This window comes from Panthera tigris, chromosome D4, assembly GCF_018350195.1.
Source record: "Panthera tigris isolate Pti1 chromosome D4, P.tigris_Pti1_mat1.1, whole genome shotgun sequence".
Classification (NCBI taxonomy): Eukaryota; Metazoa; Chordata; class Mammalia; order Carnivora; family Felidae; genus Panthera; species Panthera tigris.
Genome location: NC_056672.1, coordinates 8,613,538 through 8,757,716, shown reverse-complemented (window position 1 = coordinate 8,757,716; position 144,179 = coordinate 8,613,538). Strand labels below are relative to the sequence as shown.

Below are 144,179 nucleotides of genomic sequence, written 5' to 3'. Positions count from 1 at the left end.
TACGCGCATTTTCCTGGAGCGAGGACTGTGGCAGACCCTATGGATTATCTACGCCCCCGACGATTCCCAATTCCCTATGCCCTTGACTTCCAGTGCCACACAGGCCGAGAGGCTGAAAATTTTCAGTTTGCTACCTCTCCTTGGTTTGCCCAACGAGAAGGAAAATACCCTTTGTTGAATGAAAAGCAAAGACTCACTAGGCGAACACCCTTTGCTCTTCATTCTTTCCTGTGATTCTTGCCTGGAATGTAGATTGTAAAGCACGGTCATAAGCAGCCAGCTGGCAAACATGAGGCTGTGAGCCTGAGAATGAAGGCCTGTACATGAGGCACAAGAGCAGAAAGTTGGAAAGAGCTTTAAGTCTCTGATGGTGACCTTGAGCCACCATCCCAGCTCTGGACAGTCCACCTCCAGACATATTCTTACACGTTTTGAAATACACACATACATACACACACATACACACACACACCATTTTAAAAAGAAGACATAAAAATATCAAGAGAAATTCTAAAATTTTCTTCCTGTTCCCAGATCGATTGCTTTGTAGATGCCCTAGAGGCAAGCATCCTATTTTGAAGACCTCTGTTGAATAACCAGGGCATTGCTATTAACAGAGATCAGCAAAAGTTAAACCAGCAATGATGTAGGAGTAGGGGCAGTGTGGGTGGGGGGGGGGACACCTGAATGAGTATAGTCTAAGATAGGGTGGTAGTGTTATAGGTCATTTGTGTTTTATATGTAAATGGCTGGAAGGATGTACGTAGCTGATGGTGACAGCTTTAAACTATTTTGTGTTTGTAGCTCTCTACATCAGCCATGTATTAATTTGCATTAAGAAAAACAAAGAAAAGGAAATGTTATTTTAAATATCCCAGTAGTTCAGGGCGCCTGGGTGGCTCAGTCGGTTGAGCGACCGACTCTTGGTTTTGGTTCTGGTTATGATCTCACGGTTTGTGAGATGGAGCGACACATCAGGCTCTGTACTGACAGTGTGGAGCCTGCTGGGGATTCTCTCTCTCCCTCCCCCGTCTTCCCCCTCCCCTGCTTGGTGTGCTCTTTCTCTCTCTCTCAAAATAAACAAACTTTTAAAATAAATAAATAAATAAATATCCCAATGGTTCAATACAGGTCCCTCCCTCCCAAAATTTCCTTTTTCCTTCCAGGTGGCCCTGTCATGGTGTGGAGTGTCTACCAATCCTGCCGAGATATTCTCCAGGGCCACCCCTTGCTGGTAAGGACAGCCAGGCAGGTGTGGTGGGGAGGACTAGAGAGGAGGGCTCACTGCAGGTGGCCTCCAGCCTGCTCTGGGGGGCAGGGGGTGGAATGAAAAAAAGGAACACCCAGCAGAGCATCACCCTTGCTGACGAGACCACCTTGCCCTGTATCAGTGGGGTTTTCCCCACATTTCATTCTACTTATCACAGACTTGTCCCAATTCCTAGTCTGTCACAGGATGATGGGCACTTAGCCCTGGAGCACCATCTAGTCTGCTCCTGCCTTTCCAGAGACTTAAAGAGCAAGTGCTGAAAGTTAAGGGTATGTCCAAGGTCCAAGAAGTCACATTGGCAGCAGAGTGGGGATCAGAACCCAGTTGGTGGCTAACCAGCACCATCACTACCACCCTGACTGCCTTGGGGAATCCTTCTTACAGGCTGGGCATTGCCCTGGGTGCCATCTACATCGTCTCTTAACCTTCTAAAAGCCCTACAAGGTTGATGTTGTCTTCTCTGTTTTACAGTTTAAGAAACTAAGGCTCAGACAGATCATGTGGATTTCCAAGGCTAGAACAAAGCAGAACCAGGAGTGGAACCCAGTTCTTTCTAGCCCTTTCTACCACTTCAGCTGACTCAAAACAGTGTTTGTGTGTGATCTCTTACACATATGCCTGCAAAGCAGTTTCCCAGAATTCCTCTAGAGGGGTCTTCAGCTATTGGGGTCTCAGGAAATCCATCTCAGGGCCACCTCCCTCTCCCCTTCGGTGCAAAGAATGCTTCCTGAATGAGCCTCTTCTCTCGGCAGCTGGTGATACTTGATTTGATTAACACCCGGGGACCCATCACCAGACATAAAGATGATGTCTAATTAATTGCTTACATTAAAGAGCTGGCATTTCCTGCATTCGGTTCACACTTCCAGCTTCAATCATGTTTTCGTTTCAGCAATAATATTTACATGATTAGCAAATAGTCGATTCATACTCCAGTGTGGACCTAAGCTGTGTGTGGGGCTTCCCTAAGCAGATGTCCTTGACAGGTGTAAAGAAATAGGCTTTTTATTCACAGCAAGAGCCACAAGCAAGCTCTTCTGCTTGTTTTTAAATAAAAAATCATGCTCGGATCAACAAATATTCATTGAGCAGTGACCTATTCTGTGTCAGTCATCCCATTTCCAAGGCCCCGCAGAGGCCAAAAAGAAGCACACTCACTAAGAAGTCACATTACACTTAACTGTGTTTTCTTTCTTTTTGTTCCAAGTTCTAGATGCATAAATTAGGGAAAGCCACACTGCATCAGACATCTGAAGCTTCAACAGGCATTTGCTGGCCTCTCCTGAGATCTTATCAGGCAAGAAGCAGGGGAGTTTGAGATGTGAAATGACTCCCAGGATGTGAATGGGGATCAAACTGAAAAGAAATGATGCGTCACCAGGCTATCCTATGCAGTATCTTTAATCAGAACATGGAAATGACGCAGAAAAGCAAGATTCTATCTTCAGACAGCAGGAGATTAGAAGGGCTAAGGCAGCATTTTGGACGACAAAGTTCTTGACAAGGGGTCGAATTCTAACATCATGAAAGCGAGTAGGAACAGATGCCCCAGAACCACCAAAAGCAGTACCACCCAGGGAAGATGTGGCTTCATGGAAGAGGCTTGACTGCAATCAGCTACAAGCTCAACAAAGGCAAGGGCGTGATGTGTGCCCCGAATCACTAATACGTCCATCTGACTGCATTTTATGAAGTATCTACACTTAGGATTGGGTGAGCCCTGCTCTAATTTTCCCTGGCCCTCCCACAATTATGCAGTGTATTCAACCTAAGGAGGTTGACCATACATCATATTGTTCTAATCAGGACACTGATTTAGAATGAAAGGGATTGCAGGTGTAAATTAAGCCTGGAAAATAGGCATCAGTGAAGAATCCTGGACAAACTGGGGTCCATGTTACCTAGTGGTAGCTAACTGACTTCCAACAGAAGAGACTTTCTGAGAGCCTATCTGGCTGTACCCATCAGTTTCCGGTTCACACGCCTACTTATTTTTTGAAAAATTCCACGAAGATAGCAATACTTCCAGTGAAACCCAGCTTCTTTTCTTTGAAAGTGTTATTATTGTGTAAATATATGGTGGCAGCTCTCTTTTGAGAGAGAACTTATTTTTTTCAAGTTTGCTACACAAGGATCTGTGTTTCCCTCGGCCCCCTCTGTAGTTATATGTTTTATATATGCTTTTTCAGGGGACTATTAAGAGGAGAATTCTATCCAGTATTCTCCTTCGTACAAACCAACACAAACACCCTATTACACTGAATGTAAGACACCAATGGTTATAAGATGTATCACTATTATCTGCCATTAAGGAAAAGAAAAAAAACTCCTCCAATTCAATTATACTCCAAACTCCTTCACATCCAGCTCTCCTGGATCACCTTTCAACTCACAATTGGCATGTAGCTCCCATTTTCCATATGAAATTTTATCTGTGTCATCAAGAGCATCATGAATGAAGCATTTCTATAAAAAAAAACTTTCCACTATTTTCTCCAGAATTTTCTTCCAAACAAGTAACACTTGATCTGAAGGTTTGATGTTGTTACTTTTTTTATCTAACCAGCAAATGACAACAGTAGGTTTTCAGACAACAACCAGGATTTTATTCTTTCTTCAGATAGTACTTGTTTGCTGACTGAAATTCTGAGGGACACTGTCCCATTCTGCCACCATGGAGAACAACCAAATCTGTTCTGCATGGACAATGACAACTATATCCCAAATGGCACTGGGCCAACAGATGCCTGGGATTTTACAATGTGAAGTCTGGATGTTATGGAATAAAATACAGTAACTCAGTCTGCCTGTGCCCTTCTGTCCCGGGTTATACCCTTTCCCTGATCATCCCCAGTCTGCTTTCCCAGCTGGCTGTGATAACCTCTCTTCTTCTTTATGGTAAGATTCTCCTCAAGACTTCTCCTGAGTTTATGCCCAACCTTTACACCCAAACTTTTTACTCTGGAACTCTTCCTAATCTTTTCATTTCAGCTAGCTTTCTGTTTTATGCCCATCAACTGATGCAAGACAAAGCAAAAATGGAAAGGTCAACCAAGATTTTCCATCTCAAAAAAAGACCTGCTTCATCTTTTTTTTTTAATGTTTATTTATATTTGATAGAGAGAGAGAGGCAGAACTTGAGTCAGGGAGGGGAAGAGAGAAAGGGAGATGCAAAATTCGAAACAGCTCCAGGCTCTGAGCTGTCAGCACAGAGACCAACATGGGGCTCGAACCCACAAACAACGAGATCAAGACCTGAGCCAAAGTCGGATGCTCAACGGACTGAGCCCCCCAGGCACCCCTGCTTCATCTCTGTTTTTACGAAGAAAAGCCACAGCTTGAGAGTAGAGAGGTAGTTCTTAGTTCTGGCTGTGAAGTAAAATAACTTGTAACAATGTTTTAAGAGTAGATTCCAGTGGGCTATCCCAAGACCCACTGACTCAGACTCGAAGGGTTGGGAGCAGAACTGTATTTAAAAAGAGTTCCACAGATTGATGAGATATGTCATGTAGGTTGTGAACCATTATGAGGAGGAGAACATTAGGCACTTTTCAGTTTATGCAGGGACAAGTCTACCGACATCCACCAACACAAATGTGCAGTCAAGAAGACCCAACTCTAAGTGTGCAGGAGGAAACAATTTCTATGGATGGACCCCAATTCTATTCAAAGCATAATATTCACAGCATCCTGTACTCAACATGATTAAACCAAGGGATAGGAAGGATATTGCAAATGACTCGGCATGGGATGGACACATCACAGTAAAGGCAGGAAATAAAGGATGAGATTTTCTTTTTCCAACCTTCCAACAACCCCAAATGCTGTCTGGTCTGAGGCCATAAGGAAGGTGACCTCATCCTTCGCTCTCAGGCCACAACTTTATAGGCCCATTTTAGGAAAAAACAACCTGAGCATAATTCTGGTTCTCTGATGGGGAGACAGTCTGTAGCCTTAGAGTGGAAGGTTGTACTGATGAGGGCCTCTCCCCCAGAAAATATGCAAATCTCTGCACTAAAGGACTCAGGAAGAGGTGTTTATGGCTATGGGAGGGACACTCTCCCCTTACCTCCATTTTTAGCAAATGTTCTTCTGAATTCTAGGTAAGGTATTACGCCTTCTCATCTGGGGTAAGTAAATACCCAGTGATTCCACTCTTAGATCTATGGTTTCTACACTGTGCCAGGGAATGCACAATGCAGTTTCCACACCAAAGCCCAGACCACACTTGACCTCTTAGATCTGGGGACCTCTTGCTTATAACCAAGAAAGAGTCTGAGACTCTGTTCCTGTGAATTTCAGCCCAAAGCAGGGGCTGAAAGCAAGAACACAAGAGGCACACATCATTGCAAATCAGTGCTAACGGTTGACATAAATATTTACACTGTACTTACTCTCTTGCTACTACATGAAACACGCAATGTGTGGCAGGCCCTTCATCCACATTATCTCATTTCATCCTCACCATAACCCATGAAGTAGGCTGCATGGTCCACCCCAGTGACAGAAACAGACCCAACTTAAGCCACACTCCCAGGGTCATGCAACAAACAAGGGCTGAATTTAGGAATTAATCCCAGATCTGATCCCCAAGTTGAAGGTCTCTCAAACACTGGTTGTGTTGGAAAGGCAGTGAGGGAGAAGTAATATGGACTGATGGATGGGTAGATGGATAAATATATTGTAAATACATAAAGACACATTTAATAATAGAGTCTATTATACAAGCTAGGTGGTTGTTATATGGGTATTCAGTGAGTGATTCTTGCTGTTTTGTATGTCTGAAAAAGTTTGAAATAAAGCTTTGGAGAAAGAAAAGCAGTGAGGGAATCAAAGCCATGCCAATTAAACATTCTTTCAAGGATGTGTCTCATGCTTCTCTAATTATGTGTTTTGGAATTTTAAATTTAGTTTGACAAATATGTATTGAAGCTCTATTATGTACCAGGCCCCAAAATACCTGGCAGCTTAAAATGCTACACGAACGGCAGGTGCCGTGAGGACACAAGACGGAACCCTCCTGGGTTCACACTCAGCAGCTGACACTGACCCAGTCTGCCACCCGAGGCCAACTTCGATAAAGGGCCATAATCAATGTGTAAAGTGCCAAAGGAACACAAGGATGGAAAGGTGGCTGGGAACAAATGACATCTGAATTGTACCTTGGGAGAACACGGAAGTCAAAAGATCTGAACAGTGTTTACTCAAAACACTTCTGTCCCCAAACATGGGTTTTTTTTTTCCCTCCACACCAACCAATTCTCTGATACCACCTGGATGTCCCACAATACAATTCACTTCTTTTTTTTTTAAAGTTCATCTACTTATTTTGAGGGGGGGGGTGCAGAGAATCCCGAGCAGGCTCCATGCTGTTAGCATAGAGCATGACACAGGGCTCCATCCCACGAACCGTGAGGTCATGATCTTAAAATCAAGAGTCAACACTTAACCGACTGAGTCACCCAGGCGCCCCCGAATTCACTTCTGACACTGTGTGGACTTATCCAGAGCCCACAGGTTAAGGGCTCAATCTCACAAGACGGTCCTCACTTCAGAGGCCGATGGAAGGTTGTGGGGTCTTTGTTACCATGCCAGTGGCACTTGTGAGCACTGGGGATTCTTTCTAACGCCTGCACACTGGGCTGGCGCATTCAATTTCCACAGGTTCCTTGGACACCTGTACCTTGGATGCCACTTTGCCATTTCTGTTCTGGGAGTTGGCAGTCTCCTTGAGCCCTACAGGAAAGGGAAGGTGACCCAAGGCCTCTGGGGTTTCTGTACCTACTGCTTTCCTCCCCGCACAAAGCCTCTTTCCAGAGGAAGGAGGGGCTCCCAACTTCCAGGAGCTTTCTCTGTCTCTCCTCTTCCCCACCACTTTCTTTCCTTCCCCCTCACCTCCCTACCAACAACTAGGAGCTCCCGCCTCACCTGCATCGAGATGTCTCCCCACCTCCCTGCCTGCACACCTGCAAACCTTCACGTTCTACCAGAGGCCAGCTTTGCTCCAACTCATCTCAACTACTAAGTGCCCTTAGGGTCTTAGCTTTGGAAAATCATAAGACTTCCCTCCCCCCCGTTCTTTGGTAAAACTCCGTTTTTCCCCATACAGTAAATGATGCCTATATAGGACCTGTGGGTGCAGTGGGGGGGGGGGGGGGAGGCAGAAGCAACAGCAACTGCCAGAGACGGAGCATCAGTGAAGATCTTAAAAATGTCATTCCATCAGTGTTCTTATCGCCGCCTTTAAATTTGGCTCATCCCTTGAGCAAAGAAGGAAAGGCTCACTCCACACCCTCCTTCCTGCTCTTGAGTCTCAGGAGAATTTCACTGCCACGTGACCTGCTCTAGACTAGAGGTTGAATCCCAAGGTGACTTGAATTCCTAAAGAAGCTGAGCCTCACACCTTGAGAGCTGCCTCGGTCTTAGTTACTGCTGACTCTCCAGAGGTTTTCTCAAAAAATGCAGAAGAAGCCCAAAGCTGTTAATCACCGAAGCATAAAACAGTTTAGAAATATAATTATTTATTTATGTTCAGTGTATGGCTGGTGTGCCCGTGTGTTCTTTAGACAATTATAACACAAGATCCTTAATGTGGGGCCATGTACTTCCCGAGTTTCCTGTACCAGTAATCACCAAGGGGATTCACTATTTCCCATACTGCTACCTGTCCACATGTGGCTTGTCTCTTGCCTGCGGCATGACTTTGACTAGATCCTTTCTTTGGTTTTAGTTCTCTCTCTGGTTCATGTGACAGTCTTGTGTGTCAACCATGAGGTCCAAAGGAGAAATAACTTGTCAGTTAAAAAAAAAAAAGCCAAAAATGCAGATGTTTGAAGAAAATATTAACTGGATTCTTTTCTCCAACAACTACTCACCCCAAATGAGGACTCTATATTAAAAAGGCTCCTGGTTTAGGGGTGCCTGGGTGGCTCAGTCGATTGAACGTCCAACTTCGGCTCAGGTCATGATCTCACTGTTTGTGGGTTGGAGCCCCGCGTTGGGCTCTGTGCTGACAGCTCAGAGCCTGGAGTCTGCTTCGGATTCTCTGTCTCCCTCTCTCTCTCTCTGCCCCTCCACTGCTTATGCTCTGTCTCAAAAATAAAAATAAAAACATTAACATATAATAATAAAAAAATAAAAAGCCTCCTGGTTTGAAGTCGATAAATACCCATAAGGCCTATCTCCTACTATACACCCATATAGGTAGGAGCCAGAGATGTCTCTCCCCGTTTAGCAGAAAGAAACTTTCCTGATCACAAATTAAAACTCTCCCTTTTGGGGCGCCTGGGTGGCGCAGTCGGTTAAGCGTCCAACTTCAGCCAGGTCACGATCTCGCGGTCCATGAGTTTGAGCCCCGCGTCAGGCTCTGGGCTGATGGCTCGGAGCCTGGAGCCTGTTTCCGATTCTGTGCCTCCCTCTCTCTCTGCCCCTCCCCCGTTAATGCTCTGTCTCTCTCTGTCCCAAAAATAAAATAAAAAACGTTGAAAAAAAAAAAAACTCTCCCTTTTGGCTGTACATTTATCAGCAGACTTGCTCACAATGGTCTTATTAATGATGACTGGGAACAATAAATCATTTCCTCCTACTACAAAGGCTGCTCAAATTAGTTCAAAATGGCAGACCTCCTGTTGAAATGAACCTTCCCTGAGTCAATGATGTTTCTTGGAAAAAGGTATAAGAGGAAGGTTTTCAGTGGGGTGGGACCCACATTTCTAGGATTTAAAGGGGAATATTTAGCAGCATGTGGCTTCATCGCCTTACATATTTTTTTAATGTTTATTTATTTTTGAGAGACAGAGACAGAGCATGAGTCAGGGAGAGGCAGAGAGAGAGGGAGACACAGAATCCGAAGCAGGCTCCAGGCTCTGAGCTGCCAGCACAGAGCCCAATGCGGGACTCGAACTCTCAAACTGCAAGATCATGACCTGAGCCAAAGTCAGATGCTGAACAAACTGAGCCACCGAGGCACCCCTACATGTTTTTTTAAAAAAAAATTTTTTTTAATTTTAAAAATTTCAATTTTAAATGTTCATTTATGTTTGAGACAGAGCAAGTGGGGGAGGGGTAGAGAGAGGGAGAGAGAGAATCCAAAGCAGGCTCCATATGGTCAGCACAGAGCCTGATGTGGGGCTTGAACTCACAAACCGTGAGATAATGACCCGAGTTGAAATTAATAGTTGGATGCTTAACCAACTGAACCACACAGGCACCCCTATGTTCCTAAACAGTATCCAGAAGAAATATTGACCCAAAATGTATTGAATTCTTGTTTATTTTCACCCCAAGAGTTGAATACTGATTATTCCTTTGAGCTTTTATTATTCAATGAAAATAATACAAATACACAGAGTATACGTGTGCTCAACACCATACCCTCTCTATTCTTCCTTTCCCTCAGTGATAGAGGAAGCTTCCTTTTATTTCAAGAATACAAATTTAGATCATATGACCAATAAATTCTAACTTGATGTAAATAATACATAGATTGGGCTTTGTAGTTCTGACAACAATAAATCACCAAGAGCTCAAGCAGTGATCATTTTGAATTAGATCCAGAAATCTATCTATTTAACTTGGTAGTCTTCTCCACTGCCTTCTTGGTACTGGACAAAATGCCCAAGAAATTTCCCTTGCAACATCCTCCTCCACGAATAATGCAGATACTTGCAAAAAGTATCCCTCACCTAAAAAGACATTTTGGGAAGCACATGAAGTATTTTAAACTCAGGCAACATTCAGACCTGTTAAGTATTTTTCAACTCCTCTGAAGACTTCAATAAAGCAAGAAGAATACATATGCCTCACTCCATCAGCCTGACTTAAAGGAGTACGAGGCAAGAATCATCCACATGCAGAGTTAAACAATGCAATTTTCCAAGTATACACCTGCTGTGAGAATCAGTAACTTCTTCTCAAACCAGCAAATTGGTTTCAAGTATTTGGTTCACTGGTTCCATCCAACAACCACGGATAAGAGGCCACCTCCGGAGTGAAAGAGAAGGGGGTGATGAATCCTGGCAAAATGTGTTCTCATCAGAATTCCTATGCTTTTTACTGCACGGATGGTATTTGCAAAACTCTTTGGAAAGAACACTGGGTTTAATTTCAGGCAATCCTCTTTGCTGGAATTTTCACAAAAAGCTTTTGCGGAGTGTTCTATGATCTCATTTCAGGAAAACAACTCGTGCTGTGGAGCTCTTTCTATAATGTGGTATTTTCTGGATTTTAGATTTTTCTTAACGTTGCAGCCAGATTATTCTTTCAAAAATAAAAGTGATAGTCTCTAGAAAGGTGTATCTGAAGTAACTGGCCCTTCTCCTGAGCCATGCGCTCTGGGAATATTTGTCAGAAAACCTGGTTCTTGAATTAAGAGAATATCTGTGTCCCTTACTCTCAGGCAAGAAGTCTGTGTTTTCTCTTTTCTCCCTTCCTGCCTTGACATTCCCCAAGCACCATGCACCTTCCTCTTCAGCCAACAATATCTAGTATCACTTCCACAAACTGACTTCACTCTCCTGCTCTCTGAGGGCTTCTGGGCCAATCCCTGCACCTTGGGAAACGCCTTCCCTTTTCTTCCTCTTAGGATAAAATGCTCATGTGGAAACTCGAGCCCAAAGTACAACTACTTCTGTGGTCAAGAGCAAAGAAAGGTCTTTGTCAAGCAGGGTCTTCTGCTTAAGAGGACACACTTTCAAAGGGGACATACACAAGAGGAAAGGGGACCTATCCTAGCCAGTCCTTCCAACCGGTTATGAGCAACTTAATCCCGTGGATGGTCCCCAGACCTGCCCTCCATTCCCATCTGCCTATCCCACACTTATCACGAAAATGGCCGACCTTAGAACATGTCTCTCAGAACATCTTGCCTCCACTAGTAACTGGAGTCCTCTTTCCTTCATATTGCCTGTGTCCCTCTCAAGACACACAGAAGCTTAGGTTTCAGGACCTAAAACTACTATTTTAGAGACACTATGGGTTAACCAGGCCTTTATGGGCTAGCCTAGGAGTCCTACTAACATGAATTATATTTTAGGTACTGATAACCTTATACTCCTACTTGTAAAGGGAGCTTAGAGTTAATAATATTGTTCATCACTAGCCCAGTATCTAAGAGAAACTGAGTTACAAACAACTGAATTACGGAAAACAAGTCTTTGAAAAAAAAAATGAGAAAATTGGACATGCTTTTTTGGGGTTTGCTTGCTTTTTCTTTCTTTTCCTCTTTCACATATGTATTCATTCATTAAATATTCATCGATCACCCTCTCAGGGGCCAGGATCAAAGCAGAGACTCCCTGCCCTTGTGGGGCTTACAGCCTACAACAGAGACACAACAAAACAAGGAGAAAAAAGGAAAAGGGAAACCGTATCTAGGGCATGTGGTAGAAAGGATGGGCACACAGTGCTCTGCTAGGAGTAACAGGTCTAGTCAGAGAAGCCAAGGAAGGCAGAAAGGAAGATTCCAGTAGAGAGGACAATGTGTACAAAGTCCCCATAGCCAAAGAAGACTGGTGGGGCCAGGAAATGAATGGAAGCCCATGAAGAACACAGACAGGGAGGGGAGTGGGGGCCATATGAGGCTGGTAGCTGGACAGCCAGGGTCCCTTACAGGGCTTTATGGGGCAGAGCAAAAGAAAGCCTCTCCAAGTCTTACCTCGAGGAGGTGACACATCAATTGGGCATGTTTAGCAGGCTACTCTAGTCACAGTGTGGAGAAACAATGGTGCCAAGACTGGCTTCTGGCGGTCCACTTACAGAAGGTCATGGCATGATTCCTTTTGAGAAATAATGGCTTCTCAGAGTGGACAGAGACAGACCAAGAGACCACTAAGTGGGAAAAGAGACAGGATTTGGCAGTGGGTTTGATAGGAGGGCTGAAGTTTGGGAAGCACAGAGGAATGACTCTTGGGTTTCTTGTGTGTCAATTTGGGCTTTGGCTGTATCATTGACTACTGTCTATGATTTTAGGCACTTTCTGTTTTTCTCACCTCATGTTTTTCACCTTGAAGGAAAAATTTCCTGCTACTTCAAAACTAACAACGCACAGAAGCCCCTCAGCATTATCCTACCGATCCCCTCAAATCTGTTTTTAATATAGACAATTCCCAAATGATTTGTTTATAGTTTTTAATTTTTTTCCATGTTTATTTTTGAGACAGAGAGACACACACACACACAGAGTGTGAGTGGGGGAGGGACAGAGAGACAGGAAGACACAGCATCCGAAGCAGGTTCCAGGCTCCAAGCCGTCAGCACAGAGCCCGACGCGAGGCTCAAACTCATGGACCGTGAGATCATGACACGAGCCGAAGTCAGACACCTAACTGACTGAGCCACCCAGGCGCCCCTCTGTTAATAGTTTTTAAACTAAATTTGGTCTCTCCCCTTTATCTTGTTTCTCTACATGGTGCGGTTTCCTTCACTGAAATGGGAAATCTGAAATCTTGATATAGTGGTGGAGGATCTTTAGTCACAAATAATTCAATCCAACTCGGACCAACTTTAACACAAAAATAAATTTACTAAGAAGAACACAATTGCGTCTCAAGGCATCAAATGGGAACTGCAACCAAGACTCAGAGGCAAACTGAACCTGTCCAGAATTTCTCTCCATATTGTCTGCTCTTCTCAACACAGTGGTTTCAGACTTTGAGCATGTAACTTGAGCTTTCTCCAACCTTCAATCCGTACGACCACTCTGCACCAGTCCCCATATTTACATGCTCTGGGTTTTGCCACAGAGACTGACCCTCAGTCCCTCACTGTCTCAATTCCAAATCTCCAGGATGGGAATGGAGCCAGCGATGGTCAGGTGTTTGACCCTGGCCAATGAACTATGGCTGGGGGTGGGTGGGTGCAGGAATTCGGAGAAGAAACAGCCAATGCCAATTCTGAGTTCACAGAGAAGGGAGAATTGTTACAGACTTGGCAGACACCCCATATAGAGGAGGAGAGAAACAATAGCTCCTTTACTTCAATAAACATGTATTGAGCGCCAACCATGTTCCATGATCAGTCCAGGCCTGTGGATACAAAAATAAGTGCAGCAAGTTCCTTCTTTAAGCAGCATAACACCCAGCACTGCCTGTGACACCTTGGCCTCTACTTATATGTGGTCACTTACCTACAGCACATGCCTAAAAACCCACAGCGTACTACAGAGAACCAACACGTATGGCATTCATACCGTGCAACCAACACTTAGCTCTCCTCTTGCCCCACGCCAAAACTTTTGCAGACAGCGGGGCGAAGCTACAAAAGTTTATTTCCAGTTGCTGACAGATGCCAGCAAGTGGGCAGGAAATAAAATGCAAAACCTATAATGCAGATAACGGTGGCCGTTCTATCTACCATCATTCGTCAGTCTTCAAGGTAAAACGTATCTACCTGTACACTCACCGGGAGAAAAAAATGTTCACCGAACATCTACAACACTTCAGACAAGTTTCCAGAGAGGCCCATGCAGCCAGAGCAGACAGCACATCCGACCCCGAGGCCAAAGACCTGGAGCCTGGACACACCAGCTGTGGGACCCAAGGTGGGTTGTGCACTTGTAAAGTGAGGCTGACACCTACCTCTCAGGGTCAGCGTCGGGTAGCGGGAACGAAAAGGAAGAGTCTGAAGGGAGAAAATGATGCACTGAGAAGGCAGTCCGGATGGAATAGGAGTTACAAGCAAGAGTGTGGAAGTAGGAACCCACAAGGATCGCAGGGAGGCTGGGAGGTGGGACTGAAAGAGAGGATTTGCAAACGGGAGGCGGGGAAGTAAGGAAGAGCAGGAGTAGATGGACACGGGCCAGGCAGCATGAAGATTCCTTCCAGACCTGCGCGGGATGACCAGACAGCTAACGTACAGCTTAAGCCCCAGTGTTCCCTGACACGAGACGTGCCCCTCGCCTTGCAGACATAGTTGTACAGAATCCTGCCTTTTCGTACACATCAGAAAAAAAAGCTACCTAGTTATTATAGTACCTGTCACCTACAAACAAAGAAAAGAGAACATGACTCCCTTCAGCTTCCTTATCGAGCAGTTTCCCCTCCATTCTATGCCTCTCAATCCCCCGTTTTATGTTTCCTTTTCACGGTAAGCTTAGATTCAGATTAGCAGCCTCTCTAGAAAGTTTTCATCTCTTCAGTGTGTCTTCTATATTTGTCCTCTAGCAGATCTTATTTTTGCATTTGCAGATTTTACTAAATCCCCACTCATTTGTATGAGCACGTATTTTAAGTTTATTTATTTATTTTGAGAGAGAGAGACAGAGAGAGTGTGCGCACGGGGGAGGGGCAGAGAGAGGGAGAGAGAATCCCAAGCAGGCTCCATGCCCAGCACGAAGGTCCATGTGGAACTCAATCTCATGACCCTGGGATCACGACCAGAGCTGAAATCAAGAGTCCATCGGTTGAACCACCCAGGCGCCCCAAGACTACAGGCATTTTAAATCCACGGTATTATTTTCAAGTCTCCTATTGCTGTCTCAGTGTGATTCCAAATACAAAACAGATAATAACAAGCTACTTTTAATTTAAGAAGTAATCACAGCATCACAAAAAAAAAAATACTTCTGTTTTCAGAATTCATTCCCTTTTATTTAGGACATGCATTCTCAGCGATGGGGATAGGGCCACAGAGGGGTGAAATTGGTTCTTCTGACACACGCGCGCGCGCACACACACACACACACACACACACACACACACACACACACCTTGCATATCATAGTGGCTGTGGCTCTCAACCCTATCAGACTTCATAGATACCCAGCATACCTGTAGTATTAACATGTCATGATGGGAGGAAGTAATTAGGGGGAACAATGTCTAAAAAGACACTTCCGTGGGAAAATGAAAAAAAAATTTTAAGGTAAGGAAAACAATTTAGAATGAACCTGTACTTGCACAGTACCTGAGTTTACAGAAGAGTTAAATACAGTTTTTCATTTGATCTCCACAAACACCAGGTGAATCGAGTGCTATTAACCTCTTTTCCAGACATGTTAATTGATCATCAGAGGTTACTTCCTAATTGTGTGACTTTGGTGGCAAAGTCACCCCCTCCATCTATGACAGTACAGCATATACATCCTTTTAAAGCAGAAACACAGTTACCTACACTATCGGCACTTGGGGCAGGATAATTCCTGGTTATGGGGGGTGTTCTGTGTACTCTAGGGTATGCGACAGCACCCATGGCCTCTGCCCAGTTGATACCAGTAACACCCCCTTCACTACCACCCCCTCCATCAGTTGGAACAACCAAAGATGTGTCCAGACATTGCCAAAGATGTGTCCTCGTCCCCTGGGGAATGAGGTGAGGGGAATCACTCCTGGCTGAGAATCACTGACTTAAAGCCTACTTAAAGGGAGACTACCATCTACAGTTTTTTAATTCATATGCGGTGTCATGATAACTAATAGCTATTGAGCATCGCTGGTCACCAGGCACTTCCTATGTATTGGCTCATTAAATGCTCCCAACAGCTCGGTGGGGTACATACTAGCCTCACGCCCGTCTCGCAAAGAAGAAAAACTTAGCTCAGAAAGACTGCAGTTAGTAAACTATAAAGCTAGGATATATAAACGTTGGCCTTTTATTTATCACAAAGAAGTACTTGGCCGGGGGCATCTGGGTGGCTCAGTCAGTTAAGCCTCTGACTCTTGATTTCGGCTCAGGTCATGATCTCACGGTTTAAGTTCGAGCTCAGCGTTAGGCTCTGCGCTGACAGCATGAAACCTGCTTGGGACTCTCTCTCCCTCTCTCTCTGCCCCTTCCCTGTGTTCTCTCTCCCTCAGAATAAATAAATAAATAAACATTAAAAAAACAAAACAAAAAGACTTGAACATGTAACCCAACTGTAACTATTTTATTCATACAAAATAATCTACATTGTGATTATGATTATTAGGTTGATTGGATTTAAACTCAGGTCTAAGCACTAACAACCACGTCTGCTTCAGACACAAAATGCCCTCAGCCATTCTCCTCAATTCTGCATTACTTCTTCTTTGATGTCCTGTTTTACATACAGGTGTAAGTTTCTTGTAGGTGCTTTTTTTTTTATTCATTCACTTTTAATCTACTCTTAATAAGCTCAAAAGGAAACCCTAGCAAAAACATGTCCAACATAAGGGTGGATATGTTAATACATGAATTTTTTAAGTTATAGCCCTATGTTTAGGATCCCGTTGTTATAAAAGTGTGTGTATATTGTAGTCATACTTAAACACACGTACAGAAAAAAGACTGGAAATGCACATCTCATCTTAGTAGGATGTCTCTATGGGAAGTAAGATAACAAGCATTTTTGTCTTTTTGTTTATCTGGCTTTTCAATCTTTTCTATGATAAGTACATTTAAAAATCATACAAGTAATGGGGCACCTGGGTGGCTCAGTCGGTTGAGGGTCTGGCTCTTGATTTCAGCTCAGGTCACGATCTCACAGTTTGAGTTCAAGCCCCACATTGGGCTCTGAGCTAACATTGAGGGGCCTGCTTGGGATTCTCCCTCTCTCTGCCCCTCCCCTGCTTGCGCTCTCTCTCTCTCTCTCTCTCTCTCTCTCTCTCAAAATAAGTAAACTTTACTTAAAAAATCATATAAGTAATCATTTTTTAAAAGATGATTGGATCAGTTAAGTGTTTAAGAGTTTAAAGGGTAGAAAAAAAGTTTTATGTTACACGAGGTCCCTAAATTCAAACTGCTTACAGAGTAACAAAGAAGGAATACCATGCCCATAGATGATCAGAGACAAGACCAGTGGTTCTCAAAACCAATTCTCTAATAAGACTGAATGATAACTTTTTCAAATGTTCAAGGATAACAAAATTCTAAGAGAGAATGTAAAGTTCTTTACCTTTACATCTTCCCTAAATCTTAGATATCTGCTTCTTCTTGTTTCCAGTTAGATTATAAAAAGGTGAAATATGAACAAATGAATGGACAGCAAAATTTAGACACCTGAGTAGCTTAAAGTACTTATTTGGTGAGATAGGTAATCACACGCATATTTTTCTCATGATTTCCCAATACTCTGATAGCTAAGAGTTGAGCAAGATTGGATTCCAGGGAGGGCCCTGTACCTGATTTTTCTATGCAACTTCCATCAACTGGCATGTTGTAGGAGCCCATTATGGTATCAATGGGTTTATCAATGAATGAATAAATACAATGAGCAAAGTGTTAAGCATCTAAAGAAGAATAAAGGAAAACAAGTGATATGAGAATTGAGAGAGAGAGATGCCAGGATGAGCTAGTGAGGCAGACTGGCTAGTTGTTCACCAAACAATTGCCCTTTTTTCTCATGGGCACACTAGACATTTCCCAGCATGCCTTGCGCCTAAGGGTAGAAACATGATTGTTTCACTTCCAAGAGAATGTGGGAAGAAGGCAGCAAACCAGAGCTAGACGAGGCCCGTAAAACCGCCCCCCACCCCCACCGGCTGAAGGGAGAGGATTCTGAGGCCCTGGAGGTGGGTAGAGCCACAAGAGAGAAGAAGCCTGAGTCCTTGAAACACTGTCTCAGGGAGAACTGCCCAACCAGGAACACTGCATTGTACTGCATTATGGTAAGTCTCTGGATTTGGGGAGCTGCTATGTTAGTTAGCTTCCCTAATACACATGGTTCAATCTGAAACCATCCAAGTGCTCAGAACCAACCATGGCACTTGTTCAGAATAAAAGCTTTTTCAGAGAAGCTGCTTCATAAAATCCCTAACATTGCCACTCATCTGTTTTACCTCTAGAGACAGCAGTACCACCATTAATAGGATAAAGGTAGATATATAAATAAAATACCTAAGGTCACATCTGAACTAAGACATGTAAAACAAAAAAACTTCCCGTGAACCAAATGTGCTTACAAAGGTCTTCATTTCCAAGTACCTTTAACTACTATAACAAAGGGCATGCCTGTTTTCACCATGGGTGGGAGATAAACATTAGCATCCGAAAATATGGCAAGAACAAAAATTTCTGTGGAAAAGTATGGATGGTGGATGTCCAGCAGACCCAAGGTAGCCATCTTGGATCCTACCCTGTCCATGTCCAGTTAATGTTTATTGAGCACCTACTATATATGAGACACTGCCAGTGGAGTATATAAAGGGAGATACACTTTACACTGGAGATATAAAGGGAGAGAAGGCAGCCGCTGTACTCAGGAAACGATCTGTTCAGGAAACAGGTGTGCACACCATCAATTTATAGGGTGAAATAGGTATTTCTAGTCTATTCAAATAGGACACAGTGGGAACACCAAAGGGGAAGTGCTTACCTCTACCTGGGATAATTTCACACAGGCAATGATCCTTAAATGTCCCAAATCTCTCCTTGAAGGGGCAGCTTCTGTGACTCTTCTCCAGTTTTACATAAATTAACAGCTTTGACCAAATACTAGCTAATGATCCAGATGTGAAAACACAATAAAAAATTTGGAGATCCCCTTATCATCAAGAATTTGAGGGGTGCCTGGGTGGCTCAGATGGCTGAGTGTCTGACTCTTGATTTCGGCTCAGGTCATGATCTCAGGGCTATGGGATCAAGCCCCACGTTGGGCTCCATGATGAGTGTGGAGCCTGCTTGGGATTCATTCTCTCTCTCTCTTTCCCTTTGCCACTCCCCTGCTCACACTCTCTAATAAAAAACAAAAAAGAAAAAAAGAAGAACTTGAGCACGTACCATCTATGTACATGTATTTGTAGTCAACATCTGCTAATGCTATGTAATATAAGAAAAATAAAGAAATGCAATATTAAATTTGAAGTGAATATAAATTTACTGTATTTCCCCCTGTAGTAAGTGTCTTCGGGCAGATACTTGAAACTATGCAAATCCCTTTGTTCTTCCAAGATTTGCCCACTGTTGTAGCATCCCTTGGTGGTCCATCTGCAGCAATGGTCACTGAAGGGGGTGCCTGTGGGGCTGGCGATTTGCTGTGCCCTTCAGTCTGTTCATTTTTTTTAGAGTTCTACTGCCAAGAAGAGTGGTCAGTTCTCCTCCATATACAGTCCATCCTCATTATTAGGAATTTGAGAATTCGCCTTCAGGCTGAAATTTATTTGTAACCTCAAAATCAGTACTCATAGCACTCTCTTGGTCCTTCATGGGCACGTCCAGAGCAGTGAACACTTTGAGATTAATGAAGTACACACATTCCCCACTGAGGTCCAACAAGGCAACATTCTACCTCTTTCTTTTGGCTCTCCTACTGTAAAGAAGTGTCCTTTTTCTGACCAATTGAATGCCACACTTTTCACATTTTTGTGCTTTTTGTTGGTAGCTTCATTGTTTAAAATGTCCCCCAGTCAGAGTGCTGATGTGCTGTCCGGTGTCCCTAACTCTGTGCCCTACAGAGAAAATGTGTAGTTAAATGAGCTTCCTTCAGGCATGAGTTATGGTACTGTTGATGAATGACTCCACAAATGAAATTAAATAGAGTCTTTAAACAGAAAAATAAAACCAGGTTAGGTTTGGAGCAGCTGATAAAGAGGTTCTGACCCAAGGCTTACAGGAACCTAACCCTGTATTTCCCCTAGGAGCAATGGTTCAGTATGAGCTAGCTCAGATTCACACAGTGACGTCATAGAACTTAACCACAGTAAATAACAAGACTTGACTGTATCTATTTTATCAGTTACTTATTTATATCACCATTAACTCATAATTTTTATTTTATGGGTTACAATCTAATACCATCATTATCTATCCTTTTGCTCAAATTGTTCCATTGTGGCCATTGGGATAGTAACTTTATAGTGGCAAAGTCTGAGGTGACCATCTTGACCAGGAGATTGATACCAACATGCACATCATAAATGCTGTGATTTGATGTACTGAGAAGGATGAGGAACCACTTGTGTGGTGCTTCTGATGGGGAGGCATGGCCTCAATCCAACCCTAAGATTCCAGACAGACCTCAATGGCGGGACATGTGGTGAAATAAACTAATCAGTATTCTTTGGAAGCTGTCAAGGTCATAAAGGAGAATGAAAGACTGAGGAGCTGTTGCAGATTACGGGAGGGCAGAGAGAAAGAACAGCTAAATGCAATATGGAATTCTGAATTGCATCATGGGAACAGCAGCGATAGAAAAGGACAGGAGTGGAACGTCTCAAAGTGAAGTTCAAATGACGCCTTTAGTTCATGGCACCATACCAATGTTAATTTCCTGGTTATGATAATTATATTACAGTATATAATATGTTAAGAACAGGGTATACCAGGATGGGGACATCTAGAAACTCTTGGTACCATTCTTGCAAATTTTCTGTAAGTCTGTAAGGAGTTCAAAATTTTGACCATTGACTGGTCTTGCATACCCTGATTGCAGAAATGGTGGGAGAGTGGGGCAACCCCATTTCAGATCCTACGAGTTTGCAAAGTGTTCACTTTTCCAGGTCGTTTTTCGAAATCCAAAACCTTTGGCAAGTAGTGAATAAATAAGTGCTTTCTGCTTTAAGATATTATAGAGGATTTGGTTGCACATGGGCAGGAGACTTCCCTCTTAGCTGTTAACCTTGGGCCAGCCATAAACTCAGTTTCTTCATCCATAAAAAGAAGAGGCTGAAATGAATCATCTTACTTATATCTCATATCTGTTACAACATAACATCTTATTGTTTTAAATTAACCTTGTTATTCAGTACTTGAAATCAGGAACTGCAAAAATACCATTTTGGATGCTTATTTATTCTGCTTTCTTAGTAATCAGCAGTAGTGTTGACATTTCATAGGAAATCCAGGAATCAAATGACAATGGCTGAAAGAAATTCTGCAGCAGTGCCTCCTGAAGCTCATTTATAAAAGAGATACAGTTGACAGGCTCACAAACAATATAAATATATCTAAAGAATCAAAATTATGCAGCCCTTTAAAATGTGTAAGTCTATCAACCATTATGCGGAAAAGCAGATTAAAAATTTGCACGTGTATAATGACTTCAGATAACATTTTCCACACAAGTGTCTTTAGATGGAGATGAGGTAGAACTTCTAATTAGCCTCTGGTAGAATATTATTTAGGAGGACATCCATCACTGGTAGAAGAAAATGCACATCATATAATGATAAAATATCACCTTCAGAACAGCAACGTTTTATATACATTTCATCCACCTTCTATTATTAAGGAAATTCTGTCAGATGTTGCTATGTCAGCTGAGAACTTCGACTTCTGCCCATTTTATGATTAATGCCACTGGGGAAATAGCAGGAGAGGGAAATGAGAGAGAAAGCAACGAACGTGGTGTTCACCGTACTTGTCACTCTGCCAGGGCGGCAGAAGGGCTGAGTGAAGAAGCTGAATGTGAATCCTCTGGGGGCTAACAAGATGAATTCTTCTCTTCCTCTTCTCACCTGACAAATTCATCAGTTCATTCAGAACAGTAAAGAAAGAATTAGAAACGAGGAAAATGACAAGAATGGGGTTCAGTTTAGGGCATTTTGCATGGGTAATAATTCCCCACCCCATTTTACAGAAGGCAAATGGTACTCTATTAAGAAATTAAAATGTAAAGGGGGCACGTGAGTGGCTCAGTCGGTTGAGCATAGGACTTCTGCTCAGGTTATGACCTCATGGCTCATGAGGTCGAGCCCCACAGTGGGCTCACTTCCGTCAGCCTGTCAGTGTAAAGCCTGCTTCAGATTCTCTGTTCCGTCTCCCTGCCCCTCCCCAACTTGTGCTCCCCTAAAAAATATTTTAAAAAAAGAAATTAAAATTTTGAGCCATCATTAATATGCATTTAATTATTTTTTCCAAGATAATAACTCATCAGGTTTTGAAAGTTGATCCTCTGATCACTAATAAATTTAATTTTAATAATGAAATCTAGTATCAACAGAGCAGAATGGTAACCAGAATAGCATGGAGTTAATATCACAGATTCTTATCTATTTGTTTTCTTCTTCATTCACCTGGTCAAGTAATTTCATTCTCTGGGCCCTATTTCCTCATCTTTAACATGACAAAAATATAACCATACTTCATAGGGTTGTCATGTAAAATGTTTAGCACAGTATCTAGTACATAGTAAGCACTCTACATAGACTACAAAAGAAGACAGAAAAGAAACACAACAAAATATTAAGTGTCTACCCTGCAGAGTAGGATTATGGGTGATTATCTTTTCCTGTTAATAAAGGAAACATCCCTTATTTTGCCAAATTTCCTAAAATGGACAAGCATTTCTTCCATAATCAGGAAATGTGTTGTTTTATTTAATGTTTCTTTATGTATTTTGAGAGAGAGAAAGTGAGCAGGGGAGGGGCAGAGAGAAGGAGAGAAAGAGAATCCCAAGCAGGCTCTGAACTATCAATGCACTGTGAGGCTGACACAGGGCTTGATCCCATGAACCGTGAGATGGTGACCTGAGCCAAAAGCAAGAGTCAGATGCTTAACTGACTCAACCACCCAGGCATCCCAGGCAATGTTATTTTAAAACCCAAGCAGGGTAAACAAGAGCTGTAAATTCACATATACATTATTTTATGTTCTCCTGTCTTTTCCATAATACATCATCTAGTGATTTCGGACCCGGGAAAAACGATGGGTGTAGACATCTCAATTTCACTTAATCCAAGTTAGGTTGGGTTTGCAAGGAGTCTTGAAGGACAGAAATGAAAAATGATCAAATCAATGGGAGAAGGTGGAGAACACAGAAGTGAGATCTGGAGGCAGCAGCAGAACTTGAAGAAATAAAAACACAGGAGAGGAAGAAATCAGAGAAGAGGCATCACCAAAATTCTCACGGACCAGATTAGTTGCAAAAGGAGCGTCAGAAGAAAGGACGCACCAGATATCTGTTGGGGAGCGTTTTGAACAAGAACTATCCATAGGATAATTAATTTCATCTGTCAAATATCTGAAAAAGAACCTCTACTTCGAGTTCACTGTGGTGACTGGATCTGGCCGCGCCACTCCATCACCATCAATGGCTCTTTTCCAGTCCTGCCTCTGAGGTTAATCATTACCTGTGCAATGATTTCGAAATTCTGTGAAGAGACTTCTGACAGCGACAAGGATACAAACAACCAGCAGATTAGACAAGAAACTTTTTATTCACACTTCCTACTCCTAATTAAACAGCCACTTTATCCTTGATGACTGCTATTCCACGAAACTAAGTCCTCATGGAAAACACTGCCAACACTCTCATATAACCCCCAAGGTAGACTGGGGAGTAACCTCCCCTACACCTCTCTGAGATTGTAGACTTCTATTAACAAAATGTGATGTTACCTACCCACCACTCATCACTGGGATGTATTTTCCAGCAGGGCTAAGGTCATATCACCACTCCATTTTCCCGGCAGTCAATTGCCTCCATGGTAAGGTGTACATCCTGTGGCCATAGGAGAAAATTAAATTGGCAGTATGACTAGGGGTTGGATCCATGACTTGATTTCATTTACTCTGAGAAACAGATGGCTGCCCATCCAGTCGGGAAAGGGTCAAGGTGAGACGGATGATCCGGTAGGCTGTGAACAGAACCACATACCCAGTTCAATTCCATGGACTTCTATTTTTATGAATGGCTAGAGACTATTTACTGGTAAATTACTAAATGCATTATTAAGGGTTACTCAATTTGTTATTAATAAACTAAACTTGGTCTATTTATTTATTCTATATTCTCCTAACATGGCTTAGTGCCCGTCAATGCTTGCCAACGTTCCAAAGCTCCCACTGGGCATGCCTCATAGAAATAGAATTCTTGTAAATTTTTAGAAAGGATATTTAGGGAGGATCCTCACCCCTACAGATGTGAGTTGGTCAGGTTTTCAGTTATTGTTCATTTAATTATTAATTATTGTTAATTTAATTATTGTTAATTCCTTTTTAATCATCAATTGCTCTTGGTTTAGCATCTTCATTATGAGTTTCGTTTATTGTGGAGTGTTTGGCTAATAAATACTGTGTTTATGTTAGTCCAGACCCTATGCCAAGATGTTTATAAGCTCATTTACTGCTCTTAACACCCCTTTGAGGCAGGTATTATTATTGCCCTCATTTCACAGTCAAAAAACTAAGGTACAGAGAGGCTAGATAACTTGCCTGAGGTCACACAGCTAGAAATTGCAGTTAGGAATTTGAACTCAAGGATCTTTACCTTAGATTGAGGGTCAGCAAACTTTTTCTGTCAAGGGCTAGATGGTACCTATTTTTGGCTTTGTAAGCCATTTTCCATTGAACTGTGCTGTTATAGCCTGAACGCAGCCATGGTTGCTATGTCAACAAATAGGCATGGCTGTGTTCCAATAAAACTTTATTTATAAAAATGGGCAGCATGCATGATTTAGCTTATGGGCCATAGTTTACTGACTCTCGCTTTAGAACTCTCACTGTTCACCTCTATGTCATTAACATTTGCCTTCTTAACTTCTAGTGAAGCGCCTATGCAGATTAGGAGACTAAAATATTCTAATAGCTATACTGAGACAGGAAGGCATTGCAATTCAGATATTAATCAAGCATGCCTTTATTGCTAAAGAAGATGTAAAATCTATGTTCGTACAGCAGTATATTCATTACTGATGTGAAGAAATTTTGTTTTTTTAATTGCAACATATGATCAAGTTAAGCAGAAGATTTGATCATTTAAGCTCATACTGCAATTTTCTACAATATAAAATCTATATATAAGCTTGTCATTTGATTTTAAATAAGTATACAATCCACCTATTTTGGGCCCCATTGCTTTATATAATCTATTTGGACCCCAGGAAGTAGGGAGGCCAAGGGATCTTTGGAGCTGCCACGGATCAATACAGTCCAAAAATGTTCGGTAGACACCACTCTCAAGACTGAGGGAAGCTTCTGAGGCCTCATTATGTCTGGAAGGAGAACCCAATGCCAGTGGTAAGGAGTGAGGGCGTTTTATTGTTTTCAGCAGTTGTACACAATGGTTCCTCTTATAAACTGAACTGTGTTTCTCCAAAATGCATATGCTGAAGCCTAAACCCCCCATGTGACTATATTTAGAGATAGGCCCTTTAAGCACGTAAATAAGGTTAAATGAGATCGTGACTGTGGGGTCCTGATCTGACAGACCTGATGTCCTTCTAAGAAGAGGAAGAGTGACTAGAGCTGTCCTCGTTCTCTCTCTCTCTCTCTCTCTCTCTCAGTGCACATACAGAGAAGAGGACAGGTGAGGACAGAGCAAGAAAGCAGCCATTTGCAAACCAGAAAGAGGACCCTTAACAGAAACCCAACCACGCTGGCCAAGGACTTCCAGCCCCGACAACTAAGAGAAAATAAATGCCGGGGCACCTGGGTAGCTCAGTTGGTTATCCAACTTCAGCTCAGGTCATGACCTCATGGTTCGTGGGTTCAAGCCCCACATCAGGCTCTATGCTGACAGCTCAGAGCCTGGAGCCCGCTTTGGATTCTGTGTCTCCCTCTCTGCTTGTTTCTCTCTCTCTCTCTCTCTCTCTCTCAATGAACACTAAAAACAAAATTTTAAAGGAAAAGAAAAGAAAAATGTCCATGTATAAGCCAATCTGAGGTATTATGTCATGGCGACCTGAGCCAACGAACATAGCTCCCAACTTCAGAATGTGAAAAATAATATGAACTTCAACAAGATGTTAGTCATATATTCACTATCTCTTGACTGAGATTATATACAAATGCATACATACACACAAATAATTCGATATGACAACTTCAGTAATGCCCATATGTTACTATTCATAACAGTATATAAATATCTTTGGGACAAATAGGTTTTGTGGGTTTTTTTATGTTTCAACCCCCTTACAACAGTAATTCCATTGACTACCCTGACATCCCCAGTCTTCTGGGAAAAAAAATCATCTATTCCTAGCCCCTTTTAAGTCTGACTAAATTTGCACTACTCTTGGCTCAGTCCCTCTCCCCCAGCTGTGCCCTGACTGAGGGTGGGGCATGCACAGAATATAACATGTCAGATGCAGTTTAAGAAAATGATCTAAGTGCAGGAATCCCAAGGGCCAGAACAGGCTTTAGGCCAAGGAAGAATCATGGCAGCAGTTACACTGAATGCTGACCTCGTGCCATGTAACTAATCACGTTTCATTCTTACGGGCCTGACACTGGGAGCCCAATGGGAAGAAGCACCAACATCTTCAACTTGAACCTCTTTATAATTATTTTTTATTTACGTAAATTCAAGTTATTTAATATACAGTGTAGTATTGGTCTCTGGAGTAGAACCCAGTGATTCATCACTTACATGTAACACCCAGTGCTCATCCCAACAAGGGCCCTCCTTAATGCCCATCACCCATTTAGCCCATCCCCCACCCACCTCCCCTCCAGCAACCCCCCTCAGTTTGTTCTCTGTATTTCAGAGTCTCTTATGGTTTGCCTCCCTCTCTGTTTTTATATTATTTTTCCTCCCCTTCCCCTATGTGTATCTGTTTTGTTTCTTAAATTCCACATGAGTGAAATCATGATACTTGTCTTTCTCTAACTTATTTCACATGGCACAATACACTCTAGTTCCACCCATGTTGTTGCAAATGGCAAGATTTCATTCTTTTTCATCGCCGAGTAATGTTCCATTGCACATGTGGCAGATATGTGTATATATACACACATGCCACATCTTCTTTATCCATTCATCAGTAGATGGACATTTGGGCTCTTTCCATAATTTGGCTACTGTTGATAGTACTGCTAAAAACATTAGGATGCATTGCCCTTTTGAATTGGCATTTTTGTATCCTGTGGATAAGTACCTAGTAGCGCAATTGCAGGGCCATAAGGTAGTTCTATTTTTAATTTTTTGAAGAACCTCCAAACTGTTTTCCAGAGTGGCTGCACCAGTTTGCATTCCCACCAACAGTACAAAAGTATTCCCCTTTCTCCGCATCTTTTGTTAATTTTAGCCATTCTGACTGGTGTGAGGTGGTATCTCATTGTGGTTTTGATTTGTATTTCTCTGATGATGAGTGATATTGAGCATCTTTTCATGTGTCTGTTAGCCATCTGGATGTCTTCTTTGGAAAAGTGTCTATCCATGTCTTCTGCCTATTTCTTCACTGGATGATTTGCTTTTTGGGTATTGAGTGTGGGAAGTTCTTTACAGATTTTGCATACAAACCCTTTATCTGTCATTTGCAAACGTCTTCCATTCTGTCGGTTGCCTTTTAGTTTTGTTGACTGTTTCCTTCACTGTGCAAAAGCTTTTTATCTTAATGAGGTCCCAATAGTTCATTTTTGTTTTTATTTACCTTGTTTCCAGAGACATATTCTAGTAAGAAGTTGCTGTAGCAAAGGTCAAAGAGGTTGCTGTCTGTTTTCTCCTCTAGGATTCTGATGGTTTCCTGTCTCACATGTAGGTCTTTCATCCACTTTTAATTTATTTTTGTATATGGTATAAGAAAGTGGTCCAGTTTCATTCTTCCACATGTTGCTGTCCATTTAAACGTCTTCCTATATCCCTTGTGAAACTTATCCTTATAAGCACTTAATATTGTTAAACAGAAAAGGGATCTAGACTGGGGGATTTTCAACCTTGGCTTATCATCTGTATTACCAGAGTAGCTTCTAAAAACATGGGCACCTAGCCCTACCCTGAGGGGGTGGACTCTGAGGAATTATGAGGTATCTACACTCCTTGCACCCTCCCGATGGCAATCGAATGCAGCTACCTTGACACCATTTCTCAGATTTGCAATTTGATCATGGCATTAGATGAATATAACCCATGGCCTCAAATAATGGCCACCCCATATCCTTGCCCATTCCCCTGTAACTTTGTAGCACCCAAGCATCACACTTTGGCCAAGAGAATTTTAGGAAACTTGATGCAAGAAGAGACGTGGAAAAGTGTTTGCTTACATGTTTCCATTTCTTGCCTTCAATCCCTGCCACTGCAATGAGAATATCCCAGCCTAGTCCAGTAGAATGATAAGAGGCACATGGAATAACACGGAGTCATTCCGGGCAAGGGTAGGCTAGACCAGCTAGCCTCCGCCCTACCCAACACTGCAGATGCATAAACAAGCTCAGCTACGATCAATCAAGACCAACCCAGATCAGCACAATCACCTAGAGAACCATAGACTTGGGAGAAATAATTAATGGATATTATTTTAAGCCAGTAAGGAGTGGAGGTAGAGGAGGGTTTGGAGGATGTGTTCCACAACACAGCTGGCTGATGTAACTTTGGTTCAGGGGTGCCTGGGCGGCTCAGTTGGTTAAGTGTCCGACTTCAACTCAGGTCACAATCTCATGGTTCATGAGTTCACGCCCAGCGTCGGGCTCTATACTGACAACTCAGAGCCTAGAGCCTGCTTTGGATTCTGTGTCTCCCTCTCTCTCTGCCCCTTCCCCACTCGTGCTCTCTCTCTCTCAAAACTAAACATTAAAAAAAAAAAAAAAAACAAAAAAAACTTTGGTGCAGAGCAACCAGGGGGACAGAGCAACTCAATGAAAGGCTAACATTGATGCTGTCAGAGACTTTTGCAGAACTTTTCAATTTACATTCATAGGAATGTAAAGGAATGTAATAGAAAGGAAGGAGAGGGTTTCCCAAGGTCAAGTATCTGGGAAATGCTAAGTTAAAGTTTAGCTTAGCTGGTTTCTTTGCTGCAGAATTCCAAAGCCTTTAATATGAGCCATGATAAGTCTTCTAAAGGAAGAAATTATAAACAATGTTTCCAAACGTATTTGAGCACAGAAACTTCACTTTCCTCCACCCCCATGCTGAGCATTACATGAAATGAATATCCTGTAGAACATATTTTGGACATTATCTAAGGCAAATCGGTCTTTGTCCTGCTTCCGTGTTGTTCCAGAGAGAAGAACAACAGCATTTAAAGCGTGACAGTTACAGTGATAGGAAGTGGAACTCAAAGAAGTCAAACAAAGACTTGGCAACTAAGAGTCATCTGAAGACAGACTCGCCTGCCTAGGGAAGCAGTGGCTCTAAACCCCAAGACTGAAAGCGTCCAATCAGAGATAAATATGAGGTTTAGAAATTTTTTGTGTGTGACTACTAGTTACTTTCATTAATATTTAATAGCATGAAAAATTTAGATTCTTTCAGTTAAAGGTAGTATGATGGTTAATTTTTTTTATTTTAGAGAGAGAATATGAGTAGGAGAGAGGAGGAGAGAGCAGAAATGGGAAAGGGGGAGAAGGGGAGAAAGAGAGAGAAAGAGAGAAAGAGAAAGAGACAGAATCTTAAACAGGCTCCATGCTTAGTACAGAGATCTATGCAGGGCTTGATTCCACTGCCCTGGGATCATAATCTGAGCCAAAATCAAGTCAGGCACTCAACCAACTGAGCCACACAGGTACCCCTATAATGGGTCATCTTATGTGTTGACTTGGCTGGTTATGGTGCCCAGTTGTTTGGTCCAACACTAGCCTAAACATTTTGCACATGTGATTAACATTTATAATCAGTAGACTTTAAGTGAAACAGATCTGTCTCCACCCTGTGGGTGGGTCCCAGCCAATCAGACTCCCTCAGTTTCTCTCTCAATCTCTGTCTCTCTATTCACACTCAAACACACATGCATACAGATAGTCTTGGTCTGTTTGGAGAGCCTTGGCAAAATACAAGTAGCTAGCAAGCATCATTTATATTTTAATCACTGTCCTGGATTTAAAATATCCCCTAAAAATTCTTCTCTAGCTGCCTCCCAGTACTTGTCCCGGGCAGATCAAAGTGCTAGGTTTTCCATTTGTTCCTCTGAGGACTCTCCTAGGCAGTCAGCTGAGAGGAGAGCTCATAGTTGCATTATAGTGATAGCCAGCAGGTGACATTTCTAAAATTCCCTTTTTAAGAAGGGCCGATTTTATGGGTCACCTTGGGGTAGCCTCGTAATTTTGCAGCTGTGCAATATTTGTGAGGAACTGACAGTCCCTTACAAGCCACAGTGACCCAACTTGGCAGGGCCCCAGAACCTATTTATGGCCTGAAATACAGGGGAAGAGGTTACAGGAGGTGGTTCTCCTCTGGAATTGAGTCAGACAGATGATAACACTCCAGGTCAGAGTTAACACAGAGTTTCATTTACTGCATCAAGTTCTCTGAATGATTTCCAGGGAGCCTAATGGGAGCCTCAGTAAACCACTACAGATCTTGTGTGGATATCCAATACTCATTTAGGGAAAAACAAAACAAAAACAAAAAAACAAACCAACAAACAAAAGCAAGAAAAGAACTGGAGAAGGTCAACAAGAAAGACTTTAAAATAGGAGGGGTACCTGGATGGCTCAGTCAGTTGAGTCATTTCGGCTCAGGTCACGATCTCACGCCTCATGAGATCGAGCCCCACGTTGGCTCTGTGCTGACAGCTCAGAGCCTGGGGCCTGCTTTGGAGTCTGTGTCTCCCTCTCTCTGCCCCTCCCCCACTCATGCTCTCGCTCTCGCTCTCTCTCTCTAAAGTAAATAAACATTTAAAAAATTTTTAAATAAAATAGGAGAAATAAATAAGGAAAAGACTACATGTAGTCCAGGGACTGTGGGGATCCAGAGCCAGAGCCACCACCCTCCCATGTCAGGCGCCCTGTTCAAGTATTTGTCCCAAGCCTTCTCACACTGTAGCAATGACCATCCGTAACTAGTTCCTTGAGGACAGATTCCTGTACCAATCATTCTTCTATCTCCTGTACCTAGTTCAATGGCTGGTACATAGCAGGAACTTAGAAAATGTTCGCCAAGTAAATGAACGCATAGAGGCACACAAAGCACTTGGCATCCACGTAGCTAGAGTATCCAGGCAGCATTATTTCTCACCCAACCATTGGGCATAACAAGCCCAGCGTGACCCAGAACCTGAGAATATTTCTTTCGAAACGTGCCCTGATAAATATGTGCAGATGTGAGTTCTCAAAATCTTTAGGGCTGGAGTCTTCCAATTGTGTATGTATATTTGTACTATTTCACAAGGGTTGCCATAATAACGCACCATGGCGGGGCGGGGTGGGGGGCATGGGGTGCTTAAACAATACAAAGGCATATCCTCATAGTCCTGGTAGCTAGAAATCTGAGATCAAAGTGTCAACAGGGTGCATTTCTTCTGAGGCCCCTTTTTGGCTTCTAGATGGCTGTCCTGCCCTGTGTCTGCACATGGTCTTCCCCTCTGTGCCTGCCAGTGAGCTCATCTTCTTTTATAAGGACACCAGTCATATTGGATTAGGGCCCGGCCCAATGACCTCATTTAACTTAATTACCTTTTTAAAGCACCCTACCTCTAAACATAGTAACATTCTGAGACACTAGAGGTCAAGACTTCAACATAGGGATTTGATTGGGGGAGGGGGACACAAATATACACACACATAACATATATGCATCATATATATGCAAGTATTTTCATCGTTTCAAGGTCAAGAAGGGAAGGTCTTCATATGTATTCTATGTCAATATCACCTCTCTCACTGAATAGACCCCCTCACTACGTGTGATGGGAGCGGAACTAGAAGCTATATTTTTTGTCTCTCTCCTCTAACTGGTAATGAAGTCACCTTCTAATTCATCGATTTCTTTTTCATTTATCTCGAGTTTTTATTTCTCCTTTCAGAATCCTTGAAAGCTGAACACAAGAGTCTAGCTGTGGCCCACAGAGAAGCCACTAGATCCTGAGCTCCTTGAGAAATGACTGGAATGTGTTATCTGTATGTTGCCAGCATATAACACATTACCTGGGATTTAGTACATGTTCTAAAAATACATGGTTAAAATAATGCATACAGGAAAAAGAACCTCATGCTAGGTTCCTGTTTTCAAGTTCCAGAATAATATTGGCCCCGTAAGCAATATTCCCATATGCTGACTCATGTTGAGCCCATTGTACCCTTAAACTTTTTAAAACCACATTTAGGTACAACCACTTACTTCCTGGAGTTTAACAGACTTGTGTGTGCAGCCATCTACATTAAAACAGGAGCTAACAGTCTTCAGAAACGTACTTCTGCATAAACAAAAACCAAATGGCATCACCTGTGACACAGTCAGCATTGCTGACTCAGGCACCAACCCCACTGATACATACACCAGCAGCGATGCATGGTGCCCTCTTGACTTCCATCACTGCTGAGGCAGCATATTCAAGAGGCACATACCTGGCAGGGTCAGCTTGACTCGTGATCTGGCCTTTGCCCTGGTCCAAGTAGCATCGTCCAGAGGAAAATGTGGGTACTCGGCTATTCTTCAGGGCCCTCCTCGTCTAATACCAACCAGCCATTCCTCTGGTGGCCCGTAATCCATCAATAAAAGGCCCTGTTGCTGAAAATCTAACATCTAACATACCGTATCTTGGACCCGTGGCTGGCTCTTTGACTCAGATCCCTGAATGAATGATTCTGATCTGGTTAACTTCCTGTCTTGCAGCTGTGGACCCAGACTGCATGCACTCTAGTTCCTGTTATGACCTGCTTCTCTATCTACGATGGGGTGAGGACATCAGTAATGGCCACTCAACCCAAAGACTAATCAGCAAGTTTTCTCCCTGTTAATTCAGAACACAGTGGTCAAGAAAACAGAAAACTAAACCCCATAATCTCCAGATTCAGACTGAAAGGTCTTATTTTTTTTTTGAAGTTTATTTATTTATTTTGAGAGAGAGCATGAGAGAGCGCACATGCATGAGCAGAGGAGAGACAGAGAGAGGAGGGGGAGAGAGAGAGAATCCCAAGCAGGTTCTGCACTGGCAGCACAGAGCCTGATGCAGGACTGGAACTCGCAGACTGTGAGATCATGACTTGAGCCGAAAGCCAGAGTCCAACATGCAACCGGCTGAGCCACCCAGGTGCCCCTGAGATTGAAGGGCCTTGAATGACAGATATGCAGATGGTAACAGCTTAGCTCCTTAAGAAATGACATTCATCTTCTACAAAAGCAGTGATAATGGGGCGCCTGGGTGGCTGGGTTGGTTGGGCGTCTGACTTCGGCTCAGGTCATGATCTCGCGGTCCGTGAGTTCGAGCCCCGCGTCGGGCTCTGTGCTGACAGCTCAGAGCCTGGAGCCTGTTTCAGATTCTGTGTCTCCCTCTCTCTCTGCCCCTCCCCTGTTCATGCTCTGTCTCTCTCTGTCTCAAAAATAAATAAACATTAAAAAAAATTAATTGAAAAAAAAAAAGGGGGCGCCTGGGTGGCTTGGTCGGTGAAGCGTCCGACTTCGGCTCAGGTCATGATCTCACGGTCCATGAGTTCGAGCCCCGCGTCGGGCTTTGTGCTGACAGCTCAGAGCCTGGAGCCTGTTTCCGATTCTGTGTCTCCCTCTCTCTCTGCCCCTCCCCTGTTCATGCTCTGTCTCTCTCTGTCTCAAAAATAAATAAGCGTTAAAAAAAAAACACACACACAAAAGCAGCGATAATGTAGTAATTCTGCCCTGGCACTGAACATCAATGCCAAGTCCTGGAATGTCACCACCCAGCACTCAACTAACAGTGCCACATGGTTTCCCATCGCCAAATGGAGTTAAAAGTATGATATGATAGGGATGCCTGGGTGGCTCAGTTGGTTGAACGTCCAACTTCAGCTCAGGTCAGGATCTCATGGTTCTTGAGTTGTGGCCCCGCATCGGATTCTCTGCTGTCACCACAGAGCCTGTTCAGATCCTCTGTCCCTCTCTCTCTCTCTGCTCCTCCCCCACTCACACTCTCTCAAAAATAAATAAAACATTAAAAAAAAAAAAAAGTATGGTACCATGAACACTGCACCAAGGGTCATAAAGGCCCAAATGCAAAACTCAGCCCCATAGTGACCAGATTCTTTAAGCAAGGTACCAAGCTTGTGTTGCAGTTTATTTACATCAGAACACCCGTATGTAACAACATCAGAATTACCAGTACTGTAAGGATCCCATAAGAATCATTCTGTCCAGTAGTCAACAAATACTGAGTGGGGCCACACTAGGTACCCAGCATCATTCTAGGATCTCAGGATATAACTGTAAGCAAGCCCTGAAGGGGCTCATATTTTATTGCGGGGCGAGACAGCCAAAAAAAATTAACACTCATACACATGAGTAGGGCAAGGAGACACAACTAGTGATACACTCCCGGAGCCTCTTATTTCAGACAAGGTGGTCAGGCAGGGCTTTTCCAGTGCAAAGACATAGGCACAGAGCTCGGGATGGAGTATGGGACTGAGACACGCACATAGTAGAGGGAACAGCTGGTGCAGGAGCCCTGAGGCAGGACGAGGATGTTGGAAGTAGCATACAGAGGCCAGTGTAGATGAAGCAGAATGAGCAAGGGGAAGATGGTAGAAAAGGAGGTCAAAAAGGTGGCTTTTTATCACGTAGGGCCTTGCAGGACAGGGATAGGAGTATGTCTGCGTTCCGAGAATCACTGCTGTATTGACAAAGACCAGTAGATGAGACTGGAATCGGGGAGAATGGTCTGGAGATCATGGTAGTGCGTAGGTGCCTAAGAGTAGAGACCTGGGCTAGAGTGATAGGGGTGGAGGATACATTTTTGAGGTGGAGCCATTGGGATTTGCTAACAGGTTAGATGTAGACATGAGATTAAGTAAGTGGTACACGGTATTATTCAGTCATGTTGATTTGGGAATACTACAGGGTGGCATCCTCCTCAAGAACACAGATCAGAACGAAAAAGATTACACCCAGGCATAAACTCTAAAATCAAGGCAGAATCCTTCATAACCAAGATCTGCTGTGTCACCTTAACAAGACAATCCAGTACCACTGCCAGCAAGATGAGACCAGACTTCAAAACTTTTCATATGGCCAAAGAAGGGATGTGTCAGCCAAATGGAGGTTTCTCCAACATGAAGACATATATAAAAAGAAAATTATGGAGTCAGAAGCTGCCTGTGTCTTTATAAACACCATCCAGAGAATGGGGAGCCTTTGCCAAGGGATGTTAATTATTATGTTCCCATTGGCCAAGCCAGCTCTACTGTAGGGATTGATGTAAGAAACTATAGCCAAATGACTTCAAGTATCCTGGACTTTTGGCAAGATAAGCCTCATTGTGGTGATGAATGTTGATTACTTGGTAAGTATGGCAGGGGGTAAGAAGGGAAATTTGGCTATTGAGTCCAGGAGGTGGCTATTAACAGGAGAGAAGGCACTAAGACAAAGGGCAGACAAATCAGCAAATTATTGTTTTTTGGCTCAGGTCTAAGAACTGTGGTCAAACATAAGTTCTCTATTCTATCTAACCCCCGGTTTGCAGTATCACCTTTAAATTAAAGGACACTAAGACTTGTCATGAATGCACAGACATGCTTGGATAAGAAGGCATTGTGATAAATTTTTTTTTAACCATGGTGCAAAGTAGTGGAGAACATGATGGGTTGTTTTCAATGACTGAAATATCAATGCTAATTGTGTTAGCTCTTGCATAATTCAGTTTGAAAGGAATTTTTCCTCCGGGTGCCTGGGTGGTTCAGTCGACTGGCCATCTGACTTCAGCTCAGGTCATGAGCTCACGGTTCATGAGTTCGATCCTGCTTGGGATCCTCTGTCTCCCTCTCTCTCTGCCCCTCCCCTGCTCGCTCACTCTCTCTCGCAAAAATAAACATTAGAAATTTTTTTAAAAAATGAAATTCTTCCTTGAAAATGGCATGCTCATGCTACTGACACCCTAGAACATACTTTTTAAAAATGTTTGTTAATATGTGAGACTTATCAGGTTTTAGAAGACAGACCATTCCATCTCCATCAAAATACCAATGGTATTTTTTACAGAACTAGAACAAAGAATCCTAAAATTTGTCTGGAACCACAAAAGATCCCAAAGAGCCAAAGCAATCTTGAGAAAGTATCACAACCCCAGATTTCAAATTATACTACCAAGCTATAGTGATTAAAATGGTATTGGCACAAAAAAACAAACACATAGAACACAATAAAGAGGCCAGGAATAAACCCACGCTCATTTGGTCAATTAATCTACAACAAAGGAGGCAAGAATATATAATGAGGAAAAGACAGTCTCTTCAACAAATGGTGTTGGGACAAGTGGACAGCAACATGCAAAAAAATGAAACTGGACCACTTTCTTAGACCATGTACAAAAGCAATCTCAAAGTCAATTTTTGATTCTGTCTCCTCAGGCAAGGGCAACAAAAGCAAATATAAACAAATGGGACTGCATCAAACTAAAAAGCTTTCCCATAGCAAAGGAAACCATCAATGGAATGAAAAGGCAGCCTACTGAATGGGAAAAGACGTTTATATATAACATATCCGATACAGGGTTACCATCCAAAATAATAAAGAACTCATACAACTCAATAAAAAACAATCCAATTAAAAACTAGGCAGAGGTCCTTAATAAACAATTTTTTCCCCAAAGAGAACATACAGATGGTCAACAGGCACATAAAAAGATACTCAACATTATTCATCATTAGGGAAATGAAAATCAAAACCACAGTGGGATACCACCTCACATGGGTCGGAATGACTATTACCAAAAAAGACAAGCAATTGCCAGTGTCGGTGAGGATGTGGAGAAAAGGGAACCCTTGTGCACTGTTGGTGGGAATGTCAACTGGTGCAGCCACTGTGGAAACCAGTATGGAGGTTTCTTAAAAAGTCAAAAATAAAACTACCATGTGACGCAGCAATTCCACTTCTGGGTATTTATGAAAAGCAAACAAAGAGACTGATTCGTAAAGATACATGCACCCCTATGTTCACTGCAGTATCACTTACAGGAGCCAAGATGTGGAAGTAACCTAAATGCCCACAGATTGATGAATGGATAAATAAGTTGTGTGTGTGTGTGTGTGTGTGTGTGTGTGTGTGTGTGTGTGTGTATGTATATACATATATATGTGTATGTGTGTATACACACACACACACACACACACACACACCATGGAATACTACTAAGCCATAAAAAAAGAATACAATCTTATCATTTGTAACAACATGGACAGACCTGGAGAGTATTATATTAAGTGACGTGTCAGACAGAGGAAGACACATACCATAGGATTTCAGTCATATGTGGAATCTAAAAAACAAAACAAATGAACCAATGAAACAAAACAGAAAGAGAGTCCTACATACAGAGAACAAATTGATGGTTGCCAGAGGGGAGGTGGCTGGACAAAATAGGTAAAGAGGACTAAGAGGTAGAATCTTCCAGTTAGAAAATACAGAACACATGGGGATGTAACATACAATACAGAGCATACAGTCAATAATAATGTAAAGACTTGGTATGGTGACAGATGATAACTAGACTCATGATAATCATTTCATAATATATAAATATTCAATCACTATGTTATGTATCTGAAGCTAACATAATATTATATGTCAATTATACATCAATAAAAAACCATTTCACGTTAATGGGTATTTCACATGATTGATTGCCACCTGTAGACAAGCCAATATTTAAAGTATACTGACAAAAATCATTCTAAAATAGAGTACTGTACCTTCTTTCTTCTTAAGTAGAACTCTCTGAAGACCCTTCATACTTTTCTTAATGAATCAGACTCACTACTATGAACATTAGCAATCAAGATGCCCTCAGGAGCCAATGACCTCCAAAAAGTGACATGCTCCATAAATAAATGGTCTCTCTTAAAAATAAAATGTTGTAATAGTTTTTTCTTTGATCACTCCCCATTGAAGGCCTTATTTATACTTTCTTTGGCTGTTGCTGCTCTATGTGACTTTAGAGGGTGCTGTGGAATGAAAACTGTCCCCCTACAATACATATGCTGAAATCCTAACCAACAATGTAACATTATGAGGAAGTGGGGCCCTTGGGAGATCATTAGGTTTAGATAAGGTCATGAGGATGGGGCTCCCATGATGGAATTAGTATTCTTATAGGATACCACAAAGCTTGTGTGCTCTCGCTTGCTCACTCTCTCTCTCTCTCTTTCTCTCTCCCCTCTCTCCCCTCACATGCACATAGAGAACAAGCCATGTGAGAAGACAGGAGGCTACAAGCCAGGAAGCAGGCTCTTACCAGGAACCAAGTCAACCAACCTTGATCTTGGACTTCTGAGCCTCCAGAACTCTGAGAAATAAATGTCTGCTGTTGAAGCTCCCCAGCCTGTGGCATTTTGTTATGGCGGCTGAGCTGACTGAGCCACGGGGGGACCACATTTCCATTTTGGGTTCATTGCTTCCAATCTGCCATGAACTGCTTGATCAATTTTTGCTTAAAATAAAAGTTTGAATGTGATCCACGGGTGCTATTTCATTTATTTTGACTGCTCTGGTATCTTCACTATTTACTTTCAAATTCCCAGTTAAATTTGGCACGCAGACGTTCAGTATTTACATTTGTTTCCAAGGCTGCTAATCGCTCAAAGTTGGTTTACCAAATTAAAAGCACAGACCGTGATTTGGTGGGTTTTGTTTCTTAATTTCAGGAAAGAAGAAGAAAGTGCTTAATTGTCCTTCTAATTGTCTGAGCTAAGAGAAGACTTTTAAAGCTCTTGAATTCAAAGAGACAAGAGTTCCTGTGAGAGGCCATGCTATCTTCCGACTTTCAGCAGTGGTGGGGGTGGGGCGGAGAGCCAAGGGAAAATGTGTATGCTAGCATTTGTTTCATCTTCAAGGATACAGTGAAGACGTTATTTTTAGATGGTTGGGAGTTGGGGAATCTTGGGGGGGGCCAGGGAGAGCTGTTGTCATAAAGCCTCTGAAATAATAAAAATGATTAGTATGTAGTTCATGTCAAACATATTCCTACTATGGTTAGATGACAAGAGAAGCAGAAATTGTAAAAGGCTATTATTATTTTCAGAGGACATAATCTGACCTCGGACCAGTTTTCTGAGTAGCGGGAGCTAGTAGTTTGCAAGGGTCCCTTGAGATGTTTTTTTCCTAAGGTTTTTAGCAGACAGCTTACCAATGAGAGGCTAGGGTGCTCAAGAGAATGGGGTCAAAGAATACCCAACGAGGAGCCTGCTGAGGAGATGACATTTTAAGATTATCAGTTGCTAATAAGGCCTTGAAGAGGAAAAAAATGTGCTTTGCAAGTAATGACTTGTTATTTCATGTACATTTTCTGCCATGTGTCTAGGATGAGGGCTCCAGGATGTAAGAGAGAGGAAAGGAAATGGAGCTTAGTTAGAAAGCAAATAAAGAGACCATTTACTTATTTCAACTTCCACCTTTGGAGCAGAGCCAAGTGCGTCATGTGGGCCATATGTAGGATGAATACAAATATTCTGTGGGCCAAGTGCCGGAATTTTAGGAGTGGCAATTGAAAAATGAAAATTAAGACGAGCAAGAAAGAAAATGATGGGATTCTCTCGTCTCTGTGATAAGCACAAGATCACATGTGGAAGCATCTACTGTGTCCCTCAGCGAATTGTATAACCTGGTCGAGCACAGTAGCTCACACAGTAGGGCAGCTGACAGATACTCGGGCATGAAATAGCTACATTGTGAGACAGTTTGCTGTGCACTTTCCCCTAATTTATTCCAACAGCCTCTTAACACATGGCATTCTTCTTCCTAATTTACAGATGTGGAAGGCAAAACTCACCAAGTTGAATTTTTTTTACCTAAGATCAAATAGCCAAAGAGGATCAAAGAGAGGCTTCTAACTCAGACTTGACTCCAAATTAAACACTCCTCCCTACTCCTATGTTTTGACAATAGACACCAGAGAGGCACGGTGATCCCCAGCACTGGCTTCCAGCATGGTGTGGCAGCACAGGAAAATCAGCCACAGAGTTAACAACCCACATCCAGGTCATTGGTTTCACAGAATACCTTCAATTTCCTACCTTATTCCAGAGACCTCAGTCTAGCCAAAAGGACAGTGACATCCTCCCTTGGGAAGAGCATCTAATCACGCATCCATCATGAACTGTCACTGTAAGACATGCATGTAATTGCTCAAAAGCTTTCTGGCTATCATTTATTGCTCAGTTTTCAACCGTTTGTCTGGTGGTAGCATCTGAAATAACACAGCTTGTTTGCAGGGAATGACAGGGTCATTTCTAGGGAAGCTCAAGTTTATGGACCAGCAAGACCAAATATGTAAAGTGAGGTTGAAAATGCCATCACATCACACAGTTTTGAAGGCGTTTCAATATTTAAAGATTTTTCAAAGGATGCCTAAGAATCACCCAATCACTCATACATGACTTTAGCGTGAGTGGAAAATAATTTCAAAAGCTACTTTTCCATGACGACTTTGAACAGGATTTTTTCCCCCAGAATTTCTTATTTAAGTTCTTTGATCTGATCCGCCACCTGCAGCATTTTCTATCCTATTCTATCACACATCCTGTAGAGCCCAGCTCACCCTCCATGGAAAGGTCATGAGGGTTCTAGGGGTTTCTCCTTTCCCTGAGCTCCCGTGGCCTTCTCATGTAAGTCATTAAGGCCGACACATAACACAAGGTCATCTGTTGTTTCTTCCTATAGAGATGTCTTTTGTTCCTTGTCAAGATTATACCTTCCCTGAGGGCAAGGACTGCACTGTATACACATCATACTATAGCAACATCCACAGACAAAGTAATTGAACTGGGTCTTTAAAATAGTGGGGGTCAAGACATGGTAGGAGCTTAGAGGGTTATAGAAGGGTTGAGAAGCCAAGTAGAGGAAGGCACAAGTTAGCAACCCCACTCTCTTTGGGGTCAGGGAGACCATGGGACAGTGGTATTACCGCAGCCCAGAAGCCAGGGCCTTCCAGTAAGAGCTGGAACCACGCAGGAGGCACAGCTACTGTCACAGACACCAAAGGAACAAAAAGACAGGTGAGAAGACCCTGATTCTTCTGTGATCCCTAGTCTTGCCCTCCTGTTTTTCACCAGTGGCTCCTTTGGGTCCCACCTCCTTGGGAAGCCAAAGAGTGAGAGAGCCTCTGCCTGTGATATAAACCAAAAAAGCAAAGGAGCAAGGAGTGAATCTGACAGTAAACAAGCATTTTGCAGAAACAGTGATCCATAAATTACTTCTGGTAGACACAGACATCAATTAAATCCTATGTAATCATTATATATTACAATTCAATTTCCTTCAATTCTTCCTCTCTCCCTTTTCTTTCTTCCTTCCCTTCTTCCTTCCTTCCTTCCTTCTTTTCTTCCTCCCTTCCCTTCCCTTCTTTTTCCTTCTCTTTCTTTGAGAGAGCATGCATGCAAGCAGGGAAAGGGCAGATGCGGGGGGCGGGGGGAGGGAAAGGGAGGAGAGAGAAAGTTGAGAAATATTTTTTTTTAATGTTTATTTATTTTTTTGAAAGAGACAGAGACAGAGTGTGGGGGAGGGGCGGGCAGAAAGAGAGGGAGACACAGAATCCGAAGCAGACTCAAGGGTCCGAGCTGTCAGCACAGAGCCCGACGCGAGGCTCGAACCCACAAACCATGAGATCATGACCTGAGCCGAAGTCAGACGCTCAACTGACTGAACCACTCAGGCGCCCCAAGAGATATTTTTGTAAGATGGTAGAAAACATAGAAGTTTTAACATTCTTCTGGAATCCTGGAAGGAAAGGAGAGAAAAAAAATGAGGCCAAAGGAACTTTGAAGAAACAGTGTCTTGAGAATTTTCCAAATTGACGAGAACCAACAAATTGTGTATTCCAGAAGCCCTCTGAATTCCAAGTAGGATAAAATAAAGAAATTCCCATGTACAGGCAAATCATAGTAAAACTGCTAAAAGGCAAACAAAAAGAATATTTTTTAAGGCAGCTGGAGGAAAGCAAGCAAGCAAGCAAGCAAAAGAAAACAAATGCTTTCAAAGAAGCGATGAAACCAACGTAAAACATAAAAATGAGAGCCAAGTGTCAAAGGAATGATTTCTTCAAAGCCATTGCCTTTTGGGGGAGAAACAGTTCCATGCATCCCAGGTATGTAACTAAACCTCACCTAACTTCATCTTTCTCATTTCTGATCCCAAAGGAAGCCTGGCTGCAATGAGCAAATAAATCTACTCATCGCAAACGTTCCTATCAATAGTATATGAAAGATGCTTCCAGAGCTTATTCTTAAAAGCCATTGTCGTTCTCAGGGCCCACTGCTTTTAATTATTTGTCAAATTTTAAGTAACAAATTCAATAAACAAAGGGGAAAAGCTAGGTCTTGTAAAATTAAGCCATCGTTAGTTGTACAATCTCAGATCCCTGAGGTTTCTAATGTCTGCCTGCTATCAGGATGATCGGAATGGAAACGAACTTCATTCTAGTGGTGGCTGGACCGCATCCCTACCGCTGTCACACGTGCCCCCACCTCCCACCCAGGGGCTGTCACCAAAGCATGAAGAAAGCTAATTGCACAGACTAAGAGTTTTAATTGGGGAGTACCTGACCATTATAGCAAGTTCTACTTCCAGAAGCATCCCAGCTGACATGGTTATAGAGTAGCATCACTGAAAAGAGAGGGGCTAATTGGAACAATTAATTAAAAACCCATAATTAGCTTCCATGGTAACTTTTTTTGTTGTTGTTGTTCTTATCCTCCTAGCTTGAGGCCTGTGTGGATTTTATTAAGTCTTCCCACACTGGAGGTTGTCAGGGCTGAGAATTAACAAGGAGAAACTCGGAAAAAGAGGGTAGAGCTCTAAGCCCAACCGAGTGATGGAGTTCGGCTGGTTTTCCTCCATGGCAAGCCAGAAACAAAGACCAAGAGCCTGAATGAGAACTCCAAGTGGGGTCTGAATGAGAGCCACCACAAAGGAGAGATTTCATTCTCCTGGCCCTCTGTCTGTAAAGGCGTAAGATTCCCCCTACTTCCTAAGAATATGGAGAAGCCTCATTAGTGGCTACAGTGTTAGCAGCAAGAACACCACCCCTTTGCAGTTGAACACTGTCACCCCCCAGCCTGACCTTTGGGGATTTCAAGGTTTGACAGCTGATTTCTAGAATAAAGTCTGATTTTTGTGGTTCCACCTTGGAATGATAAGGAGTCGGAACATCTCTACAAGGACATGAAGAGTCAAAAAGGGATATATTCTCCTCCACCCACGTCCTGATTGTACAGACAACTGAGCCCGCTATCACCTGGAAATGGGTAGAGACTATACCAGTAAGCCCAGCATGCAGGGTAGACCAGAGAAATCCCTTCTATATATTTAAAATCAAGATGTCAGGTGGCTGAAGCTTACACCCAGGTGTCTGGCCACAAAGGAAGCTGAAAGTGAATGACTGAACTCAAAGGAAAGATTCTCATTAATCAGAGCCTTCTCTCTGGAAAAGGTCGCTACACGATCTCATATGTCAGTGTGCAAAGGGCCTGCCTGGGTTTTCCTCCACAACCTTTTCCCGGGCACTCTGCTAGTAAATAACATTCCACAGAGGCTTCCTTCTGCCCATGAGCAATCTCTTCCAATCAGATAGAGCTGGATCGCGGTGACCAGGCTCTGTGAAGGAGATGCTCCAGTGAGTAAGTAATATGAATTAGGCTCTTTTTCATAGCTGCTTTCAGGGTCTAGTCATGTTATATTTGAACAAGAAGATCAATTTGATAATTCCTGGTTACAAATAAACCAGTGCCTTTGTTTCTTAATTTCAGTTCAAGCCCAGAACTTGAAATACCTAATTTCTTTTAATGTTTACTTATTTTTCAGGGAGGGAGGGAGGGAGGGAGGGAGAGAGAGAGAGAGAGAGAACGAACACAAGTGGGGGAGGGGCAGAGAGACAGGGAGACAGAGTCTGAAGCAGGCTCCAGGCTCCGAGCTGTCAGCACACAGCCCGACACAAGGCTCGGACTCAGGAACTGTGAGATCATGACCAGAGCCAAAGTCAGGTGCTCAACGGACTCAGCCACCTAGGTGCCCCAGTACCTAACTTTTTAATTATACTTTTATAGCCTTATGACAATCTAGGTGCAGAGGCAAAATACTGACCAGTTCTATAAATGCCTACACATTTAATAGGAACAAATAGTGAACAGATAGAAAACAGTGCAAAACCTATCTAAAAATCACTTAGCCAGAAATTTGAAATCAGTAAAGCTTGTAACAATGACTCAGAGGAAAGAGGTTCAATTTACCTTTATTCAGCTCTCCCACTTAATTCAGCTCTTAACTCTTGTAGCAACGACTGAACATTTGATATATTTCTCTTTAACCTCACACATCCTTGCATTTTCTTGGCCAACCCCCAGCTGAATGCACATAAATCCTGTCTACTTACGTTCGGTAAATATGTACATCACATAGCCAATCAAGAATTTATGATGCTTCAGTGATTAATGCAAAATGCCAAAAGATTTTAATTGCTTTATATACCTCAGGCTTCCAGCTCACTCTAACAAAACCAATTAAGGCACCGGCATAACATTTGGCAGAATAGAATGAATAGATGTAACCTCAAATTGCATTCATTACCAAAACTGTTTCAATCAATCAGGGTGAGAGAAACTGTGTCAAAATGAGAGTATTACAGAGGATATTTAGAACCGTAGGTACTGATATTCTGCCTTAGATATCAACCTCCTCACTCTACCAGGATTGCAGAAGATGAGAATCCACAAGAAACAATAGCATATAGGGGGCAAGGAACTACCATGTGTGTTTATGGGCCTGATATCAAAGGGGAAAGCTTGGAGAAGTTAGTACACATAATAACTCCCCATGTTTTTCTATTTGAATTAGCCTAAATAGCTTTAGCCTGAAGCAAGCTGACCTACCAGCACAGGCAAAAACACAATCAGAAACAGACAACAAAGCGGAGACTTTCCTTGGATCTTAGTCCAAGAACTGGCCCAAATTTCACCATTACCCAAGGGAGAAGAGAATAAAAAGGAGGTAATGAGATCGCTCATCCTTCCCTAGTTTAGGAATGGTCTTGACCTTTATAATTCAGCTGTTATGTGGACAAAATGGAAACAGCAAGCTATGGTCTGTGGCTAAATGTGATCTTGACTAATATTCGAGAAGCAATAGTCATCAGGAATGCTTTCCGCGGACAGTAAGAGAAAGCCCATCTAACACTGACTCAACCAGAGTATGTTTTCTTCCCAAAGGAAGGCTGGAGGCAGGCCACGATTACTACGAGTTCACCAGCTCAAATACAGCACAACCTGTGTTTTGCTCTTCTCTTGGTCTTTCTCTTAGGTCTGGTACCTCACGGTTGCAAGATGGCCGCCCAAATCCAGGCATCACATCAGAATTCAAGGCTGGCAGTAAGGGAAAGGGTTCCACTATCACTGTGCCCTCATTCAGAAAATGAGACTCTTGCCCCAAACCGTCAGCAAAGTTTTTTTCATATGCAATTGGACAAAGTTGTGTCACATGGCCACTTTTGGCTGCAAGTATATGGGGAAATGGGAAAGGAAGCTGTCCTGGAGAAGAGTGAAGGGTGACACCAGGGTCAAGACAGAAACAAGAAATCAGAGCCCTGACAGAGATTATCAGACTTTGAGGTAAGATCACTGAGGTGTCAAAGAAACACTGCCTTCCCTGATTTTGGTCACACAGAAGAATATTTCACCAAAGAGCAGAATATTTCACATCAGCTGACCCTAACAGGAAGAGCGTAAAGGGTTTCCCTGCACGAATACAATCAAAAGCAGGATCCAGAAATGCCAGAAATGCCAGAAGCTTCATCAAACTTGGCAGGCCAAACTCTTCATAGGGCTTTTTTTTAGTATTTTTATTGGGCTATTTAAAGTCTTTAGTATTTTTATCTTCCAAACAACAAATAAGAGGGAAAATAAATGTGGCAGTAAGACACAGTAAAAGCCCTCGCACTGACAATGCACGGGCCTGGTACCGGAAACTTGAAAATAAATAGAACATGTGAATACGGATGAGAAAGGCAAGATAACTGAAACTTACTACTTCTTTAAATTTTTTTTTTCAACGTTTTTAATTTATTTTTGGGACAGAGAGAGACAGAGCATGAACAGGGGAGGGGCAGAGAGAGAGGGAGACACAGAATCGGAAACAGGCTCCAGGCTCCGAGCCATCAGCCCAGAGCCTGACACGGGGCTCGAACTCACGGACCGCGAGATCGTGACCTGGCTGAAGTCGGACGCTTAACCGACTGCACCACCCAGGCGCCCCTGAAACTTACTACTTCTAAAAGCACCTGAGAGATAGAAAGTTTAGAAGTGAAATGGGAAAAAGGGGAAAAACAACCTAGAAAACTTTTCTAAAAATTAATTGGTGAGATGGTCAGGTCAGGTCAAGCAGAAGTGGCTTATTTTTTCCCAAGTATATAGAAATCCACTTGGAGCAAAATACTTTGGCCAGGACCATAATTTCACAGTATGGTTTTCAAGGCAAACATACACTACTTAGAGTTTAATGTGCTTTGATGTAAAAGGGCTTGGAAGTAGTTTTCATTTACACAATTAGCCAAGTTTTGGGTTTGTTTTTTTTTTTTTTTTTTTTGAGAGAGAGAGATGGAAAGAGACAGAGAGAGACAGAGACAGAGAGAGATAGCATGAGCCAGGAGAGGGGCAGAGAATCTGAAGCATGTTCCACACTCAACACAGAGCTCGTTGCGGGGCTCGATCCCATGATCCTGGGATCATGACCTGAATCAAAATGAAAAGTCAGACACTCAACCAACTGAGCCACCCAGGTGCCACAGCCTATTAACTAGACTCATTTTAGGGCTTTGAAATTTCCAGATGTCTTGGCCCCCAAAACTCCTCAGAAATTGATTTAACTGGTCTAGGGTAGAGCTCAGGAATAGGCCCATTTTGTTTCTTTGTTTATTTAAGCCTCCTGCGCCCATTCCAAAGCAAAGTTAGAGTTAAGAAAAATTGGATCCGGGCCCCTGGGTGGCTCAGTTGGTTAAGCTTCTGACTCTGGATTTTGTCTCAGGTCATGATTTCATGGTTTATGAGATCGAGCCCCACATCTTGCTCAGTGCTAACAGCACAGAGCCTGCTTGGGATTTTCTCTCTCCCTCTCTCTCTGCCCTCCCCTGCGTGCACGCACATTTTCTCTCTCTCAAAAACTAAATAAATAAATATTAAAAACATTTAAAAAGAAAACGTTTAAAAAGAAAATGAAAAATTGGATCAAAAAATAATACTCAATGGCATTGAGGATATAGTTAAGTCAGAGCACACATGAACACTGATGAGTGAAATTAGTATCATCTGCCTAAAATACAATTTGGCAAGATGTCAGATGCCTAAACAAGTTGATTCCCTTTCTAAAATCAGATCCCAATGAAATGGGCAGAGAATCAAAGATTAATCTACTGAAATGTTCACTGCAACATTAGTTGTTGTTGACAAAATCCAATAATGGGTGTAATTAAACAGTCTGACACATTTGTTTTAAAACATCTTCAGTGAAAACCTTCACAAGTAAGCAGCCACCAATGAGATGTATCTAAAGTTAGGATATATGGGCTGGTTATGTGAAAAATACATACACACACACACACACACACACACACAAAACACAGGAAAGCAAACACACTAATGTATTAACATCAGAGTATTAACAATAGTCTCATGATGGGATTACCTTAGCAGTACTTATGTTTTTATACTTTTCAATATTTTTTCAAACATGTACACATAGTGATTTTACAACCTGGAGGGAAAAGCGCTTCTTTTCGAAGCCTTTGGTTGCAGTATTTGTGGGATCCTTATTTGGTTAGAAAACCCTAGATTACTGCTACATTCCCTAAGTATAGGGGCTTCTGATTTGAAGAAGAAACGATCATGTTTTCATCATGAAATGATCAAGTCAAGTAAGTGGGAAAGGAAGTACTCAAAATACTTTGTAAGAAAGTTTCCACAGCTCCTTTACAAAATTAGCTCTTCTATTTTATAACAAGTATAATTTAATCTTCAAAAATATAATTTTAAAGGAATGGAACTCTCTACAGTATGTCTGATGAGCTCAGGCCAATTTTCTATTATGCTGTTGCCAAACATATTAACCTCTCGGGAGAAATTTAACCATAACTGATTCTTAACATGTTAAATATGTTTAGGTAATCCCTGATACAATAAATAATAACATGAAGGCTGTGGATAGTCATTTATTTTTATTTTTTTAATTTAATTTTTTAATGGTTTATTTTTTGAGAGAGAGAGAGAGAGAGAGAGAGACAGAGCATGACAGAGCATGAGGTGGGGGGGCGGGGTGCAGAGAGAGAGGGAGACACAGAATCCAAAGCAGGCTCCAGGCTCTGAGCTGTCAGTGCAGAGCCCAATGCAGGGCTCAAACCCACAAAGTGGGAGATCATGACCTGAGCTGAAGTCGGATGCTCAACTGACTGAGCCACCCAGGCGCCCCTGTGGATATGCATTTATAAAGGTATTCTCCCAGACCTGGATACTCTTTTTGCTTCCCTTCTTGTGTTCCCATGACTGTTTCCCCAAAAAAGAGAGGTAGTTCACTGCCCCCTCTAAACTGAACTATTTATGATACTTGCAATATTTGGAACGTTTAGTTTTGTCTCACGGAAGCTCAGGGCTGAGGCAAGCACGTTGCAGCAGTGGCCTCCAACTGCACATTTCCCCAGGGAACCAGCTGGCCTAATGTCATGGTTACTGAGTTAATTGCTGTTTTGATGACTTGGGGTAATGACTTCTATAACCCCCTAATTTAAACCACTTCAGAAAATATGCACAAGCTCTGTAGGGTGTGGACAAGAGTCCAGTCTGAGTCACGACGTTACAGAGGAAGATGGCTGGTGCCATGTTGGCTGAAATGGTAGAAAAGGAAGCTGGCTACGTTGCTGGCATTATAGGGTGGGGACCCCTTGCTACTTGCTTATCAACCTTCCAAAAAAAGGCTGCTTCTCAGTGGTTTGGGAGAACCAGACTTGAGCTACTGTTGAAGCCAGAAGACTTCAATATACTCAAGGGGGGGAAGTATGTAGTTATCACTGGACACACAGAGGAACATTAGTTTACATGGATTCAGTTCAGCCAAATTAGTGCATAGAAGACGCCAATCTAAAGGCCAGGGATGGTTAAAGAGTCTGCGATTGTTAAGGGTGAAGACAGTGGGCTCTAGATAGTATCCTAGGCAGTCTCAGCAAAGAAGCTGAGTGTAAATGAGCTCAGTAAATCCTATAAAACAGGCTGTTGGTCTTTGGGTATCACCTGCTCTACACTCTGGCACCAACGCTGCTCCCCAGGACCCACCTCAGGTCCCATCTTTGCTTTCAAACAATTGTCAGTTAATTCCCACTAACTCTAAAACAGCAAATGGATGGGCTGATGGGCCACACCGCAAGGGGTGACCCTCCTCAAGTCTATTTACATGTTGGAGGGAGAAGTGAAGGGATGTGGAGAAGTCCAGGAAAAAAAGACCTTACTTGCTGCCTTGCAGGACCAGCAGCTCCCATCCTCCCAACCCCTCAGCAGCAGCTTCTGTGAACGGGACGTAAGGCATCTCCATTTCTCTGTCATCATCCTAGTGGTTGGGGGTGAAGTGGGGGCTGTACTAGATAGAATTAAAGGGACCCTAGCGATTGCTTGAGACTCACTTAAATTTAAATGAACAAATCAAGACAGTAGATCTTGTGTGAAACGTCACTGACTGCTCATCTAAACCTTACAAGCAGTTTACCCTATGCCCACCTCAAGTCTGCTCACACCCCCAGAAATTCAGCAGGGATCCAAGACTTTGATCACTGGGAGAATATTAATCATGTTATAACAACAGTTATTGGACATTCACTACGCTCTAGACTCAACTTCATTAAAAAAACATGAAATGAACTTGGGTTAGACTATCACCATTATTGTCATCCTCCTCCTCCTCCTCTTCCTCCTCCTTCTCATCATCATCACCACCAACACCCTTCCCAGATACAGAAATAACCTCAGCAAAGTGGAAGGTTTTGTCCCAGGTGACATAACCACAGTTGGATCCAAGGTCGACCCCAGGCAGTCCCATGACAGAGCCATGTTTTGAACCACTGACTAGACAAGGAGGAAGAGAAGGAGAGGACGTAGAGGAAGAACAATAATTGTGAGGCAATCACACCAGAGTGCTGATTCTATGCCACCCTCTCTGCTAAGCACATTTCACACACTGCATCTGCTTATTCCAGCATCCAAAGATAGGCTTGTTTCATCTACTCCTATTTTACACATGAGAAAATTGATGTTCAAAGGGGTTACCTGATCCGTCTCTGTTCCCCAGGCTGGTAAATGCCAGAGCCAGCCAGTGTCGCTGGACCCAGTATTCTTTCCGCTCTCAGGAAGAGGGGCTCCCTGAGAGGTCTGGCTGGTACTTTGATTTCTGAGCATGTTCTAATTTCTAGGAGGATGAAGAAGTTTTATTTTGCGTTGATGTTTTATGTCGTTCGGTTTGTTTCCCTTAAAAAAGTATGAGGGGGGGACGGGGAGAGGGTCCTCAAACACTATATCTTAACCTTGAAAAGAGATGCCATTACAGCACAGAGAAAAAGTGGTTTAAGTACTCTTCCTCACGGACTGCAAGTTTCATCACTGGGGAGATACAGAATCCAAAAAAAAAAAAAAAAAAAACAAACACTAAAAATGGTACATGCAAAAACAAGGTTGTTCTTTAGTAACATTATCTAATCAGAGACTCTAAATAGAATTCCCCCACCCCCGCAAACCAAATACAATTGACAGCCTGAGTCCTGAATCTCAGATGCCTATTGGGGAGCCTATTACCCACCATATTACTTCCCTGGTTTTTGAGAAAAGTGTGAAGGGATGATGAAAATTTTGGCAGGCTTTATACAGGGCTGATCAATATTTTCTATTTCCCCGTTTTATGTGTGTCTACAATTCACCAGCTGAGAGGACACGGTAACCGGATGGAGCAGGAGAAAGCCAAAGGGACCCATAAGTCAAGGCAAAAGGAGAAAAAAATTAATGGAAAAAAGCTGGAAGAAGAAGGGTTAAGAGGAGCACAGCCTCAAGAAAGTCACAAAACGGCTTGTGAATTGGCCACTACACGCAGACAAAGGTGGCCAAGCTAGCGAGAAAGTCCCCTACCTACACCCAGCACTGGCCCAGCATGACCAGTCTCGGGCTCCACAGTGTTGCCAACAGTTCTGGGAAGCCCAGGTGTCAGGTGCCAGGCTTAACACCACAAGGAGACCCAGAAGAGAACCTTGGGACCATGGCCAATCTCAACACCCACTCCCTCCCTCCCAGATCAGCACTGGTAGGCTGCAGGTGCCTGTTAAAAGGGATGTTGAAGCTTAGGCTCTAGGCTCCGGAGCCACTGACAGTGCTGAATTTTGGTGCCTTGCTTCCTGGGTACCCCCTTACTCCCGAGGACTTGAGAATTGGCAGTAATGAAACAAAGCCGTGCAGATCCTGGGCAAAGTCACATCTTAGCCAGATGGATTACCAGCCCCTCCCTCCTTCCAAGCCCACTAGGGGGTGTGAGGTAAAGAGAGTGAATCAAGCCCACTGCTGGGTTTCTTCAACTAAATCAAGCAGAGCCTGGGGACGGTGTATATTTAAGAATATCAAAGTCAAACCATCACATGACCAGGGAATCAGGAGACAGCCAGGAGTCCAGGGTTAGAAATGTGGATATATGAATCCCAAAGAAGACAAGACAACAATAAACAGTGGCATCAGGAATGTCGAAGGCCCAAGCTAGGGCTTCTGGGATGGAAAGGAGACTAGGAGAGGTCATTAAGGATCTAGCTGCTTATACAGATGGGAGGCTGGGGAGACAGAGCTCCAGAAACAGGCCCTGCGGCCTCCAGGGGCCAGCTGCACCTGCTACAGTCTCCTACATCGGATTCTTCCTCATGAGTTTGCCATTCCATCTGCTTATTTTCCCACACAGTTTGGGTAAAAGTGGACATTTATTCGATTTGCTTCTGAAATAGAGTCCCGGCTAGCATGCAGGACCTAATGATCATGTCAACCGGACCTTCACAGAAGCAAGAGGACAGCCTTCTGCTAAGCTCCAGTTGACATGACTGTGCAAAGAAGGGCCATCGGATGAGTCTCTGAATTAGTGAAACACACACTTGGTAAGGGTTACCTCTAGGACAGGCAGGGAAGGATATGGGACCAAGCATCAAAAAGAACTTTATTTCTATCTGTAATGTTTTGTTTTATCTAAAAGGTGACATTTGGAGCTTAAAATGTTGATTATAAATGCTGCATGGTGGAAATAAATTGTTATTCCCAGTGCTTTTCTATTTTTTTTTTTAACGTATCAAAATAAGAAGAAGAAACCAGGGGGCCTGGGTAGCTCACTTGGTTGAGCTTCCCCCTTTTGATTTTGGCTCAGGTAGTGATCTGATCCCAGGGTCGTGGTATTGATCCCCATGTCAAGCTCTGTGCTGAGTGTAGAGCTTGCTTGAGATATTTATTCTCTCTCTCTCTCTCAAATTAAAAAAAAGAAGAAAACACCACACTCCCCCCCCCCCAAAAAAAAGATGACAGGGAGGGAAGAAGGGCAGGGAATAAAGAAGAGGGGGTAGAACTAGAGTGAGGAAATAGGAGGTGAGGGCTCCATGGGAACAGAAGAGGGAGGGAAGAAACAGTCATGGTGAAGGGCTCTGTGAAGGCTAATGAACCCAGTGATTCGTGGACACTGAGGCCCAACTCCATCTAACTGCTCACAAGTACCCAAACTAAAGGAAGAATGGAGATGTTCTCAAAGTCCTGAATACAGAGGGACATGCTTAGAATCCAGGGACAGACCCAGACAAGTCCTTCTAGAAACAGTGCTACCTGAGGCCCCAAAGGAGAAAAGAGAATTACAGGCCCCAAGTAAATTCCATGGTTGGTCACAGAATCGCAGGGACCTGGTAACCATGTGAACCTCCCATCAGACGTTTCGAATTGGTCCGTGCAATGTAGCATCACAGTGTCCCTCTGGATTTAGAGTAGAAGCCAGTAAGAAAATTCACTTGACCGTTACACTCTGAGTCCATGTGTCAGGAAATTGGCCTTTTCCATGACGGAGCACCTCTCCTGCATTTACGTTTCTGAAATACAAGCATGAGAGGTAAACATTCTACCTGGTGACATCCTACACGTGCTAGATGCACAACAATCGGTTCCTTTTTGGAATAAGAAAAGAAGCTGGGTGTTAGGTCACTGTAGTTTTTTTGTATACATAAGACTTTGACATACACTGGTAAAACAAGCGGCTTAAAAAATTTTCAATGTTGGAGAGAAGAAACCATTGCAAACATGTATTGATTGTTTCCTTTCATTAACTGAATACTGGTAATGGAGGAGAATTCGTAGCTGCAGGACAAAATCTACTCTCTCATCCATCCTAGCTGCTTAATTAAATCAACAGAAAGGTTCTAATTTTATTGTGTCTTTTCAAATACTCGCCTTCGTGGATTGGGAAAGGAAGATTTTAGATGGCCCAAGTCACATTTGGTTGAATTTCCTCAGAAGAAACAGTCTTGTACTACAAAAGGGATTGTCTGAGACAATCTACTGACAGATTCCCTCCCGGTACTTTTTAAGGCTGTCAGAGAACAAAGCAATCATTCACAGTGGGACTGATTTCTATAAGCCACAGATGATAAAAAGAAAAAAGGTTAGCCTCTTGGCTTCATAGTCGCACTTCAGTCCCTGGAGACAGTGGAATTGTACCGCAGCATCTGGCCTGCACAAAACTACCACAATTTCAGAAAATGCACTTAGGTCTCCCTTCCGGGAACAGAAGGTAATTCAAAAAGAAACGCAATAAGAAATCTACAGTAAAGGAACGTCAGAACCTAGAGGTCATTCAAGACAGGACTTCAGTGAATTTGTGATTGTATTTAAACATCAGCAATGTTGTATTTCTGGGAGGAAGAAATGCAAAACTGAACAAGGTGAGTGAGCGATTGCTGGGATGTGTTTGCATATGAGGACGAGTTTGAATGTAGACGCCAGGGTCTCCTTCTATAATCAACAGGTGACTTTTGGCCCCTTTCTCCCCAGGAAAAAAAAAAAAATCTTGACCATGAAACAAAAGGAACACCTGGAAAACCTAATTTAAAAGAGAAAAACTTAAAAAAAAAAAAAAACGGGGCGCCTGGGTGGCTTAGTCGGTTAAGCGTCCGACTTCGGCTCAGGTCACGATCTCGCGGTCCCTGAGTTCGAGCCCCGCATCGGGCTCTGGGCTGATGGCTCAGAGCCTAGAGCCTGCTTCCGATTCTGTGTCTCCCTCTCTCTCTCTGCCCCTCCCCCGTTCATGCTCTGTCTCCCTCTGTCTCAAAAATAATAAAATAAACATTAAATAAATAAAGAAAGAAAGAAAAGAAAAGAAAAACTTGGGGTGCCTTGGTGGCTCAGTCAATTAAGCATCTGACTCTCGACATCAGCTCAGATCATGATCTCATGGTTCATGGGTTGGAGCCCTGCGATGAGCTCTGTGCTCACAGTGCAGAGCCTGCTTGGGATTCTTTCTCTCTCTCTCTGCCCCTATCCCGCTGGCACATACACTTTCTTTCTCTCTCAAAATAAATAAATAAACTTAAAAAAAAAAAGATGGTTTTCTAAATAAATAGAAAAGAAAGAAGAAAAACTTGCCCAAGAGTACCACTCTATCACATTATTTGACCCATTCAATGTTCTATCTCTTTTTATGAAAAAGCACGTGTGTATTTTATAAAGTGCTGTAGGAGATGCACTTGTTCCATCGCGAGATACACATGAAATTGAACCTCCAATCCCTCTCTCAGCAGGGGGGGGGGGGGGTCTCAGAAGGTCATAAACCCTTAGGGGGTTTCTGATTTCACAGTCAGACCTCCCTCTGATTCTCAGTTTCTGCTGAGTTCCTCCCCTCCACTCATCTCACCACTCCCACCCCACACACCCCGCCACCACCAGTTGCTTTACTCATTGCCAATCCATTTGAACAGCTTCTTCTCATTTCCCCCAGGGCACTGCTTACTCATGGCATATCACATTTTATGGAAGGTCTGAAAACCATGGAGGAGAGTATATCACAGCACGACATATGTCCCAATAATATCAACCATGATAGCTTATTCTATGCTGCTTAAATGAAAAGTGATACAAAATTGTATGTAAATTCTGATTTTGTTGCCATTACCCATGACGAAAACAAAAAAGGGAAGGAACCACAGCAGAGTGTTAACAGTAATCATCTTAAGGTAATACGATTATTTTTTTCTTCCCCAAACATTCTCCATCTTCTTTGATACACTTGCACCCCTACATTCAGCCTTATCTTCCGGCCCCCATACCTTTGCTTTTCCTTCTTCTGTCTGTAAAGGAATGTCATCTCTGCCCCAGCTTATCGACCAAGTTCAAGCCTGTGGCTCTGCATCTATGGTCTGCAGAGAACTGCATTCCAGGAACTTAGGAGAGATGACCTCCAACTCTTTGCTGCTCAATATTTTGCAAAAGTTCAATTGAAAATGAATAGTATAAATGGAGAATTGCCTGGAGGTTCTTTCTTTTCCTTTGTGGAATTAAACTTTGGCAAAATGCCAACAATGAGGGCTGTTCAATAAAGCAGTCCTATATAATTCAGTGGCAGTCACTGTGGGGCATTTGAGGAAATTCATCATCAGAGCTCAGAATAGCCTCTTTATGCATACCTTCGAGGACACATACTTCTGTTTCCAGTGGCAGGGACAAGCGAGCTCCTCCTAAGAAAACTCATTTTTAAAAATCACGTAATCCAAAGAGATTTTTCCTCTTTGCCCTGGTCTCTGGGAAGCCCAGAGCTAAATTTCCTTTCTGCGAGCACACATTTTCTATATGTAACTTTCGCTATTTTTCTTTCCCCTTAGTCCTTCTATTTGGTACTCTTATTGTTTACATTGTGCTAACGTCTTTATGAAACAAGGCAATTGTAAGAAAAGTGCTCGCCTTAATGTTGTAAAGGAAAACAAACTTGAAAAAGTGCCCAGGAAGTGATGGAAGCAGAAAAAGCCAGCATCTTCTTTGGCAAAACAACGCCAATAGAAGAAAACAGAAACTTCCTCAACCTTTAGGATTGTCTCAAAGAATCCTAGGCTGCTTTCCGTATGAAAGCTGGATCTCTTTAAGAAGTTTCTGAGCTAGCAAAATGTTTTCACTGAATACATTCCAACAACTTTTCTCTGTGGTTTGTCCCTGGAAAATGTGTGTGCATGAGAGTGCCTGGTTGCTTCTTTTCCATCCAGATAACCACACATTAATATTTGCTTTTTAGGAAAAGAGTGTGGGTCAGGGAGAATCACATGAATTTTTGTCCCAGGTCCCTTTCACGCAGAGCAGTGATAGATTCTAACTCGGCTTAATTAAGGATAAGATAACGAACCCGTGAAACCATGGTGGCCATCGCATTCACCTCCAGCTGTATCAAGATTATTGTGTGGTTGTCATAATGCCTTACTCAGAGGTCCCTTGGGACCCAGTATGAAGTAAGAAGAATCAATACCCTTACATATTCAGGGTTAAATAAAGATATCTGCTTTCACGTTTCAAACACTCCATGCAAGACAAACCAGAGTTTGCATGTTTTCCTAAATTACTTTCTAGAAAAACTCCCATCCCTTTTTGCTGAAATATAACTGTACCTTGTCACAAGGCTGTTCTAGGTTGCCTCCACTGTGACTAATGCCATTCCCCACAAAAATAAGCCCTCAAAGGATGCCTGTATCACGTAAGAAACAGTAGTTCAATGGATTATCTTCTTACCATATGCCTGAAATCCTACAAAGCTCTTCACTAAAGATGTCACAATTCCTTATCATCAAGGAAAGAAGAGGTCTTAACTATTTTCATGTTGAGGTTGACACCACGAGTAACATGTCCAGGGTCACACAGCTACCAGAAGACAGAAACAGGTTTCAAACCCAGATCTAACTTCCAGTATACCCCCTTAAACATAACTTGATTGGATTCTGCTTGTCCAGAAGAGCCCCAAGTCTAAATTCTCTTTCCAGTGCCTGCCGACCTCAATATATCTAAGGACTCCCCAGGCACTTACCCAGGGACAAAGGGCCTATTAGTCCTTCTTGCTCCCAGTTATCCACTAAAGCCAGGACTTACACATCCTTCTTTGATATCAGAAGACCATAATAGCTTCCAACAGACGATGGTTGCTTTAGAAAATAAAGTTAGGCTAGAAACCTGGTTTCATTATGAACTGAATGTTTGTGTCCCTCCTCCTCCCCAAAATTCCTATGTTGAAGCCCTGGAGGGGAGTTCTTTGGGAATAATTATGTTTAGATGAGATCATGAGGGTGGGGTCTCCAGGATGGTATCAGTGTTCTTATTCAATGAGGAAGAGACCAGAGTGTGCTCGATTGCTCTCTCTCTCTCTCACTTACTCTCTTTCTCTGCCTTTAAGGATGCAGAAAGAAGTTGGTCGTCTATAAGCCAGGAGGAGAGTCTTCATCAGGAACCAAATCAGTCACTCTGTCTTAAAATTCCCAGCTTCCAGAACTGGAGAAATAAATTCTTGGTGTTTAAGCCACCAAGTTTATGGTATTTTTAGTACGGCGGCCCAAGTTGGTTAATACACCTGGTGTCCCATTAAGTACAAAAAGTCTTCCACTGGGGTGCCTGAGTGGCTCAGTTGGTTGAGTGGCCAACTTTGGCTCAGGTCATGATCTCGTGGTCCATGAGTTCGAGCCCTGCATCGGGCTCTGTGCTGGCAGCTCGGAGCCTGGAACCTGCTTTGGATTCTGTGTCTCCCTCTCTCTCTCTGCTCCTCTCCTGCTTGTGCTCTATCTCTCTCTCTGTCTCTCAAAAATAAATAAATGTTAAAAAAAAAAACTTAAAAAAAAAGTCTTCCAATGATATATAAAGAACTTAACTCAACACAAAAACAACAAATAATCTGATTAAAAATGAGTAGAGGATCTGAATGGACATTTCTCCAAAGAAGATCTACAGATGGCCAACAGACACATGAAAAGATGCTCAACATCACTCACCATCAGGAAAATTCAAGTCAAAACCATAATGAGACATCAACCTTACAGCTGTCAGAATGGCTAGAATCAAAACAAGAAATAACAAATACTGGCGAGGATGTGAAGAAAATGGAACCCCTTATAAGCAATATATAGATTCAGTACAATCCCTATCAAAATACCAACAGCATTTTTTCACAGAACTAGAATAAATAATACTAAGATTTGTCTGGAACCACAAAAGACCCCAAACAGCCAAAGCAATCTTGAGAAAGAACAAACCTAGAGGTACCACAATTTCAGATTTCAAGATATACTACAAAGCTCTAATAACCAAAACAGTATGGTACTGGCACAAATATAGATGCACAGATGAATAGAACAGAGAGTCCAGACATAAATCCACAGTTATGTGGTCACTTAATCTACAACAAAGGAGGCAAGAACATACAACGTGGGAAAGACAGGTTCTTCCATCAGTGGTGCTGGTAAAACTGGACAACTACGTGCTCAAGAATAAAACTGGACCACTTTCTTACATTGTTAAAAAAAATACCCTCAAAGACCTAAATGTGAGACTTGAGACCATAAAACTCCTAGCAGAAAACATAGGTAGTGATAACTTTGACACTGGCCTTGGGAACATTCTTCTAGATCTGTCTCCTCAGGCAAGGGAAACAAAAACAAAAATAAACTACTGGGACTACATCAAAATACAAATATTTTGCATAGCAAGGGAAACCATCAGCACAACAGAAAGGTAAACCACTGAATGTGAGAAAATATTTGCAAATGACATATCTGATAAGGGTTAATATCCAAAATAGAAAAGGAACTCAAGTAACTCAACACCAAAAGAAAGAAAGGAAAGAAAGAAAGAAAGAAAGAAAGAAAGAAAGAAAGAAAGAAAAGAAAAGAAAAAAGAAAAGAAAAACTGATTAAAAAATGGACAGACGATGTTAAGAGACAGGTTTCCACAGAAGACCTACAGATGGCCAACAGACACATGAAAAGATGCTCAACATCACTCATCATCAGGAAAATTCAAGTCAAAACCACAATGAGACATCACCTTACAGCTGTCAGAATGGCTAGAAATCAAGACAAGAGAGAACAACTACTGGCGAGGATAGGTTGAAAAACTCTTGTGCACTGTTGGTGGGAATGTAAATTGGGGCAGCCACTGTGGAAACCAGGATGGAGGTTTCTCAAAAAATTACCAATAGAAATACCCTATGGTCTAGTAACTCCACTACTGGGTATTTACCCAAAGGAAACAAAAACACTAATTCAAAAAAAAAAAAATGTAGACAGCCCTATGCTTATGGCAGCAATATTTACAATAGAAAATTATGAAAGCAACCTATGTGTCCATTGATAGATGAATGGATCAAGAAGATGTGGTATATTCACAATGGAATATTACTCAGCCATAAAGAAGAATGAGACCTTGCCATTTGCAACAGCATGGATGGACAGAAACAGTATTTTGTTAAGTGAAACAAGTCAGATGGAGAAAGACAAATATCCTGTGACTTCACTTATGTATGTGGAACCTAAAAACAAAACAAACAAAAAGCAGAAACAGATTCATACAGAATACAAACTAATATTTGTCAGGGGGAAGGAGTACGGGGGGATGGGCAAAATGGGTGAAGGGGAGTGGAAGATACAGGTTTCCAGTTATGGAATAGTCATAACGATAACATGTAAAGCATAGGGAATACAGTCGATGGTATTATAATAGCATTGTATGGTGACAGATAGTAACTACATTTCCTATGGTAATCACTGAGGAATATACAGAATTGTTGAAACACTAGGCTTTACACCTGAAACTAATGTACCATTGCATGTCAACCATACTTCAATAAAAAATTTTTTATTAAATATAAAGTCTTCCATTGGCTATCTCTGCCGTCACTGGAAAGCGTGGTCACTTCCAGCTACATTCAGAGGAGTGTGGTGAGCTGGGCCTCTACCCTAGTGCCTCTCAGTGACAATGGTCCTACCTCCAGAGGGGGTTGGGGGACTGTAAGAACACATTTTGGTTGTCATGATGACTGGAGGTGTGCTGTTGTCCCTTAGTGGGAAGGACCAGGGATTCTAGACAAAGACAAGCAGGCAACATATAGAACACACCAAGAAAAATGGCCCACACGATTCAAACATCCAAAGATATCCCACCAAGTATTAAGCGTTTATCCTCTGCTGATAATGATCTGAGCCTAGATCCCGGTTCTGTTTTCTATGTAAGCACAACATATCTGCGTGGTTTTAACATACGCCCAAATTTCCAGGAATGTAGCTACCAGGTCCGGTACAGGGAAGATGGCTGTTTATTGTGTTTCGAACACGACTAATTATGGCTCACCATTTCAAAAAATCGTGTAAGTAATAGCTATGCCCCTTGTGATAGGAGTCTCCAACTCACTACACCCTTGGCATCCATGATCATTGTGCTCACAAATATCGTGCGTGCACAGTATCTGACTACTGGGTAGTGTCTTCTCGTGTGGTTGTGTCATATTCCCTTATGACAAATCGTTTATCATTCCTTTTTATGTTACGCTTAGGACATTATTCTGATATCTTGTGGAGTATATGTATATATGTAATATTATCTATGATTTTCATTTCAGAGAGGGAAGGGGCATTTCAAGATACTACATAAAGGGAACAAGTGAGTAGTGAGAACCACCCCCGTCTCTCACCAAACAGAGTGCAGACTCCTGTCTGAGCCACACGGATCTTCAGTTAGAGGGACAGAGGGCCTCCTATTCAGTGTTATCTCAGCTGAGAGAACTTGGGATGCCATTCAACAAACCTGGGATCCCACGTGCCATTTCTTCGGATTCATCCACCCAAGCCATTTGCTCAAGGCCAGATCTCTTGCTTTTTCAAACAAGCCATCTAGCACCACTTTCTTCCAGTACATTTTTCTATCCCTAGTGCTTTGAATAGAGGCCTTTTTATCCTTCTATGCTATTCGATCACCCAGCCCACCCTGAACGTTTCTATAAGCTGAAACACAACAGGAGGGCATTGAGATTTTGGACCCTTTTTCTTCCCCAGGAGGGTCATTAAAGTCTTTACGTAGATTTACTTACCCCATCCCCTCCTCCCCTCATAATTTTATTTATTTATTTTTAAATGTTTATTTTTGAGAGAGAGACAGAGCATGAGTGGGGAAGGGGCAGAGAGAGAGAGAGGGAGTCACAGAATATGAAGCAGGCTCCAAGCTCTGAGCTGTCAGCACAGAGCCCGATGTGGGGCTCAAACCCACAAACCGTGACATCACGACCTGAGCTAAAGTCAGGTGCCTGACCGACAGAGCCACCCAGGCGCCATATTCCTTTATAATTTTAAATTCTGACCATCAATACACTGTCATAGTGAAAACTTCACTCGATGCTCCGTGCAAACCACTGACAATCACTTCTATGTACATTCTCTCTCTGGAGCCAGATGAAATGCTGTAGGAAGTAGGGACGGAGAAACTGGTCTCCCTACTCCAGCTAACCAAGGGGAGGTTCAGCAGGAGTTAAGGAGCCTCCTCAAGGAGGCAGAGCTCAGGACGAACAGAGCCTAGATGCAAACCCCAGTTTCTGAATCCAAATGCCAGCACGGGTCACATCGCATTAAACTGATAAAATCAAAAATGTTGCAAAGCCATCCCAGAGTGAAAAAAAAAAAAAAGTCCCTTCCACAACACTCCTTTGAAAATGTATCCTTTGTTTCTTAAACAAGGCAATGGAGTCACCCTCTAGACAAGCAGAGAGGACATGACTTACATTCTGGGCATTATCTTATCACCAGGAGGGTCCAGAAATCCTTCTCAACACACACACACACTTAACCATCTCCTACCTGTTATTCACTCAGCTGCTTAATAATGGAACATATCCAGGCAACTTAAAATTGTTTAATTTTTAAGTTTATTTATTTACTTTGAGAGAGAGAGTGAAAGCGAGAGCAGGGGACGGGCAGAAGGAGAGGGAGAGAGAGAATCCCAAGCAGGCTCCTCACTGTCAGGGCAGAACCCAATCCAAGGCTGGAACTCAAGAACTGCAAAGTCCTGACCCGAGCCTATATCAAGAGTCAGACGCTTAACTGACTGAGCCACCCAGGGGCCCTCCAGGCAACTGAAAATTGTATCCGAGGGCTACATACTTCATACTGGAATTATCAAACACCACTGATTATTACCCAGCACGTTCCTGAACTCAAAGGCCCTAGAGAACCCAGGGAAGAGCAAAAACTTTCAAGAGTGTCACTTTTTAGTATGTTCCCCATCATGGCAGGAGGGCTATGTGTTCTGAAATCCCATGTTGCTTTGACAAGGGCCATTCTCTCTTTCCCTTACCAAACATGGGCACCTGTTTCTCCGCACAGGGCACCTGTGAACTCCCAGAGAGCTCTCCAGGTTCTAATGGAATCGCTCTCCTGCACACGCCTCAGAGCTGACCCAGATCTGTGAGCACCTGCCGCTCTGTGAGAAAGGCTATGGGTTTCTGAGACCTTAAACCAGTGCTCACTACCATGAACTAGAGCATCTCCAGGTTGCAGGCATAGGACAGACCCTCCCCCCACCCCATCTCCAGTGCCTACCCATCAGAGCTCATTCCTTAAGAATGGTGTATGTTCTGGGGCACCTGGATGGCTCAGTCAGTTAAGCGTTGGACTCTTGATTCTGGCCGAGGTCACGATCTCACGGTTTCACGAGTTCGAGCCCCGCGTTGGGCTCTGTGCTGGTAGGACAGAGCCTGCATGGGAGTCTCTCTCTCTCTCTTCCTCTCTCTCTCAAAAAGAAATGGATAAACATTTTTTAACAAGAATGGTGTATGTTCCATATAATCTAGATCACTGAACAACTACCACGGATCACACCCAATGGTTAAAATTACACACAGTGGAACTCTACTGGTAACTTCTTTCCACGAAACAATGTTAGTACGAGACAGGTGTCTCTTGTGTCCGGCCCCAGACCCTGTGTGCCAACTCACACAAGAATTCTAGCATAAAGCATCACAGGTAGGAGAGGCCCGTGCTACATGTTCCAAAGGACAGAACTATATGAAAACTTCAAACATGTTAGATCTGAGATCTGATTCCAGTAGGAATTTCAGCAGTTTATAGAAGGTACAGTCACAAGATGCAGATTATTCTCATGAACCACTTAAAGGCCCTTTGCATATGTGTATGTGCTGGAACCTCCTAATTGTTTGGGCTCCATGGTTGTGATCCCCAGAATTATCAGAATGTCAATGCAGTTGAAGAGACTGGACAGAGTCCTAAAAGTTTAAGAACAAATGGAAGGCAGAGTTAAGTGGAAAATAGTAATGCTTTGTGATCCCCAATCTTCTCAGGTATGACAACATGTACGTAATCGCAAAATATTCGTATACCCCTTTGCACAGGATACTAGCAACCAAGGTCAAAGGTAGAATGTGAGAAAACACAGGACTGTAGCAGGGGTTCCTGAGTAGGAAGAGGGGATGATGAGCTCACAGAGATAGGCGGACGCAGGAGACCCCAAGTGTCCAGACTAAGGGGGTTAGCTTTTGGAAGGAAAGACACTGGAAATTTCTCACCAAGTGTAATGTGTACAAAAAAGGATATCTATGAGGATGAATTTGGTGGTCCAATTATAAATAAATGTCGCAAACAGTCTCTTTAATCTCTTTTTAACATTTTTTAACGTTTATTCATTTTTTTGAGAGAAAGAGAGCACAAGTGGGGGAGGGGCCGAGAGAGAGAGAAAGAGAGAGAGAGGGAGGAAGAGAGGGAGGGAGAGAGGGAGGGAGAGGGAGAGGGAGAGGGAGAGGGAGAGGGAGAGGGAGAGGGAGAGGGAGAGGGAGAGGGAGAGACGGAGAGGGAGAGAGGGAGAGGGAGAGGGAGAGAGGGAGAGGGAGAGAGGGAGAGGGAGAGGGGGAGAGGGGGAGAGGGGGAGAGGGGGAGAGGGGGAGAGGGGGAGAGGGGGAGAGGGGGAGAGGGGGAGAGGGGGAGAGGGGGGGAGAGGGGGAGAGGGGGAGAGGGAGAGAGGGAGAGGGAGAGAGAATGAATCTAAAGCAGGCTCCAGGCTCTAAGCCTGACATGTGGCTTGAACTCAAGAACTGGAAGATCATGACCTGAACCGAAGTTGGACCCCCAACCAACTGAGCCACCCAGGTGCTCCCACAGTCTCCTATTCAATGCAAATAAATCAAAGATTCCTACCACACCCCCAAGAAGATTTTTTTTTTAATTAGGGGAGTATGTGAGGAGAAAAACACAAAGAGCCCTCCAAAATCCAGACAGCCACATGAAAAGGCACAGTCTCCTTGTTACTATGGTGTAAACTCAACGTGCACACTGCCAAGTCTAGATACAGAACAAGTATTTATAGCTGAGCAAGATTTAAATGGCCAGTAACATTTCCTTCCAGAGGTGCTTTGGTGATGAAGAAAATAAAGATTCTCCTCTATCTGACAAGGTACCAGACCTGTTAGCAGAAATAAACGAACTACCACCATTTCACATCAGAGTCCAGGGAAATGGGAAGAGAATTGACCTGATACATAAGTAGTTCCCGCCTTCGTCTTCATTTTCCAAAAAATCCCTGCTGTGATATTTCCAATAATTTTTCCAGCGAATCTTCCCCTGAAGTGGACCTGATTTCAGGAAATATTAGAGCTACAAGACACAGTTTCATTCCTTTTCATATTCTCTGAATTTCCCTCCATGGGCAGAACCTCCTGAGATTTCCTGAGAGAGCCAGTCAGGAGTCAGGGCAGAGATTGAGGGGGTCCGGGGGGGGGGGGGGAAGGCAAATAAGCAATTTTATTGGATGGGATTAAAATTTCCTTGCAAAGACAGGCACAGGAATTTAACTGCCACAAGTGAGTACTGCTCCCCACCCCCCTCAAGTTATTAACAAAATCTCTCACTACTGCTCTCTGCCATGAGATCCTAATCAAAACAACAAAGGGAGATAGGATGTTTTCATTTCTCTCTTCAACGACCCTTCCCTAAGACTCCAGGTTCTGTGTGAGGTGAGCCAACGAAAACACAGACACTACTTGGTATCTCTTGTTTTGTTCTGTCTTTTTACTTTTGTCTTGTTCCAGAAACAAGTGCTAGGTGGAAGCCTACTCTAAGCATGGCCATTTGGGGGGGAAAGAAGAAACTACAAAAATGTTCAGTGTGCCTTTGTAAAGCCTGTGGCATAGGGTGAATCAAGAGACCTCACCTAGACTTCAGCTAGCCGCCTTTAGTGTGGACGCCCATCTTTCCATGAGATTTACAACCCAAACAATCTGGAAAGACTCGCTTTGACTCAGAAAGGGCACTGATGTGTGTTCCAGCTCCTCCAAACTGCTGAAGGGAGATGATTCCCGAGTGTGGGTCCACTGTCTCCTACCCGGAGTAATGAGGTCATGCGTGCAGAGTGCTTTGAACCTTCTCAGAAGAAAGGCAGAGTGCCAATTCAAGACATCCTTCTCACCCCATGTAAGACACAGCCTTCATTTTTTTTTGGTTTCACCTTTAGAAAACTGCCCCTCTAGACAGATTATACCAGAAAAGAAAGAGACAACCTTCTATCACCTTCACAGATTTTCTATCAGGCGTTCTGAATAATCTTTATGCCAACCAGCCCTCTCTCCCTCACCTCTCTGTTCTTCGTTGGAGTCTTTGGAAAAGCAAAGGAAGAAATGAAGAAATGTCAGGTGGTCAACCTCCCTGCAGTCACTTATTCCCAGAAAGGTGCCTCTCAGGAGTTCACCAAGAGAACCAAAGAACCAAGGAGCACCTGGGTGGCTCAGTTGGTTAAGCGTCCAACTCTGGATTCCAGCTCAGGTCATGACCTTGCTGTTCATGAGATTGAGCCCCCCATCGGGTTTTGCACTGATGGTATGGAGCCTGGTTGGGATTCTCTCTTTCTCTCTGTGCCCCTCCCCTGCTCATGCTCTCTCTCTCTCAAAATAAATAAAATAAAACATAAAAAAAGAGAGAGAGAGAACCAAAGAACCTGATTAAAAGATCTGCTCATATATTCACTCTAATTCAATTTCACAAACATGGCAGGCCCTCACATATTTAAACCATAACTTTTACCCTCAAGGTGCTTACGTCTGGGGGCAGGCAAGGAGTAAGTTTTGATTGCAAAGAGGGATGTTGGTGTGTTAGTGTTAAGGAGGTGAAACGTAAGCATTAGATTTAGTGCAGGTCTCAGGTATGTGTCTTCTCCCAAATCCCCTTATCCCAGTTCCTGTACTATCCCCCCTCTCCATCTCTGTAAAGACCTCTGATCTGTGCTTCCAAATAGCCTTCCATTACCTTCTTCCCAAGGCAAAGCCAAGCCAACTCAGGAACAAGCTCGGATTGGGGTCATTAACCATCAATCATCCTTCCATATCGGTCAGTAACCGAGAACGATCCTTCACCTCCAGAAGGAAGCCTCTCCCAAAGGTTGAAGCATTCTATTTCCCTCCCACGCAAGAACCATCCATCCAGAAAAACAATCAGACCCAGCCCAGAAAACTGCTGTAATAAACACACCTTCCGAGAGAGCTCCATTTCTCCGGGATGGGGGGAAATAATTCTTAAGATTGCAAGATAGAATTCCAGTTTCTAGCAGGTGTTCATTGTATTCCCACCATAGTTATCAAAGCCACAGCCTGCACTTTGTGATCCTATCCGATGATCTGCTGAAATCATTATTCGTTTATGTTCAAAACCATACTTTCTCTCCCACACAATTTATTCCAGGGCTCCTTTAAAGATTTCAGGGGAGGGCTCAGCTCCTGCTAAAAGTACTCCTCCAATTACAATGGAATCCCCTTAAGTCTTTGATCTGTCTATCCATTTATTCCCGACTTCTGACTCCAGGAATCATTAAGTGGCCTTTCCTCTCTTAGATGGCAAACTCTGTCATGCCTCATAATTGAGTGGGCACTCGATAAATGAATGCTACAGTGCTCTGAAGAATAACACACTTCCTATTGGCAGCGAATCCGAGAGAAACTTCCTTAGAAGAAAGGACTGTCAATTACCACTGAACAAGCCTGAATTTTGGCTCCTGCAGAAAAAGCAAACACAACAGTAACAACTCACCCCCAACAGCAGCCACATCGCTCTCTGGCCACTGCCCTCCTGTCACCTGGCAAGTGGCTGGCCCCACAGCAGATCCATGTTGGTAGACTGACTCATACAGGCCTGAGACCGGTGATATGTAATCCGTCACTGATAGGTAGACGCCAGCTGGGTGCCTGACCGTCTGGCTCTGCAGAGCTTCTGACCTCCCGTGGTCCTTGGCTCTCTTACAGATGACACATCTAGCTGCCTGAGAGATGTCAGGGCCGGGAGCAGGATGCACAGGGAAGGCTGGGAGAACATTCTGGAACACTGGACTTGCCTTTGTTCCTTCTGCAGCAGGCCGCCACGACTTCCCCGTCTCCCTGAGGATGAAGCCTGTTCCAGCAACTACCCCACCGTGCTTCTACGCTGCCCTGGGCCAGCCTACAGCTTCAGGCTCGACACCAAGGCATCCACACGTAGAATGCCAGTCACCTAGGAAGCTCACACCCGAGCTCCACTTGCAAACTTCATTTCCCAACTGGCCTAGGGTAGAACTTCAGTGTCGATATTCTGACCAGCTCTCCAGGGGATCTGAATGTGCAGGCAAGGGGGCAGGACCACTGCACCCACCTTTTCCCACCCCAGGGCCCACACCTGCAATCGCTTCCATGTCTTTTACAGAGGGGAGGCTGCTGCTGACAAGAAATGTCATTATCAGTAATAGCAGCTCAGGGTGCCTGGGTGGCTCGGGGTTAAGCACCTGACTCTCGGTTTCGGCTCAGGCCACCATCTCACGGTTCGTGGTTTGGAGCCCCGCATCAGACTCCACGCTGGCAGTTTAGAGCCTGCTTGGGATTCTGTCTTCCTCTCTCTCTTTGCTCCTCCCCCGCTCATGCTGTCTCTCAAAATAAATAAATGCAACTTAAAAAACATAGTAGCTAGGGGCACCTGGGTGGCTCAGTCAGGTAAGCGTTCAACTTCGGCTCAGGTCATGATCTTGCTATTTGTTGGTGAGTTCGAGCCCCGTGTCGGGCTCTGTGCTGACAGCTCGGAGCCTGGAGCCTACTTTGGATTCTGTGTCTCCCTCTCTCTCTGCCCCATCCACCACTCGTGCTCTGGCTCTCTCTCTCGCTCTCTTTCAAAAATAAACATTTAAAAAATTTAAAAAAAAAGAAAGAAAATTAGATACTTCAACTATCCACTTTCACAAAACTCCTAAAAGCTTAAAAATTGAATTATCGTGATGAAATAGTAGATACTTAAAGACCTTGCTGCATTACTCCTAACTTGCAGATTAAAATTCTTATGCCCTAATGAACATTTAGGCTTAGCTGGCTCCATAGCAGCCACAAAGTCCCCATTTCCTTAGAAACTCCCTGTGTATGTGTGTTTTATTATTTTTTTTAATCTTTATTTTTGAGAGAGAGAGAGAGAGACAGAGTGCTAGCGGGGGAGGAACAGAGAGAGAGGGAGACACAGAATCCAAAGCAGGCTCCAGGCTCCGAGCTGTCAGCACAGGGCCCGACGCGGGGCTTGAACCTACAAACCATGAGATCATGACCTGAGCCGAAGTCAGACGCTTAACCAACTGAGCCACCCAGGCGCCCCTCGTGTGTTTTAAATGCTATTGCACTACGTCCCAAAACCTCCTATAAACTGTGGTTACAACATATGAGACCAATCAAATTCGAGGCCAGAATCTTAGGAATTAAATATCAAGAGTTTCTGGAAAATAAACTTAAAACTGGTCCGGCGCTTCGTTCCTTGATTGAAAAACAGGCAAAACAAAACCCCGAACCCTGAAAATACAGGACAGCTGTGTCACAATGCAACCAGGCTGTGGATGTCCTATATTAGTCTACTTCAATTTGAAATATAAACTTCGTGTGGTTCACTTTACTTTTCCCAGGTCGGTAAATCCCCCTACTGCCCTCTGATGCTGCATTCACATCTGTTTTTCTACTGAACAAACCCCCAATCGTGCTTTCTTTGTTCAGAGAGAGAACATCTTTCTACCGAGCCATCCAATTTCCAAATAATGTCCCCTGACCCTACTCATTACATACTGCACATTACAGAATCATCTGACTTCTCTGGGGAGCTCAGGATGTCTCAGCCGTGGCACCACTGACATTTTGGACCAGACAGATCATTCTTTGTTGTGGGGGCCTGTTCTGTGCCTTGTAGGCTGTTTGTCTACCGGCAGCCTGGGCTCTATCCACTGTATGTCATTAGTACCTGTCCCAGAGGCATGAAAACTAAAACTCCAGACACTGCCAAATGTTCTGGGGGGTGGAGGAAAGGTGGGGGGAGCAGGGGACATGGGGACAAGATGACTGGCAGTTGAGAACCACTGGTCTAACCTCATCCTCACCTGTTTGGAGTTTTATCCCAGCTGTAAACTCTTTACCAAGTTTGGGTACATTTTTACTTTCTGAAATTGTTCAAAAGCAGCCTGCAAAACAGCATTCGGCCTTGGGATTTCTAACGTGGTTTTGCGAGAACGTAATCCTCAGTAGGGGCACTGAGCATTTGATTTGGGTTGAGGGAGGGGTGGGGAGCTGACTTGACCATGATGCACAAGAAGGTAGCTTTTAGCAGAGTCTTTCCTAGTACGCTACCCTCTGAATTCCCTCCAGGATGGGCAAGTTACCTTCACTGGATGGAGTTTTGCCCAGTGCTTTATAGGATGCCCACTACATCCTTTAAGAGGGCACCTCGAGGGGCACCTGGACAGCTCAGTCGGTTAAGCATCTGACTTCAGCTCAGATCTCACAGTTCATGGGTTCAAGCCCCGTGTCGGGCTCTGTGCTGACAGCTCAGAGCCTGGAGCCTGCTTCGGATTCTGGGTCTCCCTCTCTGCCCCTCCCCCACTCATACTGTGTCTCTCTCACAAAAGTAAGCATTAAGAAAATTAAAAAAAAGAGGGCACCTGTGTCAGTCAGTTACTTCTTACTAAGTGAAAACTCAATCCAAAAGGTCTAATGCAAACAAAGGGAATTTACGGGCTCAGGTAAGCGGGAAGTCCTACAGAATCACAACTTGCAGGAGACTGGCCTCAGGCCGGGGGTCAAGTTTGAGGGCCGTCTCTCTGATTTTCTCAGCCTCCTCTTCTCCATGAGTCAGGCTGGCCTTCAAACCGGCTTCCTTCACGGTGGCACAATGTCTGTACACGTTCCGGCCAAATGTCCATCCACCACGTTGCTCTAAAGAGGGTGCCTTTCTAGCCAAGAAAAGTCTTGTATTTCGCTGCAAGGAGACAGGCCTGAGTTAAATGCTTAGGGCTGAAGCATCCCAGCAGCGTGGCCAGAAGGCCATGGGTTGACAGGTTGAGGCCCCTGAATCAATCACAGGGGCTGAGGGGGGTAAGTTATGTTGAGGGGTTTAGAACACTGGTTCTCAAAGTGTGTTCCCTGACCAGTGGCATCAGCATGACCTGGGAACTTGCTGCAAATACAAATCTTCAGGCCCTGTCCCAGACCTGCTGAAACAGCAAGTCCGGGGTGGGGCCCAGCAATCCATGTTTTCATAAGACCTCCGGGTCATTTCTGACAGAAGCTGGGGTTCATGCCCACGGGTTTAGACCACCAGGCCCTGCTCACAGAGCCTGGAGTGGGGTGAATCCCATGCACGTCACTGGCCTGTCACTCGATCAGAAAAGGATCTGGCGGAGGCCCCAGAAGTTACAAAATCTTTTGAAGGGAGAAAGTTTACGTCACTTCTCCCTATGGCACAGCTACGGGGGAGAAAAGGCAGTAATTAGTGCTTCAAACTATCGGTTCGAGGATGCCTTCTGCTGCCCCTATTTGCTAGTGCACAGGGCTTAAAGAAAAGGAAACGTCCCATGTTCGCACTTGCATTTTCTGGGGCCCCACCCTGCCAGCCCTGGAGACATTGGACAAAGACATGTATGGATATCTGAGAACAGTGAAGCTGCCTGGCTGTTCAAATTGCAGCGAAGGAGACATTCTCTAGCAACGTTTCTTAACCACAGTCCATCCTAAGAATCGACTGGACTGAGATAACACACACGGCCCTCTTGGGCCCTCTTGGGATCCACTGAGTCAGGATCTCCAAGGGAGGATCTGGGAACCTGCGCTTTCAGCCGCCATTGCTAGGGAGCCTCGTGAATTATGTGTTTTTGGAAAACTCCATTCTAAGAGATACAAGCAAAGGACTGAGGAGAAAAATCTCACAGGGGCGCCTGGGTGGCTCAGTCAGTGAAGCGCCCAACTTCAGCTCAGGTTGTGCTCTCTCAGTTCGTGGGTTTGAGCCCCACATCTTGGTTCTGTGCTGAAAGCTCAGAGCCTGGAGCCTGCTTGGGATTCTGTGTCTCCCTCTCTCTCTGCCCCTCCCCCATGGTCGCGCGCGCGTGCGCGCTCTCTCTCTCTCTCTCTCTCTCTCTCTCAAAAATAAACATTTAAAAAAATTTTTTAAAAAAGAAAAATCTTGGGGCATGTGGGTGGCTCAGTCGGTTGAGCGTCCAACTTCAGCTCAGTTCACGATCTCACAGCTTGTGAGTTCGAGCCCCGCGTCGGGCTCTGTGCTGACAGCTCAGAGCGTGGAGCCTGTTTCAGATTCTGTGTCTCCCTCTCTCTCTGTCCCAACCCACTCACATTCTGTCTCTGTCTCTCTCAAAAATAAATAAACATTAAAAAAAATTTTTTAAAGAAAAATAAAAAAGAAAAATCTCACAAAGAAATTATATGAACACGAATGAGCACAAAAATAGTTTCTTCCTCTTGTTTACACATTCCCCTCACTACCAAGGCCCCTAAGTGTTCTTCTTCTCATCTTACCTGCTTCCCAAATATGTCATTCTTCATACCACTGCCAGTGTGAACGTTCTAGACTGCACTGGATATCAGGGCTCCAATCAAAACTCAAAATACAGTAGACTAGATGTGTTCACAGGGAATGACCTCCGTAGATAGGTGTTATTGTCAATATTCTGTTACTCGGGAGCAGCAGTGGGCCCGTGGATATTTTTTTAATATTTACAGAAGTAAATTAGCAAATAAAGAGAGCCATAACTGTACCGATGATAGGAATGTCGATATAATTTGTGCCCGGAGGATAAAGTTAAATATATTTTTAAAAGTTAAGAGATGGAATATGTTAATCTCTCTCAATACTCAGAGTAAGGTTTCAAACACTTTTTTCCTCTGTATTTTATAATTACTCCTTAGTGAATTATATGACTTACTAAATTAAAGTAAAATCATTTTAAATAGTTATTTAAAGTTAAAAAAAAAAAAAAAAAAGCCCATCACCTCGCCACGGCCTTCAGGATGGAGAGCAAAGTCACCATGACGTACAGGTCTCCACAGAATCCAGTCCTGACCTTTCCTCCGCGGCCTTCTTTCACCCCATTGGCCCGCTTGAAACTCACCCTTGAAACATCCTGCATCCCTGGCATGGCCCTGAATACCTGATTCTCTTTTGCCTTTTTCTTAACTTGCTCAACCCCACCTTCCTTCTCCATTCTCCCAGTGAGTCAGCCAGGGTTAATGCTAGTTAATGCTTCTCCCGAGACCCAGGTGGCAAATATTTCAGGCTTTGCGAGCAACATAGGGTTTCTGTTACATATTTTTCTTCTTTGTTTTGTCCGTTTGTTGTTTTGGGGGTGGTTGTTTTTGGTATAATCCTTTTTTAAAAATGTAGAAACTGTTCTTAGATCCCTAAGCCCTCCAAAAGCAGGCCGCTGGCCATTTGCTGACCTCTACTCTACGTGACCACTGCCAGACCCATATAGACAGCAGAGAATTACTCACATAGTCATCCACAGATCGGGTTCACGAAGCAGTCCTAGCTTGAGCATTTCTGGTCATCAGACGGCAGACAAAAGACGGGGTCTCACTGCAAGCCATGAAATGCTCCAGTCCCCAAGTGGCGCCCTGTGCCTTCTCACAAATAATTGGCCAAAATTCGTCTTTCAGTCCCGCCCAACCAACAGGGGAGCCGGAAGGTGGAATCCCAGCACGTGCCCACCAGTCCTAAGAACTGGAATAAACATGGAAGAAACATGATGCGTCTACTCAGCCCCAAGACACTTGCTCTGGAAAGCCTTGTTGGACACGCTCGTTCCCCAGCCAGATTAGCTACTCTTCCCCTGTCATCTTATAGCACCTGGAGCATTCCTTGGGCTGTGCAGAGGATGCCGGAGCTGCTGCTTCTCTGCCTTCCCCAGCAGACCTTGAGTTCCTTGGGGAGGCATCTCCATATGCCCACCGCATAACACAGGGACCACGAGCCAAGGATGCCCGATGTGTGTTGTCTCAACAACAACAAAAATGAATGTGATGGACTGTGGGAGTGAATGGCTGCCTCTGCATTTCCCTGAAGGCTCCTGGAGCTAGCGGTGTTAACCCTTCTGAGACCAGCTAGTTCAACCACACCAGTCTCCACTCGTGATAAACATCATCATCTTGGTTATCCAGCCCTTTTCTCTCTTCGTCAAACTCCTTTCTTCTTATAGCTGTTTTCTTCTAACCATCAATGCTTTGCAGCAAGCTGGTCCCTGAGACCAGAGAGCACTCTGACTTTATGTGGACTGGTTTGTTTTCAGTTTACAGGGCAGAAGGCAGGCACAGGGAGGCACCGTGATTTTCCTATACTGCACAGCCAATCAGAGGTAGAGCCAAGAGTTACGCTTCCTTTCGAAGCAACAATAAAGCGCCACGATGGAGCCCAGAGCCTCAGCTAAATTCACCGGCGGTTTATTTATACCCAGAAATCACAACACGTGTGTGTCAGCCGTGTGCCTACTCTGTCATACTCGTGTTTAGGTCGTGGTACCCAGGCACTGATCTCCGAACAAACTATTAGAAACAAGCCACATGACTATTTATTAACGTGGCGCTTTTCCCATATCATTTCCACTCATCTCTTCCTCTGGAAAGTGACACAGCTCACTCTCAGACGGTCTCTCAGAACCCTGAGGATACCGGAGACGATGTGCCCCGAAGGCTGTACACCTTCATGCCCACGAGGGGAACAACCCTTGCGTGCGTTTTCACTGCTGAACGGCCTACAACAAATTTGGATTCCGTTTCACATGCCCCATGTGTATGGCTGCTGCAGTTCATGCGGAGTGCACAAGCACAGGCTGGGCAAAACAGCATGCAAAAAGCCCTACAGTGCCACACTCCACCAACACACAGGATGGAACCCTTGAAGGCTGATCAGTCACCACCCTGACATCCTCTGGCCCCAGCAAAGTGTGTCCTGACCTGAAGTTTTCCCCTCTGGCCATCTCCTGGAGACAGGAGGTTCCTAACGAACATCCCATCTGGTGGCCAGCCTTGACAAATGTCCAGAAGCACTGGGGCAAAGAGAATATAGCTAAGCAGTGCCCACCAGATCACCAAGAGACCCGTGCTAGAATGAGATCCCCTCAAACCTGTGAATGTGGGGTCATCCAATATAAAAAACTTAAAAGCCAAATAGCTTGGTACGCCCTGCAACTCTCATGAAGCGCTTAAAAGACCACAGCAGACCCCGCACCTCAACCAGGGGAAAGTGTGCGAGAAAGACGAAGCACCCCAAACAACAAATCATAAGCTCAGGTACCGCCAGGCACCAAACAAGAATCAGTCCTTAAAAGGAATCCTGGCCTTGACTTCCTTTTTCTCTTTCCCTAAGCCTCATAATTGAATGTTACGAAGTGTATCAGGAACCGCCAACCCAGGTTCCCCCCTTCCCCCAAACAAGAAAAGGTTAAGCTTTTAATTACAGGCCCTCAAACTACCGTTCTGTGCAATTATCAATTAACTATAATCGTGGATGAGTGAAGGCAGGGCTGCGCTAGCAAATTCCGTCCGCCCAGGCTGGGTTATTTCAGTCCCGTTCCATTACCGAGAACAAACCACAAACGCACGCACCCTCGCGCGCGCACACACACACGCTCTCGCTTAAAGGCACATTTCACTTTTGGCGAAAATGGCACCTCGGCTTGCAGTTGAGACCCCCCCCCCCCCCCCCCCGCCCCGGGCTCCATCACTTTCGGGTGGAGACAGGAGGCCCGAGGAAGACGCTACCTACCAGCCTTAGAGTACCAGCCTCTCTGGGGTGCAGGAAAGGGGGGAGGGGGAGAGGGAAGTAGAGGGAGAGAGAGAGATGCGTGTTGCCCTTGGAAGCCGCAAGTCCCCCCGGGCGGCCAGCCCCGTTAGCGGGAAGGCGATGGCAACAGCAGCAGCAGTTGCATCAGCGCTAACTACTGCCGCCGGCCGCCGGGAGGGTACAGTAACGACCGCAGGGAGCGTGCAGCTGCTGCGGCGGCAGGTTCCCTGGATCAGGAAATTAGGGCAGGCACCGGGGATTGGAGGCGAGGGCGGCGTGCGAGCCAACCAGCGGCCGCCCCGGGCCCCCGTGAGCCCCGGGCGGACGCGCGGAGCCGCCGGGCCCCAGGAGCAGTCCCGGTGGCGGCGGCGGCCACGGCCACGGCCACTCACGCACGCACACGCTCGCACTCAGACTCGCACACCCCCTGCGCAGGCACCTGGCTGCCCGGAGCTTATAAAAGCGGCGCGTCTAGGGGAAAGGAGGGCTGGAGCCGCCGCTCCCCACCCCCTTACACCCCCCTCACCCCTCGCTGACCACTCCCCCTCCTGCCCCCTCCTCGCAGCTCACCCCGCGCTCCGGAGGCAGCCGCCAGTGTGGGTGCTCCGCGGCCGGCTCCGCTCTCCTCTGCCTTGCTCCTCTGCTCTCGGCTCCCCACCCCACCCCCTCCTTCCCCTCCCCTCCTGTACCCTCCCCTCCTCTGCAGCGCCTGCATTATCTTCTGCCCGCCGGCTCGGCTTGCACTGGTGCTGCAGCCCGGGGAGGTGGGTGGGTGGGTGGGTGGCTGGTGGGGAGGAGATTGTGCAAGTTGTAGGGGAGGGGGGGGTGCCCTCTTCTTCCCCGCTCCCTTTCCCCCTTGCTAACTCCTTCCCCTCCTCCTCCCCCCTCCCCCCTCCCCGCCCCCACCTCCTTCCTCCTTCGCGAAGGGCTGGTAACTTGTTGTGCGGAGCGAGCGGCGGCACCATCCAGGCGGGCACCATGGGCACGTCCGCGCGCTGGGCGCTCTGGCTGCTGCTCGCGCTGTGCTGGGCGCCCCGGGAGAGCCGCGCCACCGGAGCGGGTGAGTGAGGACGCGCCCCTCCGCTGGCTGCCCGGACCCAGCCTGGGCGCCAGTAGGGGGTGGGGGGGGGGCGAGGCCCGGGTCTCCTTTTGCCCACCCCCCTCCTAGGAGGCGCCTCTCCGCTCAGCTCGCCTTCTTTCCCTCCCAACCCTGGTGGCGCCTCTGAGCCGACTGTCATCGCCGCGGCTACGGGGAGCCGGGCTTGGGGGGGGGGGGGGCGGGCGGACAGCGGGATTTGGGGTATCCTAAAGCCTGGCCTGAACTCTTCATTCCCTAACACTGTCTCCCCCAGAGCCACTGCTTTGCCTCGTTTTTCACCCTGCTTGGTCGGGGCTGGGGAATGTGGGCTTCTGAGCCACTGAACAATGGTTCTGTCTGCCAGGCGGAGTGTTAGGAAGGAGGCAGAGGGCCGGGTCGGGCCGAGACGCGCTCGGGAACCGGGGGCGCGCTCCTGGGACTTGAGGTGGTGGGGGGGGGGGTGAGTGGGCGATGGACGCAGGTGGGCGTGTGCGGGGACGCGGGGCGCCGGGTGCAGGTCCCGGCAGCGAGACCCTGGCGGCGGCGGGGAGCGGGCGCACGTTCAATGGGCGGCAGCGGGCGGGCTCCCGGGGAGCCACTACAAGTGCACAGCCTGCTCACCCGGACTGCGACTCCCCCGGCGCCCGGTGGTCGCTCTGGAGTACGGGTTCAAATAGGACTCCCCACCGGGTGTTCCTCCCCGGCTCGCTCCCCTTCGCGCAGTGTTTGTAAACCTCTCGGGTCTCGCGTACAGCTGAACGGGGGAGGGGAGCGGAACGAAGACTTAATCAGGTTAGTTTGCTGCTCTTGGTTCCCGGTGAGATTTCCTCGAGAGGAATTGAGCCCTAATCTGGTGACTGTGTAATTAGCCTTCATTCCAAACAATAGATCAAAGGGAGTAGCGCGAGTGGCGGTGGTGACGGCCGTGGAGTCCCCAGGGTCTGCCGCACTGGGCCCGGGAGCCCTGTGCTCAGCCACGCTCCGCTTGGAGCCGCACAACTTTGCTGGGCAGGCGACAGCAAGCCCTTCTAAGGATTCCGTGGGAAGCCTGGCGGGTCCCCGGAGTGATCTTGACAGGACAGCACGGGGCTTGCTGGCCAGCTCTACGGCAGTGGGGCAGGAAGGTGCCCCCGTCCCCGAGTACCCATTTCAGAGTCCCTAGCTCCTGCAGCCCGGTGGCCTAGGAGGCCGGCCTGCCTGCAGTCACGTGTCTCCTAAAGTGAGCCAACTTTACAGTGTGCGGTCAAGCAGCCTCTTTCCGGCAGGGCAGTCAGTACGTGGGGGCTTCAAGCCTCCGACCGCCCCCCTGCCCTTTGGTCCAGCTGTCCCGAGCGAGCATGTGAAGCAGGGACGGGCTTTTCTGCCCTCCGCGATTGGCTGGCCGCCCGAGCACGTTTGGGTTGGTCACATGTCTCCGCCTACAGCAGCCAGAGGAGTATTATCTTGAAGGGAATGTACAAGACCCGACAGGCTCCCCCGGACTGTTCGCTGAAATGCTTTCCCCTTGAAAAAGGCGAGTCCTGGAGATAGCCTCTAATGTGCCACACACGTTAAGAGCCTGGAAAAGTCCTGCCTACAAGAATTTGCAGACTGGAACATGAATCATTAATGGATGAGCAATCCCAACTTATTCAACGATTTCTCACAATAGTGCCGTGCATTATACTTTCCGTAACATCTCGAAAGACTGAGATGCCAGAAACTATTGCTAACTGGCCAGGAGGTGGGAGAAAGATTCATTTTTGGTGCATGTTCTGTTCCTATTCTTTTAATTTAACATGTGATAGCTTTCCATGTGGGGTTAACTTTATCCTACAGGAAGCTGGGGATGCACTTGAACTGCTGAGATGGGTTAGCTGAAGCTCTATGTTCACCTTGGAAGAGGCAGGTGAGGGTCACCTTGGCTCCCCTACGTCCACGTGTGAAACACGTGTGGTGCCATGAGTAGTGAAAAGTAGGAGCCCGTTCAAGACTTAAATTCTTCCAAGGAAGAGAGGCACATCATTTTTCACGTGGATAGAATCCCGGGTTGGCCGAAGGAGGAATGGATCCCAAGCCAACCCAGACTGGCTCCTGTCTGAAGTTCAAAGTCCCAGGCCATATGGGCCGGCTTTTGGCCGTTTTCTCTACATCCCTTCTTCCCAAATCCTCCCCACATCCATACGTGCTCACGGTAGCCATATAAAATATTCTAGGATGGGGGATGGGCAGCTGTGCCCTGATATCCTGGCCTGGAACTTAGGCCAACAAGAGAGGTTGAAGTTCAGTAGTGTAGTATGCCCGATGGCAGACACCTGGGAGTTTTAGCACGTGTTCCTCCAGCCCAGGTGCTCAGGATTAGGCTGTGGGGTACCACATTTTCAAGCCAGAGTCTGGAAGAACCAAGGTGTTATGAGGGGTATTCAGATGTGGCCAGCAACCAGGAAAATGAGTAGGCAGAAACTTCTCTAACTTCGGGAGTCGGTTGGTGAAGCCGGCAGTAAGAGGAGACCTGGAGGGCAAGGAGCAAATACACTGGAGCCAGCCTGTAGCACCGCGGGAAAGTGTCACGGCGATCACGAGCCTCAGGCCGAGGAATGAACATGTGAGTCTGGACTCCTTAAGGAGGATCACCAGGCAAGTGACAGCTTCCTCAAGCCGGAGCACCTCCTTCCGGGCAGCGGCCTGTTGCTACGCCATGTGATGTTTAGCTGTCATGTCTGTCCTGTGTTGTTAGGATGCTTTCCTTTTCCAGCCTGCGGCCCCAGATGCCTGATGCCTGCGTAAAGGCCAAGTGCAGCCAACTGTTGAGACTTTACCACAATAAGCAAAGGTAGTAAGGGCACGGCAGTCCCCTTGCTTTGAAGAAGTCCTGATTGAAGTGTTTCTGCCTTTCGTAAAGTCAAATAATCATCAATTTGATTTCACGGGAGCAGTTTTACTACCACCTACTGCTCGAGACGCGATGAAAAGTAGTTCCAAGCCCCTTCTACTCCACAAGTATCAAATTGATAAGACCACAAGAACTCCTCAAACATGGCCATAAGATCAAAGGAGTAGGCAGCTCTCAGGCACATGGCTTTGCGTTTTGAGCCAAAGATGGGAAGACTCAGAGCACAGCATAGGTAAATAGGTACCTCAGATTAAATATCTAGAGCGTTTTCCATTTCTTACAGAACGTGAGTGAAGCTGTCCTTTTTGGTAGAAAGAAGAATGATCAAGGGTAGGCGGTTACCTGTTTTATGTCAAGTCATAATTACGTTTACTGTGGCTACTGACCGTTCTTTGGAAAGTCACCTTCACCTACTAGCCTAGAAGACATTAAATGCCTCAAAGGGCTGTGATAAGGTCTGTAATGATGTTTATGACACATGTACCTGCCTTAGGAGAGCTGTTCAGGGTGTGCCTCTCTCTAGATGGTTAGTTGATAGACTCAGCATGGTCGAGTGTGTTCCCTTCTACTTTAAGTCAATCTCAAGAGAGTTCTCAGGGCACAGCATGAAGACCACTTCCAAGACAAAGGGCCCCAAAATACCTTCTGCAGAGGTGACGGAGGAGATATATCTGTTGAGCAGAAGTGGTCCAGGGACATTTTTTTCCCCCTCTCCCCAGCTGAAGAATTTTTAGCTAGGAAATTGGAGGACTGATCGCTTTTTAGTTTGCAGACTTCACTGTAGCAGAAATCTTGCTGGATCATTTCACTCTGCCCTTTTCAATATGAATTGGTGTCCCTTGGCTAACCTGTTTTGTTGACTTAGCAGTAAAAGCTCTAAGCATGGCTAATGCCACCTGGTTAGATACACTAGCCCCGCAGCAGCAACGCCCTGAGAGGGCAGGTGATACCTTCAAGTTAGCCTATTTTTTCCTTCGTGCGATGTGTTCCGGGAAAGCTTAGGCCTGCTGGTTATATGGGGGTCCTAAATTACGCACAAGGATACCTGCTGGGTGCTGGGAGACTTAGTACAGAGATTATGCAAAAAAAAAAAAAAAAAAAAAAAAAAAAAGGAGGGGTGTGCTTAATGTTTGCTTGGAGAGCCTTTGACTTCTTTGTATTTTAAAAATGTTCCACGGGTGGATAGAGTTAGGGAAGGGCATGCACGCTCTTGTTTTTAAAAGGTAACTTTGGGGGCAGAAACTAGAAGATGGGGACCACTGGCTGGAGTGGATGATTTTGCCACCAACTCAGGTCTTCTGGGTTGGCCCTCCTGGCTAGGAGCCTTTATGTATATAGCCATTTATGTATATGCTTTTGGCGGTAGGGGGTGGGGCCGGGCTTGCAACTTGCCCAGCAAAGGAGATGATAAAACCTTGCTGATAGACAACATTTGCAAATTGCTTCCCGGGTTCGGATGTTATAACCTCACACTTCCCCTAAATACACTTGCAAATTACTTCACGTGTTACCACTTAATTCTTCCCACCAAATACTGTTGAGTTGTAGACAGCCCCTAGTCTTTCGTGTTTCTAAGAAGCCTTCCCGAGACCTGACTTATTAACTCATCTGCAGGTTCCCTGAGTAGGTGGTAGATTCACGCTGGCGTCCCTTGTACTTCTGCTTACAACCACTGGACATCCATCTACTGAGCACCACCAGGCATGGCCAGGGCGTGGGGGTGGGGGGTGGACACAGTAACTACGGACTTGGTCCTTTATTTCATGGCATTTGGTCTAGTGGGGAAGTCAGATCAGAAGATCAATGCTCCAGGGGCACCTGGGTGGCTCAGTCAGTAAAGCATCTGACTTCAGCTCAGGTCATGATCTTACAGTTGGTAGGTTCGAGCCCCGCATCGGGCTCTGTGCTGACAGCTCAGAGCCTGGAGCCTGCTTCGGATTCTGTGTCTCCCTCTCTCTCTGCCCCTCCCCCACTCAGGCTCTGTCTCTCTGTCTCTCAAAAATGAAAATAAACGTTAAAAAAAAAATTAAAAAAAAGAAAATCAATGTTCCAAAGACAGTCTGGACTACAAGCTCTGGAGAGAAGTGAGCAGATCCGTATTAAGGGCTTAATCATACAACAGGCAGATAGCAGCCAAAGGTCACAGGAGTTCTCCCCCACTACGTGTGTGATAGCCTATGTTTTCCCAATCGTCCGCCAGCACTTAGACCTGAATCTGACAAAGCCAGACACTATTCCACCTCTGCAGATGATCTTACAAAAGTGACGAGATTCAAGCAAGAGTGGGTTGCTACCAACGTGACCAAAGAGCACCAAAACATGTCCAAAGTGAAATCCGGGTCCCCTACGTCAAATTTCTAACTTTACCAGTTAGCTGCTGCTACTGTTTCCCTGGGTCTTGGAAGCTTGCTACTCACAGGGAAATGAGGCCGACGTACCCTCACTGACACACTCCCCCCCCCCCCCGGCAGATCAGTGTGGAAAGCGCACAGTTTTTAGGTAATAAAGTGGCACAAAGATGAGGTGACGGTATGCCCACAGGCAGAGGGAAGAGTGGATTTTATAGCATAGAGCCTCTCCACCTAGGAATACTCATCAGTGCCCAAAGAATCTTTAGAGGTCAGGAACCTGGTCCCAAGTTACAAATTCTAGGCCCTTTCTACGGGGCCTAGAAGATACAGAGATGCAAACAGGCAGGTAGGACAAGTATTCCCAGTACGTGACACCCGTGTGATAGGCACAGGGGACCATGGCGAAGCAGCCAGACCTCACCTGGTTGGTGAAGAGAGGACCTGAGGGCCTCATTCAAGGGCAGACCTCTGTGCACACTTATCCAGTGGATAAGTGGACGGGAATACCATGAGTAACGGTGCAGGCACAGGCCTGGGGAAGGGGGTGGGTCCCTGGGTGTACTCACAGCAGGTGACTGGTGGGAACCAAGAGGGAAAAGTTGGGTGAAGTAGGGAGGGAGCAAGGCTCAGCCCTAGAGCCAGTGAGAAGCCTAGAAGCGATAGGACCCTTGGCTTTTCAGGCCACTCTAGGCTGCTTGCATTGCCGTGTCGATTTGGATGGAGACTGTGGCAACCCTCAGGCAGAGAAACTGGAGAGGAATTTACATCAGGTAAGGGTTGAGAGCCTGGACAGGGCCAGGGCCTGATGGCAAAACATCAGGGGACAAGAACCGGGGCTCCCTACCGGACCACTGGTTTCGAGCAAGGGAGGGAGCCCCTCAAGAATAGAGCTCCTGGGGAAGAGAAGAGAGACTTTAGAACTTATTTATGGTGCATGGCTGTTAAGGCATCTTGACTGAGTTTGGCCTGCCTCAGGTTGTCACCATACTGTCAGCCTTAAGACCAGCATTTGTCACCTGTGTCCATCCAGTGATGGGCAGGACAGCTTATGGGGGCAAGAGATGTGCAGTCCAGTCCCTAAAATGACATAGTCCCTTCTGCTGTGGTGGAATCTTAGCCTCCTAACCTTGAGGGAATGATTTCCGAGTGTGATCAGGGCCCAGCAACACCAGTTCTGTCTGGAAACTCAGAAATGCAAGCGTGGGCCCCGCTCTGCTCCCAGTGCATTTGAAACTCTCGTGCTGACTTAGCTGTCCACCCGCCACAGAAACTAATAGCTCCCCAATATGCCGCGACTCGGCCAATGTGCCCTAGACAAGAACCAAGCTCTGTAGTCCTTGTAGAAACCCCCCTCCCACCTCGCTGAAGATACACTAGCAGCTTTTTCTTTTTAAATGAAAATGGGGGAGGGATGGAAGACCATCCCTCAACAATAAGACTGTGTTAGGACAGCGTCATCCGGACAGGTGAGACTGCCTAATTCTGGATTGCTTTCAACTGATTCCACTACCTGAGTCGCCAAAAATCAACAGAAATATTCTAGCGGGAAGTAGTCCTGAGTTAGGTGTTTTAGATTGTGGGCATGCTTAGTGTCTGGAGACAGAATGCCCGGGTTCAAATTCTCATACCACCCAAGGGCTATACCTCCCCCCCTTCTGTGGACAGGTTTCCTGATACATAGATGGGGCATCGTAACGTTCAAAGTATACGATGCAGAATCTACCTGAATTAAAAGACTAAAGTCTTAGAGCTGCGTTTAGCAAACAATGTTTAAAAAATTATTTACCCCCAGTTCCTGAGATTATCTGAATCTAATGTCAATGGAAAAACAGTCAGTGGGACTGTAAGATTCACTTGTTTCAGTGAATGAGAAGGATTAACCTACGTATTTAACAGTTTTTCACTGGTTACGGCAAGTGCTTTAGAGGCTGACTCGAGGGCAGGGACACAACCTTTGTGCCTGACACTCAGGCTGTTTTCCCGACTTCCTGTCACTAACTAGCCTCCTCTCCCTCGAGAGAAAACTGCTTTGCTGACTCAGAAGTCAGCTTGTCCTGAGAGGAGTTTTAGCCTGTAAATAGAAAGATTGGCATTAAAGTAGCAGCGAAAGTGAGCGGGACTAAAAATAAATGCCCTCAGTGGCCCCAGAAGTGGCAAAACAAATGGACTCAAGAAATTCCTGTAGATAACACGCGTGTGCTCCAGCAATGAGAGAGAGAGAGAGAGAGAGAGAGAGAGAGAGAGAGAGAGACAGACATCTGAATGCTTGGCCCTGCTGGTCCCAGCACAGTGACAGCCTGAGCCCCTTGGTGCAAGTTCAAATTCACACCTGAGCCCGATACTCAGAAACCCCTCTGCACTCAGCGCCGCCCAGAGCCCTCTTGGGAAGTGCATAGCCCACGTTGAAGGGTTTGTATTTGCTGTGAGATCTGTACAGTTCAATGAAGCTTCCATACTGTTCTTCCCTGTTAACCTTTGCGGGGAAAGTTAGACAACAGCAGATCGACTTCTATAGGCATTTAAAACTCTGAATTTCTTGGAGCCAGTCAATTGCCAACCTGTCTGGGAAGCAGCATTCACTCTTTAGGTAAACGAGGTTCCTGGGACAAGGGTGCCTTGAACTAAGTTTGCAGGGTCTGATTCCACGTGTGCGAGTGACAGAATTAGGCAGTTAGCCTTTGACAGACACTTCTGGGCCTTCGTTCATGACACGATAATGCAAACAGCTGTGACTAGGTCCATAGGTGGCTACGTACAAGCGACTTCCTACCCACTGACCCAAAAGGGGAGGAATATTCATTCTTAAGTAGCAGAACTAAAAGAAAACCCAGATGTAGGCCAACAGTTTGAGGTCTTAAAGCAACAGAAAGAGCCCTTTTTAAATCCTTAAACACAAAACTCCTGTGTTGAAAAGAAAGCCTTCCCGGTGGAAACAGGTGGATTCCCCTGGTTCGTGACCAGGTTCCCCACGGTCATGGCCTTTCTCCCTGGTTCAACCACCTTTTTGGTGCTAAGGCATTCCCATGAAACCTCATGGCTTTGAGGAACCTGCCAAAAAACACATTTACTCCAACTGTTCTCCTTTCTGAGCTAAGAGACGCTGGGATACAGATGTCTAGAGCCTCTACTTACAGGGTTATTTTTTGAGGCATCGCTGGCCTTAGCCTAAGAATTAAAAGCACCTTGGGTATAGATGATTGCAAGCTCAACCCGTTTGCTTTATGCAAGACTAATGCTGAACCTGAGACTTAACTGTCATGGATGAAAATAGACTACAGGTCCACAATCCTGTAATCCCCCAAAAGCTTTGGAAACCAAAAGCTTCTTAACTTGTTTGGTGCTTTCGGTTCTCCCGGAGCTGTGTACGGCCACATTGCCAGCTGAGCACCAGACGGGTGAGGGAGAATCTTTCTGAAACCTGGACAGAAGACCCACAGCCCTGCAGCCTGGCTGAGGTCACAGCAGTCGAGATTCTGGCGTCAAAGCCCTGGTTGCTATGCACCAGGCAGGGGATTAAACCGAACCGGGAGGACTTCCTGCCCAGGACGCATCTCTCACAACTGAGTGCTTAGATAACAAGAAACTGAGGCATGGCCAAAAAGACTTAAGGTCTTTACTCACCTCTCTTTAAAGAAGGCATCCTTTATAAGGCAGCCAGCCAGCCTTACCCACCCCCACCCCGACCCTGCTCCCCTTTTAAACAAGCAGCAACAGTCAATAGCTTGTCTCCACATCTAACCCCCATGGTAATGGAGAATCTTGTGTGTGTCCCGGCAAAACATACTTTTATGACAGTCGGGCAGAAGCTTGGATGAAGTAGAGATATCTGAGATCACAAAAGGTAGAAAGTAAACTTCTGTTTGTCTTACAGCCTTGGAATACACACGAAGAAAACAGTTATGACTCCTGGTGTCAGCTCAGGTCATGGTATCACAGTTCGTGAGTTCGAGCCCCGCGTGGGGGCTCTGCACAGGCAGTGTGGAGCCTGCTTGGGATTCTGTCTCCCTCTCTCCCTGCCCCTCCCCGTGCACTCGCGTGCGCTCTCTCTCTCTCAAAATAAATAAATAAACAAACAAACAAACAAACTTAAAAAAGAAAAGGCGAATGTCTGTCCGGAGTCTGCTCAGGATCTGCCCTTAAAGCAGCGTTGCTGGAATTTTAGTGTCACTTAGGACTGACTGTTGGCTACAGCTGTGTTCAGAGACCCTCCTTAAAGGTGCCGGTGAACCCAACGCCAGCCTTACTGTACTGCGTGCCTGTCCCGCATCCCTGGCCAGCTTGGATGTCCATGTACTCTGCGGCTTCCAAACTCACTGTCACGATCTTTCAGTACCTCGCCCTCGGAAAAGCGACATTTGACACCTACTTTCTTCTCCCCGTCCAAGCCTGATTGTGCGGTTACCTTTTGGGCGCTGTAGATATCCATGTCTGAGTTTTTGGCTCATTTTGACTCAACAACCTTTGGCACTAAAACCTTGAGAAACAAATTCAGAGCCTTCCCGTCTCCACAGCGTCCTCATGGCAACCTGACTGGTCTTCCCAACCATATTTGTATCGATGTTCTCTGATGACTGACTGTTCTTTGTCTGCTTTCCACAGAGTACTCTAAGTAGATCCTGACCAGTCCTATAGCCCTCAGAAGTCGTGGGGACAGAGAACTGAAGCCAGCGGCCCCTAGAGCAGCACTGAGAACAGTCACAATCTATCGAGACTATATGCCCGGTGGCGGGGGAGGCAGCCACTCCAAATCGGTTAGCAGTATAAGAATCAGCAGGTGCCACTTCCTGGCAACAACATCTACCCTTCTTTTTTTAACTTTTTAAAACATATATATTTATTTATTTTTGAGAGAGAGAGACAGACAGACAGACAGACCAGGAGCAGGGGAGGGGCAGGGAGAGAGGGAAACACAGAACCCGAAGCAGGCTCCAGGCTCCGAGCTGTCAGCAGGGAGCCCAACGCGGGGCTCGAACCCACGAATCCTGAGACCGTGACCTGAGCCAAAGTCGGACACTTAACAGACTGAGCCACCCAGCACCCTAACACCTACCGTTCTGAATCCCTGACATCTTACCCCCAATAACCTACTTGTGGAATGAACACATAGTATGAAACACAGGTAGGGAACGCCATCAAACCACACTGCTTTGTAGCTGGGGCCCCACTTAGCTAGACCCTTGACAACAGAATGGCACATATAGCTACCGATACATTTAGTAGCTAAGAATGTACATTCATAGGGCAAAGCTGACTTGGACCAAAATTCTTGTCCGCCAGGGAATTAGCCACGCGGGTCTAGAATGCCCCCAGACAGTGGGGAGGAGCCGAACGCAGGGAGGCCAAGGAGAGTATTGTGTACTCAGCACAAGAGTTCTAGTCTGTACTTGGCACTGTCCCATCTGCTCTCAGGCCAGCAACGCCACAGCTGCAGATACTGAAAGGTGGCAGGGCATCGGAGGGCTTTCTGCCTGGAAGGCCTCCCTAAGTAATCTGTACGAGCCACGGGGCACCTCTCGTCTTCTTGCCTCTTTGCAGTATATACTCGCATTAAGCAACCAGATCCTTGCCTTTGAGGTCAAAAAAATCACATCCTCCAGAAGGACAGACATGATAATGGTAGGAAACACCTGAATGCTAGCTGTCCCATGCCAGGCAAAAAAAAAAAAAAGACCCTCTACTTACAAGTATGAGTGTATACCACTGTGTGAAGTCAATACCCATCAGAAAACGGAGATTCAGAGAAATAGACTCCAGGTCTGTGGTGCCACACACCCTTCCCCGCCCCCGTCACTAAAAAGGATCTCTTCACCTCTCAACTGTACCTTCTTGATCTTTGTCTTTGAGCCATTTTGTAAGCTTGTCTTTTTTCTAATTAGACCTCAAATCCTAAGATGAAGAGCCATGTACTAAACCTCTATTCTGTCCCCTCCTTGCTACCCCTTCTAAATCTCCCTTAGTCTGCTTGTAATAAGGGGCATCCTCTGTGAATCACAGTATAGAATATGGCCAAGAAATGCTATTAATGGATTAGGATTTGGCTGTGTGATTATAGCTACAGGAATGAGTTAAAGGAGGGAAAACAAAGCTAGAGGCAGGTGAAGCCCGACCCCACTCCCCGTGTTTTCTGGACAATCCAGGTTCCTTCTTTCTTGGTCTGGCTCCATTAGCCCAGGATCACGACTGCAGACACCAGGGCCACTTTTCACGAGCCAGAAAGGAAAAATGGGCAGGAAAATGGGATCCCTATCCCTTCGAGGACAGTTCCCAGAAGTCCTATTTACTATTTCTGTTGATATTCCAGTAGCCAGACCTTAGCCCCATCCATGGCTATGCCTCACTGCAAGACAGGCTGGGAAATCTAGTCTTCCCCAGATGGCATGTGCCCAGCTAAGAACTCAGTCGCAGTCAGTCGTTGCTCCAGTGCCCAACCCCACCCTGGCCCCTAGAATGTTCTACCTGCCGAGTCTGCAGCTGCCCCTCCAAGAAGGACCCTATCCACGGGTTTTGGGGTAACTTGCATGTCTGAATTACCACACTTGTATCCCAGCTTAGCTAAGTGCTCCCTCCTGATTTTAGGAAGAAAAGCCAAATGTGAACCATCCCAATTCCAGTGCACAAATGGCCGCTGTATCACGTTGTTGTGGAAATGTGATGGGGACGAAGACTGTGCTGACGGCAGCGATGAAAAGAACTGTGGTAAGTAAAGAGCCTGACAGCATCACTGGCCTCCCCACGAGGATACATGCATTTACCGTGATGCTCTTTCTAAATGTATTGAGATTCAGAAACTATGATCCATGGCTAAGAATTGCCCTGAACTAGATTGATTGAATGCTAAATAAATAAATAGGGTGCCTGAGAGGCTCAGTTAAGAATCTGGCTCTTAATCTCAACTCAGGTCATCATCTCGAGGTTCATGAGTTCGAGCCCCGCATCAGGCTCTGCGCTGACAGCACGGAGGTTGCTTGGAATTCTCTCTGCACCTCTCCTGCTCGTGCACTCTCTCTCCCTCTCAAAATAAATTAACTTTTTAAAAAATATATTAAAAATTATGTATTTTAATATATTTTATTTTTATTTAATAAATATAAATATATTCAATATATATTTAATATGTATCATATATGTTAAGTATAATATTAAATATAAAATATAATAATAAAAATAGTTATTAAATATATTTAATATATTTTATATATTAAAAAATATATAAAAACTCCCAAGAGTCTATACGTCCTGGTCTAGAGGAATATAGTTGAATGTTTGACATGGGGCTATCAACCTGAGTGTGGGACGTGGAAGATAAAGTGGAGGTGCTTTCAAATGACAGGACCTGTTTATAGATCAGGCAAACATGTGGCAGAGGAAACAAGGAGAGGGGACCCCAGGACCCGAGGCAGAGACAGACAGAAGCTTGCTTGGAACAGACTTCCTTTTATTTAATTCTCAAATGGCTCTGATCCCCACCCCTGAAAATAAAGCAAGCCACGAGCAGTAAGAAATCCCCTAAGGTTTTATAAGGTTAATAAACTCCTGGCATAGAAAATACAGGCCAGTGCAGATCATAGATCAGATAAGGATTTTTTTTTTTTTTTAATTCTCTGCCTACCACAGCTGGTAATTCTAAAGCGTTGAGCAGAGTGGAAGACAGTCTTTCCCCAGGAAAGTGGGGATATACCATCATAAGCATTGATCAGCATCTATCCAAAGATCATTGTGAGAAATGCCCCTATGCAATCTGTGTACCCTCGTGTGGAGCCACCACAGCTGAGAAATACGTATCAAGGTGGCACGGAGGTACCCTGAATATATGCCCCAGTTTGCTTTTTGATCCCTTTGTTCTGTGGTGTAAAAATCCTGAAACGATGCTGTGTACGAATGCCGGGGACAACACTGTCATTTGCCTCTTAAAAGAGGTTATATACACATGTCCGCTGTACAAATTAGAAACACACAAGAAAAATAGAAGCCAAATGTAGACTGCATCAATTGCTATCTCGTTATGCCTTTCTCTGCTTTTCATGCATCATTACAAAAATGGCATAGCCTAAGCATCATGGCAGACGATCTTATGCTTGAGCTCGCCGAGCAATAGCATAGGTGTTTGTACATCGAAATAGGGACTTGCAGCTCATTTGGAAACAACAGAAAGTCCTTTCTAGTCTCAGGGGAGAAACTCATCTCCAGTCTCAGGACCAAGAATCTTCCTGGCATCAATGTGCCCCTATTTACACCGTAAAACTGGGATTTTAGTGTATCCTACAAGACATGGAGTTCTTGCCACTGCTAGGTTACGTAGGTGATATAAATCCTTCACGAAGTATCTCCCTGCAAGGACTCACTCTTGGCAACTCTTCTTTTGGAAAGTAACAATTCTTCCTGCATTCCCAAATGTATATTTGGCAAGACCCATTGTTCTTTGTCTTTCATTGTTCTTTCCAGAAGCCTCCTTTTACCATCTAACTTGGTAGCACCTAGCCTGGGGCCTCTTAGGGGTCACCACCGGCTTTTCCTAAGAATAGTCTCCACCTCAATAACTTCCAGACACACAGCAGGAAGATTGGGAAGATTTGAGGAGGTAGATGTAGTTATCACTCACAATCACATGAGGTGGCAAAAATTAAATATATCCTTGGCCAGAATTGGTCTCTGCCTCGTGGTTCTGAAGGTAGAGAAGGCACATGGGATCCCTGCTCAGGGAAGCTCTGAATGCTTGTTTTGAGATCTTCCTCCCTGGAAGAAAAAGGCAGCAGAAATGCTTAAAACTCAGAAAGCCTTGTAGTATTCTTCCTATCCAGCCTCTTGATGCTGAACTTGGTTGCAATTTCAGCAGGGCTGTTTCTTTCCACGTGTCGACCAGCATTTTCAGTCAGTTGAAGCGGAGACTCCAGAAGCCAGGTGCTTCCGTGGGTCCCAGTAACTCATTGTTTTACAAGTGTTGGGCTGATCTGATTAATCAGTAACTTCAGCTCTCCGAGGAGGAAACAGGTAGCCCTCCTTCCCGGTGGCACACCTGAATCTCTATCCACCTCTTCAGGTCCCATTCCAACAGCCTTTCTTGACCCTCCCAGACTGTGTTCAGAATGGAGAGAGACAAACTCAAGCAATTTGTCTGTCCCTGTTTATCTTTTGCCATCACACTTTGCAGAGTTGCCCCTCTTGCCCATCCCTGTACCATTTTAATCTGTCTTCAAACCAGTGTGGTCTCCTTAAAGCCATTTCCTGCCTCCTCTTCCTGAGGACCATCACAGGTCGAATTGCAGCAAGCAGCTCTACGGACGTTCTAGCACCTTCCTACACGCGCAGGAGCACATGGGCCCTGGATATGGCCTTCACCGTTAATACTGGGGTTTGAGTATTTCAGGGATTTTACAAACAGGTGCGAATCCAAGAGCCAATGTGGCTTTTCTTGTTTCCTTGGCTACACAATTCAAGGAGATGAATAATCCTTTTCAGCTCATCATGATTCATCACCACAATGTGAGTTCTCGGAATTGACCGTAGTCACGATTTCCCCTGCCGCACGGTGTCTGAGGCGAAACGAGAGCGGCCCTGTACTTTAGCGTCCCCTACACCCTGCAAGTTGTATGCAGCTCAAACCCTGGACCTGAAGTAGTCCCTTTCAAGTTTTTAGCAAATTAATTGGGTTTACGCTGATTTACCAGTACAGAATATTCGTTAGAGAAGAAGATCTTAAACTGGAAATTTAGGTAGAAAGTATAGGCACATGAGAGACGAACAACACAGCCTGGGAAGGATGAGCCTAGAACACCCTGTGTGGCTGCTTATTGAGATTCCTTCTTTCTCTCTGACTCCCTTGTGGAGAAGGTGACCAAGCCACCCGGCTGGTTTAAGAGAGTCCAGGTTTATGCTTATCTTCCTGGTATTTAACAGTGTCCCCTTCCTCCTGAGATTTTCCTTATTTGGACAACAACCTGAGTCACCAAAATTCTAGGAGAAAAGTCCTGCCCTAGTAGGAATTCACAGCACACGTGATACCTTGTTATAGGCGATTTTCACTCTAGGCCTCAAAGAGACTGGTAGCTTCCACAGCGGCTTTGGTGACTTTCAGTCAGTCGATGTTAGTCTGTCTCTAGGACTCTAAATGTGACTTCTTTTGTCCTCGTGTTTAAGCTTTCTCTGTTTCTTACTGGGCGGGTTCCTCTACCCCAACAGACCTGTAGGAGTGACAATATTCAGTCCTGAAGCGGGTCCCAACTCTACACTAAACCCGTGGGCCGTTTAGAGAAGCCCCTAGAACAATTGTACTGTGATCCAGTCATAGGATGGAATGTTTGGCTTTTAAACCTTAGGAGGTTATTTGAATGACTTGGAAGAAATGCATAAAAGCATGAAACTATGACTTACACTCAACAATATGAAACTTGCAAGAAGTTCATTAGGAGGTATCCCTGAGCTGTCAGGTAATGAGCAACCTTACCATGCCTTCTGTCCCCTCCAGCTCTCTCAAGTGGGCCCCTTTCTCCTCTGGAAAAGTGAAAATAGGTTTTTCTAGTGTTCTCCTGGACACTGTCAGTTGAGAGCCAATTGACTCAGCCTTATTGTTAGAAGCCAACGTACCATCATTCATTTTTACCCCCCATGGGAATATAAGCTCTTGGGTGACTTCGACTTTAACCCTGCAAATACACTTTTGTAGTGAAGAAGACATGTGCCGAGTCGGACTTTGTTTGCAACAATGGCCAATGTGTCCCCAGCCGGTGGCAGTGTGACGGAGATCCCGATTGTGAAGACGGCTCTGACGAAAGCCCCGAACAGTGCCGTGAGTGACTGCTTTGGACCTTAACGTTTCCAGGCTGGTTTGTGTCTCAGAGCTCCAAGTATGGTTTCATCTGAAACTTGGTTGTAGTTTCCCTTTGCCGACCGTGATGTGTAAGCCCTTTGACTCCAAGGTCAGTCGAGTCACGAGCAGTCGATCCGTGTCCTTTAAAGAATGTTCTCCCTAGTCTAACAAGACTCACGTCCTCTTGGGTAGCTTCACTATTGAATATTTACGACGGAAGCCAGCAGATTTGATGAAGAACTCCTTGACTAGGTGCATAGATTGCAAATGTTTGGTAATTAGGACTCCGAGCAGATGGTACTGTGGTCCTGGAAGCTGAGCTATATGAGGGACCACTTGCGCCAAGGATAAGCTTTTAGCTGCACAACTTAGGCGATTGGAAAAAAAAAATCAATTACTGATGGGGTAAGGTGGCTAAATATAGGGGGACGTCGTGATTTTTAACAAACTTGTTACCTAAGGTTATTGAAGTAGGGTAAAGCTTACAGCTTGTTCTTAAATAAGAGAAACCTCATAGGTATTCAAAGGTCTATCTGTGTCCTTAGGCTGATATTCAGGAAATGGTCTGTGACATCACAGAAGAGGAGGATTTGGGACAGATAAATTGGGATCCTTTGACTGTCGTGGTGAAGCATGTCTTGGCGTTCATTTCAAAGCAGGAGAGACCTGTGAAAGCACTGAATACGCAGTCCCAATAGGAGCGAAGTTTAGGTCTGGAATAGGATTTACAAAACACAGTGAAGCAGAAAGGAAGCTAAATGTGTCCATCTCAGTTTTCTAGGCAAGAAATAAGGGGAGTGATCAGAACATTGGTCAAGGCAGGTAAGTCCCCACAGGTAAAGACAGGTTCCACAAAGACGTGGCCCTGAGGATGGCCCGGTGAGGTCAACCTTCAGGAGCCGTCCCCGTTTTGCCAGTCTAAAGTAGGTTGTGAAGAAGCCTATAAAGGAATCTAGTCAAAGGAAGACTTCACAGGTGTTAGACCTTCCAGCCTTTAATGAAGTTGGCATCGGGTGACCTTATCTGATATCCGATATAAAAAAAAAAAAAAAAAGGTCAAGGAGCAGGCCGGCCAGTAAGCCTAACCATGCCAAGTAAAACAAAAGCCAGGACTGAGCGCGCCATGGAACCTTGAAGGAGTAACACGGTCCAGGCTCTCAGGTGCACTGCCAGGTGGCACAGGTTGGCAGGGCTCCCGAGCCGCCCCAGGCTTCCGCCACGGTAGGTCCGATCGCATCCGCCGGCCAGGCCGCTGAGGTGCAGGTGTGACCACTCACAGGCAGCACAGGAACAGCAGCTTTGCCCTGATGAGTTTGGAGGCTCTTTTGAGACTGTATATCGTCAACAGATATGAGAACATGCCGCATTAATGAAATCAGCTGTGGCGCCCGCTCCACTCAGTGTATCCCCGTGTCCTGGAGATGTGATGGTGAACACGATTGTGACAGTGGAGAAGATGAAGAGAACTGTGGTAAGAAGACCAGTGTGGAGTGGCTTGTATCCCAGAGACCCCTTTTCTCAAGGGTGGGCAGGGAAGCTCCCCGGAGCGTGAAGAGAACAGCTCCGTTGACGCGCTTTTCCGTGATCTCACTCTCTGCTCGACTCCTTGGCTTTCCTCACTGCCCTGAAACTCGGCCACACGTTCCCATGGTAACTGACCACGGCTTGCTTCGGGGTTTCTTCTAGGCAGATAGCGAGAAGCAGGTAAGTCATTCAGGGCACTGGCGTTTAGAAGCAGCTCAGTGAAGACACAGAATCGTGCGTTGGGCTCCAGTCTCCGTCAGGACAGGAAGTCGTGGGCCTTCCTCACTGGGGCTCGATGAAACGAGGAGGGGTCTAGGGCCAGAAAGCTTATTCCTCGGTCTCCAGTGGGTCTGCTGATTGGAATAAATTACGTGAACATCATACAAGCCTTTCGTAGCCCCCCACGCCCAAGCTAGATTCTAGCTCAACCTTTCCCAAGGGTAACTTGGTGCACAAACGTTCGTTCACATCTTGCCAGCACATGCCCAAAGAAAACTCCATTCCACCGATGGTACTTTTGTCTCTTCTCACGGTCCCTGCCTGTAAAAACGAGCTCGGTTTCCTATGCTTTCACGTGTCTGTTCCTGGAAAATATGTAATAAACTGCCGCATGTCTCAGGCCAGGCCCTGGGAAAATACCTAGGTTGAACAAACACTGCTCTGAGCACTCTTTCAAGCTACCGCCCTTTTATAGGGCCCAGAAAGCTGCACCTCCCAGGTCTGACGGGCACGGGCCTCCTGATGCAGCAGAGTAAGTGAGCCGAGGGTGTTTGCGGTCGAAACGTCCATCTTGCGTGTGTACGAGTCGACTTCCAAGGTCAATATCACCGCACCTAGTCCAGTGAGTTTTGGTGTTCAATCTTAGAGTGGAGCTTTTATGGCTTGGTAAGCCCGGGAGCTGCCCAGAGTTTCCCTCTTTAATCTAGACTTTGCTTCCCAAGAGAGTCATGGTTTCTACCCTAATTACCACCAAACTGTGACCTTGATTCATTCAGCAGGAATCTGAATCCAAGCACAAACTGGCTAGTCTGCCTAGCTTATTGTTATCAGCCTAGCGGGCTGCTAGATTGAGATTCTAGCCCTGGCAATGACTTTCTAACACTTGAAAATATTTAAGACCTGTGATTCCGGATCCTCATTTGAAGGACCAGCAGAGAAGGAACCATGCATGGTAGTATAACATGATGACTTCTTTTTGGTGACAGTGTCATAATGCTTATTACGAGTGTCTTGCCTGTATACCTGGTACACAATAGTTTTAGCCAACAATCCGATCCGTGGTCTATCCATTGAGAGATAACTGAGTCTTTGCCTTTCAAAGTGAACTGCCCCTTTCTCGTTCAAGTCATCCGTCGCTTTAAGTTACCGATAGATTGTGGTTCTCCTCTCCAATTAACTTGAGAGTCTTCAACTCTTTTCTTGGTCCTTTATTTCTGTTCTTAGTCAAGAGTCCCTGCCTCTTGTACATACCGGGACGGCTTGCTAGATACTCCACGAATTTGGATATTGATAGAGATCCACGTTAGCTTTTCAGTGAAGCTGGAAAGCTAGGGCTCGTGATCTGAGATCCCGCATGCTACATTGTGGGACCAGAGTCTGGAAGGCACGCGCGGGACACGTGCTCAGCGGAGCCCGCTGTCTCTCCGCAGGCAACATCACGTGTGGCCCCGATGAGTTCACGTGCTCCAGCGGCCGCTGCATCTCCAGGAATTTCGTGTGCAACGGCCAGGACGACTGCAGCGACGGCAGCGACGAGCTGGACTGCGCGCCCCCGACGTGCGGCGCCCACGAGTTCCAGTGCAGCACGTCCTCGTGCATCCCCCTCAGCTGGGTGTGTGACGACGACGCCGACTGCTCCGACCAATCCGACGAGTCCCTGGAGCAGTGCGGCCGCCAGCCGCGGATGCACACCAAGTGCCCCGCCAGCGAGACGCAGTGCGGCTCGGGCGAGTGCATCCACAAGAAGTGGCGGTGTGACGGGGACCCCGACTGCAAAGACGGCAGCGACGAGGTCAACTGTCGTACGTAGCCTTCTTATCAGTAGGGCCTGTTCCCTCCTCCCCCTCCTCCCCCTCCTCCCCTTCCTCCCCCTCCACGCGTCAGCTGGGACGGCTTGGCCGACCATCCCATGGTCTTGCCTCCCCCCACTGCAGCTTCGCGAACCTGCCGCCCTGACCAGTTTGAGTGTGAGGACGGAAGCTGCATCCACGGCAGCAGGCAGTGCAATGGCATCCGAGACTGCGTGGACGGCTCTGATGAAGTCAACTGCAAAAACGGTAAGGGTCTCGCGTCCTGGGGGTGAGTCGCAGGATTGCTGTGAGCGGCCCCACCATGGAATCTCACTTTTGTGTTTCTCTCTGTAGTCAATCAGTGCTTGGGCCCTGGCAAGTTCAAGTGCAGAAGCGGGGAATGCATAGATATCGGTAAAGTATGTAACCAGGAGCAGGACTGCAGGGACTGGAGTGACGAGCCCCTCAAAGAATGCCGTAAGTGGACCCCGGCGGCCTGAGTACAGGGTGGGGAAGGTCAATGACGTGGCCCACAGTTAATGCCACACAGATGCGTCCAGTGCCTGCTTAAACCACTTGTAGTGAACCGACTTCAGTTGTTGGGCTCCAGAGTGGCATTTTTATGCCTTAGAAGTCGAAGCAGTGACAAACTGGTACACAGTCTTACCTCCTTATAAATGACAGATCAACAACAGGGAAATTGGCTAAGTACTACTTAGCCAACTAGTAACTTGCCAAGGAGATGGGTTTTCTATCCACCAAAACCCTCCAAGATGCATACCTTGAAGACAGATTATTAGATCTGAGGAGGAAAATCTTGGGTTGGGCCAGACTAACTAGATACCTTATCACAAAAAGCCCCAAGGTTGAATGTTCATCAGGGCAGACACCAATTTGGAGTAAGGTGCTGAGTAACTCTAGTCTCTTTTTATTTCAGATGTCAATGAATGCCTGGTTAATAACGGTGGCTGTTCTCACATCTGCAAGGACCTTGTTATAGGGTACGCGTGTGACTGTGCAGCTGGGTTTGAACTGATAGATAAGAAAATCTGTGGAGGTGAGTCAGGGAGGGAGCCTGAGCCCTGGCCGGGGTCAGGGGGGATGGCGGTGGGGGAGGGGCTTGGAAAAGACTGTGTAACTCTGTATCATCTAGGCACAGCAAGACTGATTCTAATTTCCCTCCTAGACATTGACGAATGCCAAAACCCGGGAATCTGCAGCCAAATTTGTATCAACCTAAAAGGCGGTTACAAGTGTGAATGTAGTCGAGGATATCAGATGGATCTTGCCACTGGCGTGTGCAAGGCAGTAGGTAAATGGACTTGGGCTCGTGTTGCTCTGGTACCTTAGTAGCAAGTGCTTACGAAAGCTAGAGCCAGTGACTCCAAGAGTCAACTCAATATGGAATTAAAACAGTGCAGCTCTTCCTTGACTTACGATGACGTCACAATCCAATAAACCCATTGTAGGCTGAAAATATCCTAAGTCGAAAACGCATTTAACATACCTAACCTGCCAAGTCGCGTGGCTTCGCCAAGCCCACCGTAAATGTGCTCAGAACGCTTCCATTAGCTTATTGTTAGGCAACATCATCTAACACAAAGCCTGTATTATCATCAAGTATCGAGTAGCTCCTGTCACGTACTGAGTACTGTACTCAAAGTGAAAAGCAGAATGGTTTTATGGGTACAGATGGGCGTTGGTGGATCAGTTGGTCACTCGTGTAATCGCGGGGCTGACCCCGAGCTCCTGTGCAGTATCATGAGAAAACATCCCAAGAGAGGTTGGTAGCACCTATCCCTGGCCCCGAGAAAAGATCCAAACTCTGAATTCAAAGTGTGGTTTCTACAGAACGCAAACCCCTTTTGTACCATCGTAAGGTTAAAAAGTCCTAAGCTGGGGACTATCTGTACTTGGGAACCGTGCTACTGACTCACAGTGCAGTATCATAGGTTAAACAGACTATCGTTTCCCCAGACACCTGCCTTAGTCAGTTTCTTTTGCATCCGACACCATGAACACCTCCCAGGTTTGCTTACTCTCTGCTTCCCAGACTTGAGCGCAATCCCAGTAAGTAACTTACCCATCAGCCACCCTCCCATTGAGTGCTGTGACCCCAGGACGGCCTTTTTCGATGGTGGGAAGTACTTGCAGTCCCAGGGAACACGGAGTGCAGCAAGAATATTCCTCAGGTGTTTAGCATTGCCTTTGCTTTACAAGTGCTCCTCCTCCAAGAGGAGCTGACTCAGAAGGACCTTGCCTTCCTACAGCAAAACCAAATAAACCTGACTCCTCTCTTGCAGGCAAAGAACCAAGTCTGATCTTCACTAATCGAAGAGACATCCGGAAGATTGGCTTGGAGAGGAAAGAATACATCCAACTAGTTGAACAGCTAAGAAACACAGTGGCTCTGGATGTGGATATCGCTGCTCAGAAGCTGTTCTGGGCTGATCTAAGCCAAAAGGCCATCTTCAGGTAACTTCAGTTCTGTGCATGGTATCTCGACATCAAGTCCTTGTCACTTGGTCTTTGGGAAGGTTTGGAGGAATTTGTAGCTCCAATCTAGTATCTCATGAGCTGGGACTCTTAAATCTGAACGCTGATTGATTCTCCAACTATTATAGGACTATCAGTTCCTCCTTAGAAATTAACAATCATCTGTCAAGTACAAGGTGGCTATAGCTATAGGATTATCACAAAGCACATCTTAACTTTTCCTATTTTCACCCTTCTCTCTAGTTAACTGACAACTGTTCATAGCTGCTATAAGCTAGAAATGGTAGTGACAGCTTTTTCTTAACCCCAGCTATAGAAACGCAGACGATGGCTCCCGAAACAAATAGCTTCACTTAGAAATGGGTCATTCTTGCATATCGAATATGTAACAGCAACTAAATAATGGACAGTACTGTGTAGGACCAGTAAGAGGCATAGTGAAATAATCTGAGTGGTGAGCTGTGGTGTTACTAGAGTTTCTTCTGAACAAAGCTGTTGACCATTTTGTAAACAGAAAGTCCATTCTCCAGGCTCTGATGGTGTCAAACTCTTAAATTTCTTGTGACCTATTCTGTTTCAGTGCCTCAATTGATGACAAGGTTGGTAGACATGTTAAAATGATCGACAATGTCTATAATCCTGCAGCCATTGCTGTTGATTGGGTGTACAAGACCATCTACTGGACGGATGCGGCTTCTAAGACTATTTCAGTAGCTACCCTAGATGGAGCCAAGAGGAAGTTCCTGTTTAACTCTGACTTGCGGGAGCCTGCCTCCATAGCTGTGGACCCACTGTCTGGGTTTGTAGTCTGCTTTTCATCTTACAGCCTTTTGGATGCTATCTGTGTATGCCAGGAGCTATCCCCGTGGCTGAAAGAGTACTGAAATCCCAAGACTTATCAGCTCTCCACAACAGACGAGGTGGGGCACGTTCAGGGTGGTGTGGCCGTAGACTCAGCTCCCCACAACAAACAGTTATCCAGTTCAAGATGTCGGCGATGCCATGGTGGACTGTACTACAGGCCCTCCCTGGCTGTATGACCGCTGCTTGACATGAATGAAACAACAGGTCTGCTGTGACATGCACCAAAAGCTGTACCTGAGCCCTTGTGGCCACCCACCTTCTTTCCGAGTGATTTTTAATTTTTGTCTGAATTCTTTGTTACCTTAGCTCCCAATGAGCAAACCCAAGTACCAGCACGAGTCGGGGGATTGTGGTAACCACAATACCTCAAAGCTTTCATCTACATGTCCAAGTTGTCTGAGAGTCCGGGGGAAATAAATGGACCTGGCTAGCAACCCTTCACAGAGACATCTCCCTAAATTGCCACTAAATAATGTAGGGAAGCAGCTGGGGAAGTTGACTGAGCCTGTAGTACCCACTGTTGACCCCCATGAATCCTCACTAGAACATAATCAGCCAGCCCCTACCCTAAAACTTAGCATGTATTTGTTTTTGAGTCCTCTGAAAGAATTGGCCTTTTGGTAAAGAAAGACCTAACCTGTGACTTGGGGTTGAAATAGAAGTGCCACACTTATATAGATTAGTATAGTCCATAATGAGCTTGTAGATTCTCAGTGTTCACTTTTGTTTCCCCAGAACATAATTTAGACCCTGAATTGTCACTGATCATCTCTCGAGTTTTCTATTCATTCTTTAAATGTGTGTCGCAAACTATGAGTTTATGCCTTCCACACTGCTGAGGCTTATCTCATTTAACTCTTCTCAGCTTTGTTTACTGGTCAGACTGGGGAGAACCCGCTAAAATAGAAAAAGCGGGCATGAATGGATTTGATAGACGGCCTCTGGTGACAGTGGACATCCAATGGCCTAATGGAATTACCCTTGGTACGTATGTTCTTCCTTCCTTGACCGCCAATTCTGCAGTTTTCGCTTCTCTCTACAGTTTATTCTGCACTATGGCAGACAGTTCTCTATGGTTCCCTTCGTAGCAGGACTTTTGGAAGAGAGTAACTGAGCAATTCAAGTGGGACAGTGGACTTAACAAATTACTTGCTGCACCACCGCTAGCTTTTATGTCCATTTGGACCCAAGAGGTGACAGGAATCCAGGGAAGCCTGAACTTGGGCCTTGGAAACTCTCATCCCGTAGGGGCAGAACAACACGCTAGCTTAATACTTCTATATAATGTAACATTTCTCAAGGCAGCTCCTTGGAGAACCTTAGGCACTCCCTTAGTCTCCCAGAATGAATATGTGTACAGATTCTGCCAGCTGCTTCACAAGGTTTGTGGGACTCCCTTACGAAACTGGGCTGGAGAAGGAACCCATGAGTGTAGAATGTTGGACTTTTTGGATACTTTCAATGGAAGCCAGAGCCGTGACAGCTTATCATGCCTTGACAATTCTTTTCTTCCCCAGACCTTATAAAGAGCCGTCTCTATTGGCTCGACTCCAAGCTGCACATGTTGTCCAGCGTGGACTTGAATGGCCAAGATCGTAGGATTGTCCTCAAGTCTCTGGAGTTCCTAGCTCATCCTCTCGCACTAACCATATTTGAGGTGAGATGTGTGCCTCATGTCTAAGTGTGTACCTCTGAGTTACTGTAGCGTCCTGGGGGAGAAAGAACAGGCACGCGGGAAGAGGGGGCTAGACACTTACAACATGGGACAAGTTCTATGCTGATTTCTTACGGCACTTTAAGAAACCTCAACTTGCATCTTTTATAGTCTGGGACATCCAGTGTCCCAGACCAGTGTTCAGTAAATTTGGTCCATTAAATTGCAAGTAAATGATGATGACTTCAGATAAATGACTTGTGTTAATCCCAGGTACACATGCTCGTTTGGGTGTTCTGTTTTAGGATCGTGTCTACTGGATCGATGGGGAAAATGAAGCAGTCTATGGGGCCAATAAATTCACTGGATCAGAGCTGGCCACTCTCGTTAACAACCTTAATGATGCCCAAGACATCATTGTCTATCATGAACTCGTACAGCCATCAGGTAATGTGGATGAGCACGGCCCGGCAAGGCCACTGTAAGGACAGCAGCACGACGTAGTACCTGCTTGGGTATCGGTAACTCTTTAGCAACTCAACTTGCTCTACAATGGAAAATTTCCCTTCCTTCCCCTCACTTCAAACACTTCAAAGCTGATGTTTTTAAAATTTCTGACTTCTTCAAGAGCTGTAGAACTTCAACTCATGTGTTCCCTTCCAACCCTCAGCGTTCAGTCTTTTATTTCAGGCTTTCCATAACTTTTGGCCGTCAATCTCTTATACTAAGATGATCGTACTATCATCAAATGTAGCTTTATGCCAGAAACTTTCTCTGCCTCCCCATCATGACACATCTTCTATGTAGATCCTCAACCACATCTGTTCATACTATCTCCTGCTCAAAATACTTGACTGGTTCTATGTAACAGAAAGCCTTAAACCTCCCTGTAGCTGGGCTCCTTCCACTTTGTGGGAGCAAGGCAAAGCAAAGACCAAGGAGAACATGCTAATCTCCTTCCCTTGAGTCTTCACTATAAGCTTTGGACCAGTAGTGGGTACCTCCTTCCCCCGCCTGCTCCCTCACCACCCACCTGTTCAAGGCATAATCCTTATGCGACTTCCAACAAGTTTCTTTGGATCTGTGGTATCCTTAGAGCATGCTTCCTGTACCCTTATATTTTTTCTTCACTGTACTGGTTGAGCTCCAAGGCTTGACAGATAGACAAGTTTCATCTCCTTGGGGACAAGAGCTCATGTCTTCAGCATCTAGAACAGGGCTCCATGTATAGCAGGCACCAGAATACCTATTTTAAAGGACTTTTATTTCTCAATAGGTAAAAATTGGTGTGAAGAAGACATGGAGAACGGAGGATGTGAATACCTGTGCCTGCCAGCACCACAAATTAACGATCACTCTCCAAAGTATACCTGTTCCTGTCCCAATGGGTACAATCTAGAGGAAAACGGCCGGGAGTGTCACAGTAAGGCTTTTTCCTTTACAACCACCCACGGGACACAACAGTAGGCAACAGAATAAGACACTAGCCATAAAACCAGCCTGGATTTTTAAAGAATTCTGTTCTAACTGATTCTTGGAATAGATTTGGGAATGTATCTGCCACTTGCATGCCAGGGTTTCATGTCTGTACTTCAGAACTGACTTCTAACTCACGTCAGCATCAGGCGAGTCTGTAGCTGACTCAAGAGTGAGTGCAACTATACTGATTTGTACCAGTGAGGCCCGTAACAGCACTGAGCTAGCCAACTTGCAGATAACTAAACCGAGTCTTAATATTTTCCTCCCAAGAGGCCATCATTACAGGAACCCTTACGGCCCCAGTGGGCGATGCCATCTTCTACTCACATTTAAACTTGACTTTCATCTTTTGTCCTTAGCTTTTGATTGCGTGGCAAATTAAAGTCACTTCTTGTGAGCAAGGAATTCGCAGTGTGAGGCTTTTATTAGCTTGCTAAGGAGTTCCTGCAGAGATTAGGTCAGTTTACTAAGAAAGTCATTGCAAGGCAATCTGACAGTAAGAATAGTACGTTTGCTAATCTGGTTTTGAGAGCGTTTCTTGTAACTTCCAGGACGGTGCTGACAGGGGTAAGTGTGGCTGTGCATCTTCTTGAATTGTCAAATTCCAAATGCTGACTGTTCTGTCCCAAGTCTTACGTGTCTTTGGTTTTGCATGAAGACTTTCTTTCAGCCTTGGCCGTGCAACTTTAGCTCAGCAGCGATTTGTCTGTCTCCCGTGGTGTTAAATAACCATTCTCATGATTTATCTGGACGAAACAGCTAGCCACTCTGGAACCTTGGCATTAACCAGGTTCTTGGTCTTTGTAATTCAGGTACTGCAACCACTGTGACTTACAGAGAGACAAAGGGTTTCGACACAATAGAAAGTTCGCCAACTAGTGGACTAGCTCCTGGAGGTACTGGGCCAGTACTGCCAACCGTGAATCTCAACTAACAGCCACACTCCCTGTATTTATTGCTTATGTAATTAATGCAGCCTGTAACTACTCATTCTGCCCCTGATTGGTAACATGCATTTGAACTCCAAAGACTTAGAGCCTGCAATTCTTAGCCTGTTCTGACTTATTAAGATTTCTGTTAGCAAACTGTTAGTGAAATAGCTGTTCTAGTACGTGCCTCTCAAATACTTGTAGACCAGTTGCTCCTGGTATACAAAGCAGTAGATACTAAACATCAGTAACGAGCACCGGGTATGAGGTGCTCCGCCAGATGGATACATTTCTAAGTCTGAATTCAGGTCCATCTAAACCGATTCCTTTTATTCTCCTGTAGGGATCAATGTGACCACAGCGGTAACGGAGGTCACCGTTCCTCCGAAAGGCACTTCTGCTGCCTGGGCCATCCTTCCTCTCTGTAAGTCCATTCCCTACGTACCTGGGTCTGATGAATTTGTTCACCACCAACCAGATGGACATTTCTCATCCATCTAGAGACCCCTCTCCCATGGTCACAGTACTCGTGACCTTGACCGCATTCACTCTGTCCCCAGCATGGCACACGGAGTCCATACCTTTCTCTTCGATGGTATACTTAGCACAGTGACTCACAGTGGTAAATTCTCCGCTATTCCATGAATGGTGCTCATTGCTCTCTACCTCACAGTTGTTAGTCTGGCTCTTCCCCTTTCACAACACGTCCCTTTAGGTAAAGAACACAGGTCTCTTCCCCTCTTTGAAATGTATATGATGCGTCACACATGGGTGACATACAGATACTTTATTGCCTTCCTGAGGAGTTGGAGGACTTGTACAGGGTAAATTAAAAATGGTTAAGAATTATTAAACTCCGGGGAAAGAACTTCTAGAGCAATTTTTGGGCATGAGGATTCTAAAGCACTGGGCTAAAAGGGTCACTTTATCCTCAAATACTGGATTCCAAGCCTAGCTAACATGCGTGGGGGAACACTTGGAAAGCCCTCCAGAAACTTGTGCAATTTTAATTCAGTTGGCCCGGGAAGGGGCCCAGGACTCCACACTCGCCCACATGGCTGTGTGGAGCTTAGCACCCGTCCACAGAGTGACACTTAACCGCTGGTCTGAACTTGTTTCAAGCTCCTGACCCATTTATCTTCCAACATTTAGCCATGCCAACTTCCTAAAACCTAAAATTTGTATTCATGTCACCTATCACCGATCCCTGAACATGACCCTTTTTTTTTTTGGACGTTTTGAGACTAGAGGCTGCCTAGTCACCTTCTCACTTTTTTCAGTGCTCTTGGCAATGGCAGCGGTGGGTGGCTATTTGATGTGGCGGAATTGGCAGCACAAGAACATGAAAAGCATGAACTTTGACAATCCTGTGTACTTGAAGACTACCGAAGAGGACTTGTCAATAGACATTGGCAGACACAGTGCTTCTGTTGGACACACGTACCCAGCAGTAAGTCAGCTTTGTGTCTTGATGCACCATGGCTTGCTGTAGGACTTTCTGGAAAGGAGACGGCTGACTCAAGCTATGGCTGCTTGGGCTGGAAAGAGCCATTGGGATCACAGAGCCACCAAATACATCTACCAACCGGAGAGTAGACAGTCTAGCCTGTTAGAGCACATGCCAGTCAGTTGCTAAGCATCTGCCCCATATAGAACAAGTAAGTCGATCTAAGGTCATCACTGTACTATTGGAGATATTTCTTGGTTATGGAAAATGTATGTACCAACTTATATGAACCAAGTGGCTCCAATTTGAACTGTTAAGGCCGCTGTCTACTGGACACTTAAAAATTAGCACGTCCTATATAGGGGAGTTGGCTTAAAGTCAGTGTATTAAGCGAGATTCGTTTAGCCACCAATACCAAATGCTTGGAAGTGGCCTATCCCACCTACTATAGCTAGCTTCCTTTCAGCAGCAGAGTCAGCTGCTTGTTCTTCAGTTGAAACGCAACTGGAGTATTTGGCCTTCACTTAGGGAAGAGTGTGAACCAAACAAGTACTCAGCACTCCCTCTCTCAAGCTCTTGGGCAAAACAAAGAATGGTGGTCAATTGATGGCACACATGTGTCTTTTCCCTGTTCTACTTAAGATCATTAAGTAGAATGGCAGCATCAGTTCCACTGTTTTCTCTGTCTACCAAGTAGATACCAATGGATTCAAGTTAAAATGCATCAAGGACACAACTCAATACTTTTTTGAGATCTGACTTCCTTCGATGCCCCTTTGGTCTCTGAATGACCAGCCCAAAAGCAAGGTCCATTTCAGAGACTGGAGTTACTACCAGTGAGTGACCACCAAGCTCATTCTGTACTCTTTCTCTTCCACAGATATCAGTTGTAAGCACAGATGATGATCTAGCTTGACTTCTGAGACGAGTCTTGACCTTTGAGGTCTAGACCAATACCCTCCCCCCACTTCGGAATGGTAACCGAGCCAACACCTGAAGTCTTTCTTCCTCCAGTCTGGAAGAACATCAAGATATCTTTACATGGATCAAGCTTGTCTACTTGACCGTTTTTATATGACTTTTGTAAATATCCCTGCCCACATTCTACTTCAGCTTTGGATGTGGTTACCAAGTATCTAACCCTTGAACTTCTAGACAGTATTGCCACATCTGGCCAAATATGCACTTTCCCTAGAAAGCCATATTCCAGCAATGACACTTGTGCTATAGTGTAGACCACCTGTACATACATTGTATAGGCCATCTGTAAATATCCCAGAAAACAATCACTATTCTTAAGCACTTTGAAAATATTTCTATGTAAATTATTGTAAACTTTTTCAACGGTTGGGACAATGGCAATAGGATAAAACGGGTTACTAAGATGAAATTGCCAAAAAATTTGTAAACTAATTTTGTACGTATGAATGAAACCTTGGACCTCAGTGGAGGCTTGCAAAGACTGAGTGTTCAAACTACTGTACATTTTTTTTTCAAGTGCTAAAACAATTAAACCAAGCAGCTTACCCACGGTTTGTGCCTATTCCTCTAGGATAAACTTCTATAAACAGCCTGAGTAGAATCAAGCGTTCTAATGAACTATAGAAGCTACGTGATACAGACCTTGATGTTGTATAACTAAGCCTGTAATTTGGCTACTTTCTCTTACAACCAAGTACCAAGAGAACAAGGTACCACTTAATATTTGTTCCCCAATTATTTATTTTGTAAAAGAAACTGACTTAGCCTATACCTAGGATTCCTCTTGTTCAGGGGGAAGTTCCTTTTCTCATTCATTTGTTCCCTGATCTAGAAACCTGTGCTAAGATTTCTGGCAATTCTGCTTCTTCATGCTTAAGTCTCTGTTTTCCGTGTCCTATCATTATATGTAGCTCCAGGATGAGTGCTTCTTGTCCTTGAGCTAAGTATGTTCTGCTTTTATACGTGTACACAGTCTTCCATGAAGAGGGCTGGAGAGGTAACATTCAGTGCCATTCTTGAACTCTAAGGTAGTGGTTCTCAGTGGGGTTAACATCTCCATCCTCTGAGAACATGTTAAAAATGCAAGTTCTCAGGTCCCTTCCCAGACCTGCCGAATGAGAAACTCTGGGGGTGGGGTCCAGGAATGTTTCCACAAGCCCTTCAGGTGATTGTGATGTAAGCTAACATTTGAAAAACCACTGTTCCAATGTGACTTCATGGATAACCTGCAGTACCTTGTAATTTTTGAGTCTGGCTGGCATGGATTCCTTCTATGGAAAATGTCTGACATTTTTAGTATGAAGGGCAAATAAGGAATTTGGGTAGAAGAAAAAGCACGGGGCTTTAATAAGTTTTCCATCAGGTTGGCCATTGCCTCGTTTCTCTCAAGTCTCAGGATGTGGGCAAGCAAGGGAAGATAGGAGGCGTGAATTCCTGGGAAGATGCTCTAATTCCAAAATGAGGTGCGGAGTCTGCTGCAGAAGGCAGGATTCCTTTTGGGATTAAATGACCAATGCGGGAGCAAGAGGATGAAGAGGTATTTTGAGATAAGTGGATGACAGATCGGTGGGTGACTCCCATTCCACTTGCACGTGGAATATAAGTAAGGCAGCTGACACCTCGGTTGTGGCTTAGGCAGAGATCAACAATCCAACATGAAGTTGCTTCTGCCATATTGTTTAATAGATACCTGTTGTGATTTTGGTCAGATAGATCAAGGCGAAAGGCATGGGCTTTTGTTGGGGGGTGTGCAATTCCGGAATATAGAAGGAAGAGGCTGTAGCCGTGAAGGCAGGATTCTTCAGCTGTCCACCTGTTACTTCCTCTTCAAATAGTCACTACACTAAACAGGATGTGGCCTGCCGACATAGGGTATCTGAACTGCCCATGTGATAAGTAGGTTAGCATTCATCGTATCTGAACTCTGAAGGCCCTTTGGTTGCCTGGTACTTTGACCCTATGCTACAAAACCCACTGATTTATTTTTTTTAATTGGAGTAACACAAAGTTCCCTCCTGGGAAGCTTGAAGATACCAGTGTTTTCCCCCATTACGAGGACTGTGTAGTGCTCATCAACTTTAAGGCCCAAAGCCATAGTTTTTAAGAATAAAATCAAGCATTATTCTCCATCATCTCCTCTTACATTCCAGTCCCACCTGTATTCTTTTAGGTTCAAGGTCCCAGTCTCCAACCTTCTAAGAGTCTCCAACCTCCATCTTTTACCTTGCCCTACCCCCTGTAGGTAGCCAAGGACAGAAACTCTAACTCAAGTGCTGAAGATATGAAGTAATTATGTATTAAGAATAGTTAATATGGCTTGTCAATTCAGCACGTAATGACACTTTATGAAGAACTAGAGCCTTGGGCTTCAGTATCCAAATAAGAACTATAAAAGTCCTACATGAAACATATTGGCCTAAGTTTGCTATGTCCAGAGAGTTTACTAGACAAGGCGAGAATTAGTTAAGAGGTAAAATATGAAACTTATCAAACAATGATGGAAGATGCTTGGAATCAAGTGAGTCGTACACAGTCACTGAAAGTGGGTCCTCCAGAGACTTTAGGACTTGCTGCAAAGACGGGTAAACAATGAGTAAATACATTTGTGGCCCCTGGTAAAGAAATCCAGCTGCGCCCCTGAGTCCAAATTTTTAAGTGGCCTTTGTAAGCTGTCTGTTTGGCAAGCAAGTACCCCCAGTTGTTCAAACAACCCCCTTAAGACATTCTTACAGCTATTTTAAAGCCATGGCATCATCTTCAAGCCTCCAGTGTTCTATTCTTGATGAGCACAAGGCAAAAAAAAAAAAAAAAAAAAAAGAGAGAGAGAGACTTCGACTTTGGCACTTACTTCTGTTCCTTGTATCTTTGGAAGTCAGATAGCCCTTCTCAAAAAATGAGAAGACGGGCTTTAAATAGCAAAACTATAGGGCATTGAAAAGAACTAACTCTTCAGTTTAATGCTTAGAAATGGGAGACCTCACTGAAGTATACCTTTTAACTCTCTTCACCCCCCAAAGCAAAAGGTCCTGGTGGAGTGTTCCATCTCATTAGTCTAACTAGAGGAATTTTCTAAAATTCTTACTTAGTGAAGAGGTTTATTCTTTTGAACCCAAATGGAAGCTAGAATCCCTGATTTTAGTGGGAGGGAAACTTGCAAATGGCTTATTCACTTTTGCTGTGATAACTTACATTCGAGAATTTAGAACACAACCTGCTCATCCTGATCATGGAGTTTGAGCTCCACGGTTTCACAATTAAGCAACCAGCCTGACTCTTTGGAAAAACTGGGAATTATATGATCAATGTTTTAGCCACATCATGGACCTAATCTGTGGAGGTTCAGGAATATGTAGAAGTAGAAACAGTCTCCAAAGATACCTTGTTTCCAAATATAGGAGACATGAATCTCAAGATTCTACAATGGCATTTTGGGGACTTATTTCTCTCAAGTCAAGCATGGAACTTTTCCAAGTCAAAACGGTTTCATGCGAGGGGGAGTAAAGCCTTCTATGTACATCATCCTTGTCTGCTTTCACAGATCAAAAGCTGAACACGAGTTAGCAGTGAGGTCCTATGCATGAATCCTGGGGGGGTCTGCAGATAAGCTATTAAAGAACAGATGACAGGAGTGTCTCATCTCTACTGTGTCTCCCAAATCCATTGAGCATTTCTGAGCCTGGCTTATTCAAGAAACAGGAACCAAGGGGGACCACCGACTGACAGTCTCCCTGTAAACCTACTAGCGATGATCTCAGAAGGAAGCCCAAGATAGGGTGTAGGTGGGTCGTGGGCTCTGCAGGGGAGCAGAGCATCCAGAGTTTGCTCTTCACTTTGCTTAAGGAGAAAGTCACAGATTGGCAGCAAGGAGGTTCACAAGCACTGATGGTGGTGTCGGTCTTGATGTGGTCGTTTGGGCAAGCTGCTAAGCCCTTCTCGAGGTGGACGTGGTGCGGACTGTGTTGCTGTGCCATGGTGAGGGTCAAGTGAGAGTCCACAGAAGGGCTCAGCACAGTGCCTGGCACGTAGCGGGTGTAAGGCGAGCGTTCCCGCTGGAGATCGCTCTCGATGCTATGCCTTCATTTATTCGTTGTGGCACCATCTAGAAAGTGCTAAGTGACTTTACCGGTGAGAGTGACAGTAACTTGACTCATTACTGAGCCTAACATGCACGAGACCTTGTCCCAACTGTTTCCCGCGACACTTGTCTGATGAGATACAGGAGCTGGCGTATCTCTGCCTCGACCTTTTGGCTTTACTGCCTGGGACATGGAAACGAGTTTTTGGTGGCCTGCACAGTGTTTGGATGGCAGCTCACACACTTTGAATCTCCCTTCACTTCTTACCGTATGCTTAAGAATATGCTAGATCGATGCTGGCATGTATTTTATGTGATCTTTATGTATTTTATGTGATTTTATGGGACCTGGGTAGGTCAATGTCTGCATTTTATAGATGAGAAAACTGGGGCCACTGATAACAGCAGATTCCAAACTCTACATGCTTACTGCCGTTCCCCTCTCAGAAAAGGAGGCAGAGCTATGTCAAGGTTAGATGGATGTCACTCCACACGGTTGCGGAGTCCCCTTAACTACCGATGTTAGGGGTCCTTGAGCAGTTTCCTAGGTGTCTCAGATGCCCTTCGTGGCTGGCGTCCAATATGCAGGCATGCCGGAAGTAGAAAACTAGCGGTCCCTCAGGTCAGCACAGAAGAATATTGTCAGTTACATGCTGTGAGCCAAGATGCCAGAAGTCCCAGCGTTATTTTCCTTGGCTGTCTATATCAAGTAGCAGCAGGTTACTGGATTGCAACGTGAAAGGTAAAGATTCTCTGAAGGAAGCGCTGGGCATGCAACATCCCTCCTGTGTAGACAGATACTGGAGCCAACAAGCTGTACTACCCCCTGTCATACACTGTAAGGTTCTCCTAAGGAAAGACATGCCCAAGCAGAGAGGAAGGACAATAACTTGGGTCAACTCAACTGACTGATGGGTCTTAGGTATTCTCGAATCCACCCCTGACACCTGGGTTTTATCTCAGTTTATACACACGCACTGGGGGAAAGAATTCTTTGGGGGGAAAAATAAAATGACTGGCTTTGAAAAAACGGTCTTGCCCCTTCTAAAATGTCACTCGATACCAAAATGCGATTTAAGAGCATGTAATGCCTCAGGAGTCCAGAGCGTATGATGACGTTCTAACGCTCAGGATCCTCAACTCCTAGAGTCTCATGTTGGGAACACATCCAGTCCTGCTGACCTGTAGATAAACATCTTTCTTTTATTAATAAACTGTACATGTAACTTAAATAAAAGTTTATTTTTTGAAATAACTGTCATAAGCCTTTCCTTTTTTCCTACAGAACTTAAAACAAACAAAAAAAAGCTTTTCCTCACGTCTTTCTCCTTTTTTGCAACTCAATCACTGAAGATGGCTTAGTCGCCCCTTTCTGGAAAACGTCCTCAAAGGATGGAAGATGTCACCTTCCTTGCCATACTTAGAAGTACAGTTAGTGTCTCACCAGAAGAAGCAAAAGCCTCACCCTCTCCAACTCCCCCTTCCCACTCCTCCCATGAAAGAAATGAAAATCAAAGCTACTCTTACCAGGGAATATTAGGCCTCCCTGTGCGTGACAGAACAGATGCTTTGTGGCCTAAAGGAGGAAGCCCCCTGGGGTGGCAGGACAAGACTGGTCTTGACAGACAAGTAAAAATCATTTTGATACCTTACCCCCATTATCTCCTAAGTGGTTTGTGTTGAAACTCACCTAGGATTCTCCTGTGGTTTCCTTATCTCTTTTATTCCCCCTTCCTGTATGTTCATCTGTTTTGTTTCTTAAATTCCACCACAAGAGACTCTTAAAGATAGAGAACAGGGATGCCTGGGTGGCTCAGTTCACTGAGCATCCGACTTTAGCTCAGGTCATGATCTCATGGTTCCTGAGTTTGAGTCCCACATTAGGCCCTCTGCTGTGAGCACAGAGACCACTTTGGGTCCTCTGTCTCCCTTTCTCTCTGCCTCCCTCTCTCTCTGTGTCTCACTCTCTCTCTCAAAAATAAATTAACATTAAAAGAGGGCACTGTTGGGATGAGCACTGGGTGTTGCATGCAATCACAGAATTCTACTCCTGAAACCAATATTGCACTGTGTGTTAACTAAAATTCGAATTAGAAAAGTAAAAGAGATTCACATATGACGAACCTAAATGCTTACAAGTCTTAGAGATATTCCATCTGAAATTTTTCCAAGCAGTAGCTCCTGTTGAAATCCTACTGTGTGCTAAACCTTGATATTGGCTCAAGGAATCAGAAACAGTAGTGGCGGGGGGGGGGGGGGGGGGAGGAGAAAAGTAAGTTGAGGGAAAAAGAAATTGCTCCCGCCACCAAAAAAATCTTTAAAAGCTCTAGAATAAGTCCTTAATGAATAAAAGGATTCACTTCATCAGTGAAAGGTTGAGTGAATACCAGCTGTGCAGTGAGAAGGAAGCAGTGAGTTTGGACCTTTCTTCCACTACTTAATTTGCTACGCCCGCAGGTCAACTGCTTGCCATCCAAGCCCTGGCCTCCCATGGAAGTAACACCCACTCGCGTTGGCTTCTCATAAGAGAAGCAACCAATATCAAGTGCTTCACTCAAATAACTAATGTTTTCCTCGCTCATGCCAAAAAGCCAGGGTTCATTTTAAAAAGAAGGTAAGTCAGGGGCACCAGAGTGGCTCAGCTGGTTAAGCAGCGGACTCTCGATTTTGGCTCGGGTCATGATCTCGTGGTCATGAGTTGGAGCCCTGCATCGGGCTCTGTGCTTACAGCTCAGAGCCGGCTTCAGATCCCTTTTCTCCTTTTTTCTGCCCCTCCCCCACTCGCTCAGCCATGCTCTCTCTCGTAAAAATCAATACACATTAAAAAAAATAAAAAGAACAGAAGTTAAAATGTTTCACTTGTGCCCTCTTGGAGATCTGATTGTGGTCTGCACATTCACATTCAATCCCATTTGCAAGGGTGTCCCCTTGAAATGCTAGCATTTGGCCGTTGGTTTTTACCCCCAAGAGAGAAAGATGAATCCTCCTGCCTCTGGAGGCTTTGCAGAAAGTCTTATGTGCACGGCCCTCTGCTGATTAGAGGGCACAGGCTACTGGTTCGATTATACAGAGAGGTCTGTTTCATCAGTGGGAAGGGACAATGCAAAACTCTGCACTGCTCCAGAAGGTCAAGTTAGCATGCTCTTTCGATCCATCAGGCTCCATCATGTGATGGGCCCATAATCTAGGACATGTCGGAGAATGCTAAATTTGGGTTCTGAACATTTAACTAAAGCTGTAGTCTCTCCTTTGGAGACATTTTTGCCTACCTGTTGATTGAAGACAGACCAGATTTTTACACCCATGGTTGCTTATGTTTTCTTACATTCACCCATTTACATGTGAACTTTGCTGAGGATGAGGACTTTTAAAGCCAAAAGCCCATTTGCCTTTTGGGCCGACCCAAAAGAATAGACCTGTGATTTCCCGAGGAGGGCTTATCAACACTGGACGATGGTTTTAGGTATAACTAAGTTACCAACTGGCCTCTGGGAGGCCTACCGTGACGGTTACTAAAGTATCATAGATGGTTTTATACTTCATATGTCCTAGTATGAATGTGCATTATGGGTTAATGCAAAACATTCTTGGATTTTTAATGAAACTGAGGAAGGATGTATGTGGACCAACCCTTCAGAAGGTGCATATGTATGTGCACACACACACACACACACACACACTCCCCACATTCTCTGTCCTTGCTTCACTCATTTGCTCAACACCTCCCATGTACCAGGCTTTGTTCTGGATTCTGGGGAACTAGTGATAGGCCCAAGCCCCAAACTTCCCGGGACTCATTCTAGCAGGGAGTCAGGCACAGAACAGACATTTAATATGCCAGATAGTGATAAGAGCTACAAAGGAAAACCAAACAGAGGGACCGAGAATGACAGAATGTGCTGTTTTAGGTACAGTGGTCAAGGAAGCCCTCCAAGGAAGTGACCTGAGCAGAGATGCTGGACCAGGATGTATGGGAATGAGCCACTGAGGACACAGCAGAGGTGGGAGGTCCTGAGGCAGGAACCTGCTTGATCCTTGTATGACAAAGCAAGGCAGCCACATAGCTGGAACTGGCCATGGTAGAGAGGGAGGAGAGAAAAGCAAAGACCTAGTGGTGTAGGTTTCAAGGGCTATGACTGGGATTTAAGACTTTTGGGGGGTGGGTAGGTGGCTCAGTCGGTTAAGTGTCCGACTTCGGCTCAGGTCATGATCTCACAGTTCGTGAGTACAAGCCCCGTGTCAGGCTCTGTGCTGACAGCTTGGAGCCTGGAGCCTGCTTCAGATTCTGTGTCTCCCTCCCTGGTCTCCCTCTCTCTCTGCTCCTCTCCTGCTCATGGTCTGTCTCTCAAAAATAAATGTTAAGGGGCACCTGGGTGGCTCAGTTGGTTGAGCAGCCGACTTCGGCTCAGGTCATGATCTCATGGTGCGTGAGTTTGGGCCCCACGACGGGCTCTGTGCTGACAGCTCGGAGCCTGGAGCCTGTTTCGGATTCTGTGTCTCCCTCTCTCTGACCCTCTCCCATTCATGCTCTGTCTCAAAAATAAATAAACGTTAAAAAAATTTAAAAAAAAATTTAAAAAAATGTTAAAAAATTTTTAGAAGTCTTTTTTTTAGAGCAAGCAAACGAGAGACAGAGAAAGTGAGCAAGCAAGCAGGGGAGAGGGGCAGCAGAGAGAGAGAGAGAGAGAAAGAAAGAGAGAGAGAGAGAGAGAGAGAGAGAGAGAGAGAATCCCAAGCAAGCTCCACACTCAGTGCAGAACTCTTACATGGGGCTCAATCTCACAACCCTGGGTTCATGACCTGAACCCAAATCAAGAGTCTGACACTTAGCCAATTGAGCCTCAGGCTCAGGCACCCCAGAATTTAGCATTTTAAGTGACAGGACATCGTTAGAGGGTTTGGGGGCAGGAGAGTGACTTCCCATCTTAAAGGGATCACGTTGACTGATCTGCTGACATAGATTGCAGGGACATAATGGCAAAAACAGGGAAATCAATTAGCAGGCTACAGCAGGAAGGCAGGTAGAAGGCCATGGCTTGGGCTGGACTGGTGTGGGTGCGAGAAACCTCTACTCCGCATCTGGCCTGCAGGGATGTGCACAGGCTTTCTCCCGGAGTGGCCAACCTGTCATGTCAGGTGGTCCCTCCTTCAGGAGAACCTAGCTGGTTCCTAGCTCAGCTGTGCTATCTGCACGGTATCAGTTTGGCTGCCCCCCAAATGGGCAGGGGTGACAGGCACCATCCCTGCATCAGTGGACAAACTCAACAAGGCTGCATGGAAGCTGGGAAGCAAGCCTGAATCGAGAAGAAAAGAGCCTGGAGCGTAATTCCCAATTCACCCAAGTACAAGGGTTTCACCTGTTCAAAGGGAGTTCTTTCCTACCTTCAAGGCAGAGCCCTCCCCGGGGTCACAGCTTGGCAGGGTCATTCTGGTACAGAGCTCTGTGCAGGCTCTTAAGTAATGTCCTCTAGAGGCAGGTTTTCTGCAGGCGGCACCATTGACATCTATGTAATGGCTTTAGACGGGATCGAGCAGTTTCCATCTATTCAACTGCTGTCTATTTTCCATATTAACTGCCTTATCCTTAGAGGCACTGGAGAATTCTCCAAACCACTTTCCCTAAGAAACTTCAGGGTCCTGGGTCAAAAGACACCCTAAGGTCACGGAGGCTGGTACTTGTCTGACACAGTTGGTACCAGGCCCCAGGCGGAGAAGAAGAAAAGGTCTATCTCAAGTGACCCAGCAAGGAGACCCCCATCCACCAGACAGCACCCTAAGTCACCCACAGCGTAATGTTCGCTCTCGTAAGAAGGCTAGAAACTCAGCAACAGCCTGTGAACCTTGAGCATAAAAAACAAAAGAGAACACTGTTTTGGAAAATCAAAAGCATCCTAGGATCCTGGTTTTTTCCTGTATGTAGGAAGAAGCAAGGTCAGGCTCTGAAGGGCACCCGTGCATGTCACAGACTAGAAGCCAAATATTAACAAACAGTTCTGAGACCGAAAAAGCAGCCTCTTCTCAGACGTCGGCCCCAGTACCTGCTTCCACTCAGAAAAGAAAACCAAGCTTCTTTATCTCAGGATCTGGGATCCTCCCACAAGGAGGCGGCTGAGCATAGAGGCTACGTGCTCTTCTCCTCGCTTCTCCCTCCCGGCAGCGGGCACTGTGTTCCAGGCCTCTGTGAACGCTCTCCATTAGGGGGCAGATAAGATTTCAAGGGGCCTAATTTATAGTGCCAATTTGCCTACAGTGGCACACCAGTGAGTTCTCTCAGAAACCCAGGGAAGTTGGGCTGGGAAAATGTTACTTTCAACCCAAACTGACTGTAGCTCCTTTTGTCCTGGGAGAGGGCTGGCAACATCCTTGGGAACGGAAATTTCTATATTGTGAATAGAGGAGGAAAACCTTTGGATTCACCAAGAGAGTCCCCAGCTGAGGGTGGGGGACCTCCCTCCCCTCTCTAAAGATGGCTGAATGGCACTGTACCCTGAGAGGGCTTGGACCAGGGGTGGGGAAGGGATGGGAAGGACCAAGGCGGTACACCGTGGATGTTGGGGCTCAAGCTGGCAGGCCACAGGAACATGTCACCTACAACTGTGGACAGGTCACATTCTCTGTGCCCCCAACCCAACGCTCTCACGTCTCCTGCCCTCTGGTCAAGTTTATGGCACCGTGATGGCTGGTGGGACTGGCTTTCGATGAAAGCCCTAGAAAGGAGCCCAGGCCTAGGTCTGGGCTGACACGGCAGAACAAGGAATGGACCTTCAGAACAATCCAGTAACTCAAATGAACTTAGGAGTTGTGAGAGCTCAGATCCACAGAGTGTAAAGCTTCCAGAAGTCTCTGGTGAAGAAAGTGGACTTTCCATGGGATGGAGAATGGAAGTTCCAGCCCACACTATCTGGTGCTTAGGGGGCAGAGTGACTCCATCTGATGTCATGAATTATTAACTTTATAAGGTGAGATCAGGTGGCTTTTTGGATGCTGTACTGCTTGCAACCCCCCGTTAAACACCACCCCTCCCCCAAACTCACACACAGGGTTGCTTCATACACAAAACTGTCCCTTTTCTCTGCTCTCAGTGTCTTCTTGTCTTTATCACTTGGCTCTTACTCTCCAAGATTTTGTTCAGGTATCACCTCCTCCAGGAAGGCTTCCCTGTTGCCCCAGTTTGAGTCACAGGTCTCGTGCCTAACCAGCATTCTATAATAACATGCACACCATTAGACTGAGATTGCCTATTTTTACGGGTGGCTTCCTGAGTGAAATACAACTGCTTTAAGAATGGAGCATTGGTGGGGCGCCTGGGTGGCTCAGTCGGTTGAGCGTCTGACTTCGGCTCGGGTTATGATCTCATGGTCTGTGAGTTCGAGCCCTGCTTCGGGCTCTGTGCTGACAGCTCAGAGCCTGGAGCCTGCTTCGGATTCTGTGTCTCCCCCTCTGCCCCATCCCCACTCACACTCTGTTTCTCTCTGTGTTAAAAATAAATAAAACATTTTTAAAAATTAAAAAAAAAAAAGAACGGAGCATTGGTAAACTTTGTGGCCCCTCCCACAGCACATATACTGCAAAGTTAAGCACTTTTTAAGTGCCCCAATACTATTTGTTAAGCTACATTGATCCCACGAATACAAGCAATATTTTGTTAGCAAGCATACCAAAGTTTAGGCCTTCAATTGCACCTTTTCTCTCACAAGAGGTTCCCTTAAGAAATCATTTATCTATGGGAATGAAATCCCATACCCCACACAAATTGGAGGTCCTTCTGTGAACATACATTCAGGGAGCACAAAGCTCCTTGGCACACATACCATTGTAGCAAACCTTCCATCCTTGAGGGTAGACTTAATATTTTGGAACAGGAAAAATCACTGCGTGTTCCGTCAGGGAACACGATAACTTAACACGCCAGTTAAGAGCATTTGGAGACCCTCCATGGTGGTCCCAACAAGAAAACCTTACAGAACACCCTTAGAGCCAAAGACGCCATCTTTGAAACGAACGCACAAGCAGCCAAGGGGATTACGCCAAATGCGGTAACACTCACCTCAGTTTCTATATCCCTCGGAGACCACTGAAAACCCATCCTGATACTTGAAAATCACACCGGTTACTTCATTTTTGTCTTCAGACTTGATTTGCCAACTAAATACCTTATACAGCATGGCTACAAAAATTCTTGATCCCACAAGCCTCCGCGTGCTCTAGGACAGGAATTTAAAAGATCCACCCTCCCATCTTCATTTTGCCACTTACCCACCTTATAATCCCAGTAAATTCTCTTTCATCTCCAGGCCTTGATGTCTTCATCTGCAAAATGAGTTAACGATAAAATCTGCCTTAGTGATCAGAGTGCTGAAAGTTGACATTTTTCAATCTGTGATGGTTTTTCAATCCGTGTGTATTTGTTTGTTTTGGGGGGGGGGGCAAGTGTGAGCAGGGGAAGGGCAGAGAAAGAGGAACGAAGAGACTCTCAAGCAGGCTCCACACTGTCAGTGCAGAGCCTGAAGCAGGGCTCGAACTCACAGACTATGAAATCATGACCTGAGCTGAAATCAAGAGTCTGATGCTTAACTGACTGAGCCACCCAGGTGCCCCCTGCCCCTGTAAACAACTACGCCATACACAGCAGTGTTCCGGGTACTCTGAAAAAACACACAGATAATAGAGACACAGCCCTTCTTTCTTACACATGCAGTTAAGTAACAAGACAAAGAAAGCCATGTTTAATGGGCACCAGATCAATATGGCAGGCAGACAACATGCTCTCAGGGAGCTCAAGAAATGGAAAAATCTTTGGGGACTGCAGTGGTGGCAGAAAGAAGGAACTATGTCTACACCCATCAGAGTAATGGTTCTTCAAGAAACACACTCCTCTTTAAAAGTATAACCGAACAGGGGTGCCTGGGTGGCTCAGTCAGTTGGGCATCTGACTCTTGATTTCAGTTCAGGTCATGATCTCACAGTTTGCAAGTTCAAACCCCGCGTGGGGCTCCACACTGACAGTGCAGGGCCTGCTGGAGATTCTCTGTCTCCTTCTCTCTCTGCCCCTCCCCCACCGGTTCTCTCCCTCAAAATAAATAAACAAACTTTAAAAAAAAATGTCTACCAAAACCAAAAGCCACTCCCAGAAAGGAACATACGTACTCACAAATTTTTATTTTTCATTTCATTTAAAAATGCCCTCACCCCAAGTTAGGAATTTCTAATTTATACATTTAAGTAAACTCACATTTTCTATGACTATCTCCTTTTTCCCTAAGATTCTATTCATCAGGTCTCTGAAACACCATCCAAACAGTGTATTAAATGGACCGAAATAATATCTTACTTACCAGCAAAACACAATGGTTCTTTCTCAATGGAAACGTAACGTTTGGGAATTTCTTTCTAAAATGTTCAAATCCAGGGGAGTAATACTGGCTTGCCCTGTGTTATGATGTACCAGGTATGTGTGTTTTGAGTACCGCAAGCTGGTAAGCTCTTAATCACCATATCCGTATTTTCATTCCGGAGAAGCAAGGTGCCATAAAGGGAAAAAGCACAGAAGCCAGACTTCAGAGGTTTGAATTCCAATCTTTGCTTTGCCACTTATCTCCTTTATAATCCTAGGAAATTCTCTTCATCTCCAAGCCTCCATTGCTGCAACTGTAAAATAAGTCAATGAAAAAATCTGACTTAGTCCCTTCCACATACATGTTCTAAGGACCAGATGGGATAACAGATGTGTACTACCCGTATGTGAGTTTGTTCCCCACCCCCCACCCCCCCAGGGCTGTTTGGAAGAAAAGACATTTTCCTTGCACACAATTTGCAGGTTGACTTCCCAGAAAGAGAGTTTATGGAAGTTTGACATCACGGATGTGTAGTTTACAATGAAAATCACTGTGCAGGATTTTCTGTTTAAAGTAACACCACCCATGTTGACAATGCTAAGTCACTCACACGGATGCCAAGTGAAAGCCGTTCCCCAATCCACCGAATTTTCCATTGATGTCACCTGCGCCTCCCTCCCAATGGCACATTATATTAGAAAGGTGTGTGCCAGCTTTTCTAATATGTAGGCATCGTTTGAGTTGCAGGGCAGAAAAGTGCTTCAAGCTATTCACATACGACTGATAGGTGGGGAAAGATGTTCCCTCCTGCGCTGAAAAGAGCTGGTAGAATACAATAGCTTCAGTCTTCAATTCATTCACGTTGTTAGTTTTGCAGTTTTAGTTACTAAGCTCTTTGGCTGGCACTGGCCTGGCCTCACCTATCCTGAGCACTGATGCAATACAATGAAACTCTCCGAGTGTGGCTACTGCCATCAGATGATCAAATTGCAGTATTGTTCTTCACTACTCGTCAACAGGGCAGAAGGGGATTTGGAGGCTATCATGCCCAGAACAGGTGGCTGGGCTTGTTCAAAACAACAAACGTTCCAGTGTTGGGGGAAAGTGGCAAAGTCCTTAAGATTTGTGTTTCTTTTCTGACTCTCTCAACCTGTAAGGGAAATCTGAAATAATCCCTTTCCTAAAACAAATAACAAACAAAAAAAAAACAGTCACTTAAAAACGCTGCCATCTGACTGTGGTCTTGGCAGTTCATGAAGCAAGTGTCCAACCGGGCTGGATTTATTTAGCTGAACGAGAAACCCTGGCCACCAAGGGTCATTTTTAAGTGACAATGGCTGGAGCCCCCTCATTGCCCCTCCATCAAGACAAAGCATCTTCCAGCCGATTTTCGGTTTTCAGCAAATGGAGTCTCCTTTCTTTCTGTGTGGAGAATTTCCTACAGCCTGTGAAAGAGTGAGCTGAGCTTTATCATGCAGGAATTTGGGAAGTAATAATATAATGTTGCTCCTAGTACTTAGAGCTGCCAGCCTCTTTCCTGCCCAAGGCTGCCAGATTCAACTTCCCCAAACACACTTTGTGGACCTCATCTTTTTAACATTGGAGCCTGTGAAGGTTTCAGAGCAAAGGCCAAGCTCTTGAGTCTGTCATTCAAGGCCTTCCGAGTGGCTTTACTAGTGAATTCTACCCAACACTTATGAAAGAGAGAATACCATTCTACCCAATCTCTTCCAGAAAGCTGAAAAAGAGAGGATCTTTCCTAACTCATCCCAAGGGACTCTGATACCAAAATAAGACAAGGACATTACAAGAAAACAGATTAATATCCCTGATGAACATCAGTGTAAAAATTCTTAACAAAATGTTGGCCAATCAAACCCAACAACACATAAAAAGGATAATACATCATGGTTACATGGGGTTCACTGTAAAATGCAGGGCTGGTTTAACATTTAAAAATAAATCAATGTAATTTATAACATTAGTAGATTAAAAGAAGAAAAACTCTATGATTGTCCTAATAGATGCAGAAGTAGAACTTGACAAAATGTATCTACTCCTGATAAAAACTTTCAGCAAACTAGAAAAAGAACTTCCTCAACCTCACAAAGAGCATTTTCCAAATGCTTAGAGCTAATAACACACTTAATAATGACAGACTGAATGCTTTCCTCCTAAATCAGGAACAAGACATTTTCTCTCACCCTTTCTATTCACCATTGTATTGGAGAGTCTAGACAGTGCAATAAGGCATGAAAAAAAATGAATAAAATGCATCCATACTAGAAAGAAAAAAGTAAACTTTCTTTGTTGACAGACAACATGATAATCTGTATAGAAAATCCTATGAAATTTTCCCATAAAAAACCCACTAACATTAACAAGTGTATTTACCAAGTTGCAGGATACAATTGCAATATAAAAATATTGTCTTTCTATATTTAACAGCAACAATTGGAAATTGAAATTTAAAATAAAAGTACTTTTTAGATCATTAAAATATGAAATACTTAGGGATAAATCTGAAATATATGAAGATCTAAACACAAGAATATAGGGGTGCCTGGGTAGATCAGTTGGTTAAGCGCCCAACTTCAGCTTGGGTCATGATCTCATGGTTTGTGAATTTGAGCCTCATGTCAGACTCTATGCTGACAGCGCAGAGCCTGGAGCCTGCTTCAGATTCTGTGTCTCCCTCTCTCTCTGCCCCTCCCCCACTCACTCACTCTCTCAAAAAAAAAAAAAACAACACTAAAAAACCCACAAAAATAAAATCTATCTTGATAAATGTCACATGTGCACTTAGACCGTATTCTGCTCTTATCAGGTGGAGTGTTCAATTTATGTCAAATCAAATTGGTTGATAGCGTTGTTCAAATTTTCCACATCCTTGCAGGCTTTCTGTCTTATCAATGATTGAGAGAAAAATGTATTGAAATCTCTAATTACAAGTGTATACTTCTCTTTTGCTTCTTGTATTTCTATCAGTTTTGGCTCATGTATTTGATGCTCTGCTTTTAAGTAAAATAATCCTGTTCTACAACTGACAATGATGATTTGTGTACCTGCATACACAATCACATACATGCCCCTGTAGATTGGTGTCACTTATGAATGCAGATGAAAAAAATCCCAAACCAAATGCTACCACATCAACTTCAATGATATAAAGGACATAACTCACCATGACCAAATCCTAATTCTCAAACTATGTTAGGATAATTTAATATAACTAATCTAATGTGGCACATCAATGGATCAAATGAGACAAGTCTTACAATGGAAAAAAAAAAATGTCCCGAAGGCACTTTGTAAAATTTATTAAGCATTTTTAAATAAAAATTATTTGAAAGTCAGGATTACAAGGACATTTCTTAAAAATGATAAAAATATATAGAAATGTTAAGCCAATAGCCATTTCATATTCAATCATGATATAAACTAGAAGCATTCCCTTTAAGGTCAGAAATAAAACAACAAAAAAAAAAAAAGCTGGGTTTTTTTCCAAAGATGTTTCCAACTTGCTCACATTCACTCTTCATTTTATATGCCTCATGGCACCAGAGTCCTTCGGTTCCCTGAGTTCATGCCAGAGATACTTGGTACAGGCTATTAGATTACTATTAGATTAGATTATTATTGGTGTCATAGGGCTTGCACCATACACTTCCTAATTTGGCCAAATAATCGTGCAAAACCATCTGTGAGCCATACAGATGACAATATTAGAAGTAGAAAATAAAGAGCCAAAATGACTGGGAAAACTATTTCCTTATAGCTGTATCACATGGGAAAACATTTTTTTTTTCAAAAAGATAACTTTTTAGTCTTTATTTCTGAAGAGCTCTGTCCCCTGGAGTAGCGTATCAACAAATCCCTTGTCTTACTCCTGAAATGTTTATGGAGACAGAAACTATACAGTGAGGAAGTTCTTGGTTGTTTTAAATAAAAAACACTATCCTAGGGGCGCCTGGGTGGCTCAGTCAGTTAAGCATCTGACTTTGGCTCAGGTCATGATCTCATGGGTTTGAGCCCTGCGTCAGGCTCTGTGCTGATAGCTCAGAGCCTGGAGCCTGCTTTGGATTCTGCGTCTCCTTCTCTCTCTGCCCCTCCCCCTTTCATGCTCCTCTCTCTCTCTCGAAAATAAATAAAACATTTTTTTTTAAAGAAAAGACACTATACTATTACACATATCTTATAGGCTGCATATTTTGCCATATGTAATGACCATTTTCCTAGTAATGTATGCTGGTATACATTATGGCTGTTATAGGCTTCATAATATGTCATGATGTGGCTGCACCACAGGTTACTTAACCTTGTCCCTATTAGTGGGAATTCATTTGGCATCCAATTTTTTAAAATTTAGCATTTTAAAGAATATTTCCACCTCCTCCCACCCATACAACAAGTAAGAGACCCCTTAGATTTTTCCTTTGAATCCAGATGATTTTTTCCCATAATCCTGATAGTTGTCCACACGTTTACACTCTGGAAGTAATCAATGAGAAAGACTGGATAAAAATATAGCAAACAAGTTGGGAACCCACTTCGTCCATTTCAAAGGCTCCAATCCTTCTTAGTTTCCAGAATGATTCAACCAGATTTATATTCCTATCTTCATACACACCAGACCAGAATTTGGAGATTTTGATTCGACCAAGAAAAAGGATCTGCAGTTACCAATGATTGGAATTCCCACTCAAAATGGCCAAACCCTGGACTCTATCATGGGTAGGGAAAACCACCTGTCACCAAGCCCTGCTCACGCACAGTTTTACTCATCATTTCAGTCCATTATTAAGTAAGAAAAAGCCAAGGATCACTCAAAGCCAAGGATCACTCAAATTTTTAGAAAAACGTTCCACAAAGAGACTAAATTAAACAAAGAGAAAACAAAAACTTAAGAAAGAATGTCAATGGAAAAAACAGAAGAACTTGTCCAAAAAACCCTTGTAAATCATAGCTTGGAGACAAACGATATTGCAATGTATAAAGTAAGTACAAGATGCTCTTAAAAGGAACACTCAGAGACTAAGAAAAGCTCTTAGAAGTTAAATACTGTAAGTAAAATATTGATCCGTATGTACCTATTGCCATCATATTATTTTTTCTAGCTGTTTTTATGGTTATTCTCTGTTCCTTTCTTCTCTTGCTCTCTTCCTCTATGGTATGATGGCTTTCTTCAGTGGTATGTTTCTGTTACTTTCTCTTATTATACCCTTGTGTATTTACTGTAGGTTTTTCTTTTGTGGTTACCATGAGGTTTACATGTAACAGCTGGCATGTGTAAGTCTAGTTAACATTCTAAGCCTCAACATCTTTACTCTCCCCACCACGTTTTTGATGTCACATTCTTTTATCTTGTGTATCCCTTAATTATTATAATTATAGTTATCTTACTACTTTTATCTTTTAACCTTCACACTAGCTTTCTAGGTGATTAATCCACTACCTTTACTGTATGTTTACTTTTCCACTAAGATTTAGTCTTTCATGTGTTTTCTTGTTACTAATCAATGCCCTTTCTTTTAGGCTTAAAGTCCTTTTAATATTTCTTGTAAGGTTGGTTTGGTGGTGATGAACTCCTATAAACTTTGCTGCTCTGGTTGGGTGTATTCCACCACTTTGTCTTTGACTTGACTGATCCTTTCTTCTGCTTCATCTAGTCTGCTGCTGTACCCCACCCTACCAGTGTATATTTCATTATTGAACTATTTCAATAATTTCAGTTATGGTATCATTCAGCTATGAGACTTCTATTCAGTACTTTCTTGTATTTTCCTTCTCTTTGTTGAGGTTCTTGCTTTCTCCATCCGTTTTTCTCCCTAGTTCAGTGAGCATCTTTATGACCATTACTTCAGACGCATTGGGTAAATTACTTATCTACATTTCATTAATGTTTTATTTTCTGAGGTTTTATCTTCTTCTTTCATTTGGAACCTATTCCAAATATGTTTCCTCATTTTGCTTGACTCTTCTGTGTTGATTTGTATCCAAGAGAGGAAGCAACTATCTCTCCCAGTCTTGAAGGAGTGCTCCTGTGTAATATATGAACGTTGTCATTCAACCTTGCCTCAGCTCTTTGTTTTCTAACCTTTGTACTTGCCCAAGCACCCTGTTATATTTTAATAGCTCACAGGAATTGAGGATGTACCAAGAACTTTCAGTACCACAAAGGGGAGGATCTCAGCAGCTAGATTTAGGCTGAATGGAAGCCAAAACCCCAGCAGGAGCTTTTAAAAGTATGCAAATATAGACAGTCTTGTGGGCCCACAAACATAAATCCTCATGGTCACCAGAGCCAGGCAATATGGGAGTGTCCTCTGGGTAGGAGGCACAAAGACTGGGGCTTCAGGTAAGTATATAAGTTCTTTTCTGGGAAATACCAGTTAACTGGAGCAAGGCAAAAGGAGAGCACTAAGATGGTGCCCACAGTCTATGTTCCTTAAAAGCAGTACATACCTTCAATAATTATTGTAAATGTAAATGGAATAAATTCTCCAATCAAAAAACAGACAATGGCTGAAGGGATTTAAAAAAAAAAAGAAAAAGAAAACCCATCTTTAGGCTGCCTACAAGAGACTTATTTTAAACTCGAGGACATACACAGGCTGAAAGTGAAGATATGGTAAAAGATATGCTATGCAAATGAAAACCAAAAGCTATAGCAGCTATAATTATATCAGACAAAATAGACTTTAAAGCAGACTGTAGTAAGAGACAAAGATGGGTGTCACATAATGATAAAGGGTCAACCCAACAAGAGGATGTAACATTTATAAATATGTACACACCCAACAATATTAACAGATCTAAAGAGAAATAGAAGAATAGATTGCAATACAGTAAAAGTAGGAGACTTTAGTATGCCACTTACATCAGTGGATCATCCAGACAGAAAATCAATAAGGAAACATCAGCCATAAATGACATACTAGACCAGATGGACTTGACAGGTTGATACAGAATAGTCTATCCAGAAGCAACAGAATACTTTTTCTTCTCAAGGGCACATAAAACATTTTCTAGGCTATATCATATATTACGCAGAAAACAAATAAATTAAAAGAATATTAAATAACAAATAAATTAAAAGAATATTCTTTATTCTTAAAAGAATAAATTTAAGAGGATTGAAATTATATCAAGCATCTTTTTCTATTAAGTTTTTCATTTTAATTCCAGTATAGTTAACATACAGTGGTATATTAGTTTCAGGTGTACAATATAGTGATTTAACAATTCTATATGTTACTCATATAGTGCTCACCATGATATATGTACTCTTTAATCCCCATCACCTATTTCATTCTTCTCCCCATCTACGTCCCCCTCTGGTAACCATCAGTTTGCTCTCTAGAGTTAAGAGTCTGTTTCTTGGTTTGTGATTTTTTTCCCTTGCTCATTTGTTTGGTCTCTTAAATTCTAGGTATGAGTGAAATCACACAGTATTTGTCTTTTTCTCACTTATTTTGTTTAGCTTTATACTCTCTAGATCCACCCATGTTGTTGCAAATGGCAAGATTTCATTATTTTTTATGGGTGAGTAATATTCCATTGAATATATATACCACTTCTTTGTCCATTCACCTATCAGTGGACATTTGAGCTGCTTCCATAATTTGGTTATTTTTGCTGCAATCAACATAGGGGTGCATGTATTCCTTTGAATTAGTGTTTTTATATATGTGGGGTAAGTACCCAGTAGTGCAATTACTACATCATAAGATAGGTCTACTTTTAGCTTTTGAGGAACTTCTGTACTGTTTTCCACAGTGGCTGCATCAGTTTTCATTCTTACCAATAGCACACCAGGGTTCCTTTTCATCCACATCCTCACCAACACTTGTTTCTTGTGTCTTTGATTTTAGCCATTCTGACAGGGGTGAAATGGTATCTTACTGTGGATTTGATTTGCATATCCCTGATGATGAGCCAATGTTGAACATCTTTTCATGGGTCTGTTGGCTATCTGGATCTCTTCTTTGGAAAAATGTGTTCTCATGTCTTCTGCCCATTTTTTAATTGGATTATTTGATTTTTTGGTGTTGCATTGTACCCATTCTTCTTAAACTTTGGATACTGATCCTTTTTCAGATATGTCATTTACAAGTATCTTCTTCCATTCAGTAGGTTGCCTTTTAGTTTTGACTGTTTCCTTTGTTGTGCAGACGTTTTTTATTTTGATGTGGTCCCAACAGTTTATTTTTTGCTTTTATTTCCCTTGCCTCAGGAGACATATCTAGAAAAATGTTGTTGTGGCCAATGTCAGAGAAATTACAGCCTGTGTTCTCTCCTAAGATTTTTATGGTTTTAGGGCTCACATTTAGGTCTTTAATTCATTTTGAGCTTATTTTTGTGTATGGTGTAAGAAAGTGGTCCAGTTTCATTCTTTTATATATTGCTGTCCAGTTTTCCCAAAACTTTTGGTGAAGAGGCTTTTTCCCCACTGTATATTAAATATGGGCTTATTTCTGGGTTTTAATTCTGTTCCTTTGACCTATCTACTTTTGTGCCATTACTATACTGTTTTTGTTTACCACAGCTTTGTAATGTAACTTGAGGTCTGTAAATCTGATACTGCCATATCACATGCATCTTTTCTGACCACAATAGTATGAAACTAGAAATTAATCACCTGGAGAATACTGGAAAATTCACAAATATGTGAGATTAAACAACATGTCACTGAACAATCAATATATTGGTCAAAGAAGAAATCTAAAGACAAGTAAAAACTACTTTTGGACAAATGAAAATGGAAATATACCAAAATTTGTGGGATGTGATGAAAGCAGTTCTAAGAGGGAAGGTCATAGTGATAAATTCCTTCTGCAACAAAGAAAAAAGTTCCCAAATAAACAACCTAATTTTATAACTCAAGGAACTAGAAAAAGAACAAATGAAGTCCAAAGTTAGTAGAAGGAAAAAAAAATAACAAAGGTTAAAATAGAAATAAATAAAATAGAGACTAAAAAAACATAGAGATCAATAAAACAGTTGATTTTTTGAAAAATTAAACAAATCGGCAAGACTTTAGCTAGACTCACCATGAAAAAAGGCCAGAGGACTCAAATAAATAAAATCAGGAATGTAAGAGATGTTACAACTCTTACCACAGAAATCCAAAGAATCATAAGAGACTGCTAGGAACATTTATACTCCAGCAAGTTGGACTACTTAGGAGAAATAGATAAATTCTTAGAAACATACGACCTACTAAGACTGAAACACAATGAAAGATAAAATCTAAACAGACCAATCACTAGTAGGGAAATTAAATCAATAGTCAAAAATCTCCCAACAAATGACAGTCTAGGACAAGATTGGATTCACTGGTGAATTCTACCAAACACACAAAGAAGAATTAATACCAGGCCTCAAACTCTTTCAAAAAAAATAAAAGGAGTGAACTCTTCTCAACTCATTTTATGAGGCCAGCATCATCCTGATACCAAAACCAGACAAGGACACCATAAACAAAGAAAATCACAGGTCAATATCCCTGTTAAACACAGGTGCAAAAATCCTCAATAAAATATTAGCAAACCACATTCACAATACATTAAGAGAGTCATGAGATTGTAGGAAGATGGTGGTGTAGGAGGACGCTGGGCTCACTGCATCCTGATTGCTTAGATTTCACCCACATCTGCCTAATTTACCCAGAAAACCGCCAGAAGACTAGCAGATTGGACTCTCCAGAGCCAAGCGTAGAGGAGAGGCCCAGCGAAGAGGGTAGGAAGGGCAGAGAGGTGGTGCGTGCTACACAGACTGGCAGGAGGGAGCCAGGGTGGTGGAGGGGCAGCCAGCCCACCCGGCAAGGCAGAGCCCCCTAGTCTGGCTTGCAAAAGTGGAGGGGCCAGATGGAGTGTGTTCTGACAGCCAGCGGGACTTAACATCTGGAATGTCACAAGTCAACAGCTCTGCTCAGAGAGCAAGAGGGAGAGTTGTTGACCCCAGAGGACAGAGCTCAGCTTGGCGGGGAACAACTGCTCTGGGAAGCGCCATCTCCCTCGCCCATCCCCCAGCCAAAATCCCAAAGGGAACCAGTTTCTGGCATGGAACTTGCTTGCACCCCGCAAACACCCAACACTGTGCTTCTCTGAATCCATCCTTCCGATGGGTCTGCCTCCCTCCTGGTGCCACAGGGCCCCTCCCAAAGTGGACCACCGAAGGCAAAGCAAGCAGAGCCTGCCCCCCCCAACCCCGCCACCCGTGCACCTTGCGGATCCACTGCAGCTAATATGTGAGATCCCATCGAAGGAGCACAAGCCTGGCAGTGTGCAAGTAGCCCAGACAGAGGCCACACCACCCCACAGTGAGTCCCGCCCCTGGGAGAGGGGAAGATAAGGTACACACCAGTCTGACTGTGGCCCCAGCGGTGGGCTGGGGGCAGACGTCAGGTCTGACTGCGGCCCCGCCCACCAATGCAAATTACTCCAGACAGGACAGGGGAAGTGCCCTGCAGTTCCACGCCACCCCAGGGACTATCCAAAATGACAAAATGTAAGAATTCTCCTCAAAAGAAACTCCAGGAATTAGCGACAGCTAACGAACTGATCAAAACGATTTAAGCAATATAGCAGAAAATGAATTTAAAATAATAGTCATAAGATTAATCGCTGGGCTTGAAAACAGTATAGAGGACAGCCAAGAATCTATTGCTACAGAGATCAAGGGTCTAAGAAACAGCAAGGAGGAGCTAAAAAACGCTATAAATGACCTGCAAAATAAAATGGAGGTGACCACAGGTCGGATTGAAGAGGCAGAGGAGAGAACAGGTGAATTAGAAGATATAATTATGGAAAAAGAAGAAGCTGAGAAAAAGAGAGATAAAAAAAAATCCAGGAGTATGAGGAGAGACTTAGAGAACAAACTGACACAATTAAACGAAATAATATACGCATAATTGGGATTCCAGAGGAGGAAGAGAGAGGGAAAGGTGCTGAAGGTATACTTGAAGAAATCATAGCTTAGAACTTCCCTGATCTGGGGAAGGAAAAAGGCATTGAAATCCAAGAGGCACAGAGAACTCCCTTCAGACATAACTTGAATCGATCTTCTGCACAACATATCATAGTGAAACTGGCAAAATACAAGGATAAAGAGAGAATCTGAAAGCAGCTAGGGATAAACATGCTCTAACATATAAAGGGAGATCTATAAGACTCGTGACGGATCTGTCTACTGAAACTTGGCAGGCCAGAAAGGAATGGCAGGAAATCTTCAATGTGATGAACAGAAAAAAAAAAAAATGCAGCCAAGAACCCTTTATCCAGCAAGTCTGTCATTTAGAATAGAAGGAGAAATTAAAGTCTTCCCAAACAAAAACTGAAGGAATTCATCACCACCTAACCAGCCCTACAAGAGATCCTAAGGGGGATCCTGTGAGACAAAGTACCAGAGACATCGCTACAAGCATTATATACTAATTACACGGTCTATCCATCAGGAAGAGCTAACAATTATAAATGTCTATGTCCCAAATATGAGAGCCCCCAAATATATAAAACAATCACAAGCATAAGCAACCTTATTGAAAAGAACATGGTAATTGCAGGGGACTTTAATACTCCACTTAAAACATTGGATAGATCATCTAGACACAGGATCAATAAACAAACAAGGGCCCTGACTGATACACTGGATCAGATGGACTTGACAGATATATTTAGAACTCTGCATCCCAAAGCAACAGAATATAATTTCTTCTCAAGTGCACATGGAACATTCTCCAAGATAGATCACATACTGGGTCACAAAACAGCCCTTCATAACTATAAAAGAACTGAGATCATATCATGCATACTTTCAGATCACAATGCAATGAAGCTTGAAATCAACCACAAGAAAAAGTCTGGAAAACCTCCAAAAGCATGGGGTTTAAAGAACACCCTACTAAAGAATGAATGGGTCAACCAGGCAATTAGAGAAGAAATTAAAAAATACAGGGAGACAAATGAAAATGAAAATACAACAATCCAAATGCTTTGGGATGCATCAAAGGCAGTCCTGAGAGGAAAATACATTGCAATCCAGGCCTATCTCAAGAAACAAGAAAAATCCCAAATACAAAATCTAACAGCACACCTAAAGGAAATAGAAGCAGAACAGCAAAGACACCCCAAACCCAGCAGAAGAAAAGAAATAATAAAGATCAGAGCAGAAACAAACAATATAGAATCTAAAAAAACTGTAGAGGGGTGCCTGGGTGGCTCAGTCAGTTGAGCGTCCGACTTCAGCTCAGGTCATGATCTCATGGTCTGTGGGTTTGAGCCCCGCATCGGGCTCTGTGCTGACAGCTCAGAGCCTGGAGCCTGCTTTGGATTCTGTGTCTCACTCTCTCTCTGCTCCTCCCCCACTCATGCGCGTGCTCTCGCTCTCTCTCTCTCTCTCTCTCTCCCTCTGTCAAAAATAAACATTACAAAATTAAAAAAAAAAACTGTAGAGCAGATCAATAAAACCAAGAGTCGGTTTTTTGAAAAAATAAACAAAATTGATAAATCTCTAGCCAGGCTTCTTAAAAAGAAAAGGGAGATGCCCCAAATAGATAAAATCATGAATGAAAATGGAATTATTATAACCAATCCCTCAGAAATACAAGCAATTATCAGGGAATACTATGGAAAATTATATGCCAACAAACTGGACAGCCTGGAAGAAATGGACAAATTCCTAAACACCCACACATTTCCAAAACTCAAACAGGAAGAAATAGAAAGCTTGAACAGACCCATAACCAGCCAATAAATTCAATCAGTTATCAAAAATCTCCCAGCAAATAAGAGTCCAGGACCAGATGGCTTCCCAGAGGAATTCTACCAGACATTTAAAGCAGAGATAATACCTATCCTTCTCAAGCTATTCCAAAAAATAGAAAGGGATGGAAAACTTCTAGACTCATTCTATGAAGCCAGCATTACTTTGATTCCTAAACCAGACAGAGACCGAGTAAAAAAAGAGAACTACAGGCCAATATCCCTGATGAATATGGATGCAAAATTTCTCAATAAGATACTAGCAAATCGAATTCAACAGCATATAAAAAGAATTATTCACCATGATCCAGTGGGATTCATTCCTGGCCTGCAGGGCTGGTTCAACATTCACAAATCAATCAATGTGATACATCACATTAATGAAAGAAAAGATAAGAACCATATGATCCTGTCAATCGATGCAGAAAAAGCATTGGACAAAATTCAGCATCCTTTCTTAATAAAAACCCTCAAGAAAGTCGGGATACAAGGAACATACTTAAACATCACAAAAACCATTTATGAAAAGCCCACAGCTAATATCATCCTCAATGGGGAAAAACTGAGAGCTTTCTCCCTGAGATCAGGAACACGACAGGGATGTCCACTCTCACCGCTGTTGTTTAACATAGTGTTGGAAGTTCTAGCATCAACAATCAGACAACAAAAGGAAATCAAAGTCATCAAAATTGGCAAAGATGAAATTTTCACTTTTTGCAGATGACATGATATTATACATGGAAAATCCGATGGACTCCACCAAAAGTCTGCTAGAACTGATACATGAATTCAGCAAAGTTGCAGGATACAAAATCAATGTACAGAAATCAGTTGCATTCTTATACACTAATAAGGAAGCAACAGAAAGACAAATAAAGAAACCGATCCCATTCACAACTGCACCAAGAAGCATAAAATACCTAGGAGTAAACCTAACCAAAGATGTAAAAGATCTGTATGCTCAAAACTATAGAAAGCTTATGAAGGAAATTGAAGAAGATATAAAGAAATGGAAAAACATTCCATGCTCATGGATTGGAAGAATAAATATTGTTAAAATGTCAACACTACCCAAAGCTATCTACACATTCAATGCAATCCCAATCAAAATTGCACCAGCACTCTTCTCGAAGCTAGAACAAGCAATCCTAAAATTTGTATGGAACCACAAAAGGCTCCGAATAGCCAAAGTAATTTTGAAGAAGACCAAAGCAGGAGGCATCACAATCCCAGACTTTAGCCTCTACTACAAAGCTGTCATCATCAAGACAGCATGGTATTGGCACAAAAACAGACACATGGACCAGTGGAATAGAATAGAAACCCCAGAACTAGATCCACAAAAGTATGGCCAACTCATCTTTGACAAAGCAGGCAAGAATATCCAATGGAAAAAAGACAGTCTCTTTAAATGGTGCTGGGAGAACTGGACAGCAACATGCAGAAGGATGAAACTAGACCACTTTCTTACACCATTCACAAAAACAAACTCAAAATGGATAAAGGACCTAAATGTGAGACAGGAAACCATCAAAACCCTAGAGGAGAAAGCAGGGAAAAACCTCTCTGACCTCAGCCACAACAATTTCTTACTTGACACATCCCCAAAGGCAAGGGAATTAAAAGCAAAAATGAACTATTGGGACCTCATGAAGATAAAAACTTCTGCACAGCAAAGGAAACAATCAACAAAACTAAAAGGCAACCAACGGAATGAGAAAAGGTATTTGCAAATGACATATCGGACAAAGGGCTAGTATCCAAAATCTATAAAGAGCTCACCAAACTCCACACCCAAAAAACAAATAATCCAGTGAAGAAATGGGCAGAAGACATGAATAGACACTTCTCTAAAGAAGACATAGGGATGGCCAACAGGCACATGAAAAGATGCTCAATGTCGCTCCTCATCAGGGAAATACAAATCAAAACCACAGTCAGATATCACCTCACGCCAGTCAGAGTGGCTAAAATGAACAAAACAGGAGACTATAGATGCTGGAGAGGATGTGGAGAAACGGGAACCCTCTTGCACTATTGGTGGGAATGCAAACTGGTGCAGCCTCTCTGGAAAACAGCGCGGAGGTTCCTCAAAAAATTAAAAATAGACCTACCCTATGACCCAGCAGTAGCACTGCTAGGAATTTACCCAAAGGATATAGGAGTACTGATGCATAGGGGCACTTGTACCCCAATGTTTATAGCAGCACTCTCAACAATAGCTAAATTATGGAAAGAGCCTAAATGTCCATCAACTGACGAATGGATAAAGAAATTGTGGTTTATATACACAATGGAATACTATGTGGCAATGAGAAAGAATGAAATATGGCCTTTTGTAGAAACATGAATGGAACTGGAGAGTGTTATGCTAAGTGAAATAAGTCATACAGAGAAGGACAGATTCCATATGTTTTCACTCCTATGTGGATCCTAGAAACTTAACAGAAAGCCATGGGGGAGGGGAAGGAAAAAAAAAAGTTAGAGAGGGAGGGAGCCAAAACATAAGAGACTCCTAAAAACTGAGAACAAACTGAGGGTTTATGGGGGGGGGGGAGGTTGGGGTGGGTGGGTGATGGGTATTGAGGAGGGCACCTATTGGGATGAGCACTGGGTGTTGTATGGAAACCAATTTGACAATAAATTTCATATTAAAAAAAAAAGTCATACACCATGATCAAGTGAGATTTAATCCAGGGATGCAAGAAGGGTTCAACATCCACAAATCAATGTGATATACCACATTTAAGAAATGGGTGAAAATCATATAATCATCTCCATAGATGCAGAAAACACATTTGACAAAATTCAACATCCATTTATGATAAAAAACCCTCAACAAAGCAAGTACAGAAGAAACATACTTCAACATAATGAAGGCCATATACGACCAGCCCACAGCTGACATTATACTCCCTGGTGAAAGACTGAAAGCTTTTCCTCTAAAATCACGAACAAGACAAGGATTCCCACTCTTGCCATTTATATTCAACATAATATGCTAAATTCTAGCCACAATTAGGCAAGAAAAAGAAATACAAGTTATCCACATAGCACGAAGAATAAAAAAAAAAAGGAAGAAGAAGAGGAAGGGTCACTATTTGCAGATGACATTATTCTATTATATTTTAAAAACCCTAAAGACTCCATCAAAAAACTATTAGAACTAATAAACAGATTAAGGATGCAAATTCAGGACACAAAAGTTGCAGGATGCAGAATAAAAAATCTGATGCATTTCTCTACACTAATAAAGAACTATGACAAAGAGAAATTAACAAAGCAAACTCATTTACAATTGCACCAAAAAGAATAAAATACCTAGAAATACATTTAACCAAGGAGGTGAAAGACTTATATGTTGATAACTAAAATATATTAATGAAAGAAATTGAAGATGACACAAACAAATGGAAAGACCTAACCCCAGTAAAAATGTTCACAGAAGAACTCAAAATTAAAGTTGAAAAAGAATTTCCAAAATATAGAACATAAAACAAAGAAGAAAATAGAGGACAAAATACATGACAACTATAATATCAGTATAGGAGATCCAGCATTCAAAAAGAGTTCCAGAAAGACAGTTCAGAGAAAATGAAGAACATCAAGTAAATAACAGGAGTATTTACTCGAAGAGAAAGACAAGAGATTCTAGGCTTGAAAAAGCCCAGAGAAGGTCCAACACAGTAAACGCACACACACGTGTGCGCGCGCACACACACACACACACACCACACCACTTCAGAAACTTGACAAAGTACAGATCATAAATACTTTCAGGAAAAAAATAATCACCAATAAACTATCAGACATCAGAATGTCATCAGACTTCTCAACAACAATGCTAGACACTAAAAGAAAATGTAATAATGGCTTCAAAATTCTGGAGAAAGGTTAACCTAGAACTTTATACTCAAGCTACTCATCAAATGTGAAGGTGGAGTAAACCTGTTTTCAGATATACAAGATCTTAAAAAGATTAACCAAAAAAATACAAACTTAAGTGATTATTATTTCCAAGGAAACAAAAGGTAACCGTACAAGAGAAATACTACAAGTATCTGTATGAGAAAACAAAAATATTATAGTTGGGGATGAGATTTACATCATTCTAAAAAGTAAACACCAACTGTTAATATAATCCAAAAGTGTGTAATGGAAGCCTATAGGGAGGGAAAATGTGGAGGAACCAAGTAGGGAAAGACTGTTAAGGAAAATTTTCATCTTTTATCCTAAAAAGTCAGTCGGTAATATCTAACTCAAGAAAAAACAAGGTATAGCCATCAAGTCTTATCATGTAGAAAGTGGAGTGGAAGATTAGCACTAAGGACAGTAACGACAGTACCTGTCTCCAGGTGGCCAGGGTCAGGGACCAGCGGGGAGACTACTGTTTTACAGTAAAGTCACTGTAGAACTCTTTCACTTTTAAAACTATGCCTACATAATTGCTTAATAAAAATAACTACGAAATGGAGAGTGAAGCAAGTGCCTTAATGCCGTCCACTCATAGGGTCGAGGAAGGTCCTTTACGCTTTGGTGTAAGGAATAGAAGATGTTGTTCCAATAAACAGGTTGGACTCTGAATTCCATGATGCAGTGCGCCATTTGTAGGCTGGGCTGGCAACGCAGAGGCACAATGAAAGGAATATGTGCTCCAGTTGAAGTGGTGGTTCACAAAGTTTTCAAAACACACACACACACACACACACACACACACACACACACACACACACACACAAACACACACACACACACCTGGATTAGGAAGTGTTTCTCTCTGGGAATGCTTCCCTGAGCCCAGCCCAGGGAGAATACCATCTGATAGAAATCTAGGCCCCAGGTCAGGGAACCCGATTTTGCAAAATGGAAGAAATGAAAGTGATGGAGAATGCTGCCGGGCAGGCTGGTAAGGATATAGGAATAGGGGAGAGAGTGGGAGAGAGATGAATTGACCATTTGTTGCCTGCCTACCTTGTGTCAGCTACTGTGCTAAAGCATTTTATACACGTGATGTTTATTCTCACATCATAATTCCGTATTTCTATGATCTCCATTTTACCAATGAGAAGGCTGGGATTCTGTGAGGTCAACTAGTTTGACCAAAGCCCCCCGTCCTTAAATGGTGGGGTTTAGATTTGAGCCGATTCTGTCTGATGTCAAAGTCCTTGGTACCAGAAAGAGGAACAGAGAAAAAAAAAAAAGGAGTTTCCTTTGTTTCCTGGGTATATCAAAATACCAGTTTTTGTGACTGATTGATTTTTAAATGTTTATCTACTTTTGAGAAAGAGGAAGAGGGAGAGGGAGAGGGAGAGGGAGAGGGAGAGGGAGAGGGAGAGGGAGAGGGAGAGGGAGAGGGAGAGGGAGAGGGAGAGGGAGAGGGAGAGGGAGAGGGAGAGAGAGACAATTCCAAGCAGGCTCCACAATTTCAACCAGAGCCAACTGGCGACTCAAACCCATGAACCATGAGATTATGACCTGAGCCAAAATCAAGAGTCAGTCACTCAACGGACTGAGCCACCCAGGTGCCCCTGTGATTTATTTTTTTAATCAAGCCAAAATATACATAAAACTTACTTTGTTAACCATCTCTAAGTATACAACTTAGTGGCATTAAGCATCTTCACACTAATATCTATTTCCAGAACTTTTTCATCATCCCCAACACAAACTGTGTACTCATTCAACACCACTACCCTCTTTCCCCTTCCCTAGAAACCTCTAGTTTTGTTGTGTCTATGAATTTGTCTGCTTTACCTCATCAAAGTGAAATCATACAATACATTCCTTTGTTTATAGCTTATTTCACTCAGCATAATGCTTTCAAGGTTCATACATGTTTAGAATATATCAGAAATTCATTTTTAAAGGCTTAATAATTGTTCACTGTATGCATAGGACATATTTTGTTTATCCATCACCTGTTGGTGAACATTTGAGTTGCATCCATCATTTGGCTATTGTAAAAATGTTATTATGAACACTGATGTACTAATTTCTGCTCACGTCTGTGTTTTCAATTCTTTAGGGTATAACTCTTTGCTCATTTTTAAGCCTTTTCTTCTCCTTTGACTTTTTTCTCTAAAAGTTACAAATTTTCTTGAACTTCCCCTAAAATCATTCTCCACTCCTACCCCATGCTTCAAACCTCTTCAGCCCATGAAGAAAGAATAAAGGAACGTCGGCTTTTCCGATAGCTCCTAGTACTCTCTGGACCTGCTGAATTAATGACCGACATACCTGCACCCTTATTCATTCATTCTTTTACTATTCAACAAATATTTTGAGCACTTATTCCATGCTTGACACTGTTCTAAGTGCTTGGGATATTTCAATTAACAAAACAAAGCTCTCTGCCCACTGTGAAACTTTCATTCTACTTGTTGGTTTTCTGACCCAAGTTTATCAGACCATTTCCAAATCACAGGAATGGATTTCATAGGACAGGAGAAGATAGGGAGTATTGGTCATTCAAGAACGCAACTCTCAAATATGAGTGAATTGATGCAAGACATGGTCCTTCTGAAAAGCTTCAGACCTGTTCAGGAGGAAAATGATTACTTCACCAACACCACCCCCCATCCCCCTTTCACCATCCTAAGGCATTGATGAAAGCAGAAAAGCAGGAGAAGGAAAAAGATGATGAATCAAGAGTCTTTATTCTATATCTTACTTTGATAAGTCCCATTTCCAAGAGCAAGCTATGAGTGTGTTTGTATCCATTAACCATGACATTTGGAAGTTTAAAGTTTATTAGTTTATATATGTGTGTATGTATGTATGTAATCTCTACACCCAATGTGGAGCTGAAACTCCTGACACCGAGATCAAGAGTCACATCCTTTTCCAACTGAGCCAGCCAGGCATCCCAGCCCTTGAAAGTTTAGAGACCCCAGTGGTTTTACTGGATCATCTAGTAGATGACAGGCAGTATTTTTAATTCAGGACTCCAAGCCCATGAGGATTCTAAAAGAAGTTTCCAGTCTCCAACAAATTAGAAAAGATAACTTTTGCAACTCTGTTCCATATAAAGGCATAGCCTTGTACATTTATTTTAGATTTTTAAAAAATTTCTGGTGCCCTTGTCTGTAGTCCACTGCTGAATTCATAAACTATTTTACAAAGAGCTGTGTCTCTTCCTAGCTCTCAACTAACTTCAAAATCATCAGCACCATTGCCAACTGGAGCATTAGGTTTTTCTCGAGAGGGCATGGGTTTAAGGTTCAGTAACTGTCATCAACCCAAAATCAAGTCTTGGATGAGTGCAGCCCTATTTGGTCTGTGGGCAATGCAGTGCAGTGGTTCCTTGATCATTTTAGGGCACCAGCGAGAATTCAGTGTGCATTAGCATCTACAGGTTGAAATGAAGACGTACTGTCACTGAAAAAGGACATTGAAGAAATAAGCTTCTCTAGGTTGGGCAAGGGGAGCCGGACGAATAACGAACTGTTCAGTGACACATACTAACACTAATCCCTCTACTAAAAGCAAGCCAAGGTTATCAAAGTCTGAGCACTCTAATACCCAGACAACTTGACTGGAAATTAATCCTAGCACAGCACATAGAAACAGGTTTACCAGTATGACCTGCTTGAAAACATGCAATGGATTTGCTTTTGAGCCCAGGAAGGACCTGGAGTGGGGTTTTCACAGGTCATTCTATCTCCTTCCTTCTGCCATCTTTCTTGTCTCTAAATGCAAATTCTCTCTGGCCTGATTTTTCTGGGACAATGATGTTCCTTAAGATACCACAGTGGTACGATGTTCTCAGAGACGTTTCAACAAATGAGTATTTAAATTGATTTTAAAGCCTGAGTTATCCTCAAGTGAATGTTTAGCAGGTAAATATTCAGTGGCACCCTCCCTGTGGAGGGCCTAAGGACATTATAACAAAAAACACATGCTAAGATACCAAGAGAAGGAGGTAGGAAGTACCCTCACTGGGGCATTAAAATTATATACTGTAAATGTGATCTCAGTTACGATGGATGGGCTCAATTACAACTCACTCTGTGCCAATTCTGTGCATTTCACAAGAGTGACTATCTCCTCCGCACTCTCTGGAGCCAGAGGTTTAAAAAACCTAACATACAACAAAGGGCTGTGAGCCTCCCAGCTCAAAATGAAGAGAGAGTCCTGAACCCTCTTCCCTCCTTGCAATCTTTACCCCTATTTTCCTACTCTGTACCTATGTTCACCTGTTGCTTGACCCATGGGGATCATCCTCAATTCCCAGCCCTTATTTTGGATGAGCTTCACACCTTCTATTGTTCTTGTCTGGCAACTAACCTTAGACTCCCTCTGCTTTAGAAGCCATAGACTACCTACCTTGTCCAAGCCTGCCATTGACCCTTCAGCCAACACCCTCAGTGGATCTGCATATGCCTCACCAACCCAAGGAAGGACTTGGGCTATTATACCTTCCACCTTCTCAAATCCAGACTATTCCATTATGGATGACCCCTGCAGGCACTGAGGTTAAGGTCATGTGTTGAGGTCACGCACTGAAGGAGAGAACAAGCCACAATGGAGAACATCCTAGCCCTGGGTTTAGGTAATCTGGCTTCCACCCTACATCTACCCAACACTCAAGGGTACGCGACCAAGTGACTTGAGTAAGCCCAAACTTTACATCTTAGCACACAAAGCCCTTTTCCACGGGATTCCTGACAAATTCCCTGGCTTCATCTCCTATGACTACCACCGTCACTCACTTCCATCCAGCCCCAGTGGTAATTCCTCACACCTTCTATCTGTGGAAAGCTGAGAGACTACTTTTGTGCTCTCGGAAGGTGAAATTTTCGCCCCATCAACACTACAAGAAAGAATAAGTGTGGGTAACTGAGTGGGGTTAGAAGACATGGTGAGGGGGCAGGGGGCAGAAAGCAAAACAAAGCAAGTAATAGTGGGTATAAGGTCATGAAAGTTAGGACAGCTCATGACTAAGAATCTCATGATCACGTAACTTAATGGAAAGGCTGCTTTGCTGGAACTGGTAAAACCTGTCAATCAAGGTTTCAAGGTTTCTTTTAGCACAATCATCCGGTTGCTGATTTTCTGTAACAACTTCATTTGTGTGGCTTTGGAAGTCTATGCTTAGAGCTCTATGGTACCTTCTGTAAGTAAAGTGATCTCCAGAATAAGAGCATAAGAACAGGGTTTTGGACACTTATCACCAGAATCTTAGAAAAATGCATTTTAACCAAAAGTTAAACAGTCTTTAAGGGCAGTGTACAATCAACTGTTGTGGTTCAAAGTATACGTGTGGGGGGTGGGGTGTATGCTCAAAAGAAGGAGAGATTCTGTGTTGAGGAAGAGAGGAGATGTATATATCATCCAGCAATTAACAAATATTGACAGGTCTAATAATAGTTTATCCTCAGCTAATCCTATGATTTGCTCCCATAATACTATAGCTAATCACGTAGAGGCTTGAACTTCTACCAAGCTTGCCTCAGCACCCAATTCCCTGCTAGGCTGGGACCCCAAGTAAACACTGAACTGACATTTCTCTATTTTAAAGATACTGACACAGCTGTGGGTGCTTTGCCTGTGTTTTATCAATTGGGTTATTAATGCCAGCATCTTGTTCTTGCCATGAATTTCACATAAAATATGGAACAGATTGCTTTTGCGTACAACCTTAAAAAAAAAAATCAAAGCCCTCCCCCCACAAAAAGTCTGTGTAAATGTGAAACCATTTTAAATTGGAAATATTCTACTACATCTTTCCCAACAAATAATTGTGAAAACTGCTCATTTCTGTAATATATTTACAAGGTTTATAAAATTTGCAACGGGTATTTTTTTTTAACAGGACTAGACTTTTCTCTATTTTAACAGTTTTTGCTTCCTACAATTTTCTACAGCAGAAGAAACAATGAGAAAAACCTACCTTTATGTTCTTCCTATTAAACTGTGATTTATGAGCAATGAAGACTCTAATTTTCACCCAAGTTATCTGCATAATAACTAGCAAAGTGACATGATTTGGGTGATGTTGGCCTCAAGTGATAAAAATACTTGACTGTCCAAATTACCAAGACTTCATCATTCCACTTAATAAAAAACCCAGAAAGAGGGATCCTCCACAGTTGGTCTCTTCAAGGTTTCAACACCATCATCACAAACTCAAAATCTTTCCATATTCCTGCGCTGTCACTCTGGGCTTCTCACCCATCCTCAGCAGGCCCACCCTTGATTATAAGCTGACTGCAATAGTTCCAGGAGTCAAGTAGACATGGCAATAACTAGGAGGGTGTCTTATCCAAGGAATCTCTTCTCATCATTGAGGAAACTGTCCTAGAGTCCTACACTGATTTTCCCCTGACTTACCATTGGCCACAATACTTACTCACATGAACATGCTTAACCCAATCACAGGCAAAATAAATGAAATCACTATTTTCCTGAAACTTATGGCAATGTGGAGGAGGGTAGATATTTAAACCACAGCAGATGTCTAGAGGTACATGGGTGGCTCAGTGGATTGGGCGTCTGACTTTGGCTCAGGCCATGATCTCATGCATTGGACTCTGTGAGTTGATGGTGTAGAGCTTGCTTGGGATTCTCTCTCCTTCTCTCTGCCCCTCCCCCACTCACTCCTTCTCTCTCTCTCTCTCTCAAAATAAATAAACTTTAAAAAAAAGAAAGGAAGAAAAAGAATAGGGACACCTAGGTGGCTCAGTCAGTTAAGCATCTGACCTTGGCTCAGATCGTCTCACGGTTTATAGGTTTGAGCCCCATGTTAGACTCTGTGCTGACAGCTCAGAGCATGAAGCCTGCTTCAGATTCTGTGTCTCCCTCTCTCTCTGCCCCGAGCATGAAGCCTGCTTCAGATTCTGTGTCTCCCTCTCTCTCTCTCTCTGCCCCTCCCCTGCTCATACTTTCTTTCTCAAAATTAAACATTAAAAACAAATTTAAAAATAAAATTAAAAAAAGAATTAAAAAAAATAAACAACAAAAGATTTCTATCACAGAGCTGGAAAGAGGAATGGCAGTTGGGGAAGACAATAAGAATCATCTACAAATGCAAAAGCACAAGTTTCTGCAATATGGGCATTTAGTATATTCATTTTTCATTCATTTAACAAATGTTTCCAGGGGCTCGCTATACGCCATGCCCTATCCTAAGTAGCAGGAGGGCACCATAGTAAGAAAAAAAATACACACAAGTCCCTGCTTTCCTGGACCAAATGATCTACTGGGCATTTCTTGATTGTCCCCGATTTGTATAGTCATGAAGCTAGAAGGAACCACAGAGAATATCCCAACCTTCTTGTTTTAGAGGTGAAAGAAGAGAAGTCATTTGCTGGACCAAGGATGCATCTGACTTTGGATTACAGGCTACTTGTATTTTCTAAGGTACCAATTATCTTGGGTGCAAAAGCTTTTTGTATGGGTAAATACCACTTGCCATGTTAATCCAAAATAGGATTTATGATAAATTAAATCACTTCAGAGGAAACAGTTTCCTTTGTGAAATGATTCCCACAGGATTCATTTAGAGGATGTCTATGTGCCATTAAAATAAAATTTAACTTATAAAATTAGTTCATAATCTTTTCTGGAGATGACCTCTTTGCAAAATTCAAATTTCTTCCTCTTGTATCCTACCCCAAACCCCATCATACCATCCTCTCCAGCTCTGGGAAATGCTAGTCAGCCCCTGTGGGTGGTAAAGGACCCTCTAACCTATACCCCTCAAAGGTCATTTGGAGCCTTCCAGGTACTCTGAGGGGCGGGTCCTCTGTGTACCACTTCCTCCTCTATTCTGCACAGTGGCAGTTAAGACACACCTACAAACTCAGGCCACATTCTCTGGGACCCATATTAAAAAAGGTCTCCTGCAAAGATTCAGAACCACCCAGGGTCTTGGCCTGGTCTGGACATGACCTGTAATGAACTCTAATGAAAGTGGCCAAGACTCTGCTCAGAAACCGTGCTTCTGTTATTTATGTTGAATCGTTAGCTCTGATTCCCCCTTTGTGTATTTATTGAGACAGAATCCCACAGGGACACAAGTGTGCAAGGATATTCACTGCCACATTACTTGTCAAAGACAAAGATCAAAAAGAATCTTAATGCCCCTCAAACCACCATAGCATAGGCCTGAACATCCTTGACAGATAAAAGGAGGTTTTGACTGATAAAATGGAGGTAGCTCTATGAATGGATATGGAATGGCCACCAGGAAACCTTAACAGGAAACGGTGAGTGCAGGAAATTCCGTATAGCATGGAGCCTGTTGTTAAGTAAATATTCAAAGAAACAGAAAGAGTATGTAATTGAATATGCATGGAATGCCTCTAGAACAAGGATGATTTTGGACTGTGGCCCAAAGGCCAAATCCAGCCCACCATCTGTTTCAGTATGTCGTGCATTGGTTTATATACCTTTTAGTAGTGAAAAAAACCAAAACAAGAGAATATAAGTTCATGAAAATGATATGAAATTCAAATTTCAG

General features: G+C 44.1%; 1 protein-coding gene and 1 long non-coding RNA gene across 3 annotated transcripts; one reads left to right on the top strand and one right to left on the bottom strand.

The window, feature by feature from the left end:
• Positions 1–23,331: 23,331 nt before the first annotated feature.
• Positions 23,332–119,181, bottom strand: LOC107180740. The gene is made up of 3 exons (XR_001511494.2): positions 118,953–119,181; positions 117,878–117,927; positions 23,332–23,736 (listed from the first exon to the last, which is right to left on the bottom strand). It is a non-coding gene; the product is annotated as an uncharacterized LOC107180740 (long non-coding RNA).
• VLDLR (very low density lipoprotein receptor) lies at positions 75,787–106,434 on the top strand. 2 transcript variants are annotated; one of them, XM_042964245.1, is made up of 20 exons: positions 75,787–75,818; positions 75,981–76,114; positions 87,932–88,051; positions 92,016–92,138; positions 93,508–93,630; positions 95,333–95,704; positions 95,837–95,959; positions 96,047–96,169; positions 96,630–96,749; positions 96,879–97,004; positions 97,996–98,167; positions 98,769–98,987; positions 99,918–100,036; positions 100,570–100,709; positions 101,012–101,153; positions 101,983–102,129; positions 102,998–103,081; positions 103,458–103,538; positions 104,395–104,564; positions 105,442–106,434. In XM_042964245.1, exons 2-20 carry the CDS (start codon positions 76,033–76,035, stop codon positions 105,475–105,477), a joined length of 2,622 nt encoding a protein of 873 aa, XP_042820179.1. In that variant the 5' UTR covers positions 75,787–75,818; positions 75,981–76,032; the 3' UTR covers positions 105,478–106,434. The 2 variants fall into 2 exon arrangements, with proteins under 2 accessions (XP_042820179.1, XP_042820180.1); XM_042964246.1 differs by lacking the exon at positions 102,998–103,081.
• Positions 119,182–144,179: the final 24,998 nt, after the last annotated feature.

What these genes read in the sequence shown, in the direction of transcription:
- VLDLR (XM_042964245.1), top strand. Translation starts at nt 76,033, where the DNA reads ATGGGCACGTCCGCGCGCTGGGCGCTCTGGCTGCTGCTCGCGCTGTGC. An exon ending in AGAAGATGAAGAGAACTGTG is followed by an intron (nt 93,631 to 95,332) that starts GTAAGAAGACCA and finishes GTCTCTCCGCAG; the next exon opens with GCAACATCACGTGTGGCCCC. An exon ending in TGGCGTGTGCAAGGCAGTAG is followed by an intron (nt 97,005 to 97,995) that starts GTAAATGGACTT and finishes CCTCTCTTGCAG; the next exon opens with GCAAAGAACCAAGTCTGATC.